This window comes from Balaenoptera physalus (genome assembly GCF_965194825.1).
Source record: "Balaenoptera physalus genome assembly, chromosome: 9".
In the NCBI taxonomy this organism is placed as follows: domain Eukaryota; kingdom Metazoa; phylum Chordata; class Mammalia; order Artiodactyla; family Balaenopteridae; genus Balaenoptera; species Balaenoptera physalus.
Window position 1 is genome coordinate 80,985,952 of NC_138888.1, and position 144,179 is coordinate 81,130,130.

Sequence of the window (144,179 nt, forward strand, 5' to 3'; positions counted from 1 at the left end):
AAAGTGTCCAAACCAGAAATGCAGGACAGGCCATGGAGAAACGGGAGCCTGGCTACGCTGATGGGCGGGATGTAAATTGCCAACAGCCACTCTGGAGAAGTGTACGGTGTGTCCTGAAACCTCTAAAAAAACTCAGCTTAGAGAGCAAAGGGCACTTCCACTCATGGGCGTATAAATTGGGAAAACTAAAAATCAGCAAGACACAGGCACCCCAAAGTTTAGGGCTGCTCTGTTGACAAGAACCTCCACTTCGTTACACCTTAAATATCCCAGGAAAGAGAAAAATGGATAAAGACGTTGTGGTCCTTATGTACAATGGAATATCACTCAGCCATGAAACCAACGTCATAAGGCTAGTAGCAGCATGATGAGTGGATTTAGGTATGACGATTCTAAGTGAAATAAGTCATACAGAAAAAGACACTTATCATAGGATATCACTTATAGAGGGAATGTAAAAACCGCTACCCTTGAACTGAATTACAAAACAGAACAGAGTCCCACGTTTAGAAAACACACTATGGCTGCTTCACGGGAAAGGTGAGGTGGGGTGATGCATAAAACAAGGGTTTCAAATTAGGTCAGATACCGTTCCATAAACCCAATATGTAATAGACAAGACCTACTCCTTGATCAGTGAATTGGACTCAACACCCCCTATTCACCGCCCAAGAATATATCTGACTAGTAAGAATCTTAAAACCTATGTATTGATATCTCTCTGTAAGTGACTCAAGTGGGTGTAAAGCGGCAGAAACACAGCAGAGGAAAGCAGATATACCACATTATAAAAATCAATTACTTTTAAAAACCCGTGAAACAAAGACAGTGAAAGAGAGAGAAATTCTTACAAAATTCGTTCAGGGGCTGTGATGCCACCTGGATTGACCATATCTAGACCCACAGCTGATTGAGACATAAGGGTGGACACTCTTGGGGCTGAGAGGTTTGGTGAGGTTGGGTGAGGAAACACAGACCCTTTAAAGTAATACTGCATGGTACCCATCCCATGGGTCCCAAATCTCCAGGTTCAAGGGCATCTTCCTACATCAAAAACATGCATGAGAAACCCAGAAGATGGTACACCGTGTGATCGGGAAAGGTTTCCAAAACGCACCTCTTTTCTCATCTCCTTGTGCTCGGGTTCGCCATTCCAGCCGCTTTACTAGCAATCTCCCTCCTTGGAGAATCAGCACCTTTAACCTCCTGTTCCGTACAGGTTGCAATTTGTCCTGAGGATGAACGGGAAGAGGGGTAACCAATGAGAGACTAGCTCTAGGTATCGGGACAGGCACAGGTCACTCTATTTTCCCATCAGGAAGAAGAATTAACCACAGGCTCAGCCTGCCGCCCGGGACCAGAATAGGGCCTGAAGCAATCCTGCGCTTTTGCGGCCAGCTCCCAAGAAAGTGAGTTGAAAAATGGAGCTCAGGGGCACTGCAATTCACAAACCTGCAGACTTATAAATGATAACTCTCGTCCACAAATATATTGAGGGAAGGTAACGAAGAGGAATGGAAAGCAAGGCAGAATTGCAGGAAACAGATTTCAGGAGGGAGATTCGAATCGCCTTTAAAGCACAGGAAAAGCGGCAAAACCTCGACAATGAAGCCCTTGGCCAAAAAGGGCGTATGCGTTTTTTCCTGAATATATTCAGGAAAAAACGCATACGCCCTTTTTGGCCAACCAAGCAACCTGGAAAGGCAAATCAGCGCGACAAAGAAGTCTCGCTTCCCATCGGTCAAAAGGGCCATGCTGAATAAAGTGTCAAAACCAGAAATGCAGGACAGGCCATGGAGAAACGGGAGCCTGGCTACGCTGATGGGCGGGATGTAAATTGCCAACAGCCACTCTGGAGAAGTGTACGGTGTGTCCTGAAACCTCCAAAAAACTCAGCTTAGAGAGCATAGGGCACTTCCACTCATGGGCGTATAAATTGGGAAAACTAAAAATCAGCAAGACACAGGCACCCCAAAGTTTACGGCTGCTCTGTTGACAAGAACCTCCACTTCGTTACACCTTAAATATCCCAGGAAAGAGAAAAATGGATAAAGACGTTGTGGTCCTTATGTACAATGGAATATCACTCAGCCATGAAACCAACGTCATAAGGCTAGTAGCAGCATGATGAGTGGATTTAGGTATGACGATTCTAAGTGAAATAAGTCATACAGAAAAAGACACTTATCATAAGATATCACTTATAGAGGGAATGTAAAAACCGCTACCCTTGAACTGAATTACAAAACAGAACAGAGTCCCACGTTTAGAAAACACACTATGGCTGCTTCACGGGAAAGGTGAGGTGGGGTGATGCATAAAACAAGGGTTTCAAATTAGGTCAGATACCGTTCCATAAAGCCAATATGTAATAGACAAGACCTACTCCTTGCTCAGTGAATTGGACTCAACACCCCCTATTCACCGCCCAAGAATATATCTGACTAGTAAGAATCTTAAAACCTATGTATTGATATCTCTCTGTAAGTGACTCAAGTGGGTGTAAAGCGGCAGAAACACAGCAGAGGAAAGCAGATATACCACATTATAAAAATCAATTACTTTTAAAAACCCGTGAAACAAAGACAGTGAAAGAGAGAGAAATTCTTACAAAATTCGTTCAGGGGCTGTGATGCCACCTGGATTGACCATATCTAGACCCACAGCTGATTGAGACATAAGGGTGGACACTCTTGGGGCTGAGAGGTTTGGTGAGGTTGGGTGAGGAAACACAGACCCTTTAAAGTAATACTGCATGGTACCCATCCCATGGGTCCCAAATCTCCAGTTCAAGGGCATCTTCCTACATCAAAAACATGCATGAGAAACCCAGAAGATGGTACACCGTGTGATCGGGAAAGGTTTCCAAAACGCACCTCTTTTCTCATCTCCTTGTGCTCGGGTTCGCCATTCCAGCCGCTTTACTAGCAATCTCCCTCCTTGGAGAATCAGCACCTTTAACCTCCTGTTCCGTACAGGTTGCAATTTGTCCTGAGGATGAACGGGAAGAGGGGTAACCAATGAGAGACTAGCTCTAGGTATCGGGACAGGCACAGGTCACTCTATTTTCCCATCAGGAAGAAGAATTAACCACAGGCTCAGCCTGCCGCCCGGGACCAGAATAGGGCCTGAAGCAATCCTGCGCTTTTGCGGCCAGCTCCCAAGAAAGTGAGTTGAAAAATGGAGCTCAGGGGCACTGCAATTCACAAACCTGCAGACTTATAAATGATAACTCTCGTCCACAAATATATTGAGGGAAGGTAACGAAGAGGAATGGAAAGCAAGGCAGAATTGCAGGAAACAGATTTCAGGAGGGAGATTCGAATCGCCTTTAAAGCACAGGAAAAGCGGCAAAACCTCGACAATGAAGCCCTTGGCCAAAAAGGGCGTATGCGTTTTTTCCTGAATATATTCAGGAAAAAACGCATACGCCCTTTTTGGCCAACCAAGCAACCTGGAAAGGCAAATCAGCGCGACAAAGAAGTCTCGCTTCCCATCGGTCAAAAGGGCCATGCTGAATAAAGTGTCCAAACCAGAAATGCAGGACAGGCCATGGAGAAACGGGAGCCTGGCTACGCTGATGGGCGGGATGTAAATTGCCAACAGCCACTCTGGAGAAGTGTACGGTGTGTCCTGAAACCTCCAAAAAACTCAGCTTAGAGAGCATAGGGCACTTCCACTCATGGGCGTATAAATTGGGAAAACTAAAAATCAGCAAGACACAGGCACCCCAAAGTTTAGGGCTGCTCTGTTGACAAGAACCTCCACTTCGTTACACCTTAAATATCCCAGGAAAGAGAAAAATGGATAAAGACGTTGTGGTCCTTATGTACAATGGAATATCACTCAGCCATGAAACCAACGTCATAAGGCTAGTAGCAGCATGATGAGTGGATTTAGGTATGACGATTCTAAGTGAAATAAGTCATACAGAAAAAGACACTTATCATAAGATATCACTTATAGAGGGAATGTAAAAACCGCTACCCTTGAACTGAATTACAAAACAGAACAGAGTCCCACGTTTAGAAAACACACTATGGCTGCTTCACGGGAAAGGTGAGGTGGGGTGATGCATAAAACAAGGGTTTCAAATTAGGTCAGATACCGTTCCATAAAGCCAATATGTAATAGACAAGACCTACTCCTTGCTCAGTGAATTGGACTCAACACCCCCTATTCACCGCCCAAGAATATATCTGACTAGTAAGAATCTTAAAACCTATGTTTTGATATCTCTCTGTAAGTGAGTCAAGTGGGTGTAAAGCGGCAGAGACACAGCAGAAGAAAGCAGCTATACCACATTATAAAAATCAATTACTTTTAAAAACCCGTGAAACAAAGACAGTGAAAGAGAGAGAAATTCTTACAAAATTCGTTCAGGGGCTGTGATGCCACCTGGATTGACCATATCTAGACCCACAGCTGATTGAGACATAAGGGTGGACACTCTTGGGGCTGAGAGATTTGGTGAGGTTGGGTGAGGAAACACAGACCCTTTAAAGTAATACTGAATGGTACCCATCCCATGGGTCCCAAATCTCCAGGTTCAAGGGCATCTTCCTACATCAAAAACATGCATGAGAAACCCAGAAGATGGTACACCGTGTGATCGGGAAAGGTTTCCAAAACGCACCTCTTTTCTCATCTCCTTGTGCTCGGGTTCGCCATTCCAGCCGCTTTACTAGCAATCTCCCTCCTTGGAGAATCAGCACCTTTAACCTCCTGTTCGTACAGGTTGCAATTTGTCCTGAGGATGAACGGGAAGAGGGGTAACCAATGAGAGACTAGCTCTAGGTATCGGGACAGGCACAGGTCACTCTATTTTCCCATCAGGAAGAAGAATTAACCACAGGCTCAGCCTGCCGCCCGGGACAAGAATAGGGCCTGAAGCAATCCTGCGCTTTTGCGGCCAGCTCCCAAGAAAGCGAGTTGAAAAATGGAGCTCAGGGGCACTGCAATTCACAAACCTGCAGACTTATAAATGATAACTCTCGTCCACAAATATATTGAGGGAAGGTAACGAAGAGGAATGGAAAGCAAGGCAGAATTGCAGGAAACAGATTTCAGGAGGGAGATTCGAATCGCCTTTAAAGCACAGGAAAAGCGGCAAAACCTCGACAATGAAGCCCTTGGCCAAAAAGGGCGTATGCGTTTTTTCCTGAATATATTCAGGAAAAAACGCATACGCCCTTTTTGGCCAACCAAGCAACCTGGAAAGGCAAATCAGCGCTACAAAGAAGTCTCGCTTCCCATTGGTCAAAAGGGCCATGCTGAATAAAGTGTCAAAACCAGAAATGCAGGACAGGCCATGGAGAAACGGGAGCCTGGCTACGCTGATGGGCGGGATGTAAATTGCCAACAGCCACTCTGGAGAAGTGTACGGTGTGTCCTGAAACCTCTAAAAAACTCAGCTTAGAGAGCATAGGGCACTTCCACTCATGGGCGTATAAATTGGGAAAACTAAAAATCAGCAAGACACAGGCACCCCAAAGTTTAGGGCTGCTCTGTTGACAAGAACCTCCACTTCGTTACACCTTAAATATCCCAGGAAAGAGAAAAATGGATAAAGACGTTGTGGTCCTTATGTACAATGGAATATCACTCAGCCATGAAACCAACGTCATAAGGCTAGTAGCAGCATGATGAGTGGATTTAGGTATGACGATTCTAAGTGAAATAAGTCATACAGAAAAAGACACTTATCATAGGATATCACTTATAGAGGGAATGTAAAAACCGCTACCCTTGAACTGAATTACAAAACAGAACAGAGTCCCACGTTCAGAAAACACACTATGGCTGCTTCACGGGAAAGGTGAGGTGGGGTGATGCATAAAACAAGGGTTTCAAATTAGGTCAGATACCGTTCCATAAAGCCAATATGTAATAGACAAGACCTACTCCTTGCTCAGTGAATTGGACTCAACACCCCCTATTCACCGCCCAAGAATATATCTGACTAGTAAGAATCTTAAAACCTATGTTTTGATATCTCTCTGTAAGTGATTCAAGTGGGTGTAAAGCGGCAGAAACACAGCAGAGGAAAGCAGCTATACCACATTATAAAAATCAATTACTTTTAAAAACCCGTGAAACAAAGACAGTGAAAGAGAGAGAAATTCTTACAAAATTCGTTCAGGGGCTGTGATGCCACCTGGATTGACCATATCTAGACCCACAGCTGATTGAGACATAAGGGTGGACACTCTTGGGGCTGAGAGGTTTGGTGAGGTTGGGTGAGGAAACACAGACCCTTTAAAGTAATACTGCATGGTACCCATCCCATGGGTCCCAAATCTCCAGGTTCAAGGGCATCTTCCTACATCAAAAACATGCATGAGAAACCCAGAAGATGGTACACCGTGTGATCGGGAAAGGTTTCCAAAACACACCTCTTTTCTCATCTCCTTGTGCTCGGGTTCGCCATTCCAGCCGCTTTACTAGCAATCTCCCTCCTTGGAGAATCAGCACCTTTAACCTCCTGTTCCGTACAGGTTGCAATTTGTCCTGAGGATGAACGGGAAGAGGGGTAACCAATGAGAGACTAGCTCTAGGTATCGGGACAGGCACAGGTCACTCTATTTTCCCATCAGGAAGAAGAATTAACCACAGGCTCAGCCTGCCGCCCGGGACCAGAATAGGGCCTGAAGCAATCTTGCGCTTTTGCGGCCAGCTCCCAAGAAAGTGAGTTGAAAAATGGAGCTCAGGGGCACTGCAATTCACAAACCTGCAGACTTATAAATGATAACTCTCGTCCACAAATATATTGAGGGAAGGTAACGAAGAGGAATGGAAAGCAAGGCAGAATTGCAGGAAACAGATTTCAGGAGGGAGATTCGAATCGCCTTTAAAGCACAGGAAAAGCGGCAAAACCTCGACAATGAAGCCCTTGGCCAAAAAGGGCGTATGCGTTTTTTCCTGAATATATTCAGGAAAAAACGCATACGCCCTTTTTGGCCAACCAAGCAACCTGGAAAGGCAAATCAGCGCTACAAAGAAGTCTCGCTTCCCATCGGTCAAAAGGGCCATGCTGAATAAAGTGTCCAAACCAGAAATGCAGGACAGGCCATGGAGAAACGGGAGCCTGGCTACGCTGATGGGCGGGATGTAAATTGCCAACAGCCACTCTGGAGAAGTGTACGGTGTGTCCTGAAACCTCTAAAAAACTCAGCTTAGAGAGCAAAGGGCACTTCCACTCATGGGCGTATAAATTGGGAAAACTAAAAATCAGCAAGACACAGGCACCCCAAAGTTTAGGGCTGCTCTGTTGACAAGAACCTCCACTTCGTTACACCTTAAATATCCCAGGAAAGAGAAAAATGGATAAAGACGTTGTGGTCCTTATGTACAATGGAATATCACTCAGCCATGAAACCAACGTCATAAGGCTAGTAGCAGCATGATGAGTGGATTTAGGTATGACGATTCTAAGTGAAATAAGTCATACAGAAAAAGACACTTATCATAGGATATCACTTATAGAGGGAATGTAAAAACCGCTACCCTTGAACTGAATTACAAAACAGAACAGAGTCCCACGTTCAGAAAACACACTATGGCTGCTTCACGGGAAAGGTGAGGTGGGGTGATGCATAAAACAAGGGTTTCAAATTAGGTCAGATACCGTTCCATAAACCCAATATGTAATAGACAAGACCTACTCCTTGATCAGTGAATTGGACTCAACACCCCCTATTCACCGCCCAAGAATATATCTGACTAGTAAGAATCTTAAAACCTATGTATTGATATCTCTCTGTAAGTGACTCAAGTGGGTGTAAAGCGGCAGAAACACAGCAGAGGAAAGCAGATATACCACATTATAAAAATAAATTACTTTTAAAAACCCGTGAAACAAAGACAGTGAAAGAGAGAGAAATTCTTACAAAATTCGTTCAGGGGCTGTGATGCCACCTGGATTGACCATATCTAGACCCACAGCTGATTGAGACATAAGGGTGGACACTCTTGGGGCTGAGAGGTTTGGTGAGGTTGGGTGAGGAAACACAGACCCTTTAAAGTAATACTGCATGGTACCCATCCCATGGGTCCCAAATCTCCAGGTTCAAGGGCATCTTCCTACATCAAAAACATGCATGAGAAACCCAGAAGATGGTACACCGTGTGATCGGGAAAGGTTTCCAAAACGCACCTCTTTTCTCATCTCCTTGTGCTCGGGTTCGCCATTCCAGCCGCTTTACTAGCAATCTCCCTCCTTGGAGAATCAGCACCTTTAACCTCCTGTTCCGTACAGGTTGCAATTTGTCCTGAGGATGAACGGGAAGAGGGGGAACCAATGAGAGACTAGCTCTAGGTATCGGGACAGGCACAGGTCACTCTATTTTCCCATCAGGAAGAAGAATTAACCACAGGCTCAGCCTGCCGCCCGGGACCAGAATAGGGCCTGAAGCAATCCTGCGCTTTTGCGGCCAGCTCCCAAGAAAGCGAGTTGAAAAATGGAGCTCAGGGGCACTGCAATTCACAAACCTGCAGACTTATAAATGATAACTCTCGTCCACAAATATATTGAGGGAAGGTAACGAAGAGGAATGGAAAGCAAGGCAGAATTGCAGGAAACAGATTTCAGGAGGGAGATTCGAATCGCCTTTAAAGCACAGGAAAAGCGGCAAAACCTCGACAATGAAGCCCTTGGCCAAAAAGGGCGTATGCGTTTTTTCCTGAATATATTCAGGAAAAAACGCATACGCCCTTTTTGGCCAACCAAGCAACCTGGAAAGGCAAATCAGCGCGACAAAGAAGTCTCGCTTCCCATCGGTCAAAAGGGCCATGCTGAATAAAGTGTCCAAACCAGAAATGCAGGACAGGCCATGGAGAAACGGGAGCCTGGCTACGCTGATGGGCGGGATGTAAATTGCCAACAGCCACTCTGGAGAAGTGTACGGTGTGTCCTGAAACCTCTAAAAAACTCAGCTTAGAGAGCATAGGGCACTTCCACTCATGGGCGTATAAATTGGGAAAACTAAAAATCAGCAAGACACAGGCACCCCAAAGTTTAGGGCTGCTCTGTTGACAAGAACCTCCACTTCGTTACACCTTAAATATCCCAGGAAAGAGAAAAATGGATAAAGACGTTGTGGTCCTTATGTACAATGGAATATCACTCAGCCATGAAACCAACGTCATAAGGCTAGTAGCAGCATGATGAGTGGATTTAGGTATGACGATTCTAAGTGAAATAAGTCATACAGAAAAAGACACTTATCATAGGATATCACTTATAGACGGAATGTAAAAACCGCTACCCTTGAACTGAATTACAAAACAGAAAAGAGTCCCACGTTTAGAAAACACACTATGGCTGCTTCACGGGAAAGGTGAGGTGGGGTGATGCATAAAACAAGGGTTTCAAATTAGGTCAGATACCGTTCCATAAACCCAATATGTAATAGACAAGACCTACTCCTTGATCAGTGAATTGGACTCAACACCCCCTATTCACCGCCCAAGAATATATCTGACTAGTAAGAATCTTAAAACCTATGTTTTGATATCTCTCTGTAAGTGACTCAAGTGGGTGTAAAGCGGCAGAAACACAGCAGAGGAAAGCAGCTATACCACATTATAAAAATCAATTACTTTTAAAAACCCGTGAAACAAAGACAGTGAAAGAGAGAGAAATTCTTACAAAATTCGTTCAGGGGCTGTGATGCCACCTGGATTGACCATATCTAGACCCACAGCTGATTGAGACATAAGGGTGGACACTCTTGGGGCTGAGAGGTTTGGTGAGGTTGGGTGAGGAAACACAGACCCTTTAAAGTAATACTGCATGGTACCCATCCCATGGGTCCCAAATCTCCAGGTTCAAGGGCATCTTCCTACATCAAAAACATGCATGAGAAACCCAGAAGATGGTACACCGTGTGATCGGGAAAGGTTTCCAAAACGCACCTCTTTTCTCATCTCCTTGTGCTCGGGTTCGCCATTCCAGCCGCTTTACTAGCAATCTCCCTCCTTGGAGAATCAGCACCTTTAACCTCCTGTTCCGTACAGGTTGCAATTTGTCCTGAGGATGAACGGGAAGAGGGGGAACCAATGAGAGACTAGCTCTAGGTATCGGGACAGGCACAGGTCACTCTATTTTCCCATCAGGAAGAAGAATTAACCACAGGCTCAGCCTGCCGCCCGGGACCAGAATAGGGCCTGAAGCAATCTTGCGCTTTTGCGGCCAGCTCCCAAGAAAGTGAGTTGAAAAATGGAGCTCAGGGGCACTGCAATTCACAAACCTGCAGACTTATAAATGATAACTCTCGTCCACAAATATATTGAGGGAAGGTAACGAAGAGGAATGGAAAGCAAGGCAGAATTGCAGGAAACAGATTTCAGGAGGGAGATTCGAATCGCCTTTAAAGCACAGGAAAAGCGGCAAAACCTCGACAATGAAGCCCTTGGCCAAAAAGGGCGTATGCGTTTTTTCCTGAATATATTCAGGAAAAAACGCATACGCCCTTTTTGGCCAACCAAGCAACCTGGAAAGGCAAATCAGCGCGACAAAGAAGTCTCGCTTCCCATCGGTCAAAAGGGCCATGCTGAATAAAGTGTCCAAACCAGAAATGCAGGACAGGCCATGGAGAAACGGGAGCCTGGCTACGCTGATGGGCGGGATGTAAATTGCCAACAGCCACTCTGGAGAAGTGTACGGTGTGTCCTGAAACCTCTAAAAAACTCAGCTTAGAGAGCAAAGGGCACTTCCACTCATGGGCGTATAAATTGGGAAAACTAAAAATCAGCAAGACACAGGCACCCCAAAGTTTAGGGCTGCTCTGTTGACAAGAACCTCCACTTCGTTACACCTTAAATATCCCAGGAAAGAGAAAAATGGATAAAGACGTTGTGGTCCTTATGTACAATGGAATATCACTCAGCCATGAAACCAATGTCATAAGGCTAGTAGCAGCATGATGAGTGGATTTAGGTATGACGATTCTAAGTGAAATAAGTCATACAGAAAAAGACACTTATCATAGGATATCACTTATAGACGGAATGTGAAAACCGCTACCCTTGAACTGAATTACAAAACAGAATAGAGTCCCACGTTTAGAAAACACACTATGGCTGCTTCACGGGAAAGGTGAGGTGGGGTGATGCATAAAACAAGGGTTTCAAATTAGGTCAGATACCGTTCCATAAACCCAATATGTAATAGACAAGACCTACTCCTTGCTCAGTGAATTGGACTCAACACCCCCTATTCACCGCCCAAGAATATATCTGACTAGTAAGAATCTTAAAACCTATGTTTTGATATCTCTCTGTGAGTCAAGTGGGTGTAAAGCGGCAGAAACACAGCAGAGGAAAGCAGCTAAACCACATTATAAAAATCAATTACTTTTAAAAACCCGTGAAACAAAGACAGTGAAAGAGAGAGAAATTCTTACAAAATTCGTTCAGGGGCTGTGATGCCACCTGGATTGACCATATCTAGACCCACAGCTGATTGAGACATAAGGGTGGACACTCTTGGGGCTGAGAGGTTTGGTGAGGTTGGGTGAGGAAACACAGACCCTTTAAAGTAATACTGCATGGTACCCATCCCATGGGTCCCAAATCTCCAGGTTCAAGGGCATCTTCCTACATCGAAAACATGCATGAGAAACCCAGAAGATGGTACACCGTGTGATCGGGAAAGGTTTCCAAAACGCACCTCTTTTCTCATCTCCTTGTGCGCGGGTTCGCCATTCCAGCCGCTTTACTTGCAATCTCCCTCCTTGGAGAATCAGCACCTTTAACCTCCTGTTCCGTACAGGTTGCAATTTGTCCTGAGGATGAACGGGAAGAGGGGGAACCAATGAGAGACTAGCTCTAGGTATCGGGACAGGCACAGGTCACTCTATTTTCCCATCAGGAAGAAGAATTAACCACAGGCTCAGCCTGCCGCCCGGGACCAGAATAGGGCCTGAAGCAATCTTGCGCTTTTGCGGCCAGCTCCCAAGAAAGTGAGTTGAAAAATGGAGCTCAGGGGCACTGCAATTCACAAACCTGCAGACTTATAAATGATAACTCTCGTCCACAAATATATTGAGGGAAGGTAACGAAGAGGAATGGAAAGCAAGGCAGAATTGCAGGAAACAAATTTCAGGAGGGAGATTCGAATCGCCTTTAAAGCACAGGAAAAGCGGCAAAACCTCGACAATGAAGCCCTTGGCCGAAAAGGGCGTATGCGTTTTTTCCTGAATATATTCAGGAAAAAACGCATACGCCCTTTTTGGCCAACCAAGCAACCTGGAAAGGCAAATCAGCGCTACAAAGAAGTCTCGCTTCCCATCGGTCAAAAGGGCCATGCTGAATAAAGTGTCCAAACCAGAAATGCAGGACAGGCCATGGAGAAACGGGAGCCTGGCTACGCTGATGGGCGGGATGTAAATTGCCAACAGCCACTCTGGAGAAGTGTACGGTGTGTCCTGAAACCTCTACAAAACTCAGCTTAGAGAGCATAGGGCACTTCCACTCATGGGCGTATAAATTGGGAAAACTAAAAATCAGCAAGACACAGGCACCCCAAAGTTTAGGGCTGCTCTGTTGACAAGAACCTCCACTTCGTTACACCTTAAATATCCCAGGAAAGAGAAAAATGGATAAAGACGTTGTGGTCCTTATGTACAATGGAATATCACTCAGCCATGAAACCAACGTCATAAGGCTAGTAGCAGCATGATGAGTGGATTTAGGTATGACGATTCTAAGTGAAATAAGTCATACAGAAAAAGACACTTATCATAGGATATCACTTATAGAGGGAATGTAAAAACCGCTACCCTTGAACTGAATTACAAAACAGAACAGAGTCCCACGTTTAGAAAACACACTATGGCTGCTTCACGGGAAAGGTGAGGTGGGGTGATGCATAAAACACGGGTTTCAAATTAGGTCAGATACCGTTCCATAAACCCAATATGTAATAGACAAGACCTACTCCTTGATCAGTGAATTGGACTCAACACCCCCTATTCACCGCCCAAGAATATATCTGACTAGTAAGAATCTTAAAACATATGTTTTGATATCTCTCTGTAAGTGAGTCAAGTGGGTGTAAAGCGGCAGAGACACAGCAGAGGAAAGCAGCTATACCACATTATAAAAATCAATTACTTTTAAAAACCCGTGAAACAAAGACAGTGAAAGAGAGAGAAATTCTTACAAAATTCGTTCAGGGGCTGTGATGCCACCTGGATTGACCATATCTAGACCCACAGCTGATTGAGACATAAGGGTGGACACTCTTGGGGCTGAGAGGTTTGGTGAGGTTGGGTGAGGAAACACAGACCCTTTAAAGTAATACTGCATGGTACCCATCCCATGGGTCCCAAATCTCCAGGTTCAAAGGCATCTTCCTACATCAAAAACATGCATGAGAAACCCAGAAGATGGTACACCGTGTGATCGGGAAAGGTTTCCAAAACGCACCTCTTTTCTCATCTCCTTGTGCTCGGGTTCGCCATTCCAGCCGCTTTACTAGCAATCTCCCTCCTTGGAGAATCAGCACCTTTAACCTCCTGTTCCGTACAGGTTGCAATTTGTCCTGAGGATGAACGGGAAGAGGGGTAACCAATGAGAGACTAGCTCTAGGTATCGGGACAGGCACAGGTCACTCTATTTTCCCATCAGGAAGAAGAATTAACCACAGGCTCAGCCTGCCGCCCGGGACCAGAATAGGGCCTGAAGCAATCCTGCGCTTTTGCGGCCAGCTCCCAAGAAAGCGAGTTGAAAAATGGAGCTCAGGGGCACTGCAATTCACAAACCTGCAGACTTATAAATGATAACTCTCGTCCACAAATATATTGAGGGAAGGTAACGAAGAGGAATGGAAAGCAAGGCAGAATTGCAGGAAACAGATTTCAGGAGGGAGATTCGAATCGCCTTTAAAGCACAGGAAAAGCGGCAAAACCTCGACAATGAAGCCCTTGGCCAAAAAGGGCGTATGCGTTTTTTCCTGAATATATTCAGGAAAAAACGCATACGCCCTTTTTGGCCAACCAAGCAACCTGGAAAGGCAAATCAGCGCTACAAAGAAGTCTCGCTTCCCATCGGTCAAAAGGGCCATGCTGAATAAAGTGTCAAAACCAGAAATGCAGGACAGGCCATGGAGAAACGGGAGCCTGGCTACGCTGATGGGCGGGATGTAAATTGCCAACAGCCACTCTGGAGAAGTGTACGGTGTGTCCTGAAACCTCCAAAAAACTCAGCTTAGAGAGCATAGGGCACTTCCACTCATGGGCGTATAAATTGGGAAAACTAAAAATCAGCAAGACACAGGCACCCCAAAGTTTAGGGCTGCTCTGTTGACAAGAACCTCCACTTCGTTACACCTTAAATATCCCAGGAAAGAGAAAAATGGATAAAGACGTTGTGGTCCTTATGTACAATGGAATATCACTCAGCCATGAAACCAACGTCATAAGGCTAGTAGCAGCATGATGAGTGGATTTAGGTATGACGATTCTAAGTGAAATAAGTCATACAGAAAAAGACACTTATCATAAGATATCACTTATAGAGGGAATGTAAAAACCGCTACCCTTGAACTGAATTACAAAACAGAACAGAGTCCCACGTTTAGAAAACACACTATGGCTGCTTCACGGGAAAGGTGAGGTGGGGTGATGCATAAAACAAGGGTTTCAAATTAGGTCAGATACCGTTCCATAAAGCCAATATGTAATAGACAAGACCTACTCCTTGCTCAGTGAATTGGACTCAACACCCCCTATTCACCGCCCAAGAATATATCTGACTAGTAAGAATCTTAAAACCTATGTTTTGATATCTCTCTGTAAGTGAGTCAAGTGGGTGTAAAGCGGCAGAGACACAGCAGAGGAAAGCAGCTATACCACATTATAAAAATCAATTACTTTTAAAAACCCGTGAAACAAAGACAGTGAAAGAGAGAGAAATTCTTACAAAATTCGTTCAGGGGCTGTGATGCCACCTGGATTGACCATATCTAGACCCACAGCTGATTGAGACATAAGGGTGGACACTCTTGGGGCTGAGAGGTTTGGTGAGGTTGGGTGAGGAAACACAGACCCTTTAAAGTAATACTGCATGGTACCCATCCCATGGGTCCCAAATCTCCAGGTTCAAGGGCATCTTCCTACATCAAAAACATGCATGAGAAACCCAGAAGATGGTACACCGTGTGATCGGGAAAGGTTTCCAAAACGCACCTCTTTTCTCATCTCCTTGTGCTCGGGTTCGCCATTCCAGCCGCTTTACTAGCAATCTCCCTCCTTGGAGAATCAGCACCTTTAACCTCCTGTTCCGTACAGGTTGCAATTTGTCCTGAGGATGAACGGGAAGAGGGGTAACCAATGAGAGACTAGCTCTAGGTATCGGGACAGGCACAGGTCACTCTATTTTCCCATCAGGAAGAAGAATTAACCACAGGCTCAGCCTGCCGCCCGGGACCAGAATAGGGCCTGAAGCAATCTTGCGCTTTTGCGGCCAGCTCCCAAGAAAGTGAGTTGAAAAATGGAGCTCAGGGGCACTGCAATTCACAAACCTGCAGACTTATAAATGATAACTCTCGTCCACAAATATATTGAGGGAAGGTAACGAAGAGGAATGGAAAGCAAGGCAGAATTGCAGGAAACAGATTTCAGGAGGGAGATTCGAATCGCCTTTAAAGCACAGGAAAAGCGGCAAAACCTCGACAATGAAGCCCTTGGCCAAAAAGGGCGTATGCGTTTTTTCCTGAATATATTCAGGAAAAAACGCATACGCCCTTTTTGGCCAACCAAGCAACCTGGAAAGGCAAATCAGCGCGACAAAGAAGTCTCGCTTCCCATCGGTCAAAAGGGCCATGCTGAATAAAGTGTCCAAACCAGAAATGCAGGACAGGCCATGGAGAAACGGGAGCCTGGCTACGCTGATGGGCGGGATGTAAATTGCCAACAGCCACTCTGGAGAAGTGTACGGTGTGTCCTGAAACCTCTAAAAAACTCAGCTTAGAGAGCAAAGGGCACTTCCACTCATGGGCGTATAAATTGGGAAAACTAAAAATCAGCAAGACACAGGCACCCCAAAGTTTAGGGCTGCTCTGTTGACAAGAACCTCCACTTCGTTACACCTTAAATATCCCAGGAAAGAGAAAAATGGATAAAGACGTTGTGGTCCTTATGTACAATGGAATATCACTCAGCCATGAAACCAACGTCATAAGGCTAGTAGCAGCATGATGAGTGGATTTAGGTATGACGATTCTAAGTGAAATAAGTCATACAGAAAAAGACACTTATCATAGGATATCACTTATAGAGGGAATGTAAAAACCGCTACCCTTGAACTGAATTACAAAACAGAACAGAGTCCCACGTTTAGAAAACACACTATGGCTGCTTCACGGGAAAGGTGAGGTGGGGTGATGCATAAAACAAGGGTTTCAAATTAGGTCAGATACCGTTCCATAAACCCAATATGTAATAGACAAGACCTACTCCTTGCTCAGTGAATTGGACTCAACACCCCCTATTCACCGCCCAAGAATATATCTGACTAGTAAGAATCTTAAAACCTATGTTTTGATATCTCTCTGTAAGTGAGTCAAGTGGGTGTAAAGCGGCAGAAACACAGCAGAGGAAAGCAGCTAAACCACATTATAAAAATCAATTACTTTTAAAAACCCGTGAAACAAAGACAGTGAAAGAGAGAGAAATTCTTACAAAATTCGTTCAGGGGCTGTGATGCCACCTGGATTGACCATATCTAGACCCACAGCTGATTGAGACATAAGGGTGGACACTCTTGGGGCTGAGAGGTTTGGTGAGGTTGGGTGAGGAAACACAGACCCTTTAAAGTAATACTGCATGGTACCCATCCCATGGGTCCCAAATCTCCAGGTTCAAGGGCATCTTCCTACGTCGAAAACATGCATGAGAAACCCAGAAGATGGTACACCGTGTGATCGGGAAAGGTTTCCAAAACGCACCTCTTTTCTCATCTCCTTGTGCTCGGGTTCGCCATTCCAGCCGCTTTACTAGCAATCTCCCTCCTTGGAGAATCAGCACCTTTAACCTCCTGTTCCGTACTGGTTGCAATTTGTCCTGAGGATGAACATGAAGAGGGGGAACCAATGAGAGACTAGCTCTAGGTATCGGGACAGGCACAGGTCACTCTATTTTCCCATCAGGAAGAAGAATTAACCACAGGCTCAGCCTGCCGCCCGGGACCAGAATAGGGCCTGAAGCAATCTTGCGCTTTTGCGGCCAGCTCCCAAGAAAGTGAGTTGAAAAATGGAGCTCAGGGGCACTGAAATTCACAAACCTGCAGACTTATAAATGATAACTCTCGTCCACAAATATATTGAGGGAAGGTAACGAAGAGGAATGGAAAGCAAGGCAGAATTGCAGGAAACAGATTTCAGGAGGGAGATTCGAATCGCCTTTAAAGCACAGGAAAAGCGGCAAAACCTCGACAATGAAGCCCTTGGCCAAAAAGGGCGTATGCGTTTTTTCCTGAATATATTCAGGAAAAAACGCATACGCCCTTTTTGGCCAACCAAGCAACCTGGAAAGGCAAATCAGCGCTACAAAGAAGTCTCGCTTCCCATCGGTCAAAAGGGCCATGCTGAATAAAATGTCAAAACCAGAAATGCAGGACAGGCCATGGAGAAACGGGAGCCTGGCTACGCTGATGGGCGGGATGTAAATTGCCAACAGCCACTCTGGAGAAGTGTACGGTGTGTCCTGAAACATCTAAAAAACTCAGCTTAGAGAGCACAGGGCACTTCCACTCATGGGCGTATAAATTGGGAAAACTAAAAATCAGCAAGACACAGGCACCCCAAAGTTTAGGGCTGCTCTGTTGACAAGAACCTCCACTTCGTTACACCTTAAATATCCCAGGAAAGAGAAAAATGGATAAAGACGTTGTGGTCCTTATGTACAATGGAATATCACTCAGCCATGAAACCAACGTCATAAGGCTAGTAGCAGCATGATGAGTGGATTTAGGTATGCCGATTCTAAGTGAAATAAGTCATACAGAAAAAGACACTTATCATAGGATATCACTTATAGAGGGAATGTAAAAACCGCTACCCTTGAACTGAATTACAAAACAGAACAGAGTCCCACGTTTAGAAAACACACTATGGCTGCTTCACGGGAAAGGTGAGGTGGGGTGATGCATAAAACACGGGTTTCAAATTAGGTCAGATACCGTTCCATAAACCCAATATGTAATAGACAAGACCTACTCCTTGATCAGTGAATTGGACTCAACACCCCCTATTCACCGCCCAAGAATATATCTGACTAGTAAGAATCTTAAAACCTATGTTTTGATATCTCTCTGTAAGTGACTCAAGTGGGTGTAAAGCGGCAGAAACACAGCAGAGGAAAGCAGCTATGCCACATTATAAAAATCAATTACTTTTAAAAACCCGTGAAACAAAGACAGTGAAAGAGAGAGAAATTCTTACAAAATTCGTTCAGGGGCTGTGATGCCACCTGGATTGACCATATCTAGACCCACAGCTGATTGAGACATAAGGGTGGACACTCTTGGGGCTGAGAGGTTTGGTGAGGTTGGGTGAGGAAACACAGACCCTTTAAAGTAATACTGCATGGTACCCATCCCATGGGTCCCAAATCTCCAGGTTCAAGGGCATCTTCCTACATCAAAAACATGCATGAGAAACCCAGAAGATGGTACACCGTGTGATCGGGAAAGGTTTCCAAAACGCACCTCTTTTCTCATCTCCTTGTGCTCGGGTTCGCCATTCCAGCCGCTTTACTAGCAATCTCCCTCCTTGGAGAATCAGCACCTTTAACCTCCTGTTCCGTACAGGTTGCAATTTGTCCTGAGGATGAACGGGAAGAGGGGTAACCAATGAGAGACTAGCTCTAGGTATCGGGACAGGCACAGGTCACTCTATTTTCCCATCAGGAAGAAGAAATAACCACAGGCTCAGCCTGCCGCCCGGGACCAGAATAGGGCCTGAAGCAATCCTGCGCTTTTGCGGCCAGCTCCCAAGAAAGTGAGTTGAAAAATGGAGCTCAGGGGCACTGCAATTCACAAACCTGCAGACTTATAAATGATAACTCTCGTCCACAAATATATTGAGGGAAGGTAACGAAGAGGAATGGAAAGCAAGGCAGAATTGCAGGAAACAGATTTCAGGAGGGAGATTCGAATCGCCTTTAAAGCACAGGAAAAGCGGCAAAACCTCGACAATGAAGCCCTTGGCCAAAAAGGGCGTATGCGTTTTTTCCTGAATATATTCAGGAAAAAACGCATACGCCCTTTTTGGCCAACCAAGCAACCTGGAAAGGCAAATCAGCGCGACAAAGAAGTCTCGCTTCCCATCGGTCAAAAGGGCCATGCTGAATAAAGTGTCAAAACCAGAAATGCAGGACAGGCCATGGAGAAACGGGAGCCTGGCTACGCTGATGGGCGGGATGTAAATTGCCAACAGCCACTCTGGAGAAGTGTACGGTGTGTCCTGAAACCTCCAAAAAACTCAGCTTAGAGAGCATAGGGCACTTCCACTCATGGGCGTATAAATTGGGAAAACTAAAAATCAGCAAGACACAGGCACCCCAAAGTTTAGGGCTGCTCTGTTGACAAGAACCTCCACTTCGTTACACCTTAAATATCCCAGGAAAGAGAAAAATGGATAAAGACGTTGTGGTCCTTATGTACAATGGAATATCACTCAGCCATGAAACCAACGTCATAAGGCTAGTAGCAGCATGATGAGTGGATTTAGGTATGACGATTCTAAGTGAAATAAGTCATACAGAAAAAGACACTTATCATAAGATATCACTTATAGAGGGAATGTAAAAACCGCTACCCTTGAACTGAATTACAAAACAGAACAGAGTCCCACGTTTAGAAAACACACTATGGCTGCTTCACGGGAAAGGTGAGGTGGGGTGATGCATAAAACAAGGGTTTCAAATTAGGTCAGATACCGTTCCATAAAGCCAATATGTAATAGACAAGACCTACTCCTTGCTCAGTGAATTGGACTCAACACCCCCTATTCACCGCCCAAGAATATATCTGACTAGTAAGAATCTTAAAACCTATGTATTGATATCTCTCTGTAAGTGACTCAAGTGGGTGTAAAGCGGCAGAAACACAGCAGAGGAAAGCAGCTATACCACATTATAAAAATCAATTACTTTTAAAAACCCGTGAAACAAAGACAGTGAAAGAGAGAGAAATTCTTACAAAATTCGTTCAGGGGCTGTGATGCCACCTGGATTGACCATATCTAGACCCACAGCTGATTGAGACATAAGGGTGGACACTCTTGGGGCTGAGAGGTTTGGTGAGGTTGGGTGAGGAAACACAGACCCTTTAAAGTAATACTGCATGGTACCCATCCCATGGGTCCCAAATCTCCAGGTTCAAGGGCATCTTCCTACATCAAAAACATGCATGAGAAACCCAGAAGATGGTACACCGTGTGATCGGGAAAGGTTTCCAAAACGCACCTCTTTTCTCATCTCCTTGTGCTCGGGTTCGCCATTCCAGCCGCTTTACTAGCAATCTCCCTCCTTGGAGAATCAGCACCTTTAACCTCCTGTTCCGTACAGGTTGCAATTTGTCCTGAGGATGAACGGGAAGAGGGGGAACCAATGAGAGACTAGCTCTAGGTATCGGGACAGGCACAGGTCACTCTATTTTCCCATCAGGAAGAAGAATTAACCACAGGCTCAGCCTGCCGCCCGGGACCAGAATAGGACCTGAAGCAATCCTGCGCTTTTGCGGCCAGCTCCCAAGAAAGCGAGTTGAAAAATGGAGCTCAGGGGCACTGCAATTCACAAACCTGCAGACTTATAAATGATAACTCTCGTCCACAAATATATTGAGGGAAGGTAACGAAGAGGAATGGAAAGCAAGGCAGAATTGCAGGAAACAGATTTCAGGAGGGAGATTCGAATCGCCTTTAAAGCACAGGAAAAGCGGCAAAACCTCGACAATGAAGCCCTTGGCCAAAAAGGGCGTATGCGTTTTTTCCTGAATATATTCAGGAAAAAACGCATACGCCCTTTTTGGCCAACCAAGCAACCTGGAAAGGCAAATCAGCGCTACAAAGAAGTCTCGCTTCCCATCGGTCAAAAGGGCCATGCTGAATAAAGTGTCCAAACCAGAAATGCAGGACAGGCCATGGAGAAACGGGAGCCTGGCTACGCTGATGGGCGGGATGTAAATTGCCAACAGCCACTCTGGAGAAGTGTACGGTGTGTCCTGAAACCTCTAAAAAAACTCAGCTTAGAGAGCAAAGGGCACTTCCACTCATGGGCGTATAAATTGGGAAAACTAAAAATCAGCAAGACACAGGCACCCCAAAGTTTAGGGCTGCTCTGTTGACAAGAACCTCCACTTCGTTACACCTTAAATATCCCAGGAAAGAGAAAAATGGATAAAGACGTTGTGGTCCTTATGTACAATGGAATATCACTCAGCCATGAAACCAACGTCATAAGGCTAGTAGCAGCATGATGAGTGGATTTAGGTATGACGATTCTAAGTGAAATAAGTCATACAGAAAAAGACACTTATCATAGGATATCACTTATAGAGGGAATGTAAAAACCGCTACCCTTGAACTGAATTACAAAACAGAACAGAGTCCCACGTTTAGAAAACACACTATGGCTGCTTCACGGGAAAGGTGAGGTGGGGTGATGCATAAAACAAGGGTTTCAAATTAGGTCAGATACCGTTCCATAAACCCAATATGTAATAGACAAGACCTACTCCTTGATCAGTGAATTGGACTCAACACCCCCTATTCACCGCCCAAGAATATATCTGACTAGTAAGAATCTTAAAACCTATGTATTGATATCTCTCTGTAAGTGACTCAAGTGGGTGTAAAGCGGCAGAAACACAGCAGAGGAAAGCAGATATACCACATTATAAAAATCAATTACTTTTAAAAACCCGTGAAACAAAGACAGTGAAAGAGAGAGAAATTCTTACAAAATTCGTTCAGGGGCTGTGATGCCACCTGGATTGACCATATCTAGACCCACAGCTGATTGAGACATAAGGGTGGACACTCTTGGGGCTGAGAGGTTTGGTGAGGTTGGGTGAGGAAACACAGACCCTTTAAAGTAATACTGCATGGTACCCATCCCATGGGTCCCAAATCTCCAGGTTCAAGGGCATCTTCCTACATCAAAAACATGCATGAGAAACCCAGAAGATGGTACACCGTGTGATCGGGAAAGGTTTCCAAAACGCACCTCTTTTCTCATCTCCTTGTGCTCGGGTTCGCCATTCCAGCCGCTTTACTAGCAATCTCCCTCCTTGGAGAATCAGCACCTTTAACCTCCTGTTCCGTACAGGTTGCAATTTGTCCTGAGGATGAACGGGAAGAGGGGTAACCAATGAGAGACTAGCTCTAGGTATCGGGACAGGCACAGGTCACTCTATTTTCCCATCAGGAAGAAGAAATAACCACAGGCTCAGCCTGCCGCCCGGGACCAGAATAGGGCCTGAAGCAATCCTGCGCTTTTGCGGCCAGCTCCCAAGAAAGTGAGTTGAAAAATGGAGCTCAGGGGCACTGCAATTCACAAACCTGCAGACTTATAAATGATAACTCTCGTCCACAAATATATTGAGGGAAGGTAACGAAGAGGAATGGAAAGCAAGGCAGAATTGCAGGAAACAGATTTCAGGAGGGAGATTCGAATCGCCTTTAAAGCACAGGAAAAGCAGCAAAACCTCGACAATGAAGCCCTTGGCCAAAAAGGGCGTATGCGTTTTTTCCTGAATATATTCAGGAAAAAACGCATACGCCCTTTTTGGCCAACCAAGCAACCTGGAAAGGCAAATCAGCGCGACAAAGAAGTCTCGCTTCCCATCGGTCAAAAGGGCCATGCTGAATAAAGTGTCAAAACCAGAAATGCAGGACAGGCCATGGAGAAACGGGAGCCTGGCTACGCTGATGGGCGGGATGTAAATTGCCAACAGCCACTCTGGAGAAGTGTACGGTGTGTCCTGAAACCTCCAAAAAACTCAGCTTAGAGAGCATAGGGCACTTCCACTCATGGGCGTATAAATTGGGAAAACTAAAAATCAGCAAGACACAGGCACCCCAAAGTTTACGGCTGCTCTGTTGACAAGAACCTCCACTTCGTTACACCTTAAATATCCCAGGAAAGAGAAAAATGGATAAAGACGTTGTGGTCCTTATGTACAATGGAATATCACTCAGCCATGAAACCAACGTCATAAGGCTAGTAGCAGCATGATGAGTGGATTTAGGTATGACGATTCTAAGTGAAATAAGTCATACAGAAAAAGACACTTATCATAAGATATCACTTATAGAGGGAATGTAAAAACCGCTACCCTTGAACTGAATTACAAAACAGAACAGAGTCCCACGTTTAGAAAACACACTATGGCTGCTTCACGGGAAAGGTGAGGTGGGGTGATGCATAAAACAAGGGTTTCAAATTAGGTCAGATACCGTTCCATAAAGCCAATATGTAATAGACAAGACCTACTCCTTGCTCAGTGAATTGGACTCAACACCCCCTATTCACCGCCCAAGAATATATCTGACTAGTAAGAATCTTAAAACCTATGTATTGATATCTCTCTGTAAGTGACTCAAGTGGGTGTAAAGCGGCAGAAACACAGCAGAGGAAAGCAGCTATACCACATTATAAAAATCAATTACTTTTAAAAACCCGTGAAACAAAGACAGTGAAAGAGAGAGAAATTCTTACAAAATTCGTTCAGGGGCTGTGATGCCACCTGGATTGACCATATCTAGACCCACAGCTGATTGAGACATAAGGGTGGACACTCTTGGGGCTGAGAGGTTTGGTGAGGTTGGGTGAGGAAACACAGACCCTTTAAAGTAATACTGCATGGTACCCATCCCATGGGTCCCAAATCTCCAGGTTCAAGGGCATCTTCCTACATCAAAAACATGCATGAGAAACCCAGAAGATGGTACACCGTGTGATCGGGAAAGGTTTCCAAAACGCACCTCTTTTCTCATCTCCTTGTGCTCGGGTTCGCCATTCCAGCCGCTTTACTAGCAATCTCCCTCCTTGGAGAATCAGCACCTTTAACCTCCTGTTCCGTACAGGTTGCAATTTGTCCTGAGGATGAACGGGAAGAGGGGTAACCAATGAGAGACTAGCTCTAGGTATCGGGACAGGCACAGGTCACTCTATTTTCCCATCAGGAAGAAGAATTAACCACAGGCTCAGCCTGCCGCCCGGGACCAGAATAGGGCCTGAAGCAATCCTGCGCTTTTGCGGCCAGCTCCCAAGAAAGTGAGTTGAAAAATGGAGCTCAGGGGCACTGCAATTCACAAACCTGCAGACTTATAAATGATAACTCTCGTCCACAAATATATTGAGGGAAGGTAACGAAGAGGAATGGAAAGCAAGGCAGAATTGCAGGAAACAGATTTCAGGAGGGAGATTCGAATCGCCTTTAAAGCACAGGAAAAGCGGCAAAACCTCGACAATGAAGCCCTTGGCCAAAAAGGGCGTATGCGTTTTTTCCTGAATATATTCAGGAAAAAACGCATACGCCCTTTTTGGCCAACCAAGCAACCTGGAAAGGCAAATCAGCGCGACAAAGAAGTCTCGCTTCCCATCGGTCAAAAGGGCCATGCTGAATAAAGTGTCCAAACCAGAAATGCAGGACAGGCCATGGAGAAACGGGAGCCTGGCTACGCTGATGGGCGGGATGTAAATTGCCAACAGCCACTCTGGAGAAGTGTACGGTGTGTCCTGAAACCTCCAAAAAACTCAGCTTAGAGAGCATAGGGCACTTCCACTCATGGGCGTATAAATTGGGAAAACTAAAAATCAGCAAGACACAGGCACCCCAAAGTTTAGGGCTGCTCTGTTGACAAGAACCTCCACTTCGTTACACCTTAAATATCCCAGGAAAGAGAAAAATGGATAAAGACGTTGTGGTCCTTATGTACAATGGAATATCACTCAGCCATGAAACCAACGTCATAAGGCTAGTAGCAGCATGATGAGTGGATTTAGGTATGACGATTCTAAGTGAAATAAGTCATACAGAAAAAGACACTTATCATAAGATATCACTTATAGAGGGAATGTAAAAACCGCTACCCTTGAACTGAATTACAAAACAGAACAGAGTCCCACGTTTAGAAAACACACTATGGCTGCTTCACGGGAAAGGTGAGGTGGGGTGATGCATAAAACAAGGGTTTCAAATTAGGTCAGATACCGTTCCATAAAGCCAATATGTAATAGACAAGACCTACTCCTTGCTCAGTGAATTGGACTCAACACCCCCTATTCACCGCCCAAGAATATATCTGACTAGTAAGAATCTTAAAACCTATGTTTTGATATCTCTCTGTAAGTGAGTCAAGTGGGTGTAAAGCGGCAGAGACACAGCAGAAGAAAGCAGCTATACCACATTATAAAAATCAATTACTTTTAAAAACCCGTGAAACAAAGACAGTGAAAGAGAGAGAAATTCTTACAAAATTCGTTCAGGGGCTGTGATGCCACCTGGATTGAAAATATCTAGACCCACAGCTGATTGAGACATAAGGGTGGACACTCTTGGGGCTGAGAGATTTGGTGAGGTTGGGTGAGGAAACACAGACCCTTTAAAGTAATACTGAATGGTACCCATCCCATGGGTCCCAAATCTCCAGGTTCAAGGGCATCTTCCTACATCAAAAACATGCATGAGAAACCCAGAAGATGGTACACCGTGTGATCGGGAAAGGTTTCCAAAACGCACCTCTTTTCTCATCTCCTTGTGCTCGGGTTCGCCATTCCAGCCGCTTTACTAGCAATCTCCCTCCTTGGAGAATCAGCACCTTTAACCTCCTGTTCCGTACAGGTTGCAATTTGTCCTGAGGATGAACGGGAAGAGGGGTAACCAATGAGAGACTAGCTCTAGGTATCGGGACAGGCACAGGTCACTCTATTTTCCCATCAGGAAGAAGAATTAACCACAGGCTCAGCCTGCCGCCCGGGACCAGAATAGGGCCTGAAGCAATCCTGCGCTTTTGCGGCCAGCTCCCAAGAAAGTGAGTTGAAAAATGGAGCTCAGGGGCACTGCAATTCACAAACCTGCAGACTTATAAATGATAACTCTCGTCCACAAATATATTGAGGGAAGGTAACGAAGAGGAATGGAAAGCAAGGCAGAATTGCAGGAAACAGATTTCAGGAGGGAGATTCGAATCGCCTTTAAAGCACAGGAAAAGCGGCAAAACCTCGACAATGAAGCCCTTGGCCAAAAAGGGCGTATGCGTTTTTTCCTGAATATATTCAGGAAAAAACGCATACGCCCTTTTTGGCCAACCAAGCAACCTGGAAAGGCAAATCAGCGCGACAAAGAAGTCTCGCTTCCCATCGGTCAAAAGGGCCATGCTGAATAAAGTGTCCAAACCAGAAATGCAGGACAGGCCATGGAGAAACGGGAGCCTGGCTACGCTGATGGGCGGGATGTAAATTGCCAACAGCCACTCTGGAGAAGTGTACGGTGTGTTCTGAAACCTCCAAAAAACTCAGCTTAGAGAGCATAGGGCACTTCCACTCATGGGCGTATAAATTGGGAAAACTAAAAATCAGCAAGACACAGGCACCCCAAAGTTTAGGGCTGCTCTGTTGACAAGAACCTCCACTTCGTTACACCTTAAATATCCCAGGAAAGAGAAAAATGGATAAAGACGTTGTGGTCCTTATGTACAATGGAATATCACTCAGCCATGAAACCAACGTCATAAGGCTAGTAGCAGCATGATGAGTGGATTTAGGTATGACGATTCTAAGTGAAATAAGTCATACAGAAAAAGACACTTATCATAAGATATCACTTATAGAGGGAATGTAAAAACCGCTACCCTTGAACTGAATTACAAAACAGAACAGAGTCCCACGTTTAGAAAACACACTATGGCTGCTTCACGGGAAAGGTGAGGTGGGGTGATGCATAAAACAAGGGTTTCAAATTAGGTCAGATACCGTTCCATAAAGCCAATATGTAATAGACAAGACCTACTCCTTGCTCAGTGAATTGGACTCAACACCCCCTATTCACCGCCCAAGAATATATCTGACTAGTAAGAATCTTAAAACCTATGTTTTGATATCTCTCTGTAAGTGAGTCAAGTGGGTGTAAAGCGGCAGAGACACAGCAGAAGAAAGCAGCTATACCACATTATAAAAATCAATTACTTTTAAAAACCCGTGAAACAAAGACAGTGAAAGAGAGAGAAATTCTTACAAAATTCGTTCAGGGGCTGTGATGCCACCTGGATTGACCATATCTAGACCCACAGCTGATTGAGACATAAGGGTGGACACTCTTGGGGCTGAGAGATTTGGTGAGGTTGGGTGAGGAAACACAGACCCTTTAAAGTAATACTGAATGGTACCCATCCCATGGGTCCCAAATCTCCAGGTTCAAGGGAATCTTCCTACATCAAAAACATGCATGAGAAACCCAGAAGATGGTACACCGTGTGATCGGGAAAGGTTTCCAAAACGCACCTCTTTTCTCATCTCCTTGTGCTCGGGTTCGCCATTCCAGCCGCTTTACTAGCAATCTCCCTCCTTGGAGAATCAGCACCTTTAACCTCCTGTTCCGTACTGGTTGCAATTTGTCCTGAGGATGAACATGAAGAGGGGGAACCAATGAGAGACTAGCTCTAGGTATCGGGACAGGCACAGGTCACTCTATTTTCCCATCAGGAAGAAGAATTAACCACAGGCTCAGCCTGCCGCCCGGGACCAGAATAGGGCCTGAAGCAATCTTGCGCTTTTGCGGCCAGCTCCCAAGAAAGTGAGTTGAAAAATGGAGCTCAGGGGCACTGAAATTCACAAACCTGCAGACTTATAAATGATAACTCTCGTCCACAAATATATTGAGGGAAGGTAACGAAGAGGAATGGAAAGCAAGGCAGAATTGCAGGAAACAGATTTCAGGAGGGAGATTCGAATCGCCTTTAAAGCACAGGAAAAGCGGCAAAACCTCGACAATGAAGCCCTTGGCCAAAAAGGGCGTATGCGTTTTTTCCTGAATATATTCAGGAAAAAACGCATACGCCCTTTTTGGCCAACCAAGCAACCTGGAAAGGCAAATCAGCGCTACAAAGAAGTCTCGCTTCCCATCGGTCAAAAGGGCCATGCTGAATAAAATGTCAAAACCAGAAATGCAGGACAGGCCATGGAGAAACGGGAGCCTGGCTACGCTGATGGGCGGGATGTAAATTGCCAACAGCCACTCTGGAGAAGTGTACGGTGTGTCCTGAAACATCTAAAAAACTCAGCTTAGAGAGCACAGGGCACTTCCACTCATGGGCGTATAAATTGGGAAAACTAAAAATCAGCAAGACACAGGCACCCCAAAGTTTAGGGCTGCTCTGTTGACAAGAACCTCCACTTCGTTACACCTTAAATATCCCAGGAAAGAGAAAAATGGATAAAGACGTTGTGGTCCTTATGTACAATGGAATATCACTCAGCCATGAAACCAACGTCATAAGGCTAGTAGCAGCATGATGAGTGGATTTAGGTATGCCGATTCTAAGTGAAATAAGTCATACAGAAAAAGACACTTATCATAGGATATCACTTATAGAGGGAATGTAAAAACCGCTACCCTTGAACTGAATTACAAAACAGAACAGAGTCCCACGTTTAGAAAACACACTATGGCTGCTTCACGGGAAAGGTGAGGTGGGGTGATGCATAAAACACGGGTTTCAAATTAGGTCAGATACCGTTCCATAAACCCAATATGTAATAGACAAGACCTACTCCTTGATCAGTGAATTGGACTCAACACCCCCTATTCACCGCCCAAGAATATATCTGACTAGTAAGAATCTTAAAACCTATGTTTTGATATCTCTCTGTAAGTGACTCAAGTGGGTGTAAAGCGGCAGAAACACAGCAGAGGAAAGCAGCTATGCCACATTATAAAAATCAATTACTTTTAAAAACCCGTGAAACAAAGACAGTGAAAGAGAGAGAAATTCTTACAAAATTCGTTCAGGGGCTGTGATGCCACCTGGATTGACCATATCTAGACCCACAGCTGATTGAGACATAAGGGTGGACACTCTTGGGGCTGAGAGGTTTGGTGAGGTTGGGTGAGGAAACACAGACCCTTTAAAGTAATACTGCATGGTACCCATCCCATGGGTCCCAAATCTCCAGGTTCAAGGGCATCTTCCTACATCAAAAACATGCATGAGAAACCCAGAAGATGGTACACCGTGTGATCGGGAAAGGTTTCCAAAACGCACCTCTTTTCTCATCTCCTTGTGCTCGGGTTCGCCATTCCAGCCGCTTTACTAGCAATCTCCCTCCTTGGAGAATCAGCACCTTTAACCTCCTGTTCCGTACAGGTTGCAATTTGTCCTGAGGATGAACGGGAAGAGGGGTAACCAATGAGAGACTAGCTCTAGGTATCGGGACAGGCACAGGTCACTCTATTTTCCCATCAGGAAGAAGAATTAACCACAGGCTCAGCCTGCCGCCCGGGACCAGAATAGGGCCTGAAGCAATCCTGCGCTTTTGCGGCCAGCTCCCAAGAAAGTGAGTTGAAAAATGGAGCTCAGGGGCACTGCAATTCACAAACCTGCAGACTTATAAATGATAACTCTCGTCCACAAATATATTGAGGGAAGGTAACGAAGAGGAATGGAAAGCAAGGCAGAATTGCAGGAAACAGATTTCAGGAGGGAGATTCGAATCGCCTTTAAAGCACAGGAAAAGCGGCAAAACCTCGACAATGAAGCCCTTGGCCAAAAAGGGCGTATGCGTTTTTTCCTGAATATATTCAGGAAAAAACGCATACGCCCTTTTTGGCCAACCAAGCAACCTGGAAAGGCAAATCAGCGCTACAAAGAAGTCTCGCTTCCCATCGGTCAAAAGGGCCATGCTGAATAAAGTGTCAAAACCAGAAATGCAGGACAGGCCATGGAGAAACGGGAGCCTGGCTACGCTGATGGGCGGGATGTAAATTGCCAACAGCCACTCTGGAGAAGTGTACGGTGTGTCCTGAAACCTCCAAAAAACTCAGCTTAGAGAGCATAGGGCACTTCCACTCATGGGCGTATAAATTGGGAAAACTAAAAATCAGCAAGACACAGGCACCCCAAAGTTTAGGGCTGCTCTGTTGACAAGAACCTCCACTTCGTTACACCTTAAATATCCCAGGAAAGAGAAAAATGGATAAAGACGTTGTGGTCCTTATGTACAATGGAATATCACTCAGCCATGAAACCAACGTCATAAGGCTAGTAGCAGCATGATGAGTGGATTTAGGTATGACGATTCTAAGTGAAATAAGTCATACAGAAAAAGACACTTATCATAAGATATCACTTATAGAGGGAATGTAAAAACCGCTACCCTTGAACTGAATTACAAAACAGAACAGAGTCCCACGTTTAGAAAACACACTATGGCTGCTTCACGGGAAAGGTGAGGTGGGGTGATGCATAAAACAAGGGTTTCAAATTAGGTCAGATACCGTTCCATAAAGCCAATATGTAATAGACAAGACCTACTCCTTGCTCAGTGAATTGGACTCAACACCCCCTATTCACCGCCCAAGAATATATCTGACTAGTAAGAATCTTAAAACCTATGTTTTGATATCTCTCTGTAAGTGAGTCAAGTGGGTGTAAAGCGGCAGAGACACAGCAGAGGAAAGCAGCTATACCACATTATAAAAATCAATTACTTTTAAAAACCCGTGAAACAAAGACAGTGAAAGAGAGAGAAATTCTTACAAAATTCGTTCAGGGGCTGTGATGCCACCTGGATTGACCATATCTAGACCCACAGCTGATTGAGACATAAGGGTGGACACTCTTGGGGCTGAGAGGTTTGGTGAGGTTGGGTGAGGAAACACAGACCCTTTAAAGTAATACTGCATGGTACCCATCCCATGGGTCCCAAATCTCCAGGTTCAAGGGCATCTTCCTACATCAAAAACATGCATGAGAAACCCAGAAGATGGTACACCGTGTGATCGGGAAAGGTTTCCAAAACGCACCTCTTTTCTCATCTCCTTGTGCTCGGGTTCGCCATTCCAGCCGCTTTACTAGCAATCTCCCTCCTTGGAGAATCAGCACCTTTAACCTCCTGTTCCGTACAGGTTGCAATTTGTCCTGAGGATGAACGGGAAGAGGGGGAACCAATGAGAGACTAGCTCTAGGTATCGGGACAGGCACAGGTCACTCTATTTTCCCATCAGGAAGAAGAATTAACCACAGGCTCAGCCTGCCGCCCGGGACCAGAATAGGACCTGAAGCAATCCTGCGCTTTTGCGGCCAGCTCCCAAGAAAGCGAGTTGAAAAATGGAGCTCAGGGGCACTGCAATTCACAAACCTGCAGACTTATAAATGATAACTCTCGTCCACAAATATATTGAGGGAAGGTAACGAAGAGGAATGGAAAGCAAGGCAGAATTGCAGGAAACAGATTTCAGGAGGGAGATTCGAATCGCCTTTAAAGCACAGGAAAAGCGGCAAAACCTCGACAATGAAGCCCTTGGCCAAAAAGGGCGTATGCGTTTTTTCCTGAATATATTCAGGAAAAAACGCATACGCCCTTTTTGGCCAACCAAGCAACCTGGAAAGGCAAATCAGCGCTACAAAGAAGTCTCGCTTCCCATCGGTCAAAAGGGCCATGCTGAATAAAGTGTCCAAACCAGAAATGCAGGACAGGCCATGGAGAAACGGGAGCCTGGCTACGCTGATGGGCGGGATGTAAATTGCCAACAGCCACTCTGGAGAAGTGTACGGTGTGTCCTGAAACCTCTAAAAAAACTCAGCTTAGAGAGCAAAGGGCACTTCCACTCATGGGCGTATAAATTGGGAAAACTAAAAATCAGCAAGACACAGGCACCCCAAAGTTTAGGGCTGCTCTGTTGACAAGAACCTCCACTTCGTTACACCTTAAATATCCCAGGAAAGAGAAAAATGGATAAAGACGTTGTGGTCCTTATGTACAATGGAATATCACTCAGCCATGAAACCAACGTCATAAGGCTAGTAGCAGCATGATGAGTGGATTTAGGTATGACGATTCTAAGTGAAATAAGTCATACAGAAAAAGACACTTATCATAGGATATCACTTATAGAGGGAATGTAAAAACCGCTACCCTTGAACTGAATTACAAAACAGAACAGAGTCCCACGTTTAGAAAACACACTATGGCTGCTTCACGGGAAAGGTGAGGTGGGGTGATGCATAAAACAAGGGTTTCAAATTAGGTCAGATACCGTTCCATAAACCCAATATGTAATAGACAAGACCTACTCCTTGATCAGTGAATTGGACTCAACACCCCCTATTCACCGCCCAAGAATATATCTGACTAGTAAGAATCTTAAAACCTATGTATTGATATCTCTCTGTAAGTGACTCAAGTGGGTGTAAAGCGGCAGAAACACAGCAGAGGAAAGCAGATATACCACATTATAAAAATAAATTACTTTTAAAAACCCGTGAAACAAAGACAGTGAAAGAGAGAGAAATTCTTACAAAATTCGTTCAGGGGCTGTGATGCCACCTGGATTGACCATATCTAGACCCACAGCTGATTGAGACATAAGGGTGGACACTCTTGGGGCTGAGAGGTTTGGTGAGGTTGGGTGAGGAAACACAGACCCTTTAAAGTAATACTGCATGGTACCCATCCCATGGGTCCCAAATCTCCAGGTTCAAGGGCATCTTCCTACATCAAAAACATGCATGAGAAACCCAGAAGATGGTACACCGTGTGATCGGGAAAGGTTTCCAAAACGCACCTCTTTTCTCATCTCCTTGTGCTCGGGTTCGCCATTCCAGCCGCTTTACTAGCAATCTCCCTCCTTGGAGAATCAGCACCTTTAACCTCCTGTTCCGTACAGGTTGCAATTTGTCCTGAGGATGAACGGGAAGAGGGGTAACCAATGAGAGACTAGCTCTAGGTATCGGGACAGGCACAGGTCACTCTATTTTCCCATCAGGAAGAAGAAATAACCACAGGCTCAGCCTGCCGCCCGGGACCAGAATAGGGCCTGAAGCAATCCTGCGCTTTTGCGGCCAGCTCCCAAGAAAGTGAGTTGAAAAATGGAGCTCAGGGGCACTGCAATTCACAAACCTGCAGACTTATAAATGATAACTCTCGTCCACAAATATATTGAGGGAAGGTAACGAAGAGGAATGGAAAGCAAGGCAGAATTGCAGGAAACAGATTTCAGGAGGGAGATTCGAATCGCCTTTAAAGCACAGGAAAAGCGGCAAAACCTCGACAATGAAGCCCTTGGCCAAAAAGGGCGTATGCGTTTTTTCCTGAATATATTCAGGAAAAAACGCATACGCCCTTTTTGGCCAACCAAGCAACCTGGAAAGGCAAATCAGCGCGACAAAGAAGTCTCGCTTCCCATCGGTCAAAAGGGCCATGCTGAATAAAGTGTCAAAACCAGAAATGCAGGACAGGCCATGGAGAAACGGGAGCCTGGCTACGCTGATGGGCGGGATGTAAATTGCCAACAGCCACTCTGGAGAAGTGTACGGTGTGTCCTGAAACCTCCAAAAAACTCAGCTTAGAGAGCATAGGGCACTTCCACTCATGGGCGTATAAATTGGGAAAACTAAAAATCAGCAAGACACAGGCACCCCAAAGTTTACGGCTGCTCTGTTGACAAGAACCTCCACTTCGTTACACCTTAAATATCCCAGGAAAGAGAAAAATGGATAAAGACGTTGTGGTCCTTATGTACAATGGAATATCACTCAGCCATGAAACCAACGTCATAAGGCTAGTAGCAGCATGATGAGTGGATTTAGGTATGACGATTCTAAGTGAAATAAGTCATACAGAAAAAGACACTTATCATAAGATATCACTTATAGAGGGAATGTAAAAACCGCTACCCTTGAACTGAATTACAAAACAGAACAGAGTCCCACGTTTAGAAAACACACTATGGCTGCTTCACGGGAAAGGTGAGGTGGGGTGATGCATAAAACAAGGGTTTCAAATTAGGTCAGATACCGTTCCATAAAGCCAATATGTAATAGACAAGACCTACTCCTTGCTCAGTGAATTGGACTCAACACCCCCTATTCACCGCCCAAGAATATATCTGACTAGTAAGAATCTTAAAACCTATGTATTGATATCTCTCTGTAAGTGACTCAAGTGGGTGTAAAGCGGCAGAAACACAGCAGAGGAAAGCAGCTATACCACATTATAAAAATCAATTACTTTTAAAAACCCGTGAAACAAAGACAGTGAAAGAGAGAGAAATTCTTACAAAATTCGTTCAGGGGCTGTGATGCCACCTGGATTGACCATATCTAGACCCACAGCTGATTGAGACATAAGGGTGGACACTCTTGGGGCTGAGAGGTTTGGTGAGGTTGGGTGAGGAAACACAGACCCTTTAAAGTAATACTGCATGGTACCCATCCCATGGGTCCCAAATCTCCAGGTTCAAGGGCATCTTCCTACATCAAAAACATGCATGAGAAACCCAGAAGATGGTACACCGTGTGATCGGGAAAGGTTTCCAAAACGCACCTCTTTTCTCATCTCCTTGTGCTCGGGTTCGCCATTCCAGCCGCTTTACTAGCAATCTCCCTCCTTGGAGAATCAGCACCTTTAACCTCCTGTTCCGTACAGGTTGCAATTTGTCCTGAGGATGAACGGGAAGAGGGGTAACCAATGAGAGACTAGCTCTAGGTATCGGGACAGGCACAGGTCACTCTATTTTCCCATCAGGAAGAAGAATTAACCACAGGCTCAGCCTGCCGCCCGGGACCAGAATAGGGCCTGAAGCAATCCTGCGCTTTTGCGGCCAGCTCCCAAGAAAGTGAGTTGAAAAATGGAGCTCAGGGGCACTGCAATTCACAAACCTGCAGACTTATAAATGATAACTCTCGTCCACAAATATATTGAGGGAAGGTAACGAAGAGGAATGGAAAGCAAGGCAGAATTGCAGGAAACAGATTTCAGGAGGGAGATTCGAATCGCCTTTAAAGCACAGGAAAAGCGGCAAAACCTCGACAATGAAGCCCTTGGCCAAAAAGGGCGTATGCGTTTTTTCCTGAATATATTCAGGAAAAAACGCATACGCCCTTTTTGGCCAACCAAGCAACCTGGAAAGGCAAATCAGCGCGACAAAGAAGTCTCGCTTCCCATCGGTCAAAAGGGCCATGCTGAATAAAGTGTCCAAACCAGAAATGCAGGACAGGCCATGGAGAAACGGGAGCCTGGCTACGCTGATGGGCGGGATGTAAATTGCCAACAGCCACTCTGGAGAAGTGTACGGTGTGTCCTGAAACCTCCAAAAAACTCAGCTTAGAGAGCATAGGGCACTTCCACTCATGGGCGTATAAATTGGGAAAACTAAAAATCAGCAAGACACAGGCACCCCAAAGTTTAGGGCTGCTCTGTTGACAAGAACCTCCACTTCGTTACACCTTAAATATCCCAGGAAAGAGAAAAATGGATAAAGACGTTGTGGTCCTTATGTACAATGGAATATCACTCAGCCATGAAACCAACGTCATAAGGCTAGTAGCAGCATGATGAGTGGATTTAGGTATGACGATTCTAAGTGAAATAAGTCATACAGAAAAAGACACTTATCATAAGATATCACTTATAGAGGGAATGTAAAAACCGCTACCCTTGAACTGAATTACAAAACAGAACAGAGTCCCACGTTTAGAAAACACACTATGGCTGCTTCACGGGAAAGGTGAGGTGGGGTGATGCATAAAACAAGGGTTTCAAATTAGGTCAGATACCGTTCCATAAAGCCAATATGTAATAGACAAGACCTACTCCTTGCTCAGTGAATTGGACTCAACACCCCCTATTCACCGCCCAAGAATATATCTGACTAGTAAGAATCTTAAAACCTATGTTTTGATATCTCTCTGTAAGTGAGTCAAGTGGGTGTAAAGCGGCAGAGACACAGCAGAAGAAAGCAGCTATACCACATTATAAAAATCAATTACTTTTAAAAACCCGTGAAACAAAGACAGTGAAAGAGAGAGAAATTCTTACAAAATTCGTTCAGGGGCTGTGATGCCACCTGGATTGACCATATCTAGACCCACAGCTGATTGAGACATAAGGGTGGACACTCTTGGGGCTGAGAGATTTGGTGAGGTTGGGTGAGGAAACACAGACCCTTTAAAGTAATACTGAATGGTACCCATCCCATGGGTCCCAAATCTCCAGGTTCAAGGGAATCTTCCTACATCAAAAACATGCATGAGAAACCCAGAAGATGGTACACCGTGTGATCGGGAAAGGTTTCCAAAACGCACCTCTTTTCTCATCTCCTTGTGCTCGGGTTCGCCATTCCAGCCGCTTTACTAGCAATCTCCCTCCTTGGAGAATCAGCACCTTTAACCTCCTGTTCCGTACAGGTTGCAATTTGTCCTGAGGATGAACGGGAAGAGGGGTAACCAATGAGAGACTAGCTCTAGGTATCGGGACAGGCACAGGTCACTCTATTTTCCCATCAGGAAGAAGAATTAACCACAGGCTCAGCCTGCCGCCCGGGACCAGAATAGGGCCTGAAGCAATCCTGCGCTTTTGCGGCCAGCTCCCAAGAAAGCGAGTTGAAAAATGGAGCTCAGGGGCACTGCAATTCACAAACCTGCAGACTTATAAATGATAACTCTCGTCCACAAATATATTGAGGGAAGGTAACGAAGAGGAATGGAAAGCAAGGCAGAATTGCAGGAAACAGATTTCAGGAGGGAGATTCGAATCGCCTTTAAAGCACAGGAAAAGCGGCAAAACCTCGACAATGAAGCCCTTGGCCAAAAAGGGCGTATGCGTTTTTTCCTGAATATATTCAGGAAAAAACGCATACGCCCTTTTTGGCCAACCAAGCAACCTGGAAAGGCAAATCAGCGCTACAAAGAAGTCTCGCTTCCCATTGGTCAAAAGGGCCATGCTGAATAAAGTGTCCAAACCAGAAATGCAGGACAGGCCATGGAGAAACGGGAGCCTGGCTACGCTGATGGGCGGGATGTAAATTGCCAACAGCCACTCTGGAGAAGTGTACGGTGTGTCCTGAAACCTCTAAAAAACTCAGCTTAGAGAGCATAGGGCACTTCCACTCATGGGCGTATAAATTGGGAAAACTAAAAATCAGCAAGACACAGGCACCCCAAAGTTTAGGGCTGCTCTGTTGACAAGAACCTCCACTTCGTTACACCTTAAATATCCCAGGAAAGAGAAAAATGGATAAAGACGTTGTGGTCCTTATGTACAATGGAATATCACTCAGCCATGAAACCAACGTCATAAGGCTAGTAGCAGCATGATGAGTGGATTTAGGTATGACGATTCTAAGTGAAATAAGTCATACAGAAAAAGACACTTATCATAGGATATCACTTATAGAGGGAATGTAAAAACCGCTACCCTTGAACTGAATTACAAAACAGAACAGAGTCCCACGTTCAGAAAACACACTATGGCTGCTTCACGGGAAAGGTGAGGTGGGGTGATGCATAAAACAAGGGTTTCAAATTAGGTCAGATACCGTTCCATAAAGCCAATATGTAATAGACAAGACCTACTCCTTGCTCAGTGAATTGGACTCAACACCCCCTATTCACCGCCCAAGAATATATCTGACTAGTAAGAATCTTAAAACCTATGTTTTGATATCTCTCTGTAAGTGAGTCAAGTGGGTGTAAAGCGGCAGAGACACAGCAGAGGAAAGCAGCTATACCACATTATAAAAATCAATTACTTTTAAAAACCCGTGAAACAAAGACAGTGAAAGAGAGAGAAATTCTTACAAAATTCGTTCAGGGGCTGTGATGCCACCTGGATTGACCATATCTAGACCCACAGCTGATTGAGACATAAGGGTGGACACTCTTGGGGCTGAGAGGTTTGGTGAGGTTGGGTGAGGAAACACAGACCCTTTAAAGTAATACTGCATGGTACCCATCCCATGGGTCCCAAATCTCCAGGTTCAAGGGCATCTTCCTACATCAAAAACATGCATGAGAAACCCAGAAGATGGTACACCGTGTGATCGGGAAAGGTTTCCAAAACGCACCTCTTTTCTCATCTCCTTGTGCTCGGGTTCGCCATTCCAGCCGCTTTACTAGCAATCTCCCTCCTTGGAGAATCAGCACCTTTAACCTCCTGTTCCGTACAGGTTGCAATTTGTCCTGAGGATGAACGGGAAGAGGGGTAACCAATGAGAGACTAGCTCTAGGTATCGGGACAGGCACAGGTCACTCTATTTTCCCATCAGGAAGAAGAATTAACCACAGGCTCAGCCTGCCGCCCGGGACCAGAATAGGGCCTGAAGCAATCTTGCGCTTTTGCGGCCAGCTCCCAAGAAAGTGAGTTGAAAAATGGAGCTCAGGGGCACTGCAATTCACAAACCTGCAGACTTATAAATGATAACTCTCGTCCACAAATATATTGAGGGAAGGTAACGAAGAGGAATGGAAAGCAAGGCAGAATTGCAGGAAACAGATTTCAGGAGGGAGATTCGAATCGCCTTTAAAGCACAGGAAAAGCGGCAAAACCTCGACAATGAAGCCCTTGGCCAAAAAGGGCGTATGCGTTTTTTCCTGAATATATTCAGGAAAAAACGCATACGCCCTTTTTGGCCAACCAAGCAACCTGGAAAGGCAAATCAGCGCGACAAAGAAGTCTCGCTTCCCATCGGTCAAAAGGGCCATGCTGAATAAAGTGTCCAAACCAGAAATGCAGGACAGGCCATGGAGAAACGGGAGCCTGGCTACGCTGATGGGCGGGATGTAAATTGCCAACAGCCACTCTGGAGAAGTGTACGGTGTGTCCTGAAACCTCTAAAAAACTCAGCTTAGAGAGCAAAGGGCACTTCCACTCATGGGCGTATAAATTGGGAAAACTAAAAATCAGCAAGACACAGGCACCCCAAAGTTTAGGGCTGCTCTGTTGACAAGAACCTCCACTTCGTTACACCTTAAATATCCCAGGAAAGAGAAAAATGGATAAAGACGTTGTGGTCCTTATGTACAATGGAATATCACTCAGCCATGAAACCAACGTCATAAGGCTAGTAGCAGCATGATGAGTGGATTTAGGTATGACGATTCTAAGTGAAATAAGTCATACAGAAAAAGACACTTATCATAGGATATCACTTATAGAGGGAATGTAAAAACCGCTACCCTTGAACTGAATTACAAAACAGAACAGAGTCCCACGTTTAGAAAACACACTATGGCTGCTTCACGGGAAAGGTGAGGTGGGGTGATGCATAAAACAAGGGTTTCAAATTAGGTCAGATACCGTTCCATAAACCCAATATGTAATAGACAAGACCTACTCCTTGCTCAGTGAATTGGACTCAACACCCCCTATTCACCGCCCAAGAATATATCTGACTAGTAAGAATCTTAAAACCTATGTTTTGATATCTCTCTGTAAGTGAGTCAAGTGGGTGTAAAGCGGCAGAAACACAGCAGAGGAAAGCAGCTAAACCACATTATAAAAATCAATTACTTTTAAAAACCCGTGAAACAAAGACAGTGAAAGAGAGAGAAATTCTTACAAAATTCGTTCAGGGGCTGTGATGCCACCTGGATTGACCATATCTAGACCCACAGCTGATTGAGACATAAGGGTGGACACTCTTGGGGCTGAGAGGTTTGGTGAGGTTGGGTGAGGAAACACAGACCCTTTAAAGTAATACTGCATGGTACCCATCCCATGGGTCCCAAATCTCCAGGTTCAAGGGCATCTTCCTACGTCGAAAACATGCATGAGAAACCCAGAAGATGGTACACCGTGTGATCGGGAAAGGTTTCCAAAACGCACCTCTTTTCTCATCTCCTTGTGCTCGGGTTCGCCATTCCAGCCGCTTTACTAGCAATCTCCCTCCTTGGAGAATCAGCACCTTTAACCTCCTGTTCCGTACTGGTTGCAATTTGTCCTGAGGATGAACATGAAGAGGGGGAACCAATGAGAGACTAGCTCTAGGTATCGGGACAGGCACAGGTCACTCTATTTTCCCATCAGGAAGAAGAATTAACCACAGGCTCAGCCTGCCGCCCGGGACCAGAATAGGGCCTGAAGCAATCTTGCGCTTTTGCGGCCAGCTCCCAAGAAAGCGAGTTGAAAAATGGAGCTCAGGGGCACTGCAATTCACAAACCTGCAGACTTATAAATGATAACTCTCGTCCACAAATATATTGAGGGAAGGTAACGAAGAGGAATGGAAAGCAAGGCAGAATTGCAGGAAACAGATTTCAGGAGGGAGATTCGAATCGCCTTTAAAGCACAGGAAAAGCGGCAAAACCTCGACAATGAAGCCCTTGGCCAAAAAGGGCGTATGCGTTTTTTCCTGAATATATTCAGGAAAAAACGCATACGCCCTTTTTGGCCAACCAAGCAACCTGGAAAGGCAAATCAGCGCTACAAAGAAGTCTCGCTTCCCATTGGTCAAAAGGGCCATGCTGAATAAAGTGTCCAAACCAGAAATGCAGGACAGGCCATGGAGAAACGGGAGCCTGGCTACGCTGATGGGCGGGATGTAAATTGCCAACAGCCACTCTGGAGAAGTGTACGGTGTGTCCTGAAACCTCTAAAAAACTCAGCTTAGAGAGCAAAGGGCACTTCCACTCATGGGCGTATAAATTGGGAAAACTAAAAATCAGCAAGACACAGGCACCCCAAAGTTTAGGGCTGCTCTGTTGACAAGAACCTCCACTTCGTTACACCTTAAATATCCCAGGAAAGAGAAAAATGGATAAAGACGTTGTGGTCCTTATGTACAATGGAATATCACTCAGCCATGAAACCAACGTCATAAGGCTAGTAGCAGCATGATGAGTGGATTTAGGTATGACGATTCTAAGTGAAATAAGTCATACAGAAAAAGACACTTATCATAGGATATCACTTATAGAGGGAATGTAAAAACCGCTACCCTTGAACTGAATTACAAAACAGAACAGAGTCCCACGTTTAGAAAACACACTATGGCTGCTTCACGGGAAAGGTGAGGTGGGGTGATGCATAAAACACGGGTTTCAAATTAGGTCAGATACCGTTCCATAAACCCAATATGTAATAGACAAGACCTACTCCTTGATCAGTGAATTGGACTCAACACCCCCTATTCACCGCCCAAGAATATATCTGACTAGTAAGAATCTTAAAACCTATGTTTTGATATCTCTCTGTAAGTGACTCAAGTGGGTGTAAAGCGGCAGAAACACAGCAGAGGAAAGCAGCTATGCCACATTATAAAAATCAATTACTTTTAAAAACCCGTGAAACAAAGACAGTGAAAGAGAGAGAAATTCTTACAAAATTCGTTCAGGGGCTGTGATGCCACCTGGATTGACCATATCTAGACCCACAGCTGATTGAGACATAAGGGTGGACACTCTTGGGGCTGAGAGGTTTGGTGAGGTTGGGTGAGGAAACACAGACCCTTTAAAGTAATACTGCATGGTACCCATCCCATGGGTCCCAAATCTCCAGGTTCAAGGGCATCTTCCTACATCAAAAACATGCATGAGAAACCCAGAAGATGGTACACCGTGTGATCGGGAAAGGTTTCCAAAACGCACCTCTTTTCTCATCTCCTTGTGCTCGGGTTCGCCATTCCAGCCGCTTTACTAGCAATCTCCCTCCTTGGAGAATCAGCACCTTTAACCTCCTGTTCCGTACAGGTTGCAATTTGTCCTGAGGATGAACGGGAAGAGGGGTAACCAATGAGAGACTAGCTCTAGGTATCGGGACAGGCACAGGTCACTCTATTTTCCCATCAGGAAGAAGAATTAACCACAGGCTCAGCCTGCCGCCCGGGACCAGAATAGGGCCTGAAGCAATCCTGCGCTTTTGCGGCCAGCTCCCAAGAAAGTGAGTTGAAAAATGGAGCTCAGGGGCACTGCAATTCACAAACCTGCAGACTTATAAATGATAACTCTCGTCCACAAATATATTGAGGGAAGGTAACGAAGAGGAATGGAAAGCAAGGCAGAATTGCAGGAAACAGATTTCAGGAGGGAGATTCGAATCGCCTTTAAAGCACAGGAAAAGCGGCAAAACCTCGACAATGAAGCCCTTGGCCAAAAAGGGCGTATGCGTTTTTTCCTGAATATATTCAGGAAAAAACGCATACGCCCTTTTTGGCCAACCAAGCAACCTGGAAAGGCAAATCAGCGCTACAAAGAAGTCTCGCTTCCCATCGGTCAAAAGGGCCATGCTGAATAAAGTGTCAAAACCAGAAATGCAGGACAGGCCATGGAGAAACGGGAGCCTGGCTACGCTGATGGGCGGGATGTAAATTGCCAACAGCCACTCTGGAGAAGTGTACGGTGTGTCCTGAAACCTCCAAAAAACTCAGCTTAGAGAGCATAGGGCACTTCCACTCATGGGCGTATAAATTGGGAAAACTAAAAATCAGCAAGACACAGGCACCCCAAAGTTTAGGGCTGCTCTGTTGACAAGAACCTCCACTTCGTTACACCTTAAATATCCCAGGAAAGAGAAAAATGGATAAAGACGTTGTGGTCCTTATGTACAATGGAATATCACTCAGCCATGAAACCAACGTCATAAGGCTAGTAGCAGCATGATGAGTGGATTTAGGTATGACGATTCTAAGTGAAATAAGTCATACAGAAAAAGACACTTATCATAAGATATCACTTATAGAGGGAATGTAAAAACCGCTACCCTTGAACTGAATTACAAAACAGAACAGAGTCCCACGTTTAGAAAACACACTATGGCTGCTTCACGGGAAAGGTGAGGTGGGGTGATGCATAAAACAAGGGTTTCAAATTAGGTCAGATACCGTTCCATAAAGCCAATATGTAATAGACAAGACCTACTCCTTGCTCAGTGAATTGGACTCAACACCCCCTATTCACCGCCCAAGAATATATCTGACTAGTAAGAATCTTAAAACCTATGTTTTGATATCTCTCTGTAAGTGAGTCAAGTGGGTGTAAAGCGGCAGAGACACAGCAGAGGAAAGCAGCTATACCACATTATAAAAATCAATTACTTTTAAAAACCCGTGAAACAAAGACAGTGAAAGAGAGAGAAATTCTTACAAAATTCGTTCAGGGGCTGTGATGCCACCTGGATTGACCATATCTAGACCCACAGCTGATTGAGACATAAGGGTGGACACTCTTGGGGCTGAGAGGTTTGGTGAGGTTGGGTGAGGAAACACAGACCCTTTAAAGTAATACTGCATGGTACCCATCCCATGGGTCCCAAATCTCCAGGTTCAAGGGCATCTTCCTACATCAAAAACATGCATGAGAAACCCAGAAGATGGTACACCGTGTGATCGGGAAAGGTTTCCAAAACGCACCTCTTTTCTCATCTCCTTGTGCTCGGGTTCGCCATTCCAGCCGCTTTACTAGCAATCTCCCTCCTTGGAGAATCAGCACCTTTAACCTCCTGTTCCGTACAGGTTGCAATTTGTCCTGAGGATGAACGGGAAGAGGGGGAACCAATGAGAGACTAGCTCTAGGTATCGGGACAGGCACAGGTCACTCTATTTTCCCATCAGGAAGAAGAAATAACCACAGGCTCAGCCTGCCGCCCGGGACCAGAATAGGACCTGAAGCAATCCTGCGCTTTTGCGGCCAGCTCCCAAGAAAGCGAGTTGAAAAATGGAGCTCAGGGGCACTGCAATTCACAAACCTGCAGACTTATAAATGATAACTCTCGTCCACAAATATATTGAGGGAAGGTAACGAAGAGGAATGGAAAGCAAGGCAGAATTGCAGGAAACAGATTTCAGGAGGGAGATTCGAATCGCCTTTAAAGCACAGGAAAAGCGGCAAAACCTCGACAATGAAGCCCTTGGCCAAAAAGGGCGTATGCGTTTTTTCCTGAATATATTCAGGAAAAAACGCATACGCCCTTTTTGGCCAACCAAGCAACCTGGAAAGGCAAATCAGCGCGACAAAGAAGTCTCGCTTCCCATCGGTCAAAAGGGCCATGCTGAATAAAGTGTCCAAACCAGAAATGCAGGACAGGCCATGGAGAAACGGGAGCCTGGCTACGCTGATGGGCGGGATGTAAATTGCCAACAGCCACTCTGGAGAAGTGTACGGTGTGTCCTGAAACCTCTAAAAAACTCAGCTTAGAGAGCAAAGGGCACTTCCACTCATGGGCGTATAAATTGGGAAAACTAAAAATCAGCAAGACACAGGCACCCCAAAGTTTAGGGCTGCTCTGTTGACAAGAACCTCCACTTCGTTACACCTTAAATATCCCAGGAAAGAGAAAAATGGATAAAGACGTTGTGGTCCTTATGTACAATGGAATATCACTCAGCCATGAAACCAACGTCATAAGGCTAGTAGCAGCATGATGAGTGGATTTAGGTATGACGATTCTAAGTGAAATAAGTCATACAGAAAAAGACACTTATCATAGGATATCACTTATAGAGGGAATGTAAAAACCGCTACCCTTGAACTGAATTACAAAACAGAACAGAGTCCCACGTTTAGAAAACACACTATGGCTGCTTCACGGGAAAGGTGAGGTGGGGTGATGCATAAAACAAGGGTTTCAAATTAGGTCAGATACCGTTCCATAAACCCAATATGTAATAGACAAGACCTACTCCTTGCTCAGTGAATTGGACTCAACACCCCCTATTCACCGCCCAAGAATATATCTGACTAGTAAGAATCTTAAAACCTATGTTTTGATATCTCTCTGTAAGTGAGTCAAGTGGGTGTAAAGCGGCAGAAACACAGCAGAGGAAAGCAGCTAAACCACATTATAAAAATCAATTACTTTTAAAAACCCGTGAAACAAAGACAGTGAAAGAGAGAGAAATTCTTACAAAATTCGTTCAGGGGCTGTGATGCCACCTGGATTGACCATATCTAGACCCACAGCTGATTGAGACATAAGGGTGGACACTCTTGGGGCTGAGAGGTTTGGTGAGGTTGGGTGAGGAAACACAGACCCTTTAAAGTAATACTGCATGGTACCCATCCCATGGGTCCCAAATCTCCAGGTTCAAGGGCATCTTCCTACATCAAAAACATGCATGAGAAACCCAGAAGATGGTACACCGTGTGATCGGGAAAGGTTTCCAAAACGCACCTCTTTTCTCATCTCCTTGTGCTCGGGTTCGCCATTCCAGCCGCTTTACTAGCAATCTCCCTCCTTGGAGAATCAGCACCTTTAACCTCCTGTTCCGTACAGGTTGCAATTTATCCTGAGGATGAACGGGAAGAGGGGGAACCAATGAGAGACTAGCTCTAGGTATCGGGACAGGCACAGGTCACTCTATTTTCCCATCAGGAAGAAGAAATAACCACAGGCTCAGCCTGCCGCCCGGGACCAGAATAGGGCCTGAAGCAATCCTGCGCTTTTGCGGCCAGCTCCCAAGAAAGTGAGTTGAAAAATGGAGCTCAGGGGCACTGCAATTCACAAACCTGCAGACTTATAAATGATAACTCTCGTCCACAAATATATTGAGGGAAGGTAACGAAGAGGAATGGAAAGCAAGGCAGAATTGCAGGAAACAGATTTCAGGAGGGAGATTCGAATCGCCTTTAAAGCACAGGAAAAGCGGCAAAACCTCGACAATGAAGCCCTTGGCCAAAAAGGGCGTATGCGTTTTTTCCTGAATATATTCAGGAAAAAACGCATACGCCCTTTTTGGCCAACCAAGCAACCTGGAAAGGCAAATCAGCGCTACAAAGAAGTCTCGCTTCCCATCGGTCAAAAGGGCCATGCTGAATAAAGTGTCAAAACCAGAAATGCAGGACAGGCCATGGAGAAACGGGAGCCTGGCTACGCTGATGGGCGGGATGTAAATTGCCAACAGCCACTCTGGAGAAGTGTACGGTGTGTCCTGAAACCTCCAAAAAACTCAGCTTAGAGAGCATAGGGCACTTCCACTCATGGGCGTATAAATTGGGAAAACTAAAAATCAGCAAGACACAGGCACCCCAAAGTTTAGGGCTGCTCTGTTGACAAGAACCTCCACTTCGTTACACCTTAAATATCCCAGGAAAGAGAAAAATGGATAAAGACGTTGTGGTCCTTATGTACAATGGAATATCACTCAGCCATGAAACCAACGTCATAAGGCTAGTAGCAGCATGATGAGTGGATTTAGGTATGACGATTCTAAGTGAAATAAGTCATACAGAAAAAGACACTTATCATAAGATATCACTTATAGAGGGAATGTAAAAACCGCTACCCTTGAACTGAATTACAAAACAGAACAGAGTCCCACGTTTAGAAAACACACTATGGCTGCTTCACGGGAAAGGTGAGGTGGGGTGATGCATAAAACAAGGGTTTCAAATTAGGTCAGATACCGTTCCATAAAGCCAATATGTAATAGACAAGACCTACTCCTTGCTCAGTGAATTGGACTCAACACCCCCTATTCACCGCCCAAGAATATATCTGACTAGTAAGAATCTTAAAACCTATGTTTTGATATCTCTCTGTAAGTGAGTCAAGTGGGTGTAAAGCGGCAGAGACACAGCAGAGGAAAGCAGCTATACCACATTATAAAAATCAATTACTTTTAAAAACCCGTGAAACAAAGACAGTGAAAGAGAGAGAAATTCTTACAAAATTCGTTCAGGGGCTGTGATGCCACCTGGATTGACCATATCTAGACCCACAGCTGATTGAGACATAAGGGTGGACACTCTTGGGGCTGAGAGGTTTGGTGAGGTTGGGTGAGGAAACACAGACCCTTTAAAGTAATACTGCATGGTACCCATCCCATGGGTCCCAAATCTCCAGGTTCAAGGGCATCTTCCTACATCAAAAACATGCATGAGAAACCCAGAAGATGGTACACCGTGTGATCGGGAAAGGTTTCCAAAACGCACCTCTTTTCTCATCTCCTTGTGCTCGGGTTCGCCATTCCAGCCGCTTTACTAGCAATCTCCCTCCTTGGAGAATCAGCACCTTTAACCTCCTGTTCCGTACAGGTTGCAATTTGTCCTGAGGATGAACGGGAAGAGGGGTAACCAATGAGAGACTAGCTCTAGGTATCGGGACAGGCACAGGTCACTCTATTTTCCCATCAGGAAGAAGAATTAACCACAGGCTCAGCCTGCCGCCCGGGACCAGAATAGGGCCTGAAGCAATCCTGCGCTTTTGCGGCCAGCTCCCAAGAAAGTGAGTTGAAAAATGGAGCTCAGGGGCACTGCAATTCACAAACCTGCAGACTTATAAATGATAACTCTCGTCCACAAATATATTGAGGGAAGGTAACGAAGAGGAATGGAAAGCAAGGCAGAATTGCAGGAAACAGATTTCAGGAGGGAGATTCGAATCGCCTTTAAAGCACAGGAAAAGCGGCAAAACCTCGACAATGAAGCCCTTGGCCAAAAAGGGCGTATGCGTTTCTTCCTGAATATATTCAGGAAAAAACGCATACGCCCTTTTTGGCCAACCAAGCAACCTGGAAAGGCAAATCAGCGCGACAAAGAAGTCTCGCTTCCCATCGGTCAAAAGGGCCATGCTGAATAAAGTGTCCAAACCAGAAATGCAGGACAGGCCATGGAGAAACGGGAGCCTGGCTACGCTGATGGGCGGGATGTAAATTGCCAACAGCCACTCTGGAGAAGTGTACGGTGTGTCCTGAAACCTCCAAAAAACTCAGCTTAGAGAGCATAGGGCACTTCCACTCATGGGCGTATAAATTGGGAAAACTAAAAATCAGCAAGACACAGGCACCCCAAAGTTTAGGGCTGCTCTGTTGACAAGAACCTCCACTTCGTTACACCTTAAATATCCCAGGAAAGAGAAAAATGGATAAAGACGTTGTGGTCCTTATGTACAATGGAATATCACTCAGCCATGAAACCAACGTCATAAGGCTAGTAGCAGCATGATGAGTGGATTTAGGTATGACGATTCTAAGTGAAATAAGTCATACAGAAAAAGACACTTATCATAAGATATCACTTATAGAGGGAATGTAAAAACCGCTACCCTTGAACTGAATTACAAAACAGAACAGAGTCCCACGTTTAGAAAACACACTATGGCTGCTTCACGGGAAAGGTGAGGTGGGGTGATGCATAAAACAAGGGTTTCAAATTAGGTCAGATACCGTTCCATAAAGCCAATATGTAATAGACAAGACCTACTCCTTGCTCAGTGAATTGGACTCAACACCCCCTATTCACCGCCCAAGAATATATCTGACTAGTAAGAATCTTAAAACCTATGTTTTGATATCTCTCTGTAAGTGAGTCAAGTGGGTGTAAAGCGGCAGAGACACAGCAGAAGAAAGCAGCTATACCACATTATAAAAATCAATTACTTTTAAAAACCCGTGAAACAAAGACAGTGAAAGAGAGAGAAATTCTTACAAAATTCGTTCAGGGGCTGTGATGCCACCTGGATTGACCATATCTAGACCCACAGCTGATTGAGACATAAGGGTGGACACTCTTGGGGCTGAGAGATTTGGTGAGGTTGGGTGAGGAAACACAGACCCTTTAAAGTAATACTGAATGGTACCCATCCCATGGGTCCCAAATCTCCAGGTTCAAGGGAATCTTCCTACATCAAAAACATGCATGAGAAACCCAGAAGATGGTACACCGTGTGATCGGGAAAGGTTTCCAAAACGCACCTCTTTTCTCATCTCCTTGTGCTCGGGTTCGCCATTCCAGCCGCTTTACTAGCAATCTCCCTCCTTGGAGAATCAGCACCTTTAACCTCCTGTTCCGTACAGGTTGCAATTTGTCCTGAGGATGAACGGGAAGAGGGGTAACCAATGAGAGACTAGCTCTAGGTATCGGGACAGGCACAGGTCACTCTATTTTCCCATCAGGAAGAAGAATTAACCACAGGCTCAGCCTGCCGCCCGGGACCAGAATAGGGCCTGAAGCAATCCTGCGCTTTTGCGGCCAGCTCCCAAGAAAGTGAGTTGAAAAATGGAGCTCAGGGGCACTGCAATTCACAAACCTGCAGACTTATAAATGATAACTCTCGTCCACAAATATATTGAGGGAAGGTAACGAAGAGGAATGGAAAGCAAGGCAGAATTGCAGGAAACAGATTTCAGGAGGGAGATTCGAATCGCCTTTAAAGCACAGGAAAAGCGGCAAAACCTCGACAATGAAGCCCTTGGCCAAAAAGGGCGTATGCGTTTTTTCCTGAATATATTCAGGAAAAAACGCATACGCCCTTTTTGGCCAACCAAGCAACCTGGAAAGGCAAATCAGCGCTACAAAGAAGTCTCGCTTCCCATCGGTCAAAAGGGCCATGCTGAATAAAGTGTCAAAACCAGAAATGCAGGACAGGCCATGGAGAAACGGGAGCCTGGCTACGCTGATGGGCGGGATGTAAATTGCCAACAGCCACTCTGGAGAAGTGTACGGTGTGTCCTGAAACCTCCAAAAAACTCAGCTTAGAGAGCATAGGGCACTTCCACTCATGGGCGTATAAATTGGGAAAACTAAAAATCAGCAAGACACAGGCACCCCAAAGTTTAGGGCTGCTCTGTTGACAAGAACCTCCACTTCGTTACACCTTAAATATCCCAGGAAAGAGAAAAATGGATAAAGACGTTGTGGTCCTTATGTACAATGGAATATCACTCAGCCATGAAACCAACGTCATAAGGCTAGTAGCAGCATGATGAGTGGATTTAGGTATGACGATTCTAAGTGAAATAAGTCATACAGAAAAAGACACTTATCATAAGATATCACTTATAGAGGGAATGTAAAAACCGCTACCCTTGAACTGAATTACAAAACAGAACAGAGTCCCACGTTTAGAAAACACACTATGGCTGCTTCACGGGAAAGGTGAGGTGGGGTGATGCATAAAACAAGGGTTTCAAATTAGGTCAGATACCGTTCCATAAAGCCAATATGTAATAGACAAGACCTACTCCTTGCTCAGTGAATTGGACTCAACACCCCCTATTCACCGCCCAAGAATATATCTGACTAGTAAGAATCTTAAAACCTATGTTTTGATATCTCTCTGTAAGTGAGTCAAGTGGGTGTAAAGCGGCAGAGACACAGCAGAGGAAAGCAGCTATACCACATTATAAAAATCAATTACTTTTAAAAACCCGTGAAACAAAGACAGTGAAAGAGAGAGAAATTCTTACAAAATTCGTTCAGGGGCTGTGATGCCACCTGGATTGACCATATCTAGACCCACAGCTGATTGAGACATAAGGGTGGACACTCTTGGGGCTGAGAGGTTTGGTGAGGTTGGGTGAGGAAACACAGACCCTTTAAAGTAATACTGCATGGTACCCATCCCATGGGTCCCAAATCTCCAGGTTCAAGGGCATCTTCCTACATCAAAAACATGCATGAGAAACCCAGAAGATGGTACACCGTGTGATCGGGAAAGGTTTCCAAAACGCACCTCTTTTCTCATCTCCTTGTGCTCGGGTTCGCCATTCCAGCCGCTTTACTAGCAATCTCCCTCCTTGGAGAATCAGCACCTTTAACCTCCTGTTCCGTACAGGTTGCAATTTGTCCTGAGGATGAACGGGAAGAGGGGTAACCAATGAGAGACTAGCTCTAGGTATCGGGACAGGCACAGGTCACTCTATTTTCCCATCAGGAAGAAGAATTAACCACAGGCTCAGCCTGCCGCCCGGGACCAGAATAGGGCCTGAAGCAATCCTGCGCTTTTGCGGCCAGCTCCCAAGAAAGTGAGTTGAAAAATGGAGCTCAGGGGCACTGCAATTCACAAACCTGCAGACTTATAAATGATAACTCTCGTCCACAAATATATTGAGGGAAGGTAACGAAGAGGAATGGAAAGCAAGGCAGAATTGCAGGAAACAGATTTCAGGAGGGAGATTCGAATCGCCTTTAAAGCACAGGAAAAGCGGCAAAACCTCGACAATGAAGCCCTTGGCCAAAAAGGGCGTATGCGTTTCTTCCTGAATATATTCAGGAAAAAACGCATACGCCCTTTTTGGCCAACCAAGCAACCTGGAAAGGCAAATCAGCGCGACAAAGAAGTCTCGCTTCCCATCGGTCAAAAGGGCCATGCTGAATAAAGTGTCCAAACCAGAAATGCAGGACAGGCCATGGAGAAACGGGAGCCTGGCTACGCTGATGGGCGGGATGTAAATTGCCAACAGCCACTCTGGAGAAGTGTACGGTGTGTCCTGAAACCTCCAAAAAACTCAGCTTAGAGAGCATAGGGCACTTCCACTCATGGGCGTATAAATTGGGAAAACTAAAAATCAGCAAGACACAGGCACCCCAAAGTTTAGGGCTGCTCTGTTGACAAGAACCTCCACTTCGTTACACCTTAAATATCCCAGGAAAGAGAAAAATGGATAAAGACGTTGTGGTCCTTATGTACAATGGAATATCACTCAGCCATGAAACCAACGTCATAAGGCTAGTAGCAGCATGATGAGTGGATTTAGGTATGACGATTCTAAGTGAAATAAGTCATACAGAAAAAGACACTTATCATAAGATATCACTTATAGAGGGAATGTAAAAACCGCTACCCTTGAACTGAATTACAAAACAGAACAGAGTCCCACGTTTAGAAAACACACTATGGCTGCTTCACGGGAAAGGTGAGGTGGGGTGATGCATAAAACAAGGGTTTCAAATTAGGTCAGATACCGTTCCATAAAGCCAATATGTAATAGACAAGACCTACTCCTTGCTCAGTGAATTGGACTCAACACCCCCTATTCACCGCCCAAGAATATATCTGACTAGTAAGAATCTTAAAACCTATGTTTTGATATCTCTCTGTAAGTGAGTCAAGTGGGTGTAAAGCGGCAGAGACACAGCAGAAGAAAGCAGCTATACCACATTATAAAAATCAATTACTTTTAAAAACCCGTGAAACAAAGACAGTGAAAGAGAGAGAAATTCTTACAAAATTCGTTCAGGGGCTGTGATGCCACCTGGATTGACCATATCTAGACCCACAGCTGATTGAGACATAAGGGTGGACACTCTTGGGGCTGAGAGATTTGGTGAGGTTGGGTGAGGAAACACAGACCCTTTAAAGTAATACTGAATGGTACCCATCCCATGGGTCCCAAATCTCCAGGTTCAAGGGAATCTTCCTACATCAAAAACATGCATGAGAAACCCAGAAGATGGTACACCGTGTGATCGGGAAAGGTTTCCAAAACGCACCTCTTTTCTCATCTCCTTGTGCTCGGGTTCGCCATTCCAGCCGCTTTACTAGCAATCTCCCTCCTTGGAGAATCAGCACCTTTAACCTCCTGTTCCGTACAGGTTGCAATTTGTCCTGAGGATGAACGGGAAGAGGGGTAACCAATGAGAGACTAGCTCTAGGTATCGGGACAGGCACAGGTCACTCTATTTTCCCATCAGGAAGAAGAATTAACCACAGGCTCAGCCTGCCGCCCGGGACCAGAATAGGGCCTGAAGCAATCCTGCGCTTTTGCGGCCAGCTCCCAAGAAAGTGAGTTGAAAAATGGAGCTCAGGGGCACTGCAATTCACAAACCTGCAGACTTATAAATGATAACTCTCGTCCACAAATATATTGAGGGAAGGTAACGAAGAGGAATGGAAAGCAAGGCAGAATTGCAGGAAACAGATTTCAGGAGGGAGATTCGAATCGCCTTTAAAGCACAGGAAAAGCGGCAAAACCTCGACAATGAAGCCCTTGGCCAAAAAGGGCGTATGCGTTTTTTCCTGAATATATTCAGGAAAAAACGCATACGCCCTTTTTGGCCAACCAAGCAACCTGGAAAGGCAAATCAGCGCGACAAAGAAGTCTCGCTTCCCATCGGTCAAAAGGGCCATGCTGAATAAAGTGTCCAAACCAGAAATGCAGGACAGGCCATGGAGAAACGGGAGCCTGGCTACGCTGATGGGCGGGATGTAAATTGCCAACAGCCACTCTGGAGAAGTGTACGGTGTGTCCTGAAACCTCCAAAAAACTCAGCTTAGAGAGCATAGGGCACTTCCACTCATGGGCGTATAAATTGGGAAAACTAAAAATCAGCAAGACACAGGCACCCCAAAGTTTAGGGCTGCTCTGTTGACAAGAACCTCCACTTCGTTACACCTTAAATATCCCAGGAAAGAGAAAAATGGATAAAGACGTTGTGGTCCTTATGTACAATGGAATATCACTCAGCCATGAAACCAACGTCATAAGGCTAGTAGCAGCATGATGAGTGGATTTAGGTATGACGATTCTAAGTGAAATAAGTCATACAGAAAAAGACACTTATCATAAGATATCACTTATAGAGGGAATGTAAAAACCGCTACCCTTGAACTGAATTACAAAACAGAACAGAGTCCCACGTTTAGAAAACACACTATGGCTGCTTCACGGGAAAGGTGAGGTGGGGTGATGCATAAAACAAGGGTTTCAAATTAGGTCAGATACCGTTCCATAAAGCCAATATGTAATAGACAAGACCTACTCCTTGCTCAGTGAATTGGACTCAACACCCCCTATTCACCGCCCAAGAATATATCTGACTAGTAAGAATCTTAAAACCTATGTTTTGATATCTCTCTGTAAGTGAGTCAAGTGGGTGTAAAGCGGCAGAGACACAGCAGAAGAAAGCAGCTATACCACATTATAAAAATCAATTACTTTTAAAAACCCGTGAAACAAAGACAGTGAAAGAGAGAGAAATTCTTACAAAATTCGTTCAGGGGCTGTGATGCCACCTGGATTGACCATATCTAGACCCACAGCTGATTGAGACATAAGGGTGGACACTCTTGGGGCTGAGAGATTTGGTGAGGTTGGGTGAGGAAACACAGACCCTTTAAAGTAATACTGAATGGTACCCATCCCATGGGTCCCAAATCTCCAGGTTCAAGGGAATCTTCCTACATCAAAAACATGCATGAGAAACCCAGAAGATGGTACACCGTGTGATCGGGAAAGGTTTCCAAAACGCACCTCTTTTCTCATCTCCTTGTGCTCGGGTTCGCCATTCCAGCCGCTTTACTAGCAATCTCCCTCCTTGGAGAATCAGCACCTTTAACCTCCTGTTCCGTACAGGTTGCAATTTGTCCTGAGGATGAACGGGAAGAGGGGTAACCAATGAGAGACTAGCTCTAGGTATCGGGACAGGCACAGGTCACTCTATTTTCCCATCAGGAAGAAGAATTAACCACAGGCTCAGCCTGCCGCCCGGGACCAGAATAGGGCCTGAAGCAATCCTGCGCTTTTGCGGCCAGCTCCCAAGAAAGCGAGTTGAAAAATGGAGCTCAGGGGCACTGCAATTCACAAACCTGCAGACTTATAAATGATAACTCTCGTCCACAAATATATTGAGGGAAGGTAACGAAGAGGAATGGAAAGCAAGGCAGAATTGCAGGAAACAGATTTCAGGAGGGAGATTCGAATCGCCTTTAAAGAACAGGAAAAGCGGCAAAACCTCGACAATGAAGCCCTTGGCCAAAAAGGGCGTATGCGTTTTTTCCTGAATATATTCAGGAAAAAACGCATACGCCCTTTTTGGCCAACCAAGCAACCTGGAAAGGCAAATCAGCGCTACAAAGAAGTCTCGCTTCCCATTGGTCAAAAGGGCCATGCTGAATAAAGTGTCCAAACCAGAAATGCAGGACAGGCCATGGAGAAACGGGAGCCTGGCTACGCTGATGGGCGGGATGTAAATTGCCAACAGCCACTCTGGAGAAGTGTACGGTGTGTCCTGAAACCTCTAAAAAACTCAGCTTAGAGAGCAAAGGGCACTTCCACTCATGGGCGTATAAATTGGGAAAACTAAAAATCAGCAAGACACAGGCACCCCAAAGTTTAGGGCTGCTCTGTTGACAAGAACCTCCACTTCGTTACACCTTAAATATCCCAGGAAAGAGAAAAATGGATAAAGACGTTGTGGTCCTTATGTACAATGGAATATCACTCAGCCATGAAACCAACGTCATAAGGCTAGTAGCAGCATGATGAGTGGATTTAGGTATGACGATTCTAAGTGAAATAAGTCATACAGAAAAAGACACTTATCATAAGATATCACTTATAGAGGGAATGTAAAAACCGCTACCCTTGAACTGAATTACAAAACAGAACAGAGTCCCACGTTTAGAAAACACACTATGGCTGCTTCACGGGAAAGGTGAGGTGGGGTGATGCATAAAACAAGGGTTTCAAATTAGGTCAGATACCGTTCCATAAAGCCAATATGTAATAGACAAGACCTACTCCTTGCTCAGTGAATTGGACTCAACACCCCCTATTCACCGCCCAAGAATATATCTGACTAGTAAGAATCTTAAAACCTATGTATTGATATCTCTCTGTAAGTGACTCAAGTGGGTGTAAAGCGGCAGAAACACAGCAGAGGAAAGCAGCTATACCACATTATAAAAATCAATTACTTTTAAAAACCCGTGAAACAAAGACAGTGAAAGAGAGAGAAATTCTTACAAAATTCGTTCAGGGGCTGTGATGCCACCTGGATTGACCATATCTAGACCCACAGCTGATTGAGACATAAGGGTGGACACTCTTGGGGCTGAGAGGTTTGGTGAGGTTGGGTGAGGAAACACAGACCCTTTAAAGTAATACTGCATGGTACCCATCCCATGGGTCCCAAATCTCCAGGTTCAAGGGCATCTTCCTACATCAAAAACATGCATGAGAAACCCAGAAGATGGTACACCGTGTGATCGGGAAAGGTTTCCAAAACGCACCTCTTTTCTCATCTCCTTGTGCTCGGGTTCGCCATTCCAGCCGCTTTACTAGCAATCTCCCTCCTTGGAGAATCAGCACCTTTAACCTCCTGTTCCGTACAGGTTGCAATTTGTCCTGAGGATGAACGGGAAGAGGGGGAACCAATGAGAGACTAGCTCTAGGTATCGGGACAGGCACAGGTCACTCTATTTTCCCATCAGGAAGAAGAATTAACCACAGGCTCAGCCTGCCGCCCGGGACCAGAATAGGACCTGAAGCAATCCTGCGCTTTTGCGGCCAGCTCCCAAGAAAGCGAGTTGAAAAATGGAGCTCAGGGGCACTGCAATTCACAAACCTGCAGACTTATAAATGATAACTCTCGTCCACAAATATATTGAGGGAAGGTAACGAAGAGGAATGGAAAGCAAGGCAGAATTGCAGGAAACAGATTTCAGGAGGGAGATTCGAATCGCCTTTAAAGCACAGGAAAAGCGGCAAAACCTCGACAATGAAGCCCTTGGCCAAAAAGGGCGTATGCGTTTTTTCCTGAATATATTCAGGAAAAAACGCATACGCCCTTTTTGGCCAACCAAGCAACCTGGAAAGGCAAATCAGCGCTACAAAGAAGTCTCGCTTCCCATCGGTCAAAAGGGCCATGCTGAATAAAGTGTCCAAACCAGAAATGCAGGACAGGCCATGGAGAAACGGGAGCCTGGCTACGCTGATGGGCGGGATGTAAATTGCCAACAGCCACTCTGGAGAAGTGTACGGTGTGTCCTGAAACCTCTAAAAAAACTCAGCTTAGAGAGCAAAGGGCACTTCCACTCATGGGCGTATAAATTGGGAAAACTAAAAATCAGCAAGACACAGGCACCCCAAAGTTTAGGGCTGCTCTGTTGACAAGAACCTCCACTTCGTTACACCTTAAATATCCCAGGAAAGAGAAAAATGGATAAAGACGTTGTGGTCCTTATGTACAATGGAATATCACTCAGCCATGAAACCAACGTCATAAGGCTAGTAGCAGCATGATGAGTGGATTTAGGTATGACGATTCTAAGTGAAATAAGTCATACAGAAAAAGACACTTATCATAGGATATCACTTATAGAGGGAATGTAAAAACCGCTACCCTTGAACTGAATTACAAAACAGAACAGAGTCCCACGTTTAGAAAACACACTATGGCTGCTTCACGGGAAAGGTGAGGTGGGGTGATGCATAAAACAAGGGTTTCAAATTAGGTCAGATACCGTTCCATAAACCCAATATGTAATAGACAAGACCTACTCCTTGATCAGTGAATTGGACTCAACACCCCCTATTCACCGCCCAAGAATATATCTGACTAGTAAGAATCTTAAAACCTATGTATTGATATCTCTCTGTAAGTGACTCAAGTGGGTGTAAAGCGGCAGAAACACAGCAGAGGAAAGCAGATATACCACATTATAAAAATCAATTACTTTTAAAAACCCGTGAAACAAAGACAGTGAAAGAGAGAGAAATTCTTACAAAATTCGTTCAGGGGCTGTGATGCCACCTGGATTGACCATATCTAGACCCACAGCTGATTGAGACATAAGGGTGGACACTCTTGGGGCTGAGAGGTTTGGTGAGGTTGGGTGAGGAAACACAGACCCTTTAAAGTAATACTGCATGGTACCCATCCCATGGGTCCCAAATCTCCAGGTTCAAGGGCATCTTCCTACATCAAAAACATGCATGAGAAACCCAGAAGATGGTACACCGTGTGATCGGGAAAGGTTTCCAAAACGCACCTCTTTTCTCATCTCCTTGTGCTCGGGTTCGCCATTCCAGCCGCTTTACTAGCAATCTCCCTCCTTGGAGAATCAGCACCTTTAACCTCCTGTTCCGTACAGGTTGCAATTTGTCCTGAGGATGAACGGGAAGAGGGGTAACCAATGAGAGACTAGCTCTAGGTATCGGGACAGGCACAGGTCACTCTATTTTCCCATCAGGAAGAAGAAATAACCACAGGCTCAGCCTGCCGCCCGGGACCAGAATAGGGCCTGAAGCAATCCTGCGCTTTTGCGGCCAGCTCCCAAGAAAGTGAGTTGAAAAATGGAGCTCAGGGGCACTGCAATTCACAAACCTGCAGACTTATAAATGATAACTCTCGTCCACAAATATATTGAGGGAAGGTAACGAAGAGGAATGGAAAGCAAGGCAGAATTGCAGGAAACAGATTTCAGGAGGGAGATTCGAATCGCCTTTAAAGCACAGGAAAAGCGGCAAAACCTCGACAATGAAGCCCTTGGCCAAAAAGGGCGTATGCGTTTTTTCCTGAATATATTCAGGAAAAAACGCATACGCCCTTTTTGGCCAACCAAGCAACCTGGAAAGGCAAATCAGCGCGACAAAGAAGTCTCGCTTCCCATCGGTCAAAAGGGCCATGCTGAATAAAGTGTCAAAACCAGAAATGCAGGACAGGCCATGGAGAAACGGGAGCCTGGCTACGCTGATGGGCGGGATGTAAATTGCCAACAGCCACTCTGGAGAAGTGTACGGTGTGTCCTGAAACCTCCAAAAAACTCAGCTTAGAGAGCATAGGGCACTTCCACTCATGGGCGTATAAATTGGGAAAACTAAAAATCAGCAAGACACAGGCACCCCAAAGTTTACGGCTGCTCTGTTGACAAGAACCTCCACTTCGTTACACCTTAAATATCCCAGGAAAGAGAAAAATGGATAAAGACGTTGTGGTCCTTATGTATAATGGAATATCACTCAGCCATGAAACCAACGTCATAAGGCTAGTAGCAGCATGATGAGTGGATTTAGGTATGACGATTCTAAGTGAAATAAGTCATACAGAAAAAGACACTTATCATAAGATATCACTTATAGAGGGAATGTAAAAACCGCTACCCTTGAACTGAATTACAAAACAGAACAGAGTCCCACGTTTAGAAAACACACTATGGCTGCTTCACGGGAAAGGTGAGGTGGGGTGATGCATAAAACAAGGGTTTCAAATTAGGTCAGATACCGTTCCATAAAGCCAATATGTAATAGACAAGACCTACTCCTTGCTCAGTGAATTGGACTCAACACCCCCTATTCACCGCCCAAGAATATATCTGACTAGTAAGAATCTTAAAACCTATGTATTGATATCTCTCTGTAAGTGACTCAAGTGGGTGTAAAGCGGCAGAAACACAGCAGAGGAAAGCAGCTATACCACATTATAAAAATCAATTACTTTTAAAAACCCGTGAAACAAAGACAGTGAAAGAGAGAGAAATTCTTACAAAATTCGTTCAGGGGCTGTGATGCCACCTGGATTGACCATATCTAGACCCACAGCTGATTGAGACATAAGGGTGGACACTCTTGGGGCTGAGAGGTTTGGTGAGGTTGGGTGAGGAAACACAGACCCTTTAAAGTAATACTGCATGGTACCCATCCCATGGGTCCCAAATCTCCAGGTTCAAGGGCATCTTCCTACATCAAAAACATGCATGAGAAACCCAGAAGATGGTACACCGTGTGATCGGGAAAGGTTTCCAAAACGCACCTCTTTTCTCATCTCCTTGTGCTCGGGTTCGCCATTCCAGCCGCTTTACTAGCAATCTCCCTCCTTGGAGAATCAGCACCTTTAACCTCCTGTTCCGTACAGGTTGCAATTTGTCCTGAGGATGAACGGGAAGAGGGGTAACCAATGAGAGACTAGCTCTAGGTATCGGGACAGGCACAGGTCACTCTATTTTCCCATCAGGAAGAAGAATTAACCACAGGCTCAGCCTGCCGCCCGGGACCAGAATAGGGCCTGAAGCAATCCTGCGCTTTTGCGGCCAGCTCCCAAGAAAGTGAGTTGAAAAATGGAGCTCAGGGGCACTGCAATTCACAAACCTGCAGACTTATAAATGATAACTCTCGTCCACAAATATATTGAGGGAAGGTAACGAAGAGGAATGGAAAGCAAGGCAGAATTGCAGGAAACAGATTTCAGGAGGGAGATTCGAATCGCCTTTAAAGCACAGGAAAAGCGGCAAAACCTCGACAATGAAGCCCTTGGCCAAAAAGGGCGTATGCGTTTTTTCCTGAATATATTCAGGAAAAAACGCATACGCCCTTTTTGGCCAACCAAGCAACCTGGAAAGGCAAATCAGCGCGACAAAGAAGTCTCGCTTCCCATCGGTCAAAAGGGCCATGCTGAATAAAGTGTCCAAACCAGAAATGCAGGACAGGCCATGGAGAAACGGGAGCCTGGCTACGCTGATGGGCGGGATGTAAATTGCCAACAGCCACTCTGGAGAAGTGTACGGTGTGTCCTGAAACCTCCAAAAAACTCAGCTTAGAGAGCATAGGGCACTTCCACTCATGGGCGTATAAATTGGGAAAACTAAAAATCAGCAAGACACAGGCACCCCAAAGTTTAGGGCTGCTCTGTTGACAAGAACCTCCACTTCGTTACACCTTAAATATCCCAGGAAAGAGAAAAATGGATAAAGACGTTGTGGTCCTTATGTACAATGGAATATCACTCAGCCATGAAACCAACGTCATAAGGCTAGTAGCAGCATGATGAGTGGATTTAGGTATGACGATTCTAAGTGAAATAAGTCATACAGAAAAAGACACTTATCATAAGATATCACTTATAGAGGGAATGTAAAAACCGCTACCCTTGAACTGAATTACAAAACAGAACAGAGTCCCACGTTTAGAAAACACACTATGGCTGCTTCACGGGAAAGGTGAGGTGGGGTGATGCATAAAACAAGGGTTTCAAATTAGGTCAGATACCGTTCCATAAAGCCAATATGTAATAGACAAGACCTACTCCTTGCTCAGTGAATTGGACTCAACACCCCCTATTCACCGCCCAAGAATATATCTGACTAGTAAGAATCTTAAAACCTATGTTTTGATATCTCTCTGTAAGTGAGTCAAGTGGGTGTAAAGCGGCAGAGACACAGCAGAAGAAAGCAGCTATACCACATTATAAAAATCAATTACTTTTAAAAACCCGTGAAACAAAGACAGTGAAAGAGAGAGAAATTCTTACAAAATTCGTTCAGGGGCTGTGATGCCACCTGGATTGAAAATATCTAGACCCACAGCTGATTGAGACATAAGGGTGGACACTCTTGGGGCTGAGAGATTTGGTGAGGTTGGGTGAGGAAACACAGACCCTTTAAAGTAATACTGAATGGTACCCATCCCATGGGTCCCAAATCTCCAGGTTCAAGGGCATCTTCCTACATCAAAAACATGCATGAGAAACCCAGAAGATGGTACACCGTGTGATCGGGAAAGGTTTCCAAAACGCACCTCTTTTCTCATCTCCTTGTGCTCGGGTTCGCCATTCCAGCCGCTTTACTAGCAATCTCCCTCCTTGGAGAATCAGCACCTTTAACCTCCTGTTCCGTACAGGTTGCAATTTGTCCTGAGGATGAACGGGAAGAGGGGTAACCAATGAGAGACTAGCTCTAGGTATCGGGACAGGCACAGGTCACTCTATTTTCCCATCAGGAAGAAGAATTAACCACAGGCTCAGCCTGCCGCCCGGGACCAGAATAGGGCCTGAAGCAATCCTGCGCTTTTGCGGCCAGCTCCCAAGAAAGTGAGTTGAAAAATGGAGCTCAGGGGCACTGCAATTCACAAACCTGCAGACTTATAAATGATAACTCTCGTCCACAAATATATTGAGGGAAGGTAACGAAGAGGAATGGAAAGCAAGGCAGAATTGCAGGAAACAGATTTCAGGAGGGAGATTCGAATCGCCTTTAAAGCACAGGAAAAGCGGCAAAACCTCGACAATGAAGCCCTTGGCCAAAAAGGGCGTATGCGTTTTTTCCTGAATATATTCAGGAAAAAACGCATACGCCCTTTTTGGCCAACCAAGCAACCTGGAAAGGCAAATCAGCGCGACAAAGAAGTCTCGCTTCCCATCGGTCAAAAGGGCCATGCTGAATAAAGTGTCCAAACCAGAAATGCAGGACAGGCCATGGAGAAACGGGAGCCTGGCTACGCTGATGGGCGGGATGTAAATTGCCAACAGCCACTCTGGAGAAGTGTACGGTGTGTTCTGAAACCTCCAAAAAACTCAGCTTAGAGAGCATAGGGCACTTCCACTCATGGGCGTATAAATTGGGAAAACTAAAAATCAGCAAGACACAGGCACCCCAAAGTTTAGGGCTGCTCTGTTGACAAGAACCTCCACTTCGTTACACCTTAAATATCCCAGGAAAGAGAAAAATGGATAAAGACGTTGTGGTCCTTATGTACAATGGAATATCACTCAGCCATGAAACCAACGTCATAAGGCTAGTAGCAGCATGATGAGTGGATTTAGGTATGACGATTCTAAGTGAAATAAGTCATACAGAAAAAGACACTTATCATAAGATATCACTTATAGAGGGAATGTAAAAACCGCTACCCTTGAACTGAATTACAAAACAGAACAGAGTCCCACGTTTAGAAAACACACTATGGCTGCTTCACGGGAAAGGTGAGGTGGGGTGATGCATAAAACAAGGGTTTCAAATTAGGTCAGATACCGTTCCATAAAGCCAATATGTAATAGACAAGACCTACTCCTTGCTCAGTGAATTGGACTCAACACCCCCTATTCACCGCCCAAGAATATATCTGACTAGTAAGAATCTTAAAACCTATGTTTTGATATCTCTCTGTAAGTGAGTCAAGTGGGTGTAAAGCGGCAGAGACACAGCAGAAGAAAGCAGCTATACCACATTATAAAAATCAATTACTTTTAAAAACCCGTGAAACAAAGACAGTGAAAGAGAGAGAAATTCTTACAAAATTCGTTCAGGGGCTGTGATGCCACCTGGATTGACCATATCTAGACCCACAGCTGATTGAGACATAAGGGTGGACACTCTTGGGGCTGAGAGATTTGGTGAGGTTGGGTGAGGAAACACAGACCCTTTAAAGTAATACTGAATGGTACCCATCCCATGGGTCCCAAATCTCCAGGTTCAAGGGAATCTTCCTACATCAAAAACATGCATGAGAAACCCAGAAGATGGTACACCGTGTGATCGGGAAAGGTTTCCAAAACGCACCTCTTTTCTCATCTCCTTGTGCTCGGGTTCGCCATTCCAGCCGCTTTACTAGCAATCTCCCTCCTTGGAGAATCAGCACCTTTAACCTCCTGTTCCGTACTGGTTGCAATTTGTCCTGAGGATGAACATGAAGAGGGGGAACCAATGAGAGACTAGCTCTAGGTATCGGGACAGGCACAGGTCACTCTATTTTCCCATCAGGAAGAAGAATTAACCACAGGCTCAGCCTGCCGCCCGGGACCAGAATAGGGCCTGAAGCAATCTTGCGCTTTTGCGGCCAGCTCCCAAGAAAGTGAGTTGAAAAATGGAGCTCAGGGGCACTGAAATTCACAAACCTGCAGACTTATAAATGATAACTCTCGTCCACAAATATATTGAGGGAAGGTAACGAAGAGGAATGGAAAGCAAGGCAGAATTGCAGGAAACAGATTTCAGGAGGGAGATTCGAATCGCCTTTAAAGCACAGGAAAAGCGGCAAAACCTCGACAATGAAGCCCTTGGCCAAAAAGGGCGTATGCGTTTTTTCCTGAATATATTCAGGAAAAAACGCATACGCCCTTTTTGGCCAACCAAGCAACCTGGAAAGGCAAATCAGCGCTACAAAGAAGTCTCGCTTCCCATCGGTCAAAAGGGCCATGCTGAATAAAATGTCAAAACCAGAAATGCAGGACAGGCCATGGAGAAACGGGAGCCTGGCTACGCTGATGGGCGGGATGTAAATTGCCAACAGCCACTCTGGAGAAGTGTACGGTGTGTCCTGAAACATCTAAAAAACTCAGCTTAGAGAGCACAGGGCACTTCCACTCATGGGCGTATAAATTGGGAAAACTAAAAATCAGCAAGACACAGGCACCCCAAAGTTTAGGGCTGCTCTGTTGACAAGAACCTCCACTTCGTTACACCTTAAATATCCCAGGAAAGAGAAAAATGGATAAAGACGTTGTGGTCCTTATGTACAATGGAATATCACTCAGCCATGAAACCAACGTCATAAGGCTAGTAGCAGCATGATGAGTGGATTTAGGTATGCCGATTCTAAGTGAAATAAGTCATACAGAAAAAGACACTTATCATAGGATATCACTTATAGAGGGAATGTAAAAACCGCTACCCTTGAACTGAATTACAAAACAGAACAGAGTCCCACGTTTAGAAAACACACTATGGCTGCTTCACGGGAAAGGTGAGGTGGGGTGATGCATAAAACACGGGTTTCAAATTAGGTCAGATACCGTTCCATAAACCCAATATGTAATAGACAAGACCTACTCCTTGATCAGTGAATTGGACTCAACACCCCCTATTCACCGCCCAAGAATATATCTGACTAGTAAGAATCTTAAAACCTATGTTTTGATATCTCTCTGTAAGTGACTCAAGTGGGTGTAAAGCGGCAGAAACACAGCAGAGGAAAGCAGCTATGCCACATTATAAAAATCAATTACTTTTAAAAACCCGTGAAACAAAGACAGTGAAAGAGAGAGAAATTCTTACAAAATTCGTTCAGGGGCTGTGATGCCACCTGGATTGACCATATCTAGACCCACAGCTGATTGAGACATAAGGGTGGACACTCTTGGGGCTGAGAGGTTTGGTGAGGTTGGGTGAGGAAACACAGACCCTTTAAAGTAATACTGCATGGTACCCATCCCATGGGTCCCAAATCTCCAGGTTCAAGGGCATCTTCCTACATCAAAAACATGCATGAGAAACCCAGAAGATGGTACACCGTGTGATCGGGAAAGGTTTCCAAAACGCACCTCTTTTCTCATCTCCTTGTGCTCGGGTTCGCCATTCCAGCCGCTTTACTAGCAATCTCCCTCCTTGGAGAATCAGCACCTTTAACCTCCTGTTCCGTACAGGTTGCAATTTGTCCTGAGGATGAACGGGAAGAGGGGTAACCAATGAGAGACTAGCTCTAGGTATCGGGACAGGCACAGGTCACTCTATTTTCCCATCAGGAAGAAGAATTAACCACAGGCTCAGCCTGCCGCCCGGGACCAGAATAGGGCCTGAAGCAATCCTGCGCTTTTGCGGCCAGCTCCCAAGAAAGTGAGTTGAAAAATGGAGCTCAGGGGCACTGCAATTCACAAACCTGCAGACTTATAAATGATAACTCTCGTCCACAAATATATTGAGGGAAGGTAACGAAGAGGAATGGAAAGCAAGGCAGAATTGCAGGAAACAGATTTCAGGAGGGAGATTCGAATCGCCTTTAAAGCACAGGAAAAGCGGCAAAACCTCGACAATGAAGCCCTTGGCCAAAAAGGGCGTATGCGTTTTTTCCTGAATATATTCAGGAAAAAACGCATACGCCCTTTTTGGCCAACCAAGCAACCTGGAAAGGCAAATCAGCGCTACAAAGAAGTCTCGCTTCCCATCGGTCAAAAGGGCCATGCTGAATAAAGTGTCAAAACCAGAAATGCAGGACAGGCCATGGAGAAACGGGAGCCTGGCTACGCTGATGGGCGGGATGTAAATTGCCAACAGCCACTCTGGAGAAGTGTACGGTGTGTCCTGAAACCTCCAAAAAACTCAGCTTAGAGAGCATAGGGCACTTCCACTCATGGGCGTATAAATTGGGAAAACTAAAAATCAGCAAGACACAGGCACCCCAAAGTTTAGGGCTGCTCTGTTGACAAGAACCTCCACTTCGTTACACCTTAAATATCCCAGGAAAGAGAAAAATGGATAAAGACGTTGTGGTCCTTATGTACAATGGAATATCACTCAGCCATGAAACCAACGTCATAAGGCTAGTAGCAGCATGATGAGTGGATTTAGGTATGACGATTCTAAGTGAAATAAGTCATACAGAAAAAGACACTTATCATAAGATATCACTTATAGAGGGAATGTAAAAACCGCTACCCTTGAACTGAATTACAAAACAGAACAGAGTCCCACGTTTAGAAAACACACTATGGCTGCTTCACGGGAAAGGTGAGGTGGGGTGATGCATAAAACAAGGGTTTCAAATTAGGTCAGATACCGTTCCATAAAGCCAATATGTAATAGACAAGACCTACTCCTTGCTCAGTGAATTGGACTCAACACCCCCTATTCACCGCCCAAGAATATATCTGACTAGTAAGAATCTTAAAACCTATGTTTTGATATCTCTCTGTAAGTGAGTCAAGTGGGTGTAAAGCGGCAGAGACACAGCAGAGGAAAGCAGCTATACCACATTATAAAAATCAATTACTTTTAAAAACCCGTGAAACAAAGACAGTGAAAGAGAGAGAAATTCTTACAAAATTCGTTCAGGGGCTGTGATGCCACCTGGATTGACCATATCTAGACCCACAGCTGATTGAGACATAAGGGTGGACACTCTTGGGGCTGAGAGGTTTGGTGAGGTTGGGTGAGGAAACACAGACCCTTTAAAGTAATACTGCATGGTACCCATCCCATGGGTCCCAAATCTCCAGGTTCAAGGGCATCTTCCTACATCAAAAACATGCATGAGAAACCCAGAAGATGGTACACCGTGTGATCGGGAAAGGTTTCCAAAACGCACCTCTTTTCTCATCTCCTTGTGCTCGGGTTCGCCATTCCAGCCGCTTTACTAGCAATCTCCCTCCTTGGAGAATCAGCACCTTTAACCTCCTGTTCCGTACAGGTTGCAATTTGTCCTGAGGATGAACGGGAAGAGGGGGAACCAATGAGAGACTAGCTCTAGGTATCGGGACAGGCACAGGTCACTCTATTTTCCCATCAGGAAGAAGAATTAACCACAGGCTCAGCCTGCCGCCCGGGACCAGAATAGGACCTGAAGCAATCCTGCGCTTTTGCGGCCAGCTCCCAAGAAAGCGAGTTGAAAAATGGAGCTCAGGGGCACTGCAATTCACAAACCTGCAGACTTATAAATGATAACTCTCGTCCACAAATATATTGAGGGAAGGTAACGAAGAGGAATGGAAAGCAAGGCAGAATTGCAGGAAACAGATTTCAGGAGGGAGATTCGAATCGCCTTTAAAGCACAGGAAAAGCGGCAAAACCTCGACAATGAAGCCCTTGGCCAAAAAGGGCGTATGCGTTTTTTCCTGAATATATTCAGGAAAAAACGCATACGCCCTTTTTGGCCAACCAAGCAACCTGGAAAGGCAAATCAGCGCTACAAAGAAGTCTCGCTTCCCATCGGTCAAAAGGGCCATGCTGAATAAAGTGTCCAAACCAGAAATGCAGGACAGGCCATGGAGAAACGGGAGCCTGGCTACGCTGATGGGCGGGATGTAAATTGCCAACAGCCACTCTGGAGAAGTGTACGGTGTGTCCTGAAACCTCTAAAAAAACTCAGCTTAGAGAGCAAAGGGCACTTCCACTCATGGGCGTATAAATTGGGAAAACTAAAAATCAGCAAGACACAGGCACCCCAAAGTTTAGGGCTGCTCTGTTGACAAGAACCTCCACTTCGTTACACCTTAAATATCCCAGGAAAGAGAAAAATGGATAAAGACGTTGTGGTCCTTATGTACAATGGAATATCACTCAGCCATGAAACCAACGTCATAAGGCTAGTAGCAGCATGATGAGTGGATTTAGGTATGACGATTCTAAGTGAAATAAGTCATACAGAAAAAGACACTTATCATAGGATATCACTTATAGAGGGAATGTAAAAACCGCTACCCTTGAACTGAATTACAAAACAGAACAGAGTCCCACGTTTAGAAAACACACTATGGCTGCTTCACGGGAAAGGTGAGGTGGGGTGATGCATAAAACAAGGGTTTCAAATTAGGTCAGATACCGTTCCATAAACCCAATATGTAATAGACAAGACCTACTCCTTGATCAGTGAATTGGACTCAACACCCCCTATTCACCGCCCAAGAATATATCTGACTAGTAAGAATCTTAAAACCTATGTATTGATATCTCTCTGTAAGTGACTCAAGTGGGTGTAAAGCGGCAGAAACACAGCAGAGGAAAGCAGATATACCACAGTATAAAAATCAATTACTTTTAAAAACCCGTGAAACAAAGACAGTGAAAGAGAGAGAAATTCTTACAAAATTCGTTCAGGGGCTGTGATGCCACCTGGATTGACCATATCTAGACCCACAGCTGATTGAGACATAAGGGTGGACACTCTTGGGGCTGAGAGGTTTGGTGAGGTTGGGTGAGGAAACACAGACCCTTTAAAGTAATACTGCATGGTACCCATCCCATGGGTCCCAAATCTCCAGGTTCAAGGGCATCTTCCTACATCAAAAACATGCATGAGAAACCCAGAAGATGGTACACCGTGTGATCGGGAAAGGTTTCCAAAACGCACCTCTTTTCTCATCTCCTTGTGCTCGGGTTCGCCATTCCAGCCGCTTTACTAGCAATCTCCCTCCTTGGAGAATCAGCACCTTTAACCTCCTGTTCCGTACAGGTTGCAATTTGTCCTGAGGATGAACGGGAAGAGGGGTAACCAATGAGAGACTAGCTCTAGGTATCGGGACAGGCACAGGTCACTCTATTTTCCCATCAGGAAGAAGAAATAACCACAGGCTCAGCCTGCCGCCCGGGACCAGAATAGGGCCTGAAGCAATCCTGCGCTTTTGCGGCCAGCTCCCAAGAAAGTGAGTTGAAAAATGGAGCTCAGGGGCACTGCAATTCACAAACCTGCAGACTTATAAATGATAACTCTCGTCCACAAATATATTGAGGGAAGGTAACGAAGAGGAATGGAAAGCAAGGCAGAATTGCAGGAAACAGATTTCAGGAGGGAGATTCGAATCGCCTTTAAAGCACAGGAAAAGCGGCAAAACCTCGACAATGAAGCCCTTGGCCAAAAAGGGCGTATGCGTTTTTTCCTGAATATATTCAGGAAAAAACGCATACGCCCTTTTTGGCCAACCAAGCAACCTGGAAAGGCAAATCAGCGCGACAAAGAAGTCTCGCTTCCCATCGGTCAAAAGGGCCATGCTGAATAAAGTGTCAAAACCAGAAATGCAGGACAGGCCATGGAGAAACGGGAGCCTGGCTACGCTGATGGGCGGGATGTAAATTGCCAACAGCCACTCTGGAGAAGTGTACGGTGTGTCCTGAAACCTCCAAAAAACTCAGCTTAGAGAGCATAGGGCACTTCCACTCATGGGCGTATAAATTGGGAAAACTAAAAATCAGCAAGACACAGGCACCCCAAAGTTTACGGCTGCTCTGTTGACAAGAACCTCCACTTCGTTACACCTTAAATATCCCAGGAAAGAGAAAAATGGATAAAGACGTTGTGGTCCTTATGTACAATGGAATATCACTCAGCCATGAAACCAACGTCATAAGGCTAGTAGCAGCATGATGAGTGGATTTAGGTATGACGATTCTAAGTGAAATAAGTCATACAGAAAAAGACACTTATCATAAGATATCACTTATAGAGGGAATGTAAAAACCGCTACCCTTGAACTGAATTACAAAACAGAACAGAGTCCCACGTTTAGAAAACACACTATGGCTGCTTCACGGGAAAGGTGAGGTGGGGTGATGCATAAAACAAGGGTTTCAAATTAGGTCAGATACCGTTCCATAAAGCCAATATGTAATAGACAAGACCTACTCCTTGCTCAGTGAATTGGACTCAACACCCCCTATTCACCGCCCAAGAATATATCTGACTAGTAAGAATCTTAAAACCTATGTATTGATATCTCTCTGTAAGTGACTCAAGTGGGTGTAAAGCGGCAGAAACACAGCAGAGGAAAGCAGCTATACCACATTATAAAAATCAATTACTTTTAAAAACCCGTGAAACAAAGACAGTGAAAGAGAGAGAAATTCTTACAAAATTCGTTCAGGGGCTGTGATGCCACCTGGATTGACCATATCTAGACCCACAGCTGATTGAGACATAAGGGTGGACACTCTTGGGGCTGAGAGGTTTGGTGAGGTTGGGTGAGGAAACACAGACCCTTTAAAGTAATACTGCATGGTACCCATCCCATGGGTCCCAAATCTCCAGGTTCAAGGGCATCTTCCTACATCAAAAACATGCATGAGAAACCCAGAAGATGGTACACCGTGTGATCGGGAAAGGTTTCCAAAACGCACCTCTTTTCTCATCTCCTTGTGCTCGGGTTCGCCATTCCAGCCGCTTTACTAGCAATCTCCCTCCTTGGAGAATCAGCACCTTTAACCTCCTGTTCCGTACAGGTTGCAATTTGTCCTGAGGATGAACGGGAAGAGGGGTAACCAATGAGAGACTAGCTCTAGGTATCGGGACAGGCACAGGTCACTCTATTTTCCCATCAGGAAGAAGAATTAACCACAGGCTCAGCCTGCCGCCCGGGACCAGAATAGGGCCTGAAGCAATCCTGCGCTTTTGCGGCCAGCTCCCAAGAAAGTGAGTTGAAAAATGGAGCTCAGGGGCACTGCAATTCACAAACCTGCAGACTTATAAATGATAACTCTCGTCCACAAATATATTGAGGGAAGGTAACGAAGAGGAATGGAAAGCAAGGCAGAATTGCAGGAAACAGATTTCAGGAGGGAGATTCGAATCGCCTTTAAAGCACAGGAAAAGCGGCAAAACCTCGACAATGAAGCCCTTGGCCAAAAAGGGCGTATGCGTTTTTTCCTGAATATATTCAGGAAAAAACGCATACGCCCTTTTTGGCCAACCAAGCAACCTGGAAAGGCAAATCAGCGCGACAAAGAAGTCTCGCTTCCCATCGGTCAAAAGGGCCATGCTGAATAAAGTGTCCAAACCAGAAATGCAGGACAGGCCATGGAGAAACGGGAGCCTGGCTACGCTGATGGGCGGGATGTAAATTGCCAACAGCCACTCTGGAGAAGTGTACGGTGTGTTCTGAAACCTCCAAAAAACTCAGCTTAGAGAGCATAGGGCACTTCCACTCATGGGCGTATAAATTGGGAAAACTAAAAATCAGCAAGACACAGGCACCCCAAAGTTTAGGGCTGCTCTGTTGACAAGAACCTCCACTTCGTTACACCTTAAATATCCCAGGAAAGAGAAAAATGGATAAAGACGTTGTGGTCCTTATGTACAATGGAATATCACTCAGCCATGAAACCAACGTCATAAGGCTAGTAGCAGCATGATGAGTGGATTTAGGTATGACGATTCTAAGTGAAATAAGTCATACAGAAAAAGACACTTATCATAAGATATCACTTATAGAGGGAATGTAAAAACCGCTACCCTTGAACTGAATTACAAAACAGAACAGAGTCCCACGTTTAGAAAACACACTATGGCTGCTTCACGGGAAAGGTGAGGTGGGGTGATGCATAAAACAAGGGTTTCAAATTAGGTCAGATACCGTTCCATAAAGCCAATATGTAATAGACAAGACCTACTCCTTGCTCAGTGAATTGGACTCAACACCCCCTATTCACCGCCCAAGAATATATCTGACTAGTAAGAATCTTAAAACCTATGTTTTGATATCTCTCTGTAAGTGAGTCAAGTGGGTGTAAAGCGGCAGAGACACAGCAGAAGAAAGCAGCTATACCACATTATAAAAATCAATTACTTTTAAAAACCCGTGAAACAAAGACAGTGAAAGAGAGAGAAATTCTTACAAAATTCGTTCAGGGGCTGTGATGCCACCTGGATTGACCATATCTAGACCCACAGCTGATTGAGACATAAGGGTGGACACTCTTGGGGCTGAGAGATTTGGTGAGGTTGGGTGAGGAAACACAGACCCTTTAAAGTAATACTGAATGGTACCCATCCCATGGGTCCCAAATCTCCAGGTTCAAGGGAATCTTCCTACATCAAAAACATGCATGAGAAACCCAGAAGATGGTACACCGTGTGATCGGGAAAGGTTTCCAAAACGCACCTCTTTTCTCATCTCCTTGTGCTCGGGTTCGCCATTCCAGCCGCTTTACTAGCAATCTCCCTCCTTGGAGAATCAGCACCTTTAACCTCCTGTTCCGTACAGGTTGCAATTTGTCCTGAGGATGAACGGGAAGAGGGGTAACCAATGAGAGACTAGCTCTAGGTATCGGGACAGGCACAGGTCACTCTATTTTCCCATCAGGAAGAAGAATTAACCACAGGCTCAGCCTGCCGCCCGGGACCAGAATAGGGCCTGAAGCAATCCTGCGCTTTTGCGGCCAGCTCCCAAGAAAGCGAGTTGAAAAATGGAGCTCAGGGGCACTGCAATTCACAAACCTGCAGACTTATAAATGATAACTCTCGTCCACAAATATATTGAGGGAAGGTAACGAAGAGGAATGGAAAGCAAGGCAGAATTGCAGGAAACAGATTTCAGGAGGGAGATTCGAATCGCCTTTAAAGCACAGGAAAAGCGGCAAAACCTCGACAATGAAGCCCTTGGCCAAAAAGGGCGTATGCGTTTTTTCCTGAATATATTCAGGAAAAAACGCATACGCCCTTTTTGGCCAACCAAGCAACCTGGAAAGGCAAATCAGCGCTACAAAGAAGTCTCGCTTCCCATTGGTCAAAAGGGCCATGCTGAATAAAGTGTCCAAACCAGAAATGCAGGACAGGCCATGGAGAAACGGGAGCCTGGCTACGCTGATGGGCGGGATGTAAATTGCCAACAGCCACTCTGGAGAAGTGTACGGTGTGTCCTGAAACCTCTAAAAAACTCAGCTTAGAGAGCAAAGGGCACTTCCACTCATGGGCGTATAAATTGGGAAAACTAAAAATCAGCAAGACACAGGCACCCCAAAGTTTAGGGCTGCTCTGTTGACAAGAACCTCCACTTCGTTACACCTTAAATATCCCAGGAAAGAGAAAAATGGATAAAGACGTTGTGGTCCTTATGTACAATGGAATATCACTCAGCCATGAAACCAACGTCATAAGGCTAGTAGCAGCATGATGAGTGGATTTAGGTATGACGATTCTAAGTGAAATAAGTCATACAGAAAAAGACACTTATCATAAGATATCACTTATAGAGGGAATGTAAAAACCGCTACCCTTGAACTGAATTACAAAACAGAACAGAGTCCCACGTTTAGAAAACACACTATGGCTGCTTCACGGGAAAGGTGAGGTGGGGTGATGCATAAAACAAGGGTTTCAAATTAGGTCAGATACCGTTCCATAAAGCCAATATGTAATAGACAAGACCTACTCCTTGCTCAGTGAATTGGACTCAACACCCCCTATTCACCGCCCAAGAATATATCTGACTAGTAAGAATCTTAAAACCTATGTTTTGATATCTCTCTGTAAGTGAGTCAAGTGGGTGTAAAGCGGCAGAGACACAGCAGAGGAAAGCAGCTATACCACATTATAAAAATCAATTACTTTTAAAAACCCGTGAAACAAAGACAGTGAAAGAGAGAGAAATTCTTACAAAATTCGTTCAGGGGCTGTGATGCCACCTGGATTGACCATATCTAGACCCACAGCTGATTGAGACATAAGGGTGGACACTCTTGGGGCTGAGAGGTTTGGTGAGGTTGGGTGAGGAAACACAGACCCTTTAAAGTAATACTGCATGGTACCCATCCCATGGGTCCCAAATCTTCAGGTTCAAGGGCATCTTCCTACATCAAAAACATGCATGAGAAACCCAGAAGATGGTACACCGTGTGATCGGGAAAGGTTTCCAAAACGCACCTCTTTTCTCATCTCCTTGTGCTCGGGTTCGCCATTCCAGCCGCTTTACTAGCAATCTCCCTCCTTGGAGAATCAGCACCTTTAACCTCCTGTTCCGTACAGGTTGCAATTTGTCCTGAGGATGAACGGGAAGAGGGGTAACCAATGAGAGACTAGCTCTAGGTATCGGGACAGGCACAGGTCACTCTATTTTCCCATCAGGAAGAAGAATTAACCACAGGCTCAGCCTGCCGCCCGGGACCAGAATAGGGCCTGAAGCAATCCTGCGCTTTTGCGGCCAGCTCCCAAGAAAGTGAGTTGAAAAATGGAGCTCAGGGGCACTGCAATTCACAAACCTGCAGACTTATAAATGATAACTCTCGTCCACAAATATATTGAGGGAAGGTAACGAAGAGGAATGGAAAGCAAGGCAGAATTGCAGGAAACAGATTTCAGGAGGGAGATTCGAATCGCCTTTAAAGCACAGGAAAAGCGGCAAAACCTCGACAATGAAGCCCTTGGCCAAAAAGGGCGTATGCGTTTTTTCCTGAATATATTCAGGAAAAAACGCATACGCCCTTTTTGGCCAACCAAGCAACCTGGAAAGGCAAATCAGCGCGACAAAGAAGTCTCGCTTCCCATCGGTCAAAAGGGCCATGCTGAATAAAGTGTCCAAACCAGAAATGCAGGACAGGCCATGGAGAAACGGGAGCCTGGCTACGCTGATGGGCGGGATGTAAATTGCCAACAGCCACTCTGGAGAAGTGTACGGTGTGTCCTGAAACCTCTAAAAAACTCAGCTTAGAGAGCAAAGGGCACTTCCACTCATGGGCGTATAAATTGGGAAAACTAAAAATCAGCAAGACACAGGCACCCCAAAGTTTAGGGCTGCTCTGTTGACAAGAACCTCCACTTCGTTACACCTTAAATATCCCAGGAAAGAGAAAAATGGATAAAGACGTTGTGGTCCTTATGTACAATGGAATATCACTCAGCCATGAAACCAACGTCATAAGGCTAGTAGCAGCATGATGAGTGGATTTAGGTATGACGATTCTAAGTGAAATAAGTCATACAGAAAAAGACACTTATCATAGGATATCACTTATAGAGGGAATGTAAAAACCGCTACCCTTGAACTGAATTACAAAACAGAACAGAGTCCCACGTTTAGAAAACACACTATGGCTGCTTCACGGGAAAGGTGAGGTGGGGTGATGCATAAAACAAGGGTTTCAAATTAGGTCAGATACCGTTCCATAAACCCAATATGTAATAGACAAGACCTACTCCTTGCTCAGTGAATTGGACTCAACACCCCCTATTCACCGCCCAAGAATATATCTGACTAGTAAGAATCTTAAAACCTATGTTTTGATATCTCTCTGTAAGTGAGTCAAGTGGGTGTAAAGCGGCAGAAACACAGCAGAGGAAAGCAGCTAAACCACATTATAAAAATCAATTACTTTTAAAAACCCGTGAAACAAAGACAGTGAAAGAGAGAGAAATTCTTACAAAATTCGTTCAGGGGCTGTGATGCCACCTGGATTGACCATATCTAGACCCACAGCTGATTGAGACATAAGGGTGGACACTCTTGGGGCTGAGAGGTTTGGTGAGGTTGGGTGAGGAAACACAGACCCTTTAAAGTAATACTGCATGGTACCCATCCCATGGGTCCCAAATCTCCAGGTTCAAGGGCATCTTCCTACGTCGAAAACATGCATGAGAAACCCAGAAGATGGTACACCGTGTGATCGGGAAAGGTTTCCAAAACGCACCTCTTTTCTCATCTCCTTGTGCTCGGGTTCGCCATTCCAGCCGCTTTACTAGCAATCTCCCTCCTTGGAGAATCAGCACCTTTAACCTCCTGTTCCGTACTGGTTGCAATTTGTCCTGAGGATGAACATGAAGAGGGGGAACCAATGAGAGACTAGCTCTAGGTATCGGGACAGGCACAGGTCACTCTATTTTCCCATCAGGAAGAAGAATTAACCACAGGCTCAGCCTGCCGCCCGGGACCAGAATAGGGCCTGAAGCAATCTTGCGCTTTTGCGGCCAGCTCCCAAGAAAGCGAGTTGAAAAATGGAGCTCAGGGGCACTGCAATTCACAAACCTGCAGACTTATAAATGATAACTCTCGTCCACAAATATATTGAGGGAAGGTAACGAAGAGGAATGGAAAGCAAGGCAGAATTGCAGGAAACAGATTTCAGGAGGGAGATTCGAATCGCCTTTAAAGCACAGGAAAAGCGGCAAAACCTCGACAATGAAGCCCTTGGCCAAAAAGGGCGTATGCGTTTTTTCCTGAATATATTCAGGAAAAAACGCATACGCCCTTTTTGGCCAACCAAGCAACCTGGAAAGGCAAATCAGCGCTACAAAGAAGTCTCGCTTCCCATTGGTCAAAAGGGCCATGCTGAATAAAGTGTCCAAACCAGAAATGCAGGACAGGCCATGGAGAAACGGGAGCCTGGCTACGCTGATGGGCGGGATGTAAATTGCCAACAGCCACTCTGGAGAAGTGTACGGTGTGTCCTGAAACCTCTAAAAAACTCAGCTTAGAGAGCAAAGGGCACTTCCACTCATGGGCGTATAAATTGGGAAAACTAAAAATCAGCAAGACACAGGCACCCCAAAGTTTAGGGCTGCTCTGTTGACAAGAACCTCCACTTCGTTACACCTTAAATATCCCAGGAAAGAGAAAAATGGATAAAGACGTTGTGGTCCTTATGTACAATGGAATATCACTCAGCCATGAAACCAACGTCATAAGGCTAGTAGCAGCATGATGAGTGGATTTAGGTATGACGATTCTAAGTGAAATAAGTCATACAGAAAAAGACACTTATCATAGGATATCACTTATAGAGGGAATGTAAAAACCGCTACCCTTGAACTGAATTACAAAACAGAACAGAGTCCCACGTTTAGAAAACACACTATGGCTGCTTCACGGGAAAGGTGAGGTGGGGTGATGCATAAAACACGGGTTTCAAATTAGGTCAGATACCGTTCCATAAACCCAATATGTAATAGACAAGACCTACTCCTTGATCAGTGAATTGGACTCAACACCCCCTATTCACCGCCCAAGAATATATCTGACTAGTAAGAATCTTAAAACCTATGTTTTGATATCTCTCTGTAAGTGACTCAAGTGGGTGTAAAGCGGCAGAAACACAGCAGAGGAAAGCAGCTATGCCACATTATAAAAATCAATTACTTTTAAAAACCCGTGAAACAAAGACAGTGAAAGAGAGAGAAATTCTTACAAAATTCGTTCAGGGGCTGTGATGCCACCTGGATTGACCATATCTAGACCCACAGCTGATTGAGACATAAGGGTGGACACTCTTGGGGCTGAGAGGTTTGGTGAGGTTGGGTGAGGAAACACAGACCCTTTAAAGTAATACTGCATGGTACCCATCCCATGGGTCCCAAATCTCCAGGTTCAAGGGCATCTTCCTACATCAAAAACATGCATGAGAAACCCAGAAGATGGTACACCGTGTGATCGGGAAAGGTTTCCAAAACGCACCTCTTTTCTCATCTCCTTGTGCTCGGGTTCGCCATTCCAGCCGCTTTACTAGCAATCTCCCTCCTTGGAGAATCAGCACCTTTAACCTCCTGTTCCGTACAGGTTGCAATTTGTCCTGAGGATGAACGGGAAGAGGGGTAACCAATGAGAGACTAGCTCTAGGTATCGGGACAGGCACAGGTCACTCTATTTTCCCATCAGGAAGAAGAATTAACCACAGGCTCAGCCTGCCGCCCGGGACCAGAATAGGGCCTGAAGCAATCCTGCGCTTTTGCGGCCAGCTCCCAAGAAAGTGAGTTGAAAAATGGAGCTCAGGGGCACTGCAATTCACAAACCTGCAGACTTATAAATGATAACTCTCGTCCACAAATATATTGAGGGAAGGTAACGAAGAGGAATGGAAAGCAAGGCAGAATTGCAGGAAACAGATTTCAGGAGGGAGATTCGAATCGCCTTTAAAGCACAGGAAAAGCGGCAAAACCTCGACAATGAAGCCCTTGGCCAAAAAGGGCGTATGCGTTTTTTCCTGAATATATTCAGGAAAAAACGCATACGCCCTTTTTGGCCAACCAAGCAACCTGGAAAGGCAAATCAGCGCTACAAAGAAGTCTCGCTTCCCATCGGTCAAAAGGGCCATGCTGAATAAAGTGTCAAAACCAGAAATGCAGGACAGGCCATGGAGAAACGGGAGCCTGGCTACGCTGATGGGCGGGATGTAAATTGCCAACAGCCACTCTGGAGAAGTGTACGGTGTGTCCTGAAACCTCCAAAAAACTCAGCTTAGAGAGCATAGGGCACTTCCACTCATGGGCGTATAAATTGGGAAAACTAAAAATCAGCAAGACACAGGCACCCCAAAGTTTAGGGCTGCTCTGTTGACAAGAACCTCCACTTCGTTACACCTTAAATATCCCAGGAAAGAGAAAAATGGATAAAGACGTTGTGGTCCTTATGTACAATGGAATATCACTCAGCCATGAAACCAACGTCATAAGGCTAGTAGCAGCATGATGAGTGGATTTAGGTATGACGATTCTAAGTGAAATAAGTCATACAGAAAAAGACACTTATCATAAGATATCACTTATAGAGGGAATGTAAAAACCGCTACCCTTGAACTGAATTACAAAACAGAACAGAGTCCCACGTTTAGAAAACACACTATGGCTGCTTCACGGGAAAGGTGAGGTGGGGTGATGCATAAAACAAGGGTTTCAAATTAGGTCAGATACCGTTCCATAAAGCCAATATGTAATAGACAAGACCTACTCCTTGCTCAGTGAATTGGACTCAACACCCCCTATTCACCGCCCAAGAATATATCTGACTAGTAAGAATCTTAAAACCTATGTTTTGATATCTCTCTGTAAGTGAGTCAAGTGGGTGTAAAGCGGCAGAGACACAGCAGAGGAAAGCAGCTATACCACATTATAAAAATCAATTACTTTTAAAAACCCGTGAAACAAAGACAGTGAAAGAGAGAGAAATTCTTACAAAATTCGTTCAGGGGCTGTGATGCCACCTGGATTGACCATATCTAGACCCACAGCTGATTGAGACATAAGGGTGGACACTCTTGGGGCTGAGAGGTTTGGTGAGGTTGGGTGAGGAAACACAGACCCTTTAAAGTAATACTGCATGGTACCCATCCCATGGGTCCCAAATCTCCAGGTTCAAGGGCATCTTCCTACATCAAAAACATGCATGAGAAACCCAGAAGATGGTACACCGTGTGATCGGGAAAGGTTTCCAAAACGCACCTCTTTTCTCATCTCCTTGTGCTCGGGTTCGCCATTCCAGCCGCTTTACTAGCAATCTCCCTCCTTGGAGAATCAGCACCTTTAACCTCCTGTTCCGTACAGGTTGCAATTTGTCCTGAGGATGAACGGGAAGAGGGGGAACCAATGAGAGACTAGCTCTAGGTATCGGGACAGGCACAGGTCACTCTATTTTCCCATCAGGAAGAAGAAATAACCACAGGCTCAGCCTGCCGCCCGGGACCAGAATAGGACCTGAAGCAATCCTGCGCTTTTGCGGCCAGCTCCCAAGAAAGCGAGTTGAAAAATGGAGCTCAGGGGCACTGCAATTCACAAACCTGCAGACTTATAAATGATAACTCTCGTCCACAAATATATTGAGGGAAGGTAACGAAGAGGAATGGAAAGCAAGGCAGAATTGCAGGAAACAGATTTCAGGAGGGAGATTCGAATCGCCTTTAAAGCACAGGAAAAGCGGCAAAACCTCGACAATGAAGCCCTTGGCCAAAAAGGGCGTATGCGTTTTTTCCTGAATATATTCAGGAAAAAACGCATACGCCCTTTTTGGCCAACCAAGCAACCTGGAAAGGCAAATCAGCGCGACAAAGAAGTCTCGCTTCCCATCGGTCAAAAGGGCCATGCTGAATAAAGTGTCCAAACCAGAAATGCAGGACAGGCCATGGAGAAACGGGAGCCTGGCTACGCTGATGGGCGGGATGTAAATTGCCAACAGCCACTCTGGAGAAGTGTACGGTGTGTCCTGAAACCTCTAAAAAACTCAGCTTAGAGAGCAAAGGGCACTTCCACTCATGGGCGTATAAATTGGGAAAACTAAAAATCAGCAAGACACAGGCACCCCAAAGTTTAGGGCTGCTCTGTTGACAAGAACCTCCACTTCGTTACACCTTAAATATCCCAGGAAAGAGAAAAATGGATAAAGACGTTGTGGTCCTTATGTACAATGGAATATCACTCAGCCATGAAACCAACGTCATAAGGCTAGTAGCAGCATGATGAGTGGATTTAGGTATGACGATTCTAAGTGAAATAAGTCATACAGAAAAAGACACTTATCATAGGATATCACTTATAGAGGGAATGTAAAAACCGCTACCCTTGAACTGAATTACAAAACAGAACAGAGTCCCACGTTTAGAAAACACACTATGGCTGCTTCACGGGAAAGGTGAGGTGGGGTGATGCATAAAACAAGGGTTTCAAATTAGGTCAGATACCGTTCCATAAACCCAATATGTAATAGACAAGACCTACTCCTTGCTCAGTGAATTGGACTCAACACCCCCTATTCACCGCCCAAGAATATATCTGACTAGTAAGAATCTTAAAACCTATGTTTTGATATCTCTCTGTAAGTGAGTCAAGTGGGTGTAAAGCGGCAGAAACACAGCAGAGGAAAGCAGCTAAACCACATTATAAAAATCAATTACTTTTAAAAACCCGTGAAACAAAGACAGTGAAAGAGAGAGAAATTCTTACAAAATTCGTTCAGGGGCTGTGATGCCACCTGGATTGACCATATCTAGACCCACAGCTGATTGAGACATAAGGGTGGACACTCTTGGGGCTGAGAGGTTTGGTGAGGTTGGGTGAGGAAACACAGACCCTTTAAAGTAATACTGCATGGTACCCATCCCATGGGTCCCAAATCTCCAGGTTCAAGGGCATCTTCCTACATCAAAAACATGCATGAGAAACCCAGAAGATGGTACACCGTGTGATCGGGAAAGGTTTCCAAAACGCACCTCTTTTCTCATCTCCTTGTGCTCGGGTTCGCCATTCCAGCCGCTTTACTAGCAATCTCCCTCCTTGGAGAATCAGCACCTTTAACCTCCTGTTCCGTACAGGTTGCAATTTATCCTGAGGATGAACGGGAAGAGGGGGAACCAATGAGAGACTAGCTCTAGGTATCGGGACAGGCACAGGTCACTCTATTTTCCCATCAGGAAGAAGAAATAACCACAGGCTCAGCCTGCCGCCCGGGACCAGAATAGGGCCTGAAGCAATCCTGCGCTTTTGCGGCCAGCTCCCAAGAAAGTGAGTTGAAAAATGGAGCTCAGGGGCACTGCAATTCACAAACCTGCAGACTTATAAATGATAACTCTCGTCCACAAATATATTGAGGGAAGGTAACGAAGAGGAATGGAAAGCAAGGCAGAATTGCAGGAAACAGATTTCAGGAGGGAGATTCGAATCGCCTTTAAAGCACAGGAAAAGCGGCAAAACCTCGACAATGAAGCCCTTGGCCAAAAAGGGCGTATGCGTTTTTTCCTGAATATATTCAGGAAAAAACGCATACGCCCTTTTTGGCCAACCAAGCAACCTGGAAAGGCAAATCAGCGCTACAAAGAAGTCTCGCTTCCCATCGGTCAAAAGGGCCATGCTGAATAAAGTGTCAAAACCAGAAATGCAGGACAGGCCATGGAGAAACGGGAGCCTGGCTACGCTGATGGGCGGGATGTAAATTGCCAACAGCCACTCTGGAGAAGTGTACGGTGTGTCCTGAAACCTCCAAAAAACTCAGCTTAGAGAGCATAGGGCACTTCCACTCATGGGCGTATAAATTGGGAAAACTAAAAATCAGCAAGACACAGGCACCCCAAAGTTTAGGGCTGCTCTGTTGACAAGAACCTCCACTTCGTTACACCTTAAATATCCCAGGAAAGAGAAAAATGGATAAAGACGTTGTGGTCCTTATGTACAATGGAATATCACTCAGCCATGAAACCAACGTCATAAGGCTAGTAGCAGCATGATGAGTGGATTTAGGTATGACGATTCTAAGTGAAATAAGTCATACAGAAAAAGACACTTATCATAAGATATCACTTATAGAGGGAATGTAAAAACCGCTACCCTTGAACTGAATTACAAAACAGAACAGAGTCCCACGTTTAGAAAACACACTATGGCTGCTTCACGGGAAAGGTGAGGTGGGGTGATGCATAAAACAAGGGTTTCAAATTAGGTCAGATACCGTTCCATAAAGCCAATATGTAATAGACAAGACCTACTCCTTGCTCAGTGAATTGGACTCAACACCCCCTATTCACCGCCCAAGAATATATCTGACTAGTAAGAATCTTAAAACCTATGTATTGATATCTCTCTGTAAGTGACTCAAGTGGGTGTAAAGCGGCAGAAACACAGCAGAGGAAAGCAGCTATACCACATTATAAAAATCAATTACTTTTAAAAACCCGTGAAACAAAGACAGTGAAAGAGAGAGAAATTCTTACAAAATTCGTTCAGGGGCTGTGATGCCACCTGGATTGACCATATCTAGACCCACAGCTGATTGAGACATAAGGGTGGACACTCTTGGGGCTGAGAGGTTTGGTGAGGTTGGGTGAGGAAACACAGACCCTTTAAAGTAATACTGCATGGTACCCATCCCATGGGTCCCAAATCTCCAGGTTCAAGGGCATCTTCCTACATCAAAAACATGCATGAGAAACCCAGAAGATGGTACACCGTGTGATCGGGAAAGGTTTCCAAAACGCACCTCTTTTCTCATCTCCTTGTGCTCGGGTTCGCCATTCCAGCCGCTTTACTAGCAATCTCCCTCCTTGGAGAATCAGCACCTTTAACCTCCTGTTCCGTACAGGTTGCAATTTGTCCTGAGGATGAACGGGAAGAGGGGTAACCAATGAGAGACTAGCTCTAGGTATCGGGACAGGCACAGGTCACTCTATTTTCCCATCAGGAAGAAGAATTAACCACAGGCTCAGCCTGCCGCCCGGGACCAGAATAGGGCCTGAAGCAATCCTGCGCTTTTGCGGCCAGCTCCCAAGAAAGTGAGTTGAAAAATGGAGCTCAGGGGCACTGCAATTCACAAACCTGCAGACTTATAAATGATAACTCTCGTCCACAAATATATTGAGGGAAGGTAACGAAGAGGAATGGAAAGCAAGGCAGAATTGCAGGAAACAGATTTCAGGAGGGAGATTCGAATCGCCTTTAAAGCACAGGAAAAGCGGCAAAACCTCGACAATGAAGCCCTTGGCCAAAAAGGGCGTATGCGTTTTTTCCTGAATATATTCAGGAAAAAACGCATACGCCCTTTTTGGCCAACCAAGCAACCTGGAAAGGCAAATCAGCGCGACAAAGAAGTCTCGCTTCCCATCGGTCAAAAGGGCCATGCTGAATAAAGTGTCCAAACCAGAAATGCAGGACAGGCCATGGAGAAACGGGAGCCTGGCTACGCTGATGGGCGGGATGTAAATTGCCAACAGCCACTCTGGAGAAGTGTACGGTGTGTCCTGAAACCTCCAAAAAACTCAGCTTAGAGAGCATAGGGCACTTCCACTCATGGGCGTATAAATTGGGAAAACTAAAAATCAGCAAGACACAGGCACCCCAAAGTTTAGGGCTGCTCTGTTGACAAGAACCTCCACTTCGTTACACCTTAAATATCCCAGGAAAGAGAAAAATGGATAAAGACGTTGTGGTCCTTATGTACAATGGAATATCACTCAGCCATGAAACCAACGTCATAAGGCTAGTAGCAGCATGATGAGTGGATTTAGGTATGACGATTCTAAGTGAAATAAGTCATACAGAAAAAGACACTTATCATAAGATATCACTTATAGAGGGAATGTAAAAACCGCTACCCTTGAACTGAATTACAAAACAGAACAGAGTCCCACGTTTAGAAAACACACTATGGCTGCTTCACGGGAAAGGTGAGGTGGGGTGATGCATAAAACAAGGGTTTCAAATTAGGTCAGATACCGTTCCATAAAGCCAATATGTAATAGACAAGACCTACTCCTTGCTCAGTGAATTGGACTCAACACCCCCTATTCACCGCCCAAGAATATATCTGACTAGTAAGAATCTTAAAACCTATGTTTTGATATCTCTCTGTAAGTGAGTCAAGTGGGTGTAAAGCGGCAGAGACACAGCAGAAGAAAGCAGCTATACCACATTATAAAAATCAATTACTTTTAAAAACCCGTGAAACAAAGACAGTGAAAGAGAGAGAAATTCTTACAAAATTCGTTCAGGGGCTGTGATGCCACCTGGATTGACCATATCTAGACCCACAGCTGATTGAGACATAAGGGTGGACACTCTTGGGGCTGAGAGATTTGGTGAGGTTGGGTGAGGAAACACAGACCCTTTAAAGTAATACTGAATGGTACCCATCCCATGGGTCCCAAATCTCCAGGTTCAAGGGAATCTTCCTACATCAAAAACATGCATGAGAAACCCAGAAGATGGTACACCGTGTGATCGGGAAAGGTTTCCAAAACGCACCTCTTTTCTCATCTCCTTGTGCTCGGGTTCGCCATTCCAGCCGCTTTACTAGCAATCTCCCTCCTTGGAGAATCAGCACCTTTAACCTCCTGTTCCGTACAGGTTGCAATTTGTCCTGAGGATGAACGGGAAGAGGGGTAACCAATGAGAGACTAGCTCTAGGTATCGGGACAGGCACAGGTCACTCTATTTTCCCATCAGGAAGAAGAATTAACCACAGGCTCAGCCTGCCGCCCGGGACCAGAATAGGGCCTGAAGCAATCCTGCGCTTTTGCGGCCAGCTCCCAAGAAAGTGAGTTGAAAAATGGAGCTCAGGGGCACTGCAATTCACAAACCTGCAGACTTATAAATGATAACTCTCGTCCACAAATATATTGAGGGAAGGTAACGAAGAGGAATGGAAAGCAAGGCAGAATTGCAGGAAACAGATTTCAGGAGGGAGATTCGAATCGCCTTTAAAGCACAGGAAAAGCGGCAAAACCTCGACAATGAAGCCCTTGGCCAAAAAGGGCGTATGCGTTTTTTCCTGAATATATTCAGGAAAAAACGCATACGCCCTTTTTGGCCAACCAAGCAACCTGGAAAGGCAAATCAGCGCGACAAAGAAGTCTCGCTTCCCATCGGTCAAAAGGGCCATGCTGAATAAAGTGTCCAAACCAGAAATGCAGGACAGGCCATGGAGAAACGGGAGCCTGGCTACGCTGATGGGCGGGATGTAAATTGCCAACAGCCACTCTGGAGAAGTGTACGGTGTGTCCTGAAACCTCCAAAAAACTCAGCTTAGAGAGCATAGGGCACTTCCACTCATGGGCGTATAAATTGGGAAAACTAAAAATCAGCAAGACACAGGCACCCCAAAGTTTAGGGCTGCTCTGTTGACAAGAACCTCCACTTCGTTACACCTTAAATATCCCAGGAAAGAGAAAAATGGATAAAGACGTTGTGGTCCTTATGTACAATGGAATATCACTCAGCCATGAAACCAACGTCATAAGGCTAGTAGCAGCATGATGAGTGGATTTAGGTATGACGATTCTAAGTGAAATAAGTCATACAGAAAAAGACACTTATCATAAGATATCACTTATAGAGGGAATGTAAAAACCGCTACCCTTGAACTGAATTACAAAACAGAACAGAGTCCCACGTTTAGAAAACACACTATGGCTGCTTCACGGGAAAGGTGAGGTGGGGTGATGCATAAAACAAGGGTTTCAAATTAGGTCAGATACCGTTCCATAAAGCCAATATGTAATAGACAAGACCTACTCCTTGCTCAGTGAATTGGACTCAACACCCCCTATTCACCGCCCAAGAATATATCTGACTAGTAAGAATCTTAAAACCTATGTTTTGATATCTCTCTGTAAGTGAGTCAAGTGGGTGTAAAGCGGCAGAGACACAGCAGAAGAAAGCAGCTATACCACATTATAAAAATCAATTACTTTTAAAAACCCGTGAAACAAAGACAGTGAAAGAGAGAGAAATTCTTACAAAATTCGTTCAGGGGCTGTGATGCCACCTGGATTGACCATATCTAGACCCACAGCTGATTGAGACATAAGGGTGGACACTCTTGGGGCTGAGAGATTTGGTGAGGTTGGGTGAGGAAACACAGACCCTTTAAAGTAATACTGAATGGTACCCATCCCATGGGTCCCAAATCTCCAGGTTCAAGGGAATCTTCCTACATCAAAAACATGCATGAGAAACCCAGAAGATGGTACACCGTGTGATCGGGAAAGGTTTCCAAAACGCACCTCTTTTCTCATCTCCTTGTGCTCGGGTTCGCCATTCCAGCCGCTTTACTAGCAATCTCCCTCCTTGGAGAATCAGCACCTTTAACCTCCTGTTCCGTACAGGTTGCAATTTGTCCTGAGGATGAACGGGAAGAGGGGTAACCAATGAGAGACTAGCTCTAGGTATCGGGACAGGCACAGGTCACTCTATTTTCCCATCAGGAAGAAGAATTAACCACAGGCTCAGCCTGCCGCCCGGGACCAGAATAGGGCCTGAAGCAATCCTGCGCTTTTGCGGCCAGCTCCCAAGAAAGCGAGTTGAAAAATGGAGCTCAGGGGCACTGCAATTCACAAACCTGCAGACTTATAAATGATAACTCTCGTCCACAAATATATTGAGGGAAGGTAACGAAGAGGAATGGAAAGCAAGGCAGAATTGCAGGAAACAGATTTCAGGAGGGAGATTCGAATCGCCTTTAAAGAACAGGAAAAGCGGCAAAACCTCGACAATGAAGCCCTTGGCCAAAAAGGGCGTATGCGTTTTTTCCTGAATATATTCAGGAAAAAACGCATACGCCCTTTTTGGCCAACCAAGCAACCTGGAAAGGCAAATCAGCGCTACAAAGAAGTCTCGCTTCCCATTGGTCAAAAGGGCCATGCTGAATAAAGTGTCCAAACCAGAAATGCAGGACAGGCCATGGAGAAACGGGAGCCTGGCTACGCTGATGGGCGGGATGTAAATTGCCAACAGCCACTCTGGAGAAGTGTACGGTGTGTCCTGAAACCTCTAAAAAACTCAGCTTAGAGAGCAAAGGGCACTTCCACTCATGGGCGTATAAATTGGGAAAACTAAAAATCAGCAAGACACAGGCACCCCAAAGTTTAGGGCTGCTCTGTTGACAATAACCTCCACTTCGTTACACCTTAAATATCCCAGGAAAGAGAAAAATGGATAAAGACGTTGTGGTCCTTATGTACAATGGAATATCACTCAGCCATGAAACCAACGTCATAAGGCTAGTAGCAGCATGATGAGTGGATTTAGGTATGACGATTCTAAGTGAAATAAGTCATACAGAAAAAGACACTTATCATAGGATATCACTTATAGAGGGAATGTAAAAACCGCTACCCTTGAACTGAATTACAAAACAGAACAGAGTCCCACGTTTAGAAAACACACTATGGCTGCTTCACGGGAAAGGTGAGGTGGGGTGATGCATAAAACAAGGGTTTCAAATTAGGTCAGATACCGTTCCATAAACCCAATATGTAATAGACAAGACCTACTCCTTGATCAGTGAATTGGACTCAACACCCCCTATTCACCGCCCAAGAATATATCTGACTAGTAAGAATCTTAAAACCTATGTATTGATATCTCTCTGTAAGTGACTCAAGTGGGTGTAAAGCGGCAGAAACACAGCAGAGGAAAGCAGATATACCACATTATAAAAATCAATTACTTTTAAAAACCCGTGAAACAAAGACAGTGAAAGAGAGAGAAATTCTTACAAAATTCGTTCAGGGGCTGTGATGCCACCTGGATTGACCATATCTAGACCCACAGCTGATTGAGACATAAGGGTGGACACTCTTGGGGCTGAGAGGTTTGGTGAGGTTGGGTGAGGAAACACAGACCCTTTAAAGTAATACTGCATGGTACCCATCCCATGGGTCCCAAATCTCCAGGTTCAAGGGCATCTTCCTACATCACAAACATGCATGAGAAACCCAGAAGATGGTACACCGTGTGATCGGGAAAGGTTTCCAAAACGCATCTCTTTTCTCATCTCCTTGTGCTCGGGTTCGCCATTCCAGCCGCTTTACTAGCAATCTCCCTCCTTGGAGAATCAGCACCTTTAACCTCCTGTTCCGTACAGGTTGCAATTTGTCCTGAGGATGAACGGGAAGAGGGGTAACCAATGAGAGACTAGCTCTAGGTATCGGGACAGGCACAGGTCACTCTATTTTCCCATCAGGAAGAAGAATTAACCACAGGCTCAGCCTGCCGCCCGGGACCAGAATAGGGCCTGAAGCAATCCTGCGCTTTTGCGGCCAGCTCCCAAGAAAGTGAGTTGAAAAATGGAGCTCAGGGGCACTGCAATTCACAAACCTGCAGACTTATAAATGATAACTCTCGTCCACAAATATATTGAGGGAAGGTAACGAAGAGGAATGGAAAGCAAGGCAGAATTGCAGGAAACAGATTTCAGGAGGGAGATTCGAATCGCCTTTAAAGCACAGGAAAAGCGGCAAAACCTCGACAATGAAGCCCTTGGCCAAAAAGGGCGTATGCGTTTTTTCCTGAATATATTCAGGAAAAAACGCATACGCCCTTTTTGGCCAACCAAGCAACCTGGAAAGGCAAATCAGCGCTACAAAGAAGTCTCGCTTCCCATCGGTCAAAAGGGCCATGCTGAATAAAGTGTCAAAACCAGAAATGCAGGACAGGCCATGGAGAAACGGGAGCCTGGCTACGCTGATGGGCGGGATGTAAATTGCCAACAGCCACTCTGGAGAAGTGTACGGTGTGTCCTGAAACCTCTAAAAAACTCAGCTTAGAGAGCAAAGGGCACTTCCACTCATGGGCGTATAAATTGGGAAAACTAAAAATCAGCAAGACACAGGCACCCCAAAGTTTAGGGCTGCTCTGTTGACAAGAACCTCCACTTCGTTACACCTTAAATATCCCAGGAAAGAGAAAAATGGATAAAGACGTTGTGGTCCTTATGTACAATGGAATATCACTCAGCCATGAAACCAACGTCATAAGGCTAGTAGCAGCATGATGAGTGGATTTAGGTATGCCGATTCTAAGTGAAATAAGTCATACAGAAAAAGACACTTATCATAGGATATCACTTATAGAGGGAATGTAAAAACCGCTACCCTTGAACTGAATTACAAAACAGAACAGAGTCCCACGTTTAGAAAACACACTATGGCTGCTTCACGGGAAAGGTGAGGTGGGGTGATGCATAAAACACGGGTTTCAAATTAGGTCAGATACCGTTCCATAAACCCAATATGTAATAGACAAGACCTACTCCTTGATCAGTGAATTGGACTCAACACCCCCTATTCACCGCCCAAGAATATATCTGACTAGTAAGAATCTTAAAACCTATGTTTTGATATCTCTCTGTAAGTGACTCAAGTGGGTGTAAAGCGGCAGAAACACAGCAGAGGAAAGCAGCTATGCCACATTATAAAAATCAATTACTTTTAAAAACCCGTGAAACAAAGACAGTGAAAGAGAGAGAAATTCTTACAAAATTCGTTCAGGGGCTGTGATGCCACCTGGATTGACCATATCTAGACCCACAGCTGATTGAGACATAAGGGTGGACACTCTTGGGGCTGAGAGGTTTGGTGAGGTTGGGTGAGGAAACACAGACCCTTTAAAGTAATACTGCATGGTACCCATCCCATGGGTCCCAAATCTCCAGGTTCAAGGGCATCTTCCTACATCACAAACATGCATGAGAAACCCAGAAGATGGTACACCGTGTGATCGGGAAAGGTTTCCAAAACGCACCTCTTTTCTCATCTCCTTGTGCTCGGGTTCGCCATTCCAGCCGCTTTACTAGCAATCTCCCTCCTTGGAGAATCAGCACCTTTAACCTCCTGTTCCGTACAGGTTGCAATTTGTCCTGAGGATGAACGGGAAGAGGGGTAACCAATGAGAGACTAGCTCTAGGTATCGGGACAGGCACAGGTCACTCTATTTTCCCATCAGGAAGAAGAATTAACCACAGGCTCAGCCTGCCGCCCGGGACCAGAATAGGGCCTGAAGCAATCCTGCGCTTTTGCGGCCAGCTCCCAAGAAAGTGAGTTGAAAAATGGAGCTCAGGGGCACTGCAATTCACAAACCTGCAGACTTATAAATGATAACTCTCGTCCACAAATATATTGAGGGAAGGTAACGAAGAGGAATGGAAAGCAAGGCAGAATTGCAGGAAACAGATTTCAGGAGGGAGATTCGAATCGCCTTTAAAGCACAGGAAAAGCGGCAAAACCTCGACAATGAAGCCCTTGGCCAAAAAGGGCGTATGCGTTTTTTCCTGAATATATTCAGAAAAAAACGCATACGCCCTTTTTGGCCAACCAAGCAACCTGGAAAGGCAAATCAGCGCTACAAAGAAGTCTCGCTTCCCATCGGTCAAAAGGGCCATGCTGAATAAAGTGTCAAAACCAGAAATGCAGGACAGGCCATGGAGAAACGGGAGCCTGGCTACGCTGATGGGCGGGATGTAAATTGCCAACAGCCACTCTGGAGAAGTGTACGGTGTGTCCTGAAACCTCTAAAAAACTCAGCTTAGAGAGCAAAGGGCACTTCCACTCATGGGCGTATAAATTGGGAAAACTAAAAATCAGCAAGACACAGGCACCCCAAAGTTTAGGGCTGCTCTGTTGACAAGAACCTCCACTTCGTTACACCTTAAATATCCCAGGAAAGAGAAAAATGGATAAAGACGTTGTGGTCCTTATGTACAATGGAATATCACTCAGCCATGAAACCAACGTCATAAGGCTAGTAGCAGCATGATGAGTGGATTTAGGTATGCCGATTCTAAGTGAAATAAGTCATACAGAAAAAGACACTTATCATAGGATATCACTTATAGAGGGAATGTAAAAACCGCTACCCTTGAACTGAATTACAAAACAGAACAGAGTCCCACGTTTAGAAAACACACTATGGCTGCTTCACGGGAAAGGTGAGGTGGGGTGATGCATAAAACACGGGTTTCAAATTAGGTCAGATACCGTTCCATAAACCCAATATGTAATAGACAAGACCTACTCCTTGATCAGTGAATTGGACTCAACACCCCCTATTCACCGCCCAAGAATATATCTGACTAGTAAGAATCTTAAAACCTATGTTTTGATATCTCTCTGTAAGTGACTCAAGTGGGTGTAAAGCGGCAGAAACACAGCAGAGGAAAGCAGCTATGCCACATTATAAAAATCAATTACTTTTAAAAACCCGTGAAACAAAGACAGTGAAAGAGAGAGAAATTCTTACAAAATTCGTTCAGGGGCTGTGATGCCACCTGGATTGACCATATCTAGACCCACAGCTGATTGAGACATAAGGGTGGACACTCTTGGGGCTGAGAGGTTTGGTGAGGTTGGGTGAGGAAACACAGACCCTTTAAAGTAATACTGCATGGTACCCATCCCATGGGTCCCAAATCTCCAGGTTCAAGGGCATCTTCCTACATCAAAAACATGCATGAGAAACCCAGAAGATGGTACACCGTGTGATCGGGAAAGGTTTCCAAAACGCACCTCTTTTCTCATCTCCTTGTGCTCGGGTTCGCCATTCCAGCCGCTTTACTAGCAATCTCCCTCCTTGGAGAATCAGCACCTTTAACCTCCTGTTCCGTACAGGTTGCAATTTGTCCTGAGGATGAACGGGAAGAGGGGTAACCAATGAGAGACTAGCTCTAGGTATCGGGACAGGCACAGGTCACTCTATTTTCCCATCAGGAAGAAGAATTAACCACAGGCTCAGCCTGCCGCCCGGGACCAGAATAGGGCCTGAAGCAATCCTGCGCTTTTGCGGCCAGCTCCCAAGAAAGTGAGTTGAAAAATGGAGCTCAGGGGCACTGCAATTCACAAACCTGCAGACTTATAAATGATAACTCTCGTCCACAAATATATTGAGGGAAGGTAACGAAGAGGAATGGAAAGCAAGGCAGAATTGCAGGAAACAGATTTCAGGAGGGAGATTCGAATCGCCTTTAAAGCACAGGAAAAGCGGCAAAACCTCGACAATGAAGCCCTTGGCCAAAAAGGGCGTATGCGTTTTTTCCTGAATATATTCAGGAAAAAACGCATACGCCCTTTTTGGCCAACCAAGCAACCTGGAAAGGCAAATCAGCGCTACAAAGAAGTCTCGCTTCCCATCGGTCAAAAGGGCCATGCTGAATAAAGTGTCAAAACCAGAAATGCAGGACAGGCCATGGAGAAACGGGAGCCTGGCTACGCTGATGGGCGGGATGTAAATTGCCAACAGCCACTCTGGAGAAGTGTACGGTGTGTCCTGAAACCTCCAAAAAACTCAGCTTAGAGAGCATAGGGCACTTCCACTCATGGGCGTATAAATTGGGAAAACTAAAAATCAGCAAGACACAGGCACCCCAAAGTTTAGGGCTGCTCTGTTGACAAGAACCTCCACTTCGTTACACCTTAAATATCCCAGGAAAGAGAAAAATGGATAAAGACGTTGTGGTCCTTATGTACAATGGAATATCACTCAGCCATGAAACCAACGTCATAAGGCTAGTAGCAGCATGATGAGTGGATTTAGGTATGACGATTCTAAGTGAAATAAGTCATACAGAAAAAGACACTTATCATAAGATATCACTTATAGAGGGAATGTAAAAACCGCTACCCTTGAACTGAATTACAAAACAGAACAGAGTCCCACGTTTAGAAAACACACTATGGCTGCTTCACGGGAAAGGTGAGGTGGGGTGATGCATAAAACAAGGGTTTCAAATTAGGTCAGATACCGTTCCATAAAGCCAATATGTAATAGACAAGACCTACTCCTTGCTCAGTGAATTGGACTCAACACCCCCTATTCACCGCCCAAGAATATATCTGACTAGTAAGAATCTTAAAACCTATGTTTTGATATCTCTCTGTAAGTGAGTCAAGTGGGTGTAAAGCGGCAGAGACACAGCAGAGGAAAGCAGCTATACCACATTATAAAAATCAATTACTTTTAAAAACCCGTGAAACAAAGACAGTGAAAGAGAGAGAAATTCTTACAAAATTCGTTCAGGGGCTGTGATGCCACCTGGATTGACCATATCTAGACCCACAGCTGATTGAGACATAAGGGTGGACACTCTTGGGGCTGAGAGGTTTGGTGAGGTTGGGTGAGGAAACACAGACCCTTTAAAGTAATACTGCATGGTACCCATCCCATGGGTCCCAAATCTCCAGGTTCAAGGGCATCTTCCTACATCAAAAACATGCATGAGAAACCCAGAAGATGGTACACCGTGTGATCGGGAAAGGTTTCCAAAACGCACCTCTTTTCTCATCTCCTTGTGCTCGGGTTCGCCATTCCAGCCGCTTTACTAGCAATCTCCCTCCTTGGAGAATCAGCACCTTTAACCTCCTGTTCCGTACAGGTTGCAATTTGTCCTGAGGATGAACGGGAAGAGGGGGAACCAATGAGAGACTAGCTCTAGGTATCGGGACAGGCACAGGTCACTCTATTTTCCCATCAGGAAGAAGAAATAACCACAGGCTCAGCCTGCCGCCCGGGACCAGAATAGGACCTGAAGCAATCCTGCGCTTTTGCGGCCAGCTCCCAAGAAAGCGAGTTGAAAAATGGAGCTCAGGGGCACTGCAATTCACAAACCTGCAGACTTATAAATGATAACTCTCGTCCACAAATATATTGAGGGAAGGTAACGAAGAGGAATGGAAAGCAAGGCAGAATTGCAGGAAACAGATTTCAGGAGGGAGATTCGAATCGCCTTTAAAGCACAGGAAAAGCGGCAAAACCTCGACAATGAAGCCCTTGGCCAAAAAGGGCGTATGCGTTTTTTCCTGAATATATTCAGGAAAAAACGCATACGCCCTTTTTGGCCAACCAAGCAACCTGGAAAGGCAAATCAGCGCGACAAAGAAGTCTCGCTTCCCATCGGTCAAAAGGGCCATGCTGAATAAAGTGTCCAAACCAGAAATGCAGGACAGGCCATGGAGAAACGGGAGCCTGGCTACGCTGATGGGCGGGATGTAAATTGCCAACAGCCACTCTGGAGAAGTGTACGGTGTGTCCTGAAACCTCTAAAAAACTCAGCTTAGAGAGCAAAGGGCACTTCCACTCATGGGCGTATAAATTGGGAAAACTAAAAATCAGCAAGACACAGGCACCCCAAAGTTTAGGGCTGCTCTGTTGACAAGAACCTCCACTTCGTTACACCTTAAATATCCCAGGAAAGAGAAAAATGGATAAAGACGTTGTGGTCCTTATGTACAATGGAATATCACTCAGCCATGAAACCAACGTCATAAGGCTAGTAGCAGCATGATGAGTGGATTTAGGTATGACGATTCTAAGTGAAATAAGTCATACAGAAAAAGACACTTATCATAGGATATCACTTATAGAGGGAATGTAAAAACCGCTACCCTTGAACTGAATTACAAAACAGAACAGAGTCCCACGTTTAGAAAACACACTATGGCTGCTTCACGGGAAAGGTGAGGTGGGGTGATGCATAAAACAAGGGTTTCAAATTAGGTCAGATACCGTTCCATAAACCCAATATGTAATAGACAAGACCTACTCCTTGCTCAGTGAATTGGACTCAACACCCCCTATTCACCGCCCAAGAATATATCTGACTAGTAAGAATCTTAAAACCTATGTTTTGATATCTCTCTGTAAGTGAGTCAAGTGGGTGTAAAGCGGCAGAAACACAGCAGAGGAAAGCAGCTAAACCACATTATAAAAATCAATTACTTTTAAAAACCCGTGAAACAAAGACAGTGAAAGAGAGAGAAATTCTTACAAAATTCGTTCAGGGGCTGTGATGCCACCTGGATTGACCATATCTAGACCCACAGCTGATTGAGACATAAGGGTGGACACTCTTGGGGCTGAGAGGTTTGGTGAGGTTGGGTGAGGAAACACAGACCCTTTAAAGTAATACTGCATGGTACCCATCCCATGGGTCCCAAATCTCCAGGTTCAAGGGCATCTTCCTACATCAAAAACATGCATGAGAAACCCAGAAGATGGTACACCGTGTGATCGGGAAAGGTTTCCAAAACGCACCTCTTTTCTCATCTCCTTGTGCTCGGGTTCGCCATTCCAGCCGCTTTACTAGCAATCTCCCTCCTTGGAGAATCAGCACCTTTAACCTCCTGTTCCGTACAGGTTGCAATTTGTCCTGAGGATGAACGGGAAGAGGGGTAACCAATGAGAGACTAGCTCTAGGTATCGGGACAGGCACAGGTCACTCTATTTTCCCATCAGGAAGAAGAAATAACCACAGGCTCAGCCTGCCGCCCGGGACCAGAATAGGGCCTGAAGCAATCCTGCGCTTTTGCGGCCAGCTCCCAAGAAAGTGAGTTGAAAAATGGAGCTCAGGGGCACTGCAATTCACAAACCTGCAGACTTATAAATGATAACTCTCGTCCACAAATATATTGAGGGAAGGTAACGAAGAGGAATGGAAAGCAAGGCAGAATTGCAGGAAACAGATTTCAGGAGGGAGATTCGAATCGCCTTTAAAGCACAGGAAAAGCGGCAAAACCTCGACAATGAAGCCCTTGGCCAAAAAGGGCGTATGCGTTTTTTCCTGAATATATTCAGGAAAAAACGCATACGCCCTTTTTGGCCAACCAAGCAACCTGGAAAGGCAAATCAGCGCTACAAAGAAGTCTCGCTTCCCATCGGTCAAAAGGGCCATGCTGAATAAAGTGTCCAAACCAGAAATGCAGGACAGGCCATGGAGAAACGGGAGCCTGGCTACGCTGATGGGCGGGATGTAAATTGCCAACAGCCACTCTGGAGAAGTGTACGGTGTGTCCTGAAACCTCCAAAAAACTCAGCTTAGAGAGCATAGGGCACTTCCACTCATGGGCGTATAAATTGGGAAAACTAAAAATCAGCAAGACACAGGCACCCCAAAGTTTACGGCTGCTCTGTTGACAAGAACCTCCACTTCGTTACACCTTAAATATCCCAGGAAAGAGAAAAATGGATAAAGACGTTGTGGTCCTTATGTACAATGGAATATCACTCAGCCATGAAACCAACGTCATAAGGCTAGTAGCAGCATGATGAGTGGATTTAGGTATGACGATTCTAAGTGAAATAAGTCATACAGAAAAAGACACTTATCATAAGATATCACTTATAGAGGGAATGTAAAAACCGCTACCCTTGAACTGAATTACAAAACAGAACAGAGTCCCACGTTTAGAAAACACACTATGGCTGCTTCACGGGAAAGGTGAGGTGGGGTGATGCATAAAACAAGGGTTTCAAATTAGGTCAGATACCGTTCCATAAAGCCAATATGTAATAGACAAGACCTACTCCTTGCTCAGTGAATTGGACTCAACACCCCCTATTCACCGCCCAAGAATATATCTGACTAGTAAGAATCTTAAAACCTATGTTTTGATATCTCTCTGTAAGTGAGTCAAGTGGGTGTAAAGCGGCAGAGACACAGCAGAGGAAAGCAGCTATACCACATTATAAAAATCAATTACTTTTAAAAACCCGTGAAACAAAGACAGTGAAAGAGAGAGAAATTCTTACAAAATTCGTTCAGGGGCTGTGATGCCACCTGGATTGACCATATCTAGACCCACAGCTGATTGAGACATAAGGGTGGACACTCTTGGGGCTGAGAGGTTTGGTGAGGTTGGGTGAGGAAACACAGACCCTTTAAAGTAATACTGCATGGTACCCATCCCATGGGTCCCAAATCTCCAGGTTCAAGGGCATCTTCCTACATCAAAAACATGCATGAGAAACCCAGAAGATGGTACACCGTGTGATCGGGAAAGGTTTCCAAAACGCACCTCTTTTCTCATCTCCTTGTGCTCGGGTTCGCCATTCCAGCCGCTTTACTAGCAATCTCCCTCCTTGGAGAATCAGCACCTTTAACCTCCTGTTCCGTACAGGTTGCAATTTGTCCTGAGGATGAACGGGAAGAGGGGGAACCAATGAGAGACTAGCTCTAGGTATCGGGACAGGCACAGGTCACTCTATTTTCCCATCAGGAAGAAGAATTAACCACAGGCTCAGCCTGCCGCCCGGGACCAGAATAGGGCCTGAAGCAATCCTGCGCTTTTGCGGCCAGCTCCCAAGAAAGCGAGTTGAAAAATGGAGCTCAGGGGCACTGCAATTCACAAACCTGCAGACTTATAAATGATAACTCTCGTCCACAAATATATTGAGGGAAGGTAACGAAGAGGAATGGAAAGCAAGGCAGAATTGCAGGAAACAGATTTCAGGAGGGAGATTCGAATCGCCTTTAAAGCACAGGAAAAGCGGCAAAACCTCGACAATGAAGCCCTTGGCCAAAAAGGGCGTATGCGTTTTTTCCTGAATATATTCAGGAAAAAACGCATACGCCCTTTTTGGCCAACCAAGCAACCTGGAAAGGCAAATCAGCGCGACAAAGAAGTCTCGCTTCCCATCGGTCAAAAGGGCCATGCTGAATAAAGTGTCAAAACCAGAAATGCAGGACAGGCCATGGAGAAACGGGAGCCTGGCTACGCTGATGGGCGGGATGTAAATTGCCAACAGCCACTCTGGAGAAGTGTACGGTGTGTCCTGAAACCTCCAAAAAACTCAGCTTAGAGAGCATAGGGCACTTCCACTCATGGGCGTATAAATTGGGAAAACTAAAAATCAGCAAGACACAGGCACCCCAAAGTTTACGGCTGCTCTGTTGACAAGAACCTCCACTTCGTTACACCTTAAATATCCCAGGAAAGAGAAAAATGGATAAAGACGTTGTGGTCCTTATGTACAATGGAATATCACTCAGCCATGAAACCAACGTCATAAGGCTAGTAGCAGCATGATGAGTGGATTTAGGTATGACGATTCTAAGTGAAATAAGTCATACAGAAAAAGACACTTATCATAAGATATCACTTATAGAGGGAATGTAAAAACCGCTACCCTTGAACTGAATTACAAAACAGAACAGAGTCCCACGTTTAGAAAACACACTATGGCTGCTTCACGGGAAAGGTGAGGTGGGGTGATGCATAAAACAAGGGTTTCAAATTAGGTCAGATACCGTTCCATAAAGCCAATATGTAATAGACAAGACCTACTCCTTGCTCAGTGAATTGGACTCAACACCCCCTATTCACCGCCCAAGAATATATCTGACTAGTAAGAATCTTAAAACCTATGTATTGATATCTCTCTGTAAGTGACTCAAGTGGGTGTAAAGCGGCAGAAACACAGCAGAGGAAAGCAGCTATACCACATTATAAAAATCAATTACTTTTAAAAACCCGTGAAACAAAGACAGTGAAAGAGAGAGAAATTCTTACAAAATTCGTTCAGGGGCTGTGATGCCACCTGGATTGACCATATCTAGACCCACAGCTGATTGAGACATAAGGGTGGACACTCTTGGGGCTGAGAGGTTTGGTGAGGTTGGGTGAGGAAACACAGACCCTTTAAAGTAATACTGCATGGTACCCATCCCATGGGTCCCAAATCTCCAGGTTCAAGGGCATCTTCCTACATCAAAAACATGCATGAGAAACCCAGAAGATGGTACACCGTGTGATCGGGAAAGGTTTCCAAAACGCACCTCTTTTCTCATCTCCTTGTGCTCGGGTTCGCCATTCCAGCCGCTTTACTAGCAATCTCCCTCCTTGGAGAATCAGCACCTTTAACCTCCTGTTCCGTACAGGTTGCAATTTGTCCTGAGGATGAACGGGAAGAGGGGTAACCAATGAGAGACTAGCTCTAGGTATCGGGACAGGCACAGGTCACTCTATTTTCCCATCAGGAAGAAGAATTAACCACAGGCTCAGCCTGCCGCCCGGGACCAGAATAGGGCCTGAAGCAATCCTGCGCTTTTGCGGCCAGCTCCCAAGAAAGTGAGTTGAAAAATGGAGCTCAGGGGCACTGCAATTCACAAACCTGCAGACTTATAAATGATAACTCTCGTCCACAAATATATTGAGGGAAGGTAACGAAGAGGAATGGAAAGCAAGGCAGAATTGCAGGAAACAGATTTCAGGAGGGAGATTCGAATCGCCTTTAAAGCACAGGAAAAGCGGCAAAACCTCGACAATGAAGCCCTTGGCCAAAAAGGGCGTATGCGTTTTTTCCTGAATATATTCAGGAAAAAACGCATACGCCCTTTTTGGCCAACCAAGCAACCTGGAAAGGCAAATCAGCGCGACAAAGAAGTCTCGCTTCCCATCGGTCAAAAGGGCCATGCTGAATAAAGTGTCCAAACCAGAAATGCAGGACAGGCCATGGAGAAACGGGAGCCTGGCTACGCTGATGGGCGGGATGTAAATTGCCAACAGCCACTCTGGAGAAGTGTACGGTGTGTCCTGAAACCTCCAAAAAACTCAGCTTAGAGAGCATAGGGCACTTCCACTCATGGGCGTATAAATTGGGAAAACTAAAAATCAGCAAGACACAGGCACCCCAAAGTTTAGGGCTGCTCTGTTGACAAGAACCTCCACTTCGTTACACCTTAAATATCCCAGGAAAGAGAAAAATGGATAAAGACGTTGTGGTCCTTATGTACAATGGAATATCACTCAGCCATGAAACCAACGTCATAAGGCTAGTAGCAGCATGATGAGTGGATTTAGGTATGACGATTCTAAGTGAAATAAGTCATACAGAAAAAGACACTTATCATAAGATATCACTTATAGAGGGAATGTAAAAACCGCTACCCTTGAACTGAATTACAAAACAGAACAGAGTCCCACGTTTAGAAAACACACTATGGCTGCTTCACGGGAAAGGTGAGGTGGGGTGATGCATAAAACAAGGGTTTCAAATTAGGTCAGATACCGTTCCATAAAGCCAATATGTAATAGACAAGACCTACTCCTTGCTCAGTGAATTGGACTCAACACCCCCTATTCACCGCCCAAGAATATATCTGACTAGTAAGAATCTTAAAACCTATGTTTTGATATCTCTCTGTAAGTGAGTCAAGTGGGTGTAAAGCGGCAGAGACACAGCAGAAGAAAGCAGCTATACCACAGTATAAAAATCAATTACTTTTAAAAACCCGTGAAACAAAGACAGTGAAAGAGAGAGAAATTCTTACAAAATTCGTTCAGGGGCTGTGATGCCACCTGGATTGACCATATCTAGACCCACAGCTGATTGAGACATAAGGGTGGACACTCTTGGGGCTGAGAGATTTGGTGAGGTTGGGTGAGGAAACACAGACCCTTTAAAGTAATACTGAATGGTACCCATCCCATGGGTCCCAAATCTCCAGGTTCAAGGGCATCTTCCTACATCAAAAACATGCATGAGAAACCCAGAAGATGGTACACCGTGTGATCGGGAAAGGTTTCCAAAACGCACCTCTTTTCTCATCTCCTTGTGCTCGGGTTCGCCATTCCAGCCGCTTTACTAGCAATCTCCCTCCTTGGAGAATCAGCACCTTTAACCTCCTGTTCCGTACAGGTTGCAATTTGTCCTGAGGATGAACGGGAAGAGGGGTAACCAATGAGAGACTAGCTCTAGGTATCGGGACAGGCACAGGTCACTCTATTTTCCCATCAGGAAGAAGAATTAACCACAGGCTCAGCCTGCCGCCCGGGACCAGAATAGGGCCTGAAGCAATCCTGCGCTTTTGCGGCCAGCTCCCAAGAAAGTGAGTTGAAAAATGGAGCTCAGGGGCACTGCAATTCACAAACCTGCAGACTTATAAATGATAACTCTCGTCCACAAATATATTGAGGGAAGGTAACGAAGAGGAATGGAAAGCAAGGCAGAATTGCAGGAAACAGATTTCAGGAGGGAGATTCGAATCGCCTTTAAAGCACAGGAAAAGTGGCAAAACCTCGACAATGAAGCCCTTGGCCAAAAAGGGCGTATGCGTTTTTTCCTGAATATATTCAGGAAAAAACGCATACGCCCTTTTTGGCCAACCAAGCAACCTGGAAAGGCAAATCAGCGCGACAAAGAAGTCTCGCTTCCCATCGGTCAAAAGGGCCATGCTGAATAAAGTGTCCAAACCAGAAATGCAGGACAGGCCATGGAGAAACGGGAGCCTGGCTACGCTGATGGGCGGGATGTAAATTGCCAACAGCCACTCTGGAGAAGTGTACGGTGTGTCCTGAAACCTCCAAAAAACTCAGCTTAGAGAGCATAGGGCACTTCCACTCATGGGCATATAAACTGGGAAAACTAAATATCAGCAAGACACAGGCACCCCAAAGTTTAGGGATGCTCTGTTGACAAGAACCTCCACTTCGTTACACCTTAAATATCCCAGGAAAGATAAACATGGATAAAGAAGTTGTGGTCCTTATGTACAATGGAATATCACTCAGCCATGAAATCAACGTCATAAGGTTAGTAGCAGCATGATGAGTGGATTTAGGTACGACGATTCTAAGTGAAATAAGTCACACAGAAAATGACACTTATCATAAGATATCACTTATAGAGGGAATGTAAAAACCGCTACCCTTGAACTGAATTACAAAACAGAGCAGAGTCACACGTTTAGAAAACACACTATGGCTGCTTAACGGGAAAGGTGAGGTGGGGGGATGCATAAAAAAAGGGTTTCAAATTATCTCAGATACTGCTCCATAAACCCAATAGTTAAAAGACTAGACCTACTCCTTGCTCAGTGAATTGGACACAACACCCACTATTCACCGCCCAAGAATATATCTGACTAGTAAGAATCTTAAAACCTATGTATTGATATCTCTCTGTAAGTGAGTCAAGTGGGTGTAAAGCGGCATAAGCACAGCAGTGAAAAGCAGCTAAACCCCTTTATAAAAATCAATTACTTTTAAAAACCCGTGAAACAAAGACAGTGAAAGAGAGAGAAATTCTTACAAAATTTGTTCAGGGGCTGTGATGCCACCTTGATTGACCACATATAGACTCACAGCTGACTGAGACATAAGGGTGGACACTCTTGGGGCTGAGAGGTTTGGTCACGTTGGGTGAGCAAATGCAGACCCTTTAAAGTAATACTGCGTGGTTCCCATCACATGGGTCCCAAATCTCCAGTTTCAAGGGCATCTTCCTACATCGAAAACATGCATGAGAAACCCAGAAGATGGTACACCGTGTGATCGGGAAAGGTTTCCAAAACGCACCTCATTTCTCATCTCCTTGTGCTCGGGTTCGCCATTCCAGCCGCTTTACTAGCAATCTCCCTCCTTGGAGAATCAGCACCTTTAACCTCCTGATCCGTACAGGTTGCAATTTGTCCTGAGGATGAACAGGAAGAGGGGGAGCCAATGAGAGACTAGCTCTAGGTGTTAGGACAGGCACAGGTCACTCTATTTTCCCATCAGGAAGAAGAATTAACCACAGGCTCAGCCTGCCGCCCGGAACCAGAATAGTGCCTGAAGCAATCCTGCGCTTTTGCGGCCAGCTCCCAAGAAAGCGAGTTGAAAAATGGAGCTCAGGGGCACTACAATTCACAAACCTGCAGACTTATAAATGATACCTCTCTTCCACAAATATATTGAGGGAAGGCAACGAAGAGGATTTGAAAGCAAGGCAGAATTGCAGGAAACAGATTTCAGGAGGGAGATTCGAATCGCCTTTAAAGCACAGGAAAAGTGGCAAAACCTCGACAATGATGCCCTTGGCCAAAAAGGGCGTATGCGTTTTTTCCTGAATATATTCAGGAAAAAACGCATACGCCCTTTTTGGCCAACCAAGCAACCTGGAAAGGCAAATCAGCGCTACAAAGAAGTCTCGCTTCCCATCGGTCAAAAGGGCCATGCTGAATAAAGTGTCAAAACCAGAAATGCAGGACAGGCCATGGAGAAACGGGAGCCTGGCTACGCTGATGGGAGGGATGTAAATTGCCAACAGCCACTCTGGAGAAGTGTACGGTGTGTCCTGAAACATCTAAAAATCTCAGCTTAGAGAGCACAGGGCACTTCCACTCATGGGCGTATAAATTGGGAAAACTAAAAATCAGCAAGACACAGGCACCCAAAGTTTAGGGCTGCTCTGTTGACAAGAACCTCCACTTCGTTACACCTTAAATATCCCAGGAAAGAGAAAAATGGATAAAGAAGTTGTGGTCCTTATGTACATTAGAATATCACTCAGCCATGAAATCAACGTCATAAGGCTAGTAGCAGCATGATGAGTGGATTTTGGTACAACGATTCTATGTGAAATAAGTCACACAGAAAAAAGACACTTATCATAAGATATCACTTATAGAGGGAATGTAAAAACCGCTACCCTTGAACTGAATTACAAAGCAGAACAGAGTCACACGTTTAGAAAACACACTATGGCTGCTTAACGGGAAAGGTGAGGTGGGGTGATGCATAAAACAAGGGTTTCAAATTAGCTCAGGTACCGTTCCATAAACCCAATATGTAATAGACAAGACCTACTCCTTGCTCAGTGAATTGGACTCAACACCCCCTATTCACCGCCCGAGAATATATCTGACTAGTAAGAATCTTAAAATCTATGTATTGATATCTCTCTGTAAGTGAGTCAAGTGGGTGTAAAGCGGCATAAACACAGCAGTAAAAAGCAGCTAAACCCCATTATAAAAATCAATTACTTTTAAAAACCCGTGAAACAAAGACAGTGAAAGAGAGAGAAATTCTTACAAAATTTGTTCAGGGGCTGTGATGCCACCTTGATTGACCACATATAGACTCACAGCTGACTGAGACATAAGGGTGGACACTCTTGGGGCTGAGAGGTTTGGTCACGTTGGGTGAGCAAACGCAGACCCTTTAAAGTAATACTGCGTGGTTCCCATCACATGGGTCCCAAATCTCCAGGTTCAAGGGCATCTTCCTACATCGAAAACATGCATGAGAAACCCAGAAGATGGTACACCGTGTGATCGGGAAAGGTTTCTAAAACGCACCTCATTTCTCATCTCCTTGTGCTCGGGTTCGCCATTCCAGCCGCTTTACCAGCAATCTCCCGCCTTGGAGAATCAGCACCTTTAACCTGCTGTTTCGTACAGGTTGCAATTTGTCCTAAGGATAAATGGGAAGAGGGGGAACCAATGAGAGACTAGCTCTAGGTGTTGGGACAGGCACAGGTCACTCTATTTTCCCATCAGGAAGAAGAATTAACCACAGGCTCAGCCTGCCACCCCGTACCAGAATAGGGCCTGAGGCAATCCTGCGCTTTTGCGGCCAGCTCCCAAGAAAGCGAGTTGAAAAATGGAGCTCAGGGGCACTGCAATTCACAAACCTGCAGACTTATAAATGATAACTCTCGTCCACAAATATATTGAGGGAAGGCAACGAAGAGGATTTGAAAGCAAGGCAGAATTGCAGAAAACAGATTTCAGGAGGGAGATTCGAATCACCTTTAAAGCACAGGAAAAGCGCAAAACCTCGACAATGATGCCCTTGGCCAAAAAGGGCGAATGCGTTTTTTCCTGAATATATTCAGGAAAAAACGCATTCGCCCTTTTTGGCCAACCAAGCAACCTGGAAAGGCAAATCAGCGCTACAAAGACGTCTCGCTTTCCATCGGTCAAAAGGGCCATGCTGAATAAAGTGTCAAAACCAGAAATGCAGGACAGGCCATGGAGAAACGGGAGCCTGGCTACGCTAATGGGCGGGATGTAAATTGCCAACAGCCACTCTGGAGAAGTGTACGGTGTGTCCTGAAACATCTAAAAAACTCAGCTTAGAGAGCACAGGGCACTTCCACTCATGGGCGTATAAATTGGGAAAACTAAAAATCAGCAAGACACAGGCACCACAAAGTTTAGGGCTGCTCTGTTGACAAGAACCTCCACTTCGTTACACCTTAAATATCCCAGGAAAGAGAAAAATGGATAAAGAAGTTGTGGTCCTTATGTACAATAGAATATCACTCAGCCATGAAATCAACGTCATAAGGTTAGTAGCAGCATGATGAGTGGATTTTGGTACAACGATTCTATGTGAAATAAGTCACACAGAAAAAAGACACTTATCATAAGATATCACTTATAGAGGGAATGTAAAAACCGCTACCCTTGAACTGAATTACAAAGCAGAACAGAGTCACACGTTTAGAAAACACACTATGGCTGCTTAACGGGAAAGGTGAGGTGGGGTGATGCATAAAACAAGGGTTTCAAATTAGCTCAGGTACCGTTCCATAAACCCAATATGTAATAGACAAGACCTACTCCTTGCTCAGTGAATTGGACTCAACACCCCCTATTCACCGCCCGAGAATATATCTGACTAGTAAGAATCTTAAAATCTATGTATTGATATCTCTCTGTAAGTGAGTCAAGTGGGTGTAAAGCGGCATAAACACAGCAGTAAAAAGCAGCTAAACCCCATTATAAAAATCAATTACTTTTAAAAACCCGTGAAACAAAGACAGTGAAAGAGAGAGAAATTCTTACAAAATTTGTTCAGGGGCTGTGATGCCACCTTGATTGACCACATATAGACTCACAGCTGACTGAGACATAAGGGTGGACACTCTTGGGGCTGAGAGGTTTGGTCACGTTGGGTGAGCAAACGCAGACCCTTTAAAGTAATACTGCGTGGTTCCCATCACATGGGTCCCAAATCTCCAGTTTCAAGGGCATCTTCCTACATCGAAAACATGCATGAGAAACCCAGAAGATGGTACACCGTGTGATCGGGAAAGGTTTCCAAAACGCACCTCATTTCTCATCTCCTTGTGCTCGGGTTCGCCATTCCAGCCGCCTTACTAGCAATCTCCCTCCTTGGAGAATCAGCACCTTTAACCTCCTGATCCGTACAGGTTGCAATTTGTCCTGAGGATGAACAGGAAGAGGGGGAGCCAATGAGAGACTAGCTGTAGGTGTTGGGACAGGCACAGGTCACTCTATTTTCCCATCAGGAAGAAGAATTAACCACAGGCTCAGCCTGCCGCCCGGAACCAGAATAGGGCCTGAAGCAATCCTGCGCTTTTGCGGCCAGCTCCCAAGAAAGCGAGTTGAAAAATGGAGCTCAGGGGCACTACAATTCACAAACCTGCAGACTTATAAATGATAGCTCTCTTCCACAAATATATTGAGGGAAGGCAACGAAGAGGATTTGAAAGCAAGGCAGAAGTGCAGGAAAACAGATTTCAGGAGGGAGATTCGAATCGCCTTTAAAGCACAGGAAAAGCGGCAAAACCTCGACAATGATGCCCTTGGCCAAAAAGGGCGTATGCGTTTTTTCCTGAATATATTCAGGAAAAAACGCATACGCCCTTTTTGGCCAACCAAGCAACCTGGAAAGGCAAATCAGCGCTACAAAGAAGTCTCGCTTCCCATCGGTCAAAAGGGCCATGCTGAAAATGTGTCAAAACCAGAAATGCAGGACAGGCCATGGAGAAATGGGAGCCTTTCTACGGTGATGGGCGGGATGTAAATTGCCAACAGCCACTCTGGAGAAATGTACGGTGTGTCCTGAAACATCTAAAAAACTCAGCTTAGAGAGCATAGGGCACTTCCACTCATGGGCGTATAAATTGGGAAAACTAAAAATCAGCAAGACACAGGCACCACAAAGTTTTGGGCTGCTCTGTTGACAAGAACCTCCACTTCGTTACACCTTAAATATCCCAGGAAAGAGAAAAATGGATAAAGAAGTTGTGGTCCATATGTACATTAGAATATCACTCAGCCATGAAATCAACGTCATAAGGCTAGTAGCAGCATGATGAGTGGATTTTGGTACAACGATTCTATGTGAAATAAGTCACACAGAAAAAAGACACTTATCATAAGATATCACTTATAGAGGGAATGTAAAAACCGCTACCCTTGAACTGAATTACAAAGCAGAACAGAGTCACACGTTTAGAAAACACACTATGGCTGCTTAACGGGAAAGGTGAGGTGGGGTGATGCATAAAACAAGGGTTTCAAATTAGCTCAGGTACCGTTCCATAAACCCAATATGTAATAGACAAGACCTACTCCTTGCTCAGTGAATTGGACTCAACACCCCCTATTCACCGCCCGAGAATATATCTGACTAGTAAGAATCTTAAAATCTATGTATTGATATCTCTCTGTAAGTGAGTCAAGTGGGTGTAAAGCGGCATAAACACAGCAGTAAAAAGCAGCTAAACCCCATTATAAAAATCAATTACTTTTAAAAACCCGTGAAACAAAGACAGTGAAAGAGAGAGAAATTCTTACAAAATTTGTTCAGGGGCTGTGATGCCACCTTGATTGACCACATATAGACTCACAGCTGACTGAGACATAAGGGTGGACACTCTTGGGGCTGAGAGGTTTGGTCACGTTGGGTGAGCAAACGCAGACCCTTTAAAGTAATACTGCGTGGTTCCCATCACATGGGTCCCAAATCTCCAGTTTCAAGGGCATCTTCCTACATCGAAAACATGCATGAGAAACCCAGAAGATGGTACACCGTGTGATCGGGAAAGGTTTCCAAAACGCACCTCATTTCTCATCTCCTTGTGCTCGGGTTCGCCATTCCAGCCGCTTTACTAGCAATCTCCCTCCTTGGAGAATCAGCACCTTTAACCTCCTGATCCGTACAGGTTGCAATTTGTCCTGAGGATGAACAGGAAGAGGGGGAGCCAATGAGAGACTAGCTCTAGGTGTTGGGACAGGCACAGGTCACTCTATTTTCCCATCAGAAAGAAGAATTAACCACAGGCTCAGCCTGCCGCCCGGAACCAGAATAGGGCCTGAAGCAATCCTGCGCTTTTGCGGCCAGCTCCCAAGAAAGCGAGTTGAAAAATGGAGCTCAGGGGCACTACAATTCACAAACCTGCAGACTTATAAATGATAGCTCTCTTCCACAAATATATTGAGGGAAGGCAACGAAGAGGATTTGAAAGCAAGGCAGAATTGCAAGAAACAGATTTCAGGAGGGAGATTCGAATCGCCTTTAAAGCACAGGAAAAGCGGCAAAACCTCGACAATGATGCCCTTGGCCAAAAAGGGCGTATGCGTTTTTTCCTGAATATATTCAGGAAAAAACGCATACGCCCTTTTTGGCCAACCAAGCAACCTGGAAAGGCAAATCAGCGCTACAAAGAAGTCTCGCTTCCCATCGGTCAAAAGGGCCATGCTGAAAAAGTGTCAAAAGCAGAAATGCAAGACAGGCCATGGAGAAACGGGAGCCTTTCTACGGTGATGGGCGGGATGTAAATTGGCAACAGACACTCTGGAGAAATGTAGGGTGTGTCCTGAAACATATAAAAAACTCAGCTTAGAGAGCATAGGGCACTTCCACTCATGGGCGTATAAATTGGGAAAACTAAAAATCAGCAAGACATAGGCACCACAATGTTTAGGGCTGCTCTGTTGACAAGAACCTCCACTTCGTTACACCTTAAATATCCCAGGAAAGAGAAAAATGGATAAAGAAGTTGTGGTCCTTATGTACAATAGAATATCACTCAGCCATGAAATCAACGTCATAAGTCTAGTAGCAGCATGATGAGTGGATTTTGGTACAACGATTCTATGTGAAATAAGTCACACAGAAAAAAGACACTTATCATAAGATATCACTTATAGAGGGAATGTAAAAACCGATACCCTTGAACTGAATTACAAAGCAGAACAGAGTGACACGTTTAGAAAACACACTATGGCTGCTTAACGGGAAAGGTGAGGTGGGGTGATGCATAAAACAAGGGTTTGAAATTAGCTTAGATACCGTTCCATAAACCCAATAGGTAATACACAAGACCTACTCCTTGCTCAGTGAATTGGACTCAACACCCCCTATTCACCGCCCGAGAATATATCTGACTAGTAAGAATCTTAAAACCTTTGTATTGATATCTCTCTGTAAGTGAGTCAAGTGGGTGTAAAGCGGCATAAACACAGCAGTAAAAAGCAGCTAAACCCCATTATAAAAATCAATTACTTTTAAAAACCCGTGAAACAAAGACAGTGAAAGAGAGAGAAATACTTACAAAATTCGTTCAGGGGCTGTGATGCCACCTGGATTGACCATATCTAGACCCACAGCTGATTGAGACATAAGGGTGGACACTCTTGGGGCTGAGAGGTTTGGTGAGGTTGGGTAAGCAAACGCAGTCCCTTTAAAGTAATACTGCGTGGTACCCATTCTATGGATCCCAAATCTCCAGGTTCAATGGAATCTTCCTACAGAGAAAAAATGCTTGGGAAACCCGGTGGATGGTATACAGTGTGATCGAGAAAGGATTCTGAAACGCACCTCCTTCCTTATCTCCTGGTGCTCGTGTTCGCCATTCCAGCCACTTTACTAACAATCTCCCCACTTGGAGAATTCGCACCTTTAACCTCCTGTTCCGTACAGGTTGTAATTTTTCCTGAGGATGAATGGGAAGAGGGGGGACCCATGAGAGGCTAGCTGTAGCTGTTGGGACAGGCACTGGTAACCCTAATTTCCCATCAGGAAGAAGAATTAACCACAGGCCCATCCTGCGCCCCAGAACCAGAATAGGGCCTGAAGCAATCGTGCGGGTTTGCGGCCAGCTCCCAAAAAAGCGATTTGGAAAATGGAGCTCAGGAGCACGGCAATTCACAAATCTGCAGAGTTATAAATGATAACTCTCGTCTAAAAATGTATTGAGGTAAGGCAACGAAGAGGATTTCAAAGCAAGACAGAATTGCAGGAAACAGTTTTTCACAGGTAGATTGGACTCGCCTTTAAAGCACATGAAATTCCGTAGAACTTCGACAATGATGCAGTTGGCCAAAAAGGGTGTCTGCGTTCTCTCCTGAATAAATTTTGGAAAAAACGCAGATGCTCTTTTTGGCCAACTAAGCAAGCGGGCAATGCAAATCAGCATTACAAAAATGTCTCACTTCGCATTGGTCAAAAGGCCCATGCTGAAAAAGTGTAAAACCCAGAAATGCAGGACAGGCCATGGAGAAAACGGGGCCTTGTTATGCTGATCGGCGGGATGTAAATTGCCACCGGCCACTCTTGAGAATTGTATGCTGTATCTTAAAACTTCTAAAAAACAGAGCTACAGAGCATACAGCACTTCCCCTCATGGGCGTATATCTTGGGAAAACCAAAAAATCGACAACACAGGCACCCCAAAGTTTAGGGCTGCTCTGTTTAGAAATACCTCGATTTGGGTACAACTTACATGTCCTTGGAAGGAAAAAATGGAGAAAGAAGATGTGGTACTTATGTAGAATGGAATATTACTCAGCAATTAAATCAATGAAATAAGGCCAGTGGCAGCAACTCGTGGAGACTGAGGTACGATCATTCTAAGTGACATAAGTCAGACATAAAAAGAGACTTATCATAAGGTATCACTTATAGATAGTATCTAAAAATGCCTTCACATGAACGCAATTACAAAACAGAAACGGAGTCACACATTTAGAAAACACACTTATGGCTGCTAAAGGAGAAAGGTGGGGCGGGGTGATGCATAAACCAGGAGGTTGAAATTAGCACAGATACGGTTCCATAAACAAAATAGGTATTCGACAGGACCTACTCTATAGCTCAAAGAGCTGGACTCAGCACACTGTTGTCACCAGAAAAGGATATATAAGACTGGTAAGAATCTGTAAAAGAATTTATTGATGTCTCTCTTTAAGTGAATCAAGTGGATAGATGTAGAGCAGGAAGAAACACAGTATTGAAAATCAGCTATACCCCATTATAAAATTAAATAACAAGAACAAAATAAAGACAGTGAGAGAGAGAGAAATTCTTACAAAATTTGTTCAAGGGCTGTGATGCAACATGGACTGACCATATCTAGACACAGAGCTGGATGGGACCTAAGGCTCTACACTCGTTGGTCTGAGAGGCTTCGTGAGGATGGGACAGCAAATGCAGCACTTTTAGAGTAATACTGCCTGGCCCCCATTCCATGGGTTCCATATCTCCAGGTGCAGGGGACCCTTCCTACAGCTAAAACATGCATGGCACATCCAGAGGATGGTACACCGTCTGATCGGGAAGAGTTTGGAGAAGTCACCTCATCTCCACGTCTCCTGGTATTCGGGTTCCCCAGCTCCTTTCCTTAGAGTCTCCCCACTTTGGGAAGGCAGCACACTCAACAGCCGGTTTTGCACGGCTTGGAATTTTCCGGTGAAGAAGGGGAATGGCGGGATGGAATGAGACACAAGCCTTAGATGTTTGGACAGGCATATGCAACTCTAGTTTCCTACCTGGAAGAAGAATTTCCCTATCCTTCAGGTGCCCCAGTAACTGGAATGGGTCTGTAGAAATCCTGCCCCTTTGTGTCTGCTTCCCTAAACAAGTTGAAAACCGGTGCTCAGGGACACTGCAATTCACAAACATGCAGGGTTGTAATTGACACCTCTAATGGAGTCATTTCTTGAGCCAAGTATTCGTAAAGGCCTTGTAAGCAAGGCAGAATTGCAGGAAAGGGATTTCAAGGGGTAGTTTGCACTCGTCATCAAAGCACATGCAAAGCTGCTGAACATCGCCAATGATGCAGTTTGCCAAAAAGGCCGTATGCGTTATTCCTTAATATATTCAGGAAAAACCCTTACTCCATTTTTGGCCAACAAAACAGGCGGGCAATGTAAATTAATACTACAAAGAGATATCACTTCGCACCAGTCAGAATGGCCAACCTCACAAACTGTAAAACCTGAAATGCAGGACAGGGTGTGGAGAAAAGGGAACCCTGACCAGATGATGGTGGGAATGTAAATTGCTAACAGCCACTCTGGAGAAGTGGGTGGTGATTCCTCAAAAATCTAAAAACCAGAGCTTCAGAGCATATGGCGCTTCCACTCCTGGGCCTGTATCTTGGAAAAAACGTAAATTGACAGGACCCAGGCACTCTAAAATTTATGCAGCCCTGTTTACAAAAGCCTCTACTCGGAAGCTACCTAAAAGTCCTTGGAGGGAAGAATGGATAAAGAAATTATGGTAGATATGTACAATGGAATATTACTCAGCCATGAAGTGAATGAAATAAGGCCATTTAGGGCCACTCAGAAGGACCTACATACATTCATATTAAGTGTCATAAATCAGGCAATGAAAAATATCATATGATATTACTTATCGGTGGAATCTAAAAATTGATAGAAAGGTACTATCTTACAACACAGAAACAGAGTCCCAGACTTAGAACACAAACTTATGGTTACCAAAGTGGAAAGGTGTGTTGGAGGCATAAATCATGAGGTTGGAGTTAGTATATACATATTTACAAAGAGAAAACTTGTAATCAACATGGACCTGCTGTAGAGCACTTGGAACTCTTCTCAACACCCTTTAGTAACCTCAATGGGAAAATAATTCTAAAAAGAATATATAGTTATCTCTGTATAAATGAATCATGTTGGTGTATGTCAAAAATGAACACAACATGATAAATCAACTATATACTCCATTATAAATTTAAGATTAAGTTAAAGAAAAGAAAAATGATCACTAAATTTGTTTAGTCGCAGTGAACGTACTAGTGTCACATCCCTGGACACAGACACAATTTGGTCCCAAGGCTGGACTGTTGTAGGCCTGAGAACCTCGGGAGGATATGCCAGCTAATTCGCCCCCCTTGAACATGTGCAACCTGGTCCCCTCTGCATGGGATCACTATCTCCAGATCTAAGTGTGCCCTCATACTACTAAACCAACCCTCTGACACCCAAAGGATGGTGGACTCTCTGGGCTGGATGACATTTGGAAAATCACCTGCTCTCAACATATCCTGGTGTTTGGGTTCCGACCTCCCGACTCCTTCGTAAGGGTCATCGCACTCTACAAGACAGCACCATCAACAGGTGATTTTGAAGGGGTTTATACTTGTTCGGGGGATGAAGGGTAAGGGGGAAGAAGGAATGGGACAGAAGCCCTTACATGTTTGGACAGGCACATTCCACTCTAATTTAATACCCAAGAACAGGACTTGCCCTACACCTAAGGTTGTGTCAGTAACCAGAGAGGGACAGTAGAAACCCTGCCGCCTTCTGTTTCCCACAACAACAATTCTAAAACTGGACCTTATACGCACTTCATATTCACAATGCCTGGGGAGCTGTAAATGACAACAGCCCTCAAAAAATGTCTTGGGGTAGGTAATCGAAGTAGACTTCAAAACAAGGCAACCTTTCAATAACCCTTTTTCAAGGGGTAAATCTTACTGACACTGTTCAAAAAAAAAGCACATATGAAGATACTCACCATTGCTTTATGTTAGACAAATGCAAATCAGATGTACAAAGAAGTATCATCTGGAACCACTCAGAATAGCCACCATCACAATGTCTACAAACAAGAAATGCTTCAGAGGGTGTGGAAAAAAGAGAAACCTACTACTTATTTTTTTTTTTTTAATCTGCGTTGGGTCTTCATTGCTGTGCGCAGCTTTTCTATAGTTGCAGCAAGCGGGGGCTACTCATCATTGTGGTACGAAGCCTTCTCTTTGTGGTGGCTTCTCTTGTTGTGGAGCACAAGCTGTAGGCACACAGGCTTCAGTAGTTGTGGTTCGTGGGCTCTAGAGCGCAGACTGAGTAGTTGTGGTGCACGGGCTTACTTGTTCTGTGGCATGTGAGATCTTCCCGGGCCAGGGCTCCAACCTTTGTCCCCTGAAATGGCAGGCAGATTCTTAACCACTGCACCACCAATTCTATGCTATCGGTGGCAATGCCAATTGGTAACAGCCACTATGGAGCACAGAATGGAGGTTACCAGAGTAAGGGGAGGTGGGAGGGATAAATTGGAAATTGGGATTGACATATACACACCACTATATATAAAAGAGATAACAAATAAGGGCTTACTGTATAGCACAGGGAACTCTACTCAATACTCTGTAATGACCTATATGGGAAAGGAATCCAAAAAGGATTGGATATATGTATAACTGCTTCACTGTGCTGTGCAGCAGAAAGTAACACAACATTGTAAATCAACTCTATTCCAAAAAAATTGAAATTGAAATGAAATGAAGTAAAATAAAATAAAATAGAGCTACCAGATGATCCAGCAAGTTCACTCCTGTGTGCATATTTGGAGGAAAGCATAAATCGAAAAGACACATCTTCCCCAATGTTCACTGCAACACTCTTTACAATAACGAAGACATGGAAGCAACCAAAATGTCCATCAACATATGAATATAGGTAAAGAATATGTGATACATATATATAATGGAATATGACTCAGCCATAAAATAGAAGAAAATAATGCCAGTTGCAGTAACATGGATGGACCTAGAGATGATTGTACTAAGTGAAGTAAGTCAGACAGACTAAGACAAATATTGGATGATATCACTTCTAGGTGGAAGCTAAAAATTGATACAAATGAACTAACTTACAAAACAGAGGCAGACTCACAGACTTGGAAAACAAACTTATGGTTACCAAAGGGGAGAGGTGGGGGGTAGGGATAAATCAGGAGCTTGGGGTAAACATACGAATACTACTATATATAACAGATAAGCAACAAGGACCTACTGTATAGCACAGGGAGCTCTACTCAGTATTCTGGGAATACCGTTATCAGAAAAGAATCTGATAAAGAATGAATATATGCATATGTGTAACTGAATCACTTGCTGTGCAGCTGAAATGAACACAACATTGTAAATCAACTATACTCCAATAAAATTTAAATTTCAAAATAAAGAAAATCACCTATATTTCAAAAGAAAAAAAAAGAATTCCCATCTCTTTATATGGCTTGATAGCTTACTTTTTTAGTGCTCAATATTATCCCATTCCCAGAATATATTAATACTATATCATTTCATTCACCTATTGGAGGACACCTTAGTTTCATTCACATGTTGGCAATATTGAATTAGGTGCTATAAATATCCATATGCAGGTTTTCCTCTGGAAATATGTTTTAAACTACTTTCAGTAAATATCCATGAGAACACTTGACGGATTGTACAGTAAGGGAATGCTCAATATTCTAGCAAGTGTCAATCAGACTACCAAAGTAGCTGTATTATTTTTCATTTCCACCAATGACAAATGACATTTCCTATTGTTCCACATCTCCTACAGAATTTGTTCTTGTCATTGTTCACATTTTAGCCATTCTAAGTGTTACATAGTGGTATGGAATTGTATTTTTAATTTGCTTTTTCATGGCAGCATGTAATCTGGATTATTCTTCTGTATACTTATATGCATAGTGTCTATTTTCTTTGGTGAGGTGTCCATAAAGTATATTAGTCCACATTTTACTTAGGTTGCTTACATTTTTTTCTACCCAATCTGTATTTGTTTTATTTATTTTCGTGCCTTATTGCATTAGCAAGGACTTGGAGTAAAATATGGAAAAGGAGTCATGAAAGGGGACATCCTTGCTTTTACCTGAACTTAGTGGAAAAGCTTCATGGTTTTGACCATTAATCATGATGTCAGATAAAAGTTTCCTATAAATCTTTGTTATCAACTTGAGAAAGCTCCAGTCTATTTCTTTAACTGAGAGTTTTTATGAAGAATGGGTGTTAGGTTTTTCAAAGGTCTTCTGAATCTATTGATATGCTAATGATTGTCTTTAAGGTGTTGATATGATGGATATAATTATTTGATTCTAGAATGTGGAACCAGCCTTTCATACCTGGGATTATTTCCTCTCATTCATGATATAAAATTCTCTCAAAATATTGTTGGATTCGATTTGGTAATATTTTGTTGAGGATTTTTGCATTGATGTTCCTGAGAGATATTGGTCAGTTTTCTTTACTATTCATATGTTCTTCTAAGTTTGGATGTTGTGGATTTAGTGTCAGACATTCATTTGGGGAGATTCTCAGTCATTTTTAAAAAATATTTTCTGTTCTTTATTATCTTTATTCTCCTCCTTCTATACCCATTATGTATAGGTCACAGCATTTTTCATTGTTCCACAATTATTGATTACTCTGTTCTGTTGATTCCTTTCCTGCCCATTTTCTCTTTTCTTTTGAGATTTAAAGGTTTCTCCTGATATGTCTTCAAGCTCACAGATATTTCTCCTCAGCCAGCTCTTTGACTGCTAAAACAAAATACAAGAGACTTGGTATTTTATAAACAACAGAATATTTTTGTTTTCTCATAATTGCTGAGGCTGAAAAGTTCAAGAACAAGTAACTAGGGGCTTCCCTGGAGGTGCAGTGGTTAAGAATCTGCCTACCAATAAAGGGGGCAACGGTTCGAGCCCTGGTCCAGGAAGATCCCACATACCATGGAACAACTAAGCCCGTGCACCACAAATACTGAGCCTGTGCTCTAGAGTCCACAGGCCACAACTACTGAGCCCGTGAGCCACAACCACTGAAACCCACACGCCTAGAGCCGGTGCTCCGCAACAAGAGAAGCCACTCAATGAGAAGCCTGCACACCGCACCAAAGACCCAACACAGCCAAAAAATTAATTAATTAATTATCTAATTATTTTTTTTAAAAAAAGAACAAGTTGCCAGCTGACTTAGTGTCTGGCGAGGGACCAATTTCTGGTTCATAATGTGGGTCTTCTCGCTCGGCAATGAAATCATGGAATGGGCATAAGATCTTCTGTGTGCTACATTTATTAGGTCACTAATCCCATGTTTGAGGTCTCTGGCCTCATAACCTAATCACCTCCCAAAAGCCCCACCTCCTAATACCATCAACATGGGAGCTGGGTTTCAAAATTTTAAAATTAGAGGTACAAAATATTTACACCATAACAGGGACCACAGAGTTAACTGATTTTTCCTTTCATGTTAAAGGTTTGCACATTTATATTTATTATATAATCCCAAAACCCTTGTTTTTTTTTTATAAGATTCTTTTTCCGTATATGCCAGTACAGACCACTGAGTAGAATTCCCTGTGCTATAAAGCAGGTCTTTATCTATTTTATATATAGTAGTGTGTATAAGTCAGTCCCAATCTCCCAATTTATCCCTTCCCCACTTATTCCCTGGTAACCATAAGTTTGTTTTCTATATCCATGATTCTAGTTTTGTTGTGTAAATAAATTCATTTGTACCTTTTTTTTTTCTTTTATAGATTCCTCATATAAGCAATTTCATATGATATCTGTCTTTCTGTGTCCGACTTGCTTCACTCAGTATAACAATCTCTAGGTCCATCCATGTTGCTACAAAACCCTTAATTGTTAAGGATAACTCTCAATTTTTCCCAGTATCATCAGCAATTCTTTCTGGAAGACACGTGATAACACTTTTTAAACAGGGATATTGAGACCAAGGCTCCTGACCTGCAAACAAACAAAACATTATTCATATAGTGAAAACTTTGCAAATCAAAGGATGAAAGCACTTGGTCTAAATCCCTTTGCACCCACTGCTGACAGAGGGCAGAGGAGTTTGACTCACTAATCTTCCTTACGTGCACTTCTTCCTAATGGGGTATTCCATCTAAAACTTATAAGAAGCGGGGATGTATCATGGAACACACCAATCGCTACTACAAATTCTGAAGCAGCAAAAAAAAAAAAAAAAACATGATAAATCCATCCAAAGGGTTCTGTCCACATTGTTACAATAGTTTCCTTCACACTGTGAACCCTTTTCAAACCCTATCACTTGAACCTATTTTTATTTTTTTCAACAAAAATAATGTTAATCTGAAGTCAGACACTCCAGTAATATTACACTATCCCTTGTGCAAGTATGTAGGGATTTGAGGAGCTATGGGAGGCCACCATGAGAGGTTGCCTAGAGTAATTAGGACATTTCATTTAATGTTGGTTCTTCTCCCTAAGATGTCTGCTATCCTCTTCTTTTTGTAGCTACTAGCATTGAGAAAGTGACCAAGATAAGGCCCTTCTCTTTTACTGCCCATGAATGGAACTGTGATTAACCCCACAGAACTTGGTGTTTCCAGAATCCCCTGAACCTACTGACCCTCCATGCATGGCACGACATAGATAAGGATGGTGACGTGTATCCTTGTATAGAGCATGTTATAAAATGTTTGACTCTTCCCTTCCTCATAATTCCAAAGAATAGGTTTCTTTGGATTTCTGCTTAATGCTGCTGGAGTTGGTACATAAGTTGAGGGAGGTATCAGGGCACACCAAAAGAGAGGGTAACTGCATAGAAAATACAAGCAGGTACATTTCTGTGTAGTTTCAAGCAGCTTATTTGCTATATCAACCATGGTGACATGTTGACCCTTCCTCTTTCTACTAGTAGTACAACAAACATAAAGGATATTTAGGCTGCTTGTTTTATCCCCACCTCTCACAATTGATCTGCATTAACATATAGGACAATGAAGGACCCTTTCTACCATCTTAACCAATATTTGAGAACTAGAAAATGTCCAGATTTTTCTGGGGTTTATTTTCATATTCCCCAATCAGGCCTATGAAGGAATCTTACCTATTGTGTTTATTAATGAAGTCATATCTCTGACGGCATCCCATCATCAACAAAACTGGAAAGAAATTTGAAGGGTCTTCGATTTTACCATACTTGAAATAACAATATTTTAGCCTGACACGTTTTTGGATTTTAGAAAAAAATATTTTAAATGAGACAAAAAATCATTTTTATGACACAAGAAGACAGCAATAGTTTTATATTTTTATCTGTTCCACTTGCACACAAGTGTCTCATGGGGTTATGTAAAGCTCTCCTGTTGGGTGCTGTGCATGGTGCAAGTATGGATTAAAACTTAGGAATCTTAAGCTTCAGTCACCTGAAACATTTAAATTAGGATGCAAGCAATCCTGTCCAACATTTGAAAAGAGCAAGACACTCTCTTTATTTTATTTGTTAGGTAATTAATCTGTCTTTTCCCCAAGGAGAGAAACAAGTGGCATCTTCCATCAATGTGTTTCACAAATATCTTTGAACAGAGAGTGCAAGCAGAGGCTGATACAGGATGTGAAAAAAAAATGAGAGACCCTTGTGGCATTTTCTCCTAACTTATTGCAATCTCCCATTTAAAATGTGGGAATAATCAATCTTCTGAGGAAAAAGGCCCAAGGAAGGTTTTTGCTTCTGTGGAATAAGGGGATTGTTAAAGATTTCAGGAGGCAAGACGAATTAGTGAGAATGACCATGAGAAATCAGAGAAAAGTCAGATCCATGGATGAAGTGATGTTTACCACTGTGAATCAATGAGAAGTAGGAGCAAATGAAAAGAAAGCTGATACAACATTTTCTGAATAAATGTAACCTTTCAGCTGTCATAGAAAAATTAATACTCACTATCATACAACATATTTAGTTTAGAAAGTTAACTTAAATTTAAAGCTTAATAATTACATTTATTGAAGAAATGAAAACATATTTGTGGTTTACAATAAATAATGTGTTCTGCTACAGGTAAGAAGACTACATAAATAAATAGAAATAAGACTAAATAAATAAAGAGGCAAATAACAAATTAGATGTTATTAACATTAAAAACTGACACTCATCTAAAGAAAGAGAAGGAGAGACAGAAAGAGAGAAGAACTCATCTCAAGCATGTATTAAAAACTCCTAAATAAGAAGTCTTCAGATGTTAAAAAAAAAAAAAGGAAGTCTTCAATAAGAAGATAATGGAATAGCAAAATGGGGGAAATATACCAAAAGATATTTCAAAAAAGAGAGTACAGAATGTTAAGTAAACATATCAAAAGATGTTTGGCTTCTTAGTAGTCAATTAAATGCAAAAGCGTGATACCTGGAATTATCACTCACCAACCAGAAAGTTCAAATGAAAATGACAGGTATTATCAAGTTTGACAAGAATGTGTATAATCCTTGAATCTCATTCACTGCTGCTGAAGATGAAAAATCATACAAATGTTTTGAAAATATTTAGAAATATCTAAAAAGATAAACACAAGAAAGATATGACTCGAAAATTTTACTACTACGTGTATACTGAACAATAATTTATACACACACCACCAAAGCTCAAGTTCTAGAATTTATATACCAGTGCTGTTCTCAATAGACACAAACTGAAAATCACTCATATTGTAATACACATTGGAATAAATTAATTAATAGTTAAATATTTACATTATGGAATCCTATGCAACAGTGGCAATGCATGATCACAACAACAGGCAACCATATAGGCATATTCACAAACAACATAAAATAAAAAAGCCCAATCCAAAAGTGATTTTACTGTGCCATAACATTTATATAAAATACAAAATACAGGTAAAGTTATCTTTTTGTTAGATACCAGAACAATATTAAACCTTAAGGGGAGTCACTAGAATGGGACCAGGGGGCCTCTGAGTATCTGGCAATTTTCTGTGTCTTTATCTAGAAGCTATGTTTAGAGTGTATTCAGATGCTGAATTTTCTGAAATTTGTCATTTCCTTACAAACCATGCATGTTTTTTGTTGTTTTTTATACATAACAAAAACTAAAAAAGATAGACCAGGGAAGGTAATTGTATTAGCACTTTAATATCCATGCTTTTCAAGGTGGAAGTGAAAAGTATTAAATACTTGACATTGTGATTACTTCTTAAAAGTAAGGCGAAAATTTGAGGTTAATAAATGACATACTTCTTCATATATAATCCTCAAAGAGGAGAGGTAGAAAGGAGTATTATTTTTTTTTCTTTAATACAGAATCGTTAAGATACAAAATAATGAAAACAGACTAGGTTTAAAAAAGAGCACACTGGACTTCCCTGGTGGCACAGTGGGTAAGAATTTGCCTGGCAATGCAGGGAACAGGGGTTCCATCCCTGGTCTGGGAAGATCCCACATGCCGCAGAGCAACTAAGCCCGTGTGCCACAAGTACTGAGCCTGTGCTCTAGAGCCTGCAAGCAGCAGCTATTGAGCCTGCATGACACAACTACTGAAGCCCATGCACCTAGAGCCCATACTCCACAACAAGAGAAACCACCGCAAGGAGAAGCCCGTGCACCACAACGATGAGTGACCCCTGCTTCTCTAGTAACAACTGGAGAAACCCTGTGAAGCAACGAAGACCCAACACAACCAAAAATTTAAAAAATTAAATCTTTTGACTTCTGAGATGACTCACTCACGTGGCTGTAGGTAAGAGGCCTCAGTTCCTTGCCACATGGATCTCTCCTTAGGGCTGCTTGAGTGTCCTCATGACATGGCAGCTGGCTTACCCCAGGATGAGTGATCTAGCAGAAACCAAAGCAGAAGCTGCAATGTCTTTTATAACTTTGGAAGCTGCAGTTTGTCATTTCTGCAATTTCTTATTAGTTAAACAGTCAACCCTTTTCAAGTGCGAGGAGCCACACTGGTACATGGAGACTGGGAGATAATTAGGGGATAATTAGGTCCATCTTGGAGGCTGGCTACCAAAGTGGCTGACTAGCCAAAGTCTGAATTTTGTTTTCTTCACTTCTGGAGAGAAAAATGGTCAGTGAACCTCATTGGTGGTCTTTGAGATGTACCAAAGCTACCTCTTGCTCTCACCCCCAGCTGTGTGGCTGACAGGGTCTTGGTGCTCCAGCCGGGTGTCAAGCCTGTGCCTCTGAGGTGGGAGAGCCGAGTTCAGGACACTGGTCTACCAGAGACCTCTGGCACCTTGTAATATCAAATGGCGAAAGCTCTTCCAGAGATATCCGTCTCAACGCTAAGACCCAGCTCCACTCAGAGACCAGCAAGATCCAGTGCTGGACATCCCATGCCAAACAACTAGCAAGACAGGAATGCAGGCCCACCCATTAGCAGAGAGGCTGCCGAAAATCACAATAAGGTCACAGACACCCCAAAACACACCACCAGATGCGGATCTGTCCACCAGAAAGACAAGATCCAGACACACCCACCAGAACACAGGCACCAGTCCCCTCCATCAGAAAGCCTACACAACCCACTGAACCAACCTTAGCCACTGGGGGCAGACACCAAATACAACGGGAACTACGAATCTGCAGCCTCTGAAAAGGAGACCCCAAACACAGTCCCCAAAGCCAAATGAGAAGACACAGAAACACACAGCAGATGAAGGAGCAAGGTAAAAACCCACCAGACCAAATAAATGTGGAGGAAATAGGCAGTCTACCTGAAAATGAATTCAGAGTAATGATAGCAAAGATGATCCCAAATCTTGTACTGGAATGGAGAATAGACAAGAAACGTTTAACAAGGACCTAGAAGAACTAAAGAGCAAACAAACAATGATGAACAACACAATAAATGGAATTAAAAATTCTCTAGAAGGAAACAATAGCAGAATAACTGAGGCAGAAGAATGGATAAATGACCTGGAAGATAAAATAGTGGAAATAACTACTGCAAAGCAAAATAAAGAAAAAAGAATGAAAAGAATTGAGGACAATCTGAGACATCTCTGGGAAAACATTAAACGCACCAACGTTCGAATATAGGGTTCCCAGAAGTAGAAGAGAAAAAGAAAGACCCTGAGAAAATATTTAAAGAGATTATAGTTGAAAACTTCCCTAATATGGGAAAGGAAATCGTTAATCAAGTCCAGGAAGCGCAGGGAGTCCCATACAAGATAAACCCAAGGAGAAACATGCCAAAACATATATTAATCAAACTATCAAAAATTAAATACAAAGAAAAAATATTAAAAGCAGCAAGGGAAAAACAACAAATAACATACAAGGGAATCCTCGTAAGGTTAACAGCTGAACTTTCAGCAGAAACTCTGCAAGCCAGAAGGGACTGGCAGGACATATTTAAAGTAATGAAAGGGGAAAAGCTACAACCAAGATTACTCGACCCACCAAGGATCTCGTTCAGATTCGACAGAGAAATTAAAACCTTTATAGACAAGCAAAAGCTAAGAGAATTCAGCACCACCAAACCCGCTTTACAACAAATGCTAAAGGAACTTCTCTAGGCAGGAAACACAAGAGAAGGAAAAGACCTACAATAAGAAACCCAAAACAATTAAGAAAATGGTAATAAGAACATACATATCAATAATTACCTTAAATGTAAATGGATTAAATGCTCCAACCAAAAGACATAGACTGGCTGAATGGATCCGAAAACACGACCGGTATGTATGTGGTCTACAAGAGACCCACTTCAGACATAGGGACACATACAGATGGAAAGTGAGGGGATGGAATAAGATATTCCATGCAAATGGAAATCAAAAGAAAGCTAGAGTAGCAATTCTCCTATCAGACAAAAAAGACTTTAAAATAAAGACTATTACAGGAGACAAAGAAGGACACTACATAATGATCAAGGTATCAATCCAAGAAGAAGAAATAACAATTGTATAATTTTATGCACCCAACATAGGAGCACCTCAAAACATAAGGCAAATGCTAACAGCCATAAAAGGGGAAATCGACAGTAACACAATCATAGTAGGGGACTTTAGCACCCCTCTTTCACCAATGAACAGATCATCCACAATGAAAATAAATAAGGAAACACAAGCTTTAAATGATACATTAAACAAGATGGACTTAATTGATATTTATAGGACATTCCATCCAAAAACAACAGAATACACTTTTTCTCAAGTGCTCCTGGAACATTCTCCAGGATATAGATCATATCTTGGGTCACAAATCAAGCCTTGGTAAATATAAGAAAATTGAAATCATATCAAGTATCTTTTCCGACCACAATGCTATCAGACTAGATATCAATTACAGGAAAAAAATCTGTAAAACATAAAAACACATGGACGCTCAACAATACACTACTTAATAACCAAGACATCACTGAAGAAATCAAAGAGGAAATAAAAAAAATACCTAGAAACAAATGACAATGAAAACATGAAGACCCAAAACCTATGGGATGCAGCAAGAGCAGTTCTAAGAGAGAAGTTTAGAGCAATACAATCCTACCTCAAGAAACAAGAAATATCTCAAATAAACAAGTTAACCTTACACCTAAAGCAATTAGAGAAAGAAAGAAAAAAAAAAAAAACAAAGTCAGCAGAGGAAAGACATCATAAAGATCAGACCAGAAATAAATGAAAAAGAAATGAAGGAAACAACAGCAAAGATCAAAAAAACTAAAAGCTGGTTCCTTGAGAGGATAAACAAAATTGATAAACCATTAGCCAGACTCATCAAGAAAAAAAGGGAGACGACTCAAATCAATAGAATTACAAATGAAAAAGGAGAAGTAACAACTGACACTGCAGACAAACAAAGGATCATGAGAGATTACTGCAAGCAACTATATGCCAATAAAATGAACAACCTGGAAGAAATGGACAAATTCTTAGAAAAGCACAACCTTCCAAGACTGAACCAGGAAGAAATAGAAACTACAAACAAACCAATCCCAAGCACTGAACTTGAGACTGTGATTAAAAATCTTCCAACAAACAAAAGCCCAGGACCAGATGGCTTCACAGGCAAATTCTATCAAACATTTAGAGAAGAGTTAACACCTATCCTTCTCAAACTCTTCCAAAATATAGCAGAGGGAGGAACTCTCCCAAACTTATTCTATGAGACCACCATCTCCCTGACACCAAAACCAGACAAAGATGTCACAAAGAAAGAAAACTACGGTCAATATCACTGATGAACATAACTGCAAAAATCCACTGCACAATACTAGCAAACAGAATCCAACAGCGCCTTAAAAGGATCATACACCATGATCAAGTGGGGTTTATCCCAGGGATGCAAGGATTCTTCAATACATGCAAATCAATGTGATACACCATATTAAAAAACTGAAGGATAAAAACAATATGGTCATCTCAATAGATGCAGAAAATGCTTTCGACAATATTAAACACCCATTTATCATAAAAACCCTCCAGAAAGTAGGCATAGAGGGAACTTTCCTCAACATAATAAAGGCCATATATGACAAACCCACAGCCAGCATCGTTCTTAATGGTGAAAAAGTGAAACCATTTCCACCAAGATCAGGAACAAGACAAGGTTGCCCACTCTCACCACTATTATTCCACACACTTTTGGAATTTTTAGCTATAGCAAACAGAGAAGAAAAAGAAATAAAAGGAATCCAAATCGGAAAAGAAGAAGTTAAGCTCTCACTGTTTTCAAATGACATGATACTATACATAGAGAATCCTAAAGATGCTACCAGAAACCTACTAGAGTTAATCAATGAACTGGTAAGGTTGCAGGATACAAAATTAATGTACAGATATCTCTTTCATTCCTATACACTAAAGATGAAAATTCTGAAAGAGAAATTAGGGAAACACTCCCATTTACCACTGCAACACAAAGAATAAAATACCTAGGAATAAACCTACCTAAGGAGACAAAAGACGTTTACTCAACAAACTATAAGACACTGATGAAAGAAATCAAAGACGACACAAACAGATACAGAGATATACCATGTTCTTGGATTGGAAGAATCAACATTGTGAAAATGACTCTACTACCCAAAGCAATCTACAGATTCAGTGCAATCCCTATCAAACTACCAATGGAATTTTTCAGAGAACTAGAACAAAAAAATTTCACAATTTGTATGGAAACACAAAAGACCCCGAACAGCCAAAGCAATCTTGAGAAGAAAAAAAGAGCTGGAGGAATCAGGCTCCCTGACTTCAGACAATACTACAAAGCTACAGTAGTCAAGACAGTATGGTACTGGCACAAAAACAGAAATATAGAGCAATGGAACAGAAGAGAAAGCCCAGACATAAACCCATACACATATGGTCACCTTAATTTTGATAAAGGAGGCAAGAATATACAGTGGAGAAATCACAGCCTCTTCAATAAGTGGTGATGGGAAAACTGGACAGCTACCAGTAAAAGAATGATATTAGAAGACTCCCTAACACCATACACAAAAATAAACTCAAAATGGATTAAAGACCTAAATGTAAGGCCAGACACTATCAAACTCTTAGAGGAAAACATAGGCAGAACACTCTATGACATCAATCACAGCAAGATCCTTTTTGACCCACCTCCTAGAAAACGGAAATTAAAAAGAAACATAAACAAATGAGACCTAAGGAGACTTAAAAGCTTTTGCACAGCAAAGGAAAACGTAAACAAGACGAAAAGGCCACCCTCAGAATGGGAGAAAATATTTGCCAACAAAGCAGCTGACAAAGGATTAATCTCCAAACTTTACAAGCAGCCCATGCAGCTCAATATCAAAAAAAAAAAAAACACAAACAACCCAATGCATAAATGGGCAGAAGACCTAAATAGACATTTCTCCAAGGAAGATATACAGATTGCCAACAAACACATGAAAGAATGCTCAACATCACTGATCATTAGAGAAATGCAAGTCGAAATTACAATGAGGTATCACCACACACAGGTAAGAATGGGCATCATCAAAAAAATCTACAAATAATAAATGCTGCAGAGGTGTGGAAAAAAGGGAACCCTCTTGCACCTTTGGTGGGAGTGTAAATTGATACAGCCACTATCGAGAACGGTATCGAGGTTCCTTAAAAAACTAAAAATAGAACTACCATATGACACAGCAATCCCACTACTGGGCATATACCTGGAGAAAACCATACTTCAAAAAGAGTCATGTTCCACAATGTTCATTGCAGCTCTATTTGCAATAGCCAGGACATGGAAGCAACCTAAGTGTCCATCGACAGATGAATGGGTAAAAAAGATGTTGCACATCTTCAATATAAAATGGAATATTACTCAGCCATAAAAAGAAATGAAATTGAGTTATTTGTAGTGAGATGGATGGACCTAGAGTCTGTCATACAGAGTGAAGTAAGTCAGAAAGAGAAAGACAAATACTGTATGCTAACACATATATGTGGAATCTAAAAAGAAAAGGAAAAGAAACGGTTGGGAAGAACCTAGGGACAGGACAGGAATAAAGACACAGACATAGAGAATGGACTTGAGGACATGGGGAGGGGGAAGGGTAAGCTGGGACGAAGTGAGAGAGTGGCATGGACTTATATATACTACCAAATGTAAAACAGCTAGCTAGTAGGAAACAGCTGCATAGAAGAGGGAGATCAGCTCAGTGCTTTATGACCACTTAGAGGGGTGGGATAGGGAGGGCGGGAGGGAGACGCAACAGGGAGGAGATATGGGGATATATGGATATGTATAGCTGATTCACTTTGTTCTAAAGCAGAGACTAACACACCATTGTAAAGCAATTATAGTCCAATAAAGATGTTAAAATTAAATAAATAAATAAATGAATAATTTATGGCCCCCTCTCCAAATTAAATATTTTTTAAAAATAAATAAATAAAAAAGAGCACTCCATGACATGGAACGCTAAACCTAAGTATTTTCAGTACTATAGTAAATGTAAATGGATTAATATCTCCTATTAAAGTGTAATTTTTTATACTATGTGGAACTAAATTTTTTTCACAATATACAGGTAAAATAAAAGAATTACATTAGAAAGGAGAAAACATTCCATGTATTTAAAAACAATAAAACAATAAGCATATAATATGCATCTTAGATATAAGTAGTCTTTAAGTTAAGAACAATTTGTCATTATTGTAATTAGTATTATTATACCAATTTCTTTAAAACATTTCAATACTTGTTGTATTTGAAAAAATATTTTAATATTTTTTCTTCTCTCTTTTGTGGTCTAATACATGGTAAGTATTTAGCTGCTAACATAACTTAAAAATATATTCTGTTTTTTTACAGCCGAACAAAACTGAATCAAGAAGAAATAGATAACTTGAACATACTGATCACTAAAAGCAAAATAGAGGGCTTCCCTGGTGGTGCGGTGGTTGAGACTCTGCCTGCCAATACAGGGGACACGGGTTCGAGCCCTGGTCTAGGAAGATCCCACATGCCGCGGAGCAACTGGGCCCGTGAGCCACAACTACTGAGCCTGAGCGTCTGGAGCCCGTGCTCCACAACAAGAGAGGTCACGATAGTGAGAGGCCCACGCACCGTGATGAAGAGTGGCCCCCGCTCGCTGCAACTAGAGAAAGCCCTCGCACAGAAACGAAGACCCAACACAGCCAAAATAAATAAATAAATAAATAGAATTTAAAAAAAAAATAGAATCTGTAATTTAAAAAAACTCCCTAGCAACAGAAGTCCAGGATCAGATGGTTTCACAGGCAAATTCTACCAAATATAAAAAGCAGAACTTACACTGATTCTTCTCAAACTCTTTGAAAAGATTGAAGAGTAAGGAATACTTCCAAAGACATTCTATGAAGCCACTATCACGCTGATATCAAAAACAGATGGGGAGGGGGGACTTCCCTGGTGGCACAGTGGTTAAGAATCTGTCTGCCACTGCAGGGGACATAGGTTCGAGACCTGGTCTGGAAAGATCCCACATGCCATGGAGCAACTAAGCCTGTGTGCCACAACTACTGAGCCTGCGCTCTACAGCCCACGAGCCACAACTACTGAGCCTGATAGCCACAACTGCTGAAGCCCACGCACCTAGAGCCCATGATCTGCAACAAAAGAAGCCACCACAATGAACAGCCTGCACACCACAACGAAGAGTAGCCCCCGCTCACCGCAACTAGAGAGCCCGCGCACAGCAACGAATGTCCAGTGCATCCAAAAATAAATAAAGAAAGAAATTAACTTAAAAAAAAAACCAAATAAAACAGATGGGGACTTTTCTCGTGGTCCAGCAGTTAAGATTTCGCCTTCCAGTGCAGGGGGTGCGGGTTCGATCCCTGGTTTTGGAGCTAAGATCCCACATGCCTCACAAACAAGAAACCAAAACATAAAACAGAAGCAATATTGGAACAAATTCAATAAAGACTTTAAAAAAAAAACACAGAGAAAGACACTACCAAAAAAGAAAACTGCAGGCCAATATCGTTGATAAATATAGATGCAAAAATTCTCAACTGAATATTAGAAAACCGAATCCGACAACACATAAGAGGATCATACACCATGACCAAATTTGATTCACCCCAGTTTCACAAAGCTGTTTCAACATATGCAAATCAATCAACATGATACACCCCATCGACAAAGGAAAAACAAGAAACAAACGATCATCTCAATAGATGGCGAAAAAGCATTTGAAAAGCTTCAACATCCATTCATGGTAAAAACACTTACCAACGTGGGTACAGAGGAAACATATTTCAACATAATAAAAGCTATTTATGACAAACCCACAGCCAATATAATACTCAACTTTCATAAGCTGAAAGCCTTCCCGCTAAAATCTGGAACAAGACAAGGATGCCCACTCTCACGTCTTCTCTTCAACATAGTATTGGAAGTCCTAGCCACGACAATCAGACAAGAAAAAGAAATAAAATCTAACCAAATTGGAAGGGAAGAGGTAAAGTTGCCATTATATGCAGATGACATGATAATACATATAAAGGAAACCCTAAAAATTCCACACAAACACTACTAGAACTGTTAAACAAATTCAGAAAAGTAGCAGGATACAAGATTAACATATATAAATTGGTTGCATTTCCTGGTTTTTCTTTCTTTTTTTTTTTTAATTTATTTTGGCTGCATTGGGTCTTCATTGCTGTGCACGGGCTTTCTCTAGTTGTGGCCAGTGGGGACTAGACTTTCTTGTGGTGCACAGGCTTCTCATTGCAGTGGCTTCTCTTGTTGTGGAGCACGGGCTCTAGGCATGCAGGCTTAAGTAGTTGTGGCACATGGGCTCAGTATTTGTGGCTCACTGGCTCTAGAGTGCAGGCTAAGTAGTTGTGGCACACAGGTTTAGTTGCTCCACGGCATGTGAGATCTTCCTGTATCAGGGCTCAAACCCGTGTCCCCTGTATTGGCAGGCGGATTCTCAACCACGGAGCCACCAGGGAAGTCCCTGGTTGCATTTCTTTACACTAACAATGAAATATCAGAAAGGAAATGTAAACAAGCAATCCTTTTTTTAATGGCATCAAAAAAATAAAATGCTTAGGATTAAACCTCACCAAGGAGGTGAAAGACTTATATACTGAGAACTACAAAACATTAGTAAAGGAAGCTGAAGATGATTCAAAGAAATGGAAAGACATCCCACGCTCTTGGATGGGAGGAATTCATACTGTTAAAATGGCTATACTACCCAAAGCAATCTACAGATTTAATGTGATCCCTATCAAATTACCCATGACATTTTCCCCAGAACTAGAACAAATAATCCTAAAATGTATCTGGAACCATAAAAAAGTCAGAAATGTGAACACATTCCCCAGGAAAAAGAACAAAGCAGGAGGCATAACCCTCCTAAACTTCAGAAAATACTACAAAGTTACAGTAATCAAAGCCACATTGTATTGGCACAGAAAGAGATACATGGATCAATGGAATAGAATAGAGAGCTAAGAAATAAACCCACACACCTATGGTCAATTAACCTTTGACAAAGGAGGCAAGAATATACAATGGGGAAAAGACAGTCTCTTCAGCAAGTGGTGTTTTGAAAGTTGGAGAGCCGTATGCAAATCAGTGAAGTCAGAACATACCCTCACACCATACACAAAAATAAACTCAAAACGGCTTATATGCTTAAATATAAGATAGGACACCTTATAACTCCTAGAAGAGAACATAAGCAAAACATTCTCTGACATAAGTCATACCAAAATTTTCCTAGGTAGTTCTCCCTAGGCAGTACAAATACAGTAAGTCACCTACATACGAACCTTCAAGTTGCAAACTTTCAAAGATGCAAACGTCCATTCGCGTGTCCAATCATGTAAGTTAGTTCACGTGTCTGACATACATTGCCACGTGCGTGCTTCCTCTATATGTGGTTGTGCTTTTGTGTACTTTACAGTACTGTATAGAGTACAGTAGTACAGTACCTTTATTTCAAGCCCAAGATGTCTGGAAGCAAGCGTAAAAGCAGACGTGATGTAGCTGGTACTGTTAAGAAGCGCCAAGCGATAATGACGGAAACAAAAGTGAAAGTAATTGAGAGAGTGGAGCGAGGCAAAAAGATGTTAGACATCGCTCATTCTTATAATATGAATCATTCAATCATTGGCACGAATCTAAAGAACAAGTACAAGATCATGGAACATTTGAAGTCTGCTGTGCCGACGATGTTGACACAATATCCAAGAAGCATGGAAAAGTGATGGAGGAGATGGAGAAACTTCTCAGTGTGCGGATGCAGGATCAACATCAGCGCTGAGTCCTGCTCAACTTAACGCTGATTCAAGAGAAAGCTAAAAGCCTTTATGAAGACTTGAAGAAGAAACACGGCAAAGAATCAGAGGGCACATCTTTTAATGCCAGCCATGGCTGGTTTCATCGGTTCAAGGCTAGAGCCAGCCTTCACAATGTAAAAGTAAGTGGAGAGACAGCAAGTGCAGATAGGGTAGCTGTCCAGGAACTTCCAGAAACACTTTGAGAAATTATTGATGATGGTGTGTATTTACCCAACCAGGTTTTTAATGTGGATGAGACACAACTGTACTGGAAGAGGATGCCAGACCGAAGTTACGTCAGTAAGGAGGAAAAGTTGATGCCGGGCTGTAAAGCAGCAAAGGATAGGCTAACTGTTGTTTGGTGGCAATGCTTCCGGTGAATTGAAGCTGAAACCTCTCTTAGTTTATCATTCACAGAACCCAAGAACCCTTAAAAACATAGCCAAGGGCTCTCTTCCTGTTGTGTGGAAGCGTAACCCCAAATCCCGGATTACACAGACCACGTTTCAGGACTGGTTTTGCCACCACTTTATCCCAGATGTAGAGAAATATTGCTTGGAGAAGGACGTTCCAGCAAAACATTCTTTTGCTGCTCGACTATGCTCTGGGCCACCCCTCATTCATGGATGACTTTCATCCCAACGTCAAAGTACTGCATCTGTCACCAAATACTACGTTGCTCATCCAACCTATGGACCAGGGCGTTATAGCGACTTTCAAGAAATATTATTTATGTCACACTTTTTGTCAGGCAGTAAAGGTAAGTGACAAATCAGGAACAACCTAGGGACAACTTTGGGAGGACTATAACATCTACAGGACCATAAAAAACATTGACTTTGCATGGTGTGAGGGTATGGCGGTCACGATGAATGGGGTTTGGAAGAACCTTTGCCCACAGTTTGTTCATGATTTTTGTGGATTTGAGAAGGTAGATCAGAAGTCCGAAGAGGTCTTAAGCAACGTAGTGACCCTCAGCGAGAAGCTGGAGCTAGATCTGCAAGAGGACGATTTCGCTGACCTCCTTGCTGTGCAACATGAGGAGCTTACTGATGGAATTGGAGGCCCAGAGAAAGGATGAAGAGGGACAGGAGGAAGAAAAAGTAACTGAAGAACTGAAGAGATTCACGACACAGAAAATGGCAAGGGAATCTTCGTTATTTGAGGAAGCACTATTAGTTTTTGAGGCACAGGACCCGAACCTAGAATGGGACCCAAAGGTGGCAGCAGCCATTCAGATTGCAATCCAGTGTTACCTTGTCATCTATGATAAGAAAATAAGAGCTACTACCCAGACATCAATGGATCATTCTTTCAAGAGGGTAGATAGAATTAAATCCAGCAAGGAACCAGAACCTTTGCCATCAACGTCAGGTATGAGTGAAATTGCAGCTTGCCCTCTGTCTCCTACTGCTGATAATCCTTCACCCCTACCATCTCCCACCTCCCTTCCCTCCTCCAATCACTAACTCTGCTCGGCTGTTCCCTCGATGTCAGCCCGAGTATCCCAGCTGTTGTACTGTATTACTGTACTTTTCAAGTTACTGTACTGTAAGATTAAAAATGCTTTCTTTGTTTTTGTGCTTGTTTTTTATGTATTGTTTGCGTGAAAAGTATTATAAACCTATTACGGTACAATACCATATAGCCGACTGTGTAAGTTGGGTACCTAGGCGAACTTTGTTGGACTTACAAACAAATTGAACTTACAAACGCACTCTGGGAACAGAACTTGTTCATATGTAGGGGACTTACTGTAAAAGCAAAAAAGAAACAGGAACTAATCAAACTTATAAGCTTTTGCACAGAAAAGGAAACCATAATCAAAATGAAAATACAACCTATGCACTGGGAGAAAATATTAGCAAATGATGAGACTGACAAGGGCTTAATTTCCAAACTATACAAACAGCTCATACAACTCAATAACAAAATAACAAATAACTCAATGGAAAAATGGGTAGAAGACCTAAATAAACATTTCTCCAAAGAAGACATACAGAGAGCCAATAGGCACATGAAAAGATGCTCATCATCACTAATTATTAGATAAATGCAAATCCAAATTACAATGAGGTATCACTTCACACTGATCAGAATGGCCATCATTAAAAAAAATCTACAATTAACAAATGCTGGAGGGGGTATGGAGAAAAGGGAACCCTTCTACACTGTCGGTGGCCATGTAAGTTGTTGCAGCCACTATGGAAAACAGTATGGAGGTTCCTCAAAACAACTATAGGGTTGCCATATGATCTAGCAATCCCACTTGTGGACATATATCTAGACAAAACTATAATTCAAAAAGATACATGAAACCCTATGTTCATAGCAGCACTATTTATAACAGCCAAGACATGGAAACAACCTAAATGTTCATTGAAAAATGAGTGTATAAAGAAGGTGTGGTATACGTATACAAAAGATATTACTCAGACATAAAAAAGAATGAAATAATGCCATTTGCAGCAACATGGATGGACCTAGAGATAATGATACTAAGTGAAGTAAGTCAGAGAGAGAAAGACAAATACCATATAATATCACTTATATGTGGAATCGAAAACAGGACACAAATGAGCATGTCAGCGAAACAGAAACAAACACACAGATATAGAAAAGAGAGTTGTGGTTGCCAAGGAGAGAGTGAAGGAAAGATTGGGAGTTTTGGAATAGGAGAAGCAAACTTTTCTACATAGGATAGACAACCCACCAAGACCTACTGTATAGCACAGGAAACTATATTCAATATCCTGTGATAAACCATAATGGAAAAGAATATATATAGATATATAGATATAGATATATAGATATAGATAGATATATATAAAACTGAATCACTTTGCTGAACAGCAGAAATTAATACAACAATGTATAAAGGCTGCAGAGGGTGTGGAGAAAAGGGAACCCTCCTGAACTGTTGGTGGGAATGTAAACTGATACAGCCACTATGGAGAACAGTATGGAGATCCCTTAAAAGCTAAAAAATAGAACTACCATATGACCCAGCAATCCCACTACTGGGCATATACCCGGAGAAAACCATAATTCAAAAAGATACATGTACCCCAATGTTCACTGTAGCACTATTTACAATAGCCAGGACATAGAAGCAACCTAAATGTCCATCGACAGATGAATATATAAAGAAGATGTGGCACATCTATACAATGGAGTATTACTCAGCCTTAAAAAGGAACAAAATTGAGTTATTTGCAGTGAGGTGGTTGGACCTAGAGTCTGTCATACAGAGTGAAGTAAGTCAGAAAGAGAAAAACAAATACCGTACGCTTACACATATATATATGGAATTTAGAAAAATGGTACTGACGAACCTAGTGACAGGGCAGGAATAAAGACACAGATGTAGAGAACGGACTTAAGGACACAGGGGGCAAAGGGAGACAGGGACATAGTGAGAGAGTAGCACTGACATATATACACTACCAAATGTAAAATAGCTAGTGGTAAGCTGCCGCATAGCACAGGGAGATCAGCTCGGTGCTTTATGTCCCCCAGAGGGGTGGGATAGGGAGTGTGGGAGGGAGTCTCAAGGGGGGGGATATGGGGAATATATGTATACATATAGCTGATTCACTTTGTTGTAAAGCAGAAACTAATACAGTGTTATAAAGTAAGTATACTCCAATAAACATGTATTTAAAAAACCCACAACATTGTAAATCAACTACACTTGAAAATATTTCTTAAGTGCAAACAATTTTCTGAATGTAAGTTTTACTGTGTGTGTGTGTACCACAGGTTCAATATATATGAATTATGTCAAACTGATTACATTGCTTTTCAAAATAAAGAATTTTTGATATTTTACATCAGCCTCATGTTATAAATGCAGAAAAACTATATTATTTTTTTCTAAAGTTCAGAAATAGCCATTTTGCTCATTCGGTATGCTATAAACCATTAACTCTTAAAAAGGGATTCGTGACCTCTTCCTTCCAAAGAAATATTTCTCCACTCACACAAGTTTAATAGAATGTTCCACCATGAACTGACTTCCCACCTTAGAGACACGAGATTTGCATCCTGAAATCTCTTTCTTGCAAAAATGTCCAATTATCATCCTAGCATAACAGAAAAGAAATACTTTTTTCCAGATCTCAAATTCCATACAACTTTAGTCAAGACATCATGTATGTTTTTTTTCACACACACACACACACAGACTGTATTTTATTTTTACAAGAGATAAATCAACTGACACCAAGCACTGTCAATGGATGACCACAACAAAAGCAACAATGATTGCAATTACCAAACACGAAACACACTCATACTATGTCATAATATTGACATTCAGTCCAGTAATCCTCCACTGTAACAGCTCCTTTACTTTGCAGTGAAAGACATCATGCATTTTTAAATAATCAGCACTCACCTGAGGTCTTTAAAAATCAACATAAACATAATTTTGTGTTCTCTTTCATTTACTCTGGTTCTAAGTGGTCATTTCTAAATGAAAGTATTTAAGTATGTTAACGTTATCTTATTTTTTTTTTATTAACGTCATCTTATAACATCATATTGCAAATGACTACCGTGTCTCCAAAGATGAAATATGAGGAACTCACAATTAGGCTCTCCAAAGTTTTCATCTCTGAATGTGTATGACCCTTCAGCTGAACTCCACACTGTTCATTATTCTCTGAGAATATTCTTTTTCTTGTATGGCCATCTCACATGCTCTTTCATTTCATGAAGTTTTTTCCTACAATGTTATGCCTAGTTTATTTCTGAGAATATGCATTATTTCAGAATGATATTTATAGACACAAAGACTTCTCTATAATTCCCTGAGAGTTTCAAGAACTCCTTCTTCTTTTTTTTTTTTTTAATAACTAGATTCTGAAGCTCTCCACAAAGCATTACTAAACTTGCATTTACATAAGTATCTACATATTAATCACACATTAATGCATTCACAAATGTATTATGATTTATTGCTAATTTTGGAGCTGTCTTATTTACCACCCTCTTGGAAATCACTTTAATATTTGCACTTAGGACTTGAAAGAGAATGGATAAATAAAAACCGGAAGAATATGCAAATACAATTTATATATTTCTCATAAAATTAGGTGATGATCTAACCTTTATCCAGAAAAAAAGAAGAGCCCAGATACTCTGCAGGCATGATCCTCGAGAATGTGTGGTCTTCCAGCAGGAAAACATGCAGTAATCCATGTGGCAGAGTTTACCTGTGACCAGCTGGGGTTAGTGACCTATGCATTCCTTACATGCAACATATCAGGAGTGGAAAAGGGGAATTTGTCCGTTGTGGCAATAAGTATAATGAAGATTTGTAGCAGGTCATGCTCATATGTTCAACACAGGTACAATCAAACGTTTACTCAATTCTGGTAGATCTAAGTCTGTATCTGTTACCTGGTCTTTAACGAGGAAATGTCACAACTGACTTACCAAAAAAAAAGTGTTTTGTTTGTTTGTTTGTTTTAATTAGAGTCACGGTGAGTAAGGCAGAGTTCAGAACAGCTAATGTGACTTAGTGATTCTCTCATCAGGAAATACAGTTTCTACTTCCCTGTTTATTCTCCACATCCTGTAGTAAGTAAAGTTTCCACGAAAGATAAATTTACAGCGTGAAAAGCAAAGAAAACTTACATGTGTTGATAAGGTCATTTTGATAGGTTTTACCACGTATGTCAGTGTTTCTGGGGATGGACACAAGCCAGAGCTCCCTACTCTGACATTTTCACTGATGTCATTCCCCTTGATCCTCAATTTGAAAGTGGATAAAAATGTTTTCTATGCTTTCTTCTTTAAGAAATTAAATAAAGAATGCTTTCTAGACATGATCCTCTAATGATTTGCAGTCAGTGGTCATCAACAGAGGAAAAGCACAGAATCTCATCCCCACAGAAGGGTGACATTCAGTCAGGTAAGAAAATGCTCCCCGAAATCAGAGCTTCATCTTTAACATGCAATCAAAGGCTTTCACAGCTTCTTCATCACTCTGCACTCAGCCCTACCATATGGGATTGGCTCTGAGAATATCACATCAGATGACTGACAAACATGTCATAGTACACTGATCTGGTACCAGATCCTGCCTCTCTTAATGATCTCCCACAGGGACATTGGAATATTCTAGGATATTTCCTGGAGCCCTCTATTCTACACAGGTACACTTCCAAGTAGAAGCAGAAGCTTGGATTCTCACTGGAACCCCTGCTCTGTCCAACCAACCTCTCTAGAAATATAATGTTCTAATCTCTCCTGATTAGAACATTTCAAGGTCTCTCCCTGTGCTAATTTAGTAAAGGTAAAAGAGAAACAAGAAAGAGCAAACTATGCAGGGAGCAATATATAAGATTCCTTTACTTAACGTATTTATCTGATATACCCAAATACTGAGAAATATAGATTCATTTCATAATGTTCAAGAAAAGAGGAGGAGGAACCTCCATGCCAACAGTATATATAAAATGGAATCAATATTGCATAAGCTCCAGCTTAAGCTTAGCTATGAGGTACTAACCCTTCTCATAAAGAAGCAATAGTTCTCCATCATTTGAAGCACACTGAGGACTCAGACAGCTGGACACTGAAGGTGTAGCCTTCTCACTCGAATTCTGTACCTGCATCACAGAGCAGTGAAATATTCCCAAAGAATTATTAAGGATGAGGGGGGAAGGCGAAATAAAAAAGATGAATCCATAGTCTGTCCTGCCGTCTGTTCTGTTGGATATTACCACCATCTTGGCCCAATATGACCTTCCCACTTTCCTCTGGGTCTCCCTACTTTCCACCTCCATCCTCTCATTATATCTTACCTACACTTGGGAACGACTCTAGTTTTTCCACTTATCTTTATCAACAAGTAATCCAAATAGCAACTGTGTATATAACTCCTTAGAAACCTCAGGTCTGACTCAGTAATAATACATGACCTTCAAAGTCCAAAGTTTTCCTAATTCCCTTTATTATTATTTTTTTTCTAATTTCTATGTACTTACACTCTTAAGACCTCCACTGTTCTCAGGTTCGTCTTCCCTGCAAAATCTGTCAACCTAGACATAGACTTAAGTACCACCCACTAATTATCTCCTAGGGAATCCAATTTTTAAAAAAGCCTCAGCAAGCCTTATGGACTTTATTAAAGACTCTTTAAGATAACCCATGGGAGATAGCAGCACACCCACAGATATCTATCTAATACACCCTCAGAGTAATTTTTTTTTCTCTTTTATAAAGTCTCTTCTGGCCAATGAAGACTCTGAGCTCTTCTTCTTCAACATATGCAGTGTCTCACCCTTCTGATTGCTCTCTGCTCTATCCCAGGTCCACTCCCTTTCCTGATATTACATTCTTTCCCAATTTTGTATGTTGGTAAAATCAAATAACATAAAATACAGCCTGTAAGTTATTATAAAGTGCACCGTTCAGTGATATTAAATGCAGTCATATTATTGGGCGATCAACATCACCATTTATCTTTCTAATTCTTTTCTACGTTTTAAAACTGTAACTCTATATCCTTTAATTATAACTTTCCTTTTTGTTCCATAACCACTTGAAAAGCGTCATTACCCTCCCAATTTCTACGGTTTGGACTACCCTAAGTAACCCCATAAAATTGAAATAAGTAGTTGTATTTTTATGACTCACTAAAAGTCACAAAAATGGCATTTTTGGTACCTAAATTTCCTCAAGATTCATCCAATTTGTAGCATATTCCTAGATCTTTTCCTTCTTAACACTGAATAATATTGTATTATATGGGTATACCACACTTTGCTTATCCAGGAACTAGTGGATGAACACTTAGGTTGCTTTCATATTTTAGCTACTGTGATTATTACTGCTCTAAACACTGGACTACAAATATTTCTTTAAGACCCTGATTTCAATACCTTTGGGTATACCTCATAGTAAAATTCCTGGATCATGTAGTAATTCTATTTTTCAATATCTGAAAAATTGCCATACTCTTTTGCAAAGCAGTTGTATCATTCTGCATTCCCTCTGACATAGCACAATGGTTCCAACTCCCTCACATCCTCACCAATAGTTGTTTTCTGCTTGTGTATGTGTGTGTGTGCTTGTGTGTGTATGCATGCACACAAATATATAAACATGCATTTAGTGATATGGAGCATCTATTCAAGTGCTTAGTCATTTGTACATCTTTTGGAAGAAACATCTATTGAAGTCTTTTATCCATTTTTGAATCAGGGTGTTTGCTTTTTGTTCAGTTCTAGGAGTTCTCTGTATATTCTGAATAGAAATCTCTTGTCAGATAGATGGCTCTGAAATATTTTCTCCCATCTTGTGGGTTGCCATTTTATTCTGTTTACATTTCTTTGATACACATTTTTTTTTAACTTATGTACTGCAAATTGTTTATTTTTTTGTTAGCTGTACCTTTGTTGTTCCTTCGTTTCATATGGAGGAAAACACTGCCAAATCCAATATCATGAAGCTCTTGTCCTGTATCTTCTTCTAAGACTTTTTATATTATTAGGTCTTATATTTAGTTTCTTGATACGTTTTCATTAATTTTTGCATATGATGTTAGGTAAGGGTCCATCTTCCTTCTTTTGCATGTTGACCACAAGACTTCTCAGCACCATGTTTTGAAAATACTATCCTTTCTACTTTGAAAAGTCTTGGCAACTTGTCAAAAATCATTTGGCCATATATCAGGGTTTATTTCTGGGTGTTGTATTCTATTCTATTCTATTGGTCTTGAATAAGGGAGAAAATAGTATAACCTATCCAGGTTGATGAAGAACATAAAGAAAGACCAGGACTGAGAATTAGGAGGGCAATATAAAACAGCAGGGAGTAAAAGACAGTGTGAGAGAAGATCTTGTATTTGCGAGTTCATGGAAATAGGATCATGCTAAAAGCACTAAACGCCTGACTTTGAACAATACGGTAAATGTGCCAGCAAGAAACATAACACTTACCCATCTCTGGGAAATATAGTATGGGCATAAAGATAAACTACACACAAATACATTAAAAAGGGAAGGGTTTTCATGGTGTGAGAATATTGTGGCATTTGAAATACAATTTACTTCTGTTCTACCATTGTCTCTAAAATTTATCAAAGTGTATATACAAGCAATTCCAATCCTGGTAATGTGCTTGACAGGTTTATATATGAACTTCAGTAGAGCAGTAAATGTACATTCATAGTAGGACTGTTCCCTAAACCAAAAAACAAAACACAAAAACTGCAAAGACTAGAGTTCACTTTGTCAACACACTTACAGATGCAATGATGGTTAACGGTCTGAAAACAGAAGGTGAGCATGGGTGCAAGAGGTTAATCCCCAGGCTGGGGTGGGGTGCAGAGTTTGAGGGTAACACAAGTAGAAAAGGCTTTTGTCCTATCCTTGATTTTTGAGGTATGGAAATTCACAGGTCACTACCTTCATTTCAAACTGAATGAATGCACTATTCAATTTTTTTAAACAGGCGAAGTAAACATGAGTGATAATAAATTTCAAACTGTCGCTAATCAAATAAGATATTAAGAAAACTTAAATAATATGATTTAAGAATGAAGTAGAGAGATTGTCCAACATGGTAGCATTCAAAGACCCAGAGCTTGATGTCTCTCATGGGCACACCAAAGTCACAACTGTTTACAGAACAGCAATTGATGAAAAAGGCCGGGACCTACCATAAAAGATGTTTTACAGCTAAAGATATAAGGAAGGCACCTCGACAAGACAGAAAGGAAGGGCAAAATCTCAATAGAGTCAAGACCCATACCACCAAGTGGGTGGCCCACAAATGGGAGAATAATTACAATTTCAGAGGTGCTCCCAGGTAGCAAGGGGTATGAAGCCAACATCAGGCTCCCAAGCCCAGGGATCCTGTTGTGGAAAGAAGAGTTCCTAGAAAGTTGGGCTTTGAAGACCAGTAGTGCTTATTTTCCAGAGAGCCAGAGGGTTGTGGGAAATAGAGATTCCACTCTTAAAAGATGCTCACAAAATCCCACATGATCTGAGAATCAGAACAGAAGCAGTCATTTGAAATGATCCCGGGTCACACCTACCTCCTGATCTTGGAGAGTCTCCCAGAGAGGCAAGAGGCAACTACAGCACAGCCTCAGGGACAGAGACACTGGCAGCAGCCATTCGGGGGAGCTCCTTCTACCTCGTGGACGCTGGTACCAGCAAGCATAATTTCAGAATCCTCCCTGTAGCTTGTCAGCCTCAGGACCGAGCCCCACCCATTTCCACCAGACTACAGACACAAGTACTAGGATGCTGCAGGCCAAGCAACTAACTGAGCAGGGGCATAGCCCCATCCACCAGCAAACAGGCTGCCTTCAGATCCTCTCAGTGCACTGCTGCCCCTGGACATGGGTACAGCCACCAAAAGCCCCAGGACCAGCCTCCACACCTCAGTGGACAGGCACCAGCCCCAGAGTCCCTGGCCCCTCTGACAAGTGAGCCTGCTCTGGCCTTGGAGTCAGCCTCACCATCGGCAGGTGGTAACTGCACAGACACTGGATGGAGCTTGGACCTACCCAACAGCAAACCTGCTTTAGCAGTGGAATCAGCCTCATACACCGACAGGCACACACCAGCTCCAGGGATACCACAGCCCAGCAGCCTGTGTAACCAGGCCACTTAATTGCAGGCCAGAAGCAGCCATGGACTCAGCTGGGTCCTGACCCTGCCCATCAGAATGCCAACACAAGATTAGGGATACCCCCGGCCCTGCAGAGAGCTGTGTCAGGAACAGTGATCCAACACCAACTCTGTGGCTCCTGGGCCCTGCAGCCAGAACGCAGAACCTGTCTCTTCCTCCCAGTAGCCAGCATAGCCCCAGAACCAGTGACTGGGCACTAGCCCTGATATCACCTGGACTGCAATTCTACCCATAAGTGAACCACCACCAGATTTGGTGTCCCCCAGAGTTGTGCAGCCAGCTGCCTTATGATTTAGTCTCACCAAGCAGCACAGACAGCCTCCATACAAGGCAGAGCCTGGCAAACAAGCAGTCTGGGGGCAGCCAAGCCTACCAGACGACCCACAGTAGTCAGCCCACCACAGCAGAAGTGCCCAAGCAGCCCACATAGGGGGTACATACACCTAGAATATATAGCTCTAGTGACCAGGGGAGAGGGGGCTGCTGGGACCCAAAGGACAGCTCCTACAAAAGGCCACTTCCCCAAGGTCAGGTAATGTAACAAACCTACTACACACATAGCAATAAAAACAGGAAGTTAAGAAAAATGAGGTGACATGGAAACACGATCCAAATGAAGGACCAAGATAAGAATTCAGAAGAAGATCTAAGTGAAGTGGAGATAACCAATCTCCTCAACAAAGGGTTCAAGGTAATGACTGTAAAGATGATCAAAGAACTCAGGAGAAGAATGGACGACCAGAGCAAGAAGTTAGATTTTTTTTTAAAAAGAGTTAGACATTAAAGAACAACAAAACAGAGATGAGGAATACAATAACTGAAATGAAAAATACATTAAAGGAAACTACTGTAGACTAAATGATACAGAGGAATGAATCAGAAAACTGAAGGACAGAGTACTGGCAATCACTGAAGATGAACAGTAAAACAATAGATTAAAATGAAATGAGGAAAGTTCAACAGACTTGTGAAACAACATCAAGTGTACTAATATTTGCATTATACTGGTCCCAGAAGCAAAAAGGAAAGACAAAGCAGTGTAGAACATACCTGAAGACATAAGAGTTGAAAACTTCCCTAACCTGGGAAAGGAAACAGACATCCAAGTCCAGTAAACACAGTAAGGCCAAAACAGGATCAACCCAAAGAGGACCACACCAAGACTCATTGTAATTAAAATGGAAAAAAAAAATAATAAAGATAAAAAGACACTATTAAAAGAAGCAAAGGAAAAGCAACAAGTTACAAACATGGGAAATTGCATAAAGTTATCTGCTGACTTTTCAGGATAACCTCTGCATGCCAGAAGGGAGTGGCATGGTATATTTAAAGTCATGAAAGGGAAAAGCCTATAAGCAAAAATACTCTACCCAGCAAGGCTGTCCCTCAGCTTTGATGGTGAAATCTAAAGTTTTACAGAGAAGCAAAACTAAAAGAGCTCAGCATCGCCAAACCAGCTTTATGAGAAATCTTAAAGGGGCTTTTCTAAGTGAAAAAGAAAAGGTCACGATTGAAACATAAAAATTAGGAAAGGAAACTTACTAAAGGAAAAACCTCATTGGTTAAGGCAAATATTCAACAAAGGTAGTAAATCAACCATGGACACAGCTAATAGGAAGGATGAAAAAAAAAAACAGTAATAAAATCATCTATATTCACAATAAGAAGTTAAGGGACACACAAAACAAGTAGATGTAAAATATAAGGTCAAATTCAGTAACTGTGGGGGAGCAGAGTAACAATGCAGGGTTGTTAGTGTCCATGTGAAATTAAGAGGTCAGCAACTTAAATAATCACACACACACACACACACACACACACACACACACACACATAAACAAAACTGAAAGAAATCCAAACATAATATTAAAGATAGTCCTCACATCACAGATGAAGGGAATAAAAGGGGAAGAAAGGAACACTGAAGAAATTAAAGAGGGATTCTAAAAATACCCAAGACAAATGAAAATGAACACACAATGATCCAAAATCTATGGGACACAGCCAACGCAGTTCACAGGGGGAAGTTATAGTGATACAAGCTTATTCTTAGGAATCAAGAAAAATATCAAATAAACAACCTAACATTACATCTGAAGGAATTAGAAAAAGAAGAAAAAACAAAACTCAAAGCTGTCAGAAAGAAAAATTAAGAAAACTATACCATATGCAATGACATCAAAAAGAATAAGACACCTAGGAATAAACACACCTAAGCAGGTAAAAGACATGTGCTCAGAAATCTATCAGCCATTGGTGAAAGAAGTTGAAGACAACACAAAAAGATGGAAAAATATAGCATGTGCATCGACTGGAAGAATTAATACTATTAAAATAACCATACTATCAAAGACAATCTACAGATTTAATGCAATCCCTATCAGAATACCAAAGCATTTTCACAGAACTTGAAAAAGTAATTTTAAAATTTGTATAGAAACACAAAGACCCCAAATAGCCAAACAATCTTGAGAAAGAACACAGCTGGAGGCATCAGGCACCTTGACTTCAGACTATACTGCAAAGTGACAGTAATCAAAGAGAAAGGTACCAGAGCAAAAAGAGACACAAAGATCACTGGAATAGAATAGAGATCCCAGCAATAAGCCCACACACTTATATTTAATTGATTTATGACAAAGCAGGCAATATGGAGAAAAAACTGTCTCTTCAATAAGTGGTACTGGGAAAACTGGTCAGCTACATGGAAAAGAATAAAATTAGATTATTTTACCACACCATATATAAAATAAATGCAAAACTGAATAAAGACCTAAATGTAGGACCAGAAACCATAAAACCCCTAGAGGAAAATATAGAACATTCTTCAACATAAATGATAGCAACAGTTTTAGGTTCAGTCTACTAAGGCAAATGAAACAAAAGCAAAAATAAACAAATGGGACTTCACTAAACTTAAAAGATTTTGCACAGCAAAGGAAACCAAAGACAAAATGAAAAGACAACCTGCTGAGGGAGAGACCATATTTGCACATGATAAGAGGTTAACATCAAAAAAGATGACCAAGCAAGGGTTCACACCTAAACTACTGAAACAGCACATACAACTCAATATCAAAAAAACACCCAAAATCTTTTTTAAAAAAATGAGAAGACCTAAATAGACATTTTTTTCCAAGGAAAAACTACATATAGACAGCCAGAACTCACAAAGATGCTAAACATAGCTAATCGGCAGTAAAATGCAAATCAAAACTATGAGATATATCACCTCAGTCTTGTCAGAATGGCTGTCATCCAAAAGATCACAAATAACAAAGGTTGGTGAGGATGTGGAGA